Here is a 144,179-nt window from a genome sequence, read left to right as displayed (position 1 = left end):
ATTGTGTGGGTTTTTCTGATCACTTTTCCCACAGCCTGATTTAAATTAGTTTAGTGTTTTCAGACAGAACAGCTCTTAGTTCCCTCTGTAGACTACAACTGTCTAGTAACTTCTCCTTGTTGTTCACAGAAGCAATTATCCACAGATGAAAATACAGAAGCTTCATGCCAACTGCATTACAGAGAAGTTTGTTATTCTGTTGTCTCTAATAGACAAATATTGTTTTCATTCTCCAGTGCTTTCATTCCAGCAGCAATTATAGACAGTACTTTGCCTTGGAAGAAGATAATAAAAAAAAAAAAAATTGAGAGTGCAGTTTCAGAGGATTAGATATGATGTTGACATCCAATAGTCTAGAGTTGGAGCAGCACTGAAAGGAAAACAGAACAGAGATAAAAAGAGGGAAGACAAAACAAAAATTATCACCTTCAAATGAACTGATGAAGCCAACTCAGGAAGACACATGAAGGCAGACAGGTAATAGCATTCATCACATTTTCTATTTATAAATATAAGAGAATATAAAAGAATCATCACTAAAGGTGTCTATGAGCAATTGTATAGCCTTGTGTGTAGTTCCAGGTATTATGCATCCTTAAGAAATCCAGGCTTGAACATCTCATTGTGGAGATTTTGAAAGGCACTTCTAGGAAAAAAATGTACCCAGTCTAACTTAGAAGACTTCACTGTCCAGAGCTAGGCTTAGCATAAGCTGATTGCCTGTTCCTTCCAGGGGAACCTTATAAACACTGCTTGTGTCCACAGTGAAAAATATCTGGATGAGGGAAACTGAAGCACAGTGATGTGTACACTGTGTGAGTTGGTGATATCTGCCAGAGTGCAGAAAAGAATCAAAACAGGGTAAACACTGAGGATATATATTGGAGCATGGCAGTATTCCCACAGGATGACTAATCACGTCCACAGGCTGCCCAAATCTCATGATAGAAAAGGCAAAGCAAAGCAGATGTTTGCCTGTGCCTTCTGTTTCTCACCACCTTGACCTGATAGGAAACAACTCTTTCAGTGTATACAGACACACAAGGATATTTTTGTGGGTTTGGAAGGCATTAAGCTTTGTCACATTTGTTTTTTTATAGATAAGCTACAGAGGAGGCCTGGGCATTTCTCATCACCCTAAAGAGTTGTGTTCTGAAGCCCCTCAAAGTTCTGTAGTGTGCACATTGACCTTGTGCCTGTTAAGTCTGTGATGGCTGCAGGACCCAAGCACAAAGCAATTAATAAAATCTTGAAGCCATTCATGGGTATTCACTCTGGTCCAGATCTCACTTCCACTTCACATAAAACTTTTCTAATAGCATTTAAATTATGAGAGCTTCAAAACCCCATACAAGAAATAGTTCATAAAGATATGAAAAGCCAAGTTTCAGGTCTCTTGAGCAGTAGCTATAATTAAAACTATTGAATAGTGATTATAGACTTGAACTATGAAAATACTGAGAGAGAATCAACCAAAATAAAAGTCTTGATTAAACTGGGACTTGATGGGGAAGAGCTCAGAGGCTTCAGTAAGGCATAGCCTGTAATAAAAGTCTGAAAGTTACAGACAGAGATTACAACAGGAGAATTAATTTCTAACATTCAGTTATCACTGATTCTTTACTTATCCAAATTTCCTTTGATTTTATTCACAGTATAAACTTAGCAATCATCACAGAGTTTTGCCAACAGCAGCTTGCAAAAAATGAGCCAAAGTTTCAACCAAGTGACTGCCCAATTCAGTAACAAGATCTGAGCTCTGGAAATTGTACTGGAAATGTCAGATGAGAAGCTTTTCAGTTCCTGATTGCACTGGTAGGAATTACTGTAAAGACGGGATGTGCTTTGGCTTTTCATTTTTTGGGGGCAGGGGCAGAAAATGCTGAGACAAATAAAAATGTAATGAAATGCCAGTGGTTTCTTTGCTAGCCAACTGCATTCATAACCCTACAAGATTGCTACAGATGCAGGCCACATATGGACAAATGATTAGCTAGTTTGCTTCTTAGTTAATGGTCTGAATTAATCTGTGACATGAAGGAGAATGACTTGAATGAAGGACTTTCTGTGCCAAAAAATCTTTTGCATGGGTACATAGCTAAACATGGAACTAATCCAAGATAAGGGGAAAAAAAAGAATAAAATAAATAAATTAATAAATATTAAAAATAATAAAAAAGAAAAAAGCCTAAATACTTTCAAGCCAAAGATCTGTTTTGTGCTGACCCTGCTTTGAACTTCTGAAAGAATGAATGAATTCTAAGGAGCCAAACTAATTTTATCCTTTGTACATGAAAAATGAGTGTGATAAACAATGATACTGATACCTCTGTAACAATTGCATAAGCAGGAGAAGTGGAGCATGATCACCAAAAGGAGAGGCTGCTTTGCCACTGCTCATCTTGCAGCTCCTTCTGAACCTGGAACCTTCTCTCCCTCAACAGGAACAGATCCTCCCACATCCTCAAATGCTTTGCCACCAAATTCCTTACCACACAAAAGGGAGGGTGATATGCAAAAACTGAAAACAATGGAAATGAATGAAGCTGGTGAAATGCTGTGAGGGGCAGCTCTTCCTGTGGTCTCTTCACTGTGAAGCTCTTACTTAGGTGATTACTGTAGCCCAGGTGGCTGAGGCAGTGGGTCTCAGGGGATCAGATTCTTCCCTAGCTGCATCTGTGACTTGGTGGATAACTCTGGGTAAATCCCATTCCATATTCTCTGCCCCAATTTCAGAAAAGAAAAAAGAAAAGAGAAGAGAAGAGAAGAGAAGAGAAGAGAAGAGAAGAGAAGAGAAGAGAAGAGAAGAGAAGAGAAGAGAAGAGAAGAGAAGAGAAGAGAGAAGAAAAGAAAGAAGAGAAGAGAAGAGAAGAGAAGAAAAGAAAAGAAAAGAGAAGAAAAGAGAAGAAAAGAAAAGAAAATAAAACAAGAAAAGAAAAGAAAAGAAAAGAAAAGAAAAAAGAAAAGAAAAGAGAAGAAAAGAAAAGAGAAGAGAAGAAAAGAAAAGAAAAAGAAAAGAAAAGAAAAGAAAAGAGAAGAAAAGAGAAGAAAAGAAAAGAAAAGAAAAGAGAAGAGAAGAGAAGAAAAGAAGAAAAGAGAAGAGAAGAAAAGAAAAGAAAAAAGAAAAGAAAAGAAAAGAAAAGAAAAGAAAAGAAAAGAAAAGAAAAGAAAAGAAAAGAAAAGAAAAGAGAAGAAAAGAAAAAAAAGAAGAAAAGAGAAGAAAAGAGAAGAAAAGAGAAGAAAAGAAAAGAAAAGAAAAGAAAAGAAAAGAAAAGAAAAGAAAAGAAAAGAAAAGAAAAGAAAAGAAAAGAAAAGAAAAGAAAAGAAAAGAAAAGAAAAGAAAAGAAAAGAAAAGAAAAGAGAAGAAAAGAGAAAAGAAAAAAGAAAAGAAAAGAAAAAAGAAAAGAAAAGAAAAAAGAAAAAAGAAAAGAAAAGAAAAGAAAAGAAAAGAAAAGAAAAGAAAAGAAAAGAAAAGAAAAGAAAAGAAAAGAAAAGAAAAGAAAAAAGAAAAGAAAAGAAAAAAGAAAAGAAAAGAAAAGAAAAGAAAAGAAAAGAAAAGAAAAGAAAAGAAAAGAAAAGAAAAGAAAAGAAAAGAAAAGAGAAAAGAAAAGAAAAGAAAAAAGAAAAAAGAAGAAAAGAAAAGAAAAGAAAAGAAAAGAAAAGAAAAGAAAAGAAAAGAAAAGAAAAGAAAAGAAAAGAAAAGAAAAGAAAAGAAAAGAAAAAAAAAGAAAAGAAAAAAAAGAAAGAAAAATAGTATTCATGCTTCTGGTTTTGTTTGCAAAAGGTACTGGGAGTTTGAACTCTCTTGTTAGCAGCAGTGAGAATTATTTTCCATATAAAGAAACAACCAAGGATAAGTTCAAGCTAGCTGAGAAGGCAGCATCTTGTTCTGCCGACCTAGAGAGTCAGTACAGGTGCCAAGTTTTCTCTTTAAGCCAACAGAAAAGTTAATATGGGCACGGCAAAACAAAAACCCAGAGACGGAGGGTGACTTTCTTCTCTACATGCTCTGTTCAGCATGCTACTTGTAGGATCAGAGAACTTTAAGCCCATAGATTTCAGTAAAGCTGAAAGCTGCTGTGATGTGATCTAAATAAAATGTGAGAAAGCGGAAAAGCAGGATAGGGATTCACATGGAAAATTTTAACTCTGAAAAACATCAAAAACATTTCAGTGGAGCTACCTCTGAAGAAGGGTGATGGCATGGATTTTGTGCAGTACTTCAGTTTTTAGAGCTCACGCATGAAAACATAAACTGTGGGGTAAACTGAGCTTTGTCTTCCTAACATGCAGATGGAGCAATTGAGGCTGAGAGAAGAGGAGCCCTGGTGGAGGGCTCAGGTTTAAAACCTTAAGTTTCCTTGCAGTCTTTGCAGATTGCCAGTTCTGGACCCCAGATAAAGTTCACCCCGAGAAAAACAAAGTTTTGCTGACCACAGATGCCCCTGCTTTCCGAGGCAGAGCAATAGGCCTGTCTGGTTACAATGCAGTCAGCCTGGAAAGCAGGTTACAGGAGCCTTGCCATCAACTCTTTCTCCAAGTAAAGTCAGACTGGCTGCAGCACAGTAGCAAATCTTTGCAAATGTGACTGTAGAAGACATAATATTTTTCCTATTTCCTGCACAACATAAAAATGCATTCTTTCCAGGTTGGGATCAAGCAGAATTGCAGCCCAGTGCTTGTCGAGGTGACAAAGAGGACAATGTGAACATGATATGGTGAAATGATAACAATAGTCATGGAAAACAATGATAATAATATCTCATGCAGGAGAGCAGTTGTCAGGGAGCTTTAAAATGCCATACTTCCACTAATCCCTCACCTTTGATTTTGACCACAATGAAATAATATGCAAACTATGACAAGGATAATCTTGAACTTCACCTAACAATCAGTTATCAGCTCTATACTGAAAAGCAGGTATGACATCTGACTGTAAGTATAAGCATGTTAAGACAAGTACCTTTTGAGATAAATTAATAACTTAACAGCTAAAGTTCTTAGCAAAATAAAATTATTAACTGGATAAAGCCTGAAAGCAGTATTTCCTCACTTAGTCCTCTAACTGGACCAAATTTAATCCCCACATTTCCTTTCTGGGCTTCTAAAATAACTCAAAAAGAATAAATAAATCAGCAAGATGGCTTGACATATAGTTGGCATAATGCTACAGCCCAACAGATTGATCTTTAAGATCAAATGTCATGGACTTACAAGGCAGGATCAACAATTTCTGGATTCATAGTGAAATGGACACTAACCACTGTGAACCACACATGCTGCCTAAGGAGAAAGTTATGGAAATTTACAGTCGGGGCACAGAATTGCACCTCTGTTTAATTAATTTCAGTAAATTACTTGACATTATCGTGTGTGTGTGCGTGTGTGTGTGTGTGTATATTTCAGTAAATTACTTGACATTATCGTGTGTGTGTGTGTGTGTGTGTGTATTTCTACTGCATCCTTGCCCCCAAGCCAAGGAAATAAACACAAACTGTACACATAAAAGACAAGACATAAACGCCACAGAGGGAGGAAGAAGTTGCATTTGTAAACTTTAGTTGTATCAGTTCACTTACTACTCTCAGAGCTCATCTCTCTGCCTTGCTGGTGCTGCTTGTTCACATGACCTGATGAGTCATTGAAAAGAAGCCCAATTGCCTTTCATAACAAACCACAAGGAAAAAAGTCTCAAAAGTTTAATCAAATTATCTCAATATTCAGTCAAAAGATTGAATGTCAATTTGAAAGACTTCAGTAAGAATCTAAGGCCACTGAAAAGAGAAGAAATATTGAAAGGCAAATCTGTTTAAATGTCATTATCAGCGGGTTATCCTGTATGTGTCACTTGACGACACTCGAGATTCCGCAACCTTCCCCCGCCACCGAGGTCAGGCTGACAGGCCTGTAGGTGCCCTCAACCTCCTTACAGCCCTTCTTGTAGATGGGCATTTGCCAAACATCAGTCAATGGGGCCCTCCCTGGTTAACCAGAACTGCTGATAAATGATGGATTATGTCCCAGTGAGCACTTCCACAGCCCCTTCAGAAACCTCGGATGGACCCCATCCAGGCCCAGGGACTTGTGTGTGTCTAAGTGGAGCAGCAGTTCACTGCAATTTCCTCTCGGATTATGGGCTTCATTTTCCTCCTCATCCCTGTCTTCCAGTGCAGGGACTGGGTACTCTGAAAACAACTGGTCTTTATTAAAGACTGAGGCAAAGAAGGCATTAAGTACCTCAGCCTTTTCCTCATCCATTGTCACTGTGTCTTCCCCCCATATTCAGTAAATGATGGAGACTCTCCTAAGCCCTCCTTTTGTTGCTAATGTATTTATAGAAACATTTCTATTGTCTTTTACAGCAGTAGATAAATTAGGTTCTAGTTGGACTTTGGGCCTTCTAATTTTCTACCTTCAAAATCACACGACATCTTTGTACTCTTCCGGAGGTGCCTTCCCGCTCTTCCAGGTGGGGATCGGCCTCTTCTACCAAGTAAAAAGTGATAGGATAAGTGGAAATGACCTCAAGTTGTGCCAGGAGAGGTCTAGACTGGAAATTAGAAAAAATTTCTTCCTAAGAGGGTTGTCAAGCACTGGCACAGGTTGCCCAGGGAAGTGGTTGGGTCACCAGTCCTGGTGTTATTTAAAAGATGTTTAATGCACTGCTTTGGTTTAGTGATAGTCTTGGCAGTCCTGGGTCAATGGTTGGACTTGATGATGTTAAAGTTCTTTTCCAGCCTAAATGATTCTATGATTTGATGATTCTAAAATCACTAGGAGCTGCTTCTTAAGCTCAGTGTCATTTTAAACTTCAGATTCTTTCACTTGATGGCCAGCAGGAGTAAAATTTCTATGTACTTGTGAAGATACCAGTGTTTAAACAGATGTCAGAAGCTTTTTAGGTATAAATGGAAATTGAGTAACAGATTATGATGGTTTAGGGATTTGAGTAGTGTATAATACCAAAAACTGCATCTGAGAAACAATGTACTGTTGAAAATAATGATCTTCATATTCCTGTACGCAGCAACTTTCAACTTTTCTTTAACTAGATTCTTTTACTGATGTTATTAACAATGTAGTAGACTAATACAATGAACCGAAAATTCAAATATTTGACATTTTCTGTTTCATCTCCCTCTGCATTTTTGCCCTATGGCTTTCTAGAATTTTGTATTTCTTTGCATTCCTCTTAATTTAAACCCTTGAGAGTGTCTAATGCAATTCCTATATAAACTCAGCTGATAAAACATGATCCACAAACACAACAGATAAAACATTAGCACCACCAGCTAATAAAAATGGAAGTCCTATAATCCACCAAAAATTAAGTTACCTGCTGGTGTCCACTCACTCTTTAAAAAAAGGTGGAAATAAATTACCTTGATGAGTTGTTTTGGAGGGTAATGCCTTTGGGCCTTTCCCTGTCAGGGGCCTAGGAATTAATTTTTATATCACAATTCCTTCCTGGTAATGGAAGTCAGGAAAAATTCACATTAGGGCAGAAAAGGGAGCACAGGGATTATACACTGGAGTGCCACAAGGACAAGGAATTCATCTGCAAAAACTCCTATAAAGAATGCTGTGCCATGGTTGGAAACATGCTTTGAAACTTTAACATGGAACTACCTGTACTTTGGAAAGAAATATCTCAAGCAAGTAAAAATTACCACAGCTGCATTCTTTCCACCATACACCTTTACTCATAAAATTTACTTCAGAAAAGTCTGAATACTGCAATAATTTATGCTATATATCACACATTTTGAACATCAGGGGCAGATGAATCCTGTACGTAATCAGCAGATGAGAGGTAAGGAACTGCTCTTGCATCTACGGACTAGTTTAACACACCTCTCTGGAAGGCAGAATACTCAGTCTGATTTGTGTTTGCAACATTTGCTATTTAGAGCTTCAACCTCAATTTATTGTCACATCCCAATTAAATATCTTTTCCATTCTCAGACCTAGTTAAATATAAATATAATCCTACAAATTGAATACATAATCAAACTTTTCCTCAAATTACTCTATAAAAGTCTAAAATGCCTTTATGTATTTGAGCTTCTATTGAGCTTCTTCTTTGTCCAGCTGGCATGGAAACCAAAGCATTCCCTGGAACTGAAATAGAAGTTATCGATCCAGCTCTGCACCCCTGGTTGTGACCATCCTCAACAGGTCATCTTCAGAGAAGTAATTTTTTTTTCAATCATTCTGAACACAAATAATCTGAAAAAATCATGTCTAAAGAGAAAAGTATTCATTATAACCATTCATTATTAACCAGATATGGGTCGTATACATCTCTCCTTCAGGATTCTGTGACAAAGGATTATACAGGCAACAAACACTGCAGCTTTTCCCATGAATAAGATTATTCCCCTCACAAAGGTACTTTTGGATCTATTTTTGCTGGTTATCTATTTTTGCCTTGGATTTGATGCATTCCTGGATCCTGGGACTTCAGAGAGAATGCCGCATGAGTGTTACAGCTGAATACAGCCTTTTGTTTACTTTTACCACAGGCCATACCATTTCTCCAGGATGAGCTCTGCTCTTTCACAGTTCTAAGGAAACAGTCTTCTCTTTTGAATGCAAGATTTTGCTTCCAGCACACAGCTCTGCATGAGTAGGCATACAAAAGGTACACTGATTACAGTTGTCTCTGTTGGTGGTCAAAAGCAGATATCCAGGCAATGCTGCAGTTCTAGAGGAAGTGCAGACTGTTCACTTCCCTGGAATGCTCTCCTGGCCACCAGCTGAGCACATGGAACTCTTCAGTTTTGTGTCCAGTAGACCTGGATTAATTTCTCTTCCAGGAACTCATCCATTTACCCTTTTTAGCCTATCAAAACTCTTAGTATTCGCATCATTTTGTTAAGAGGAATTTCACAGCTTAATTGCATCTGCAGGAAGAATAATGTTCCTTGTTTTGAACCTCATGCATGCTGATTTCACTACGTGCCACCCAGCTCTTTAAGGAAAGAGTAAACAACTGATCTCTGTTTGTCCTGTCTGTGCTGTATCACATCCTTTATCATACCCACCTCAGTTGCCTCTTTTGCAGGCTGAAGAATCGTAGCCTACATAGCCACACCTCATGGGGAAGCCATTTCACACATTTGATGGTCTGTATAGCCCTTTCTGAAGTCCTCTCACAGACTTCTTGATATCTTGCATGTTTTGTTCCAGATATAGATGGATTCCCATGCTGCCATGTTTTTCCAGCATCCTGAAGTACCTGTGGTTTGACCAAGTGCTGGTTCCTTGCATTGCTGGGATGGCTCTGAGCTAACAATCAGAACATACACCTCACAGTTGAATACAATATCCTTGTAGATAAAATCTACCCTGACATGTGGCTTAGTTCAAGTCATGTGCTTTAATGTCACAGGAATTCTGACCCAGCCCAATACATCTTTACAGTTATCCAAACACACAAATATAGACAGAGGCAATGACATTTTGATAATGCTTCTCATCTGTCTGGATTTCACACAGCTCCTGTTGGCCGAGTCCTCCAGACTGTGCAGGTCCCTCTGGATGGCTGCTCTCTTCTCAGGCATGTTGACTCAGTTTGGTGTCATCTGCCAACACAGAGTTGCCACCTTCAGGTCACAGACAGAGGTGTGAAACATGACAAATCTCAGGACAAACCCCTTCAGCACCTGACTGGTTATGGGCCAACAGCCATAGTATAACTCACTCAGCCAGCTTTTTCCTACCTAGCATATATCATGGAATAGCTACATCTTTCATGTGCAAAATGGAAGAATGAGACAGGCAATGGGTGGCTGAAGGGACAGTTAGATGTTGCACAAAAGGTGTGATAATGAGAATAGAATCCTGCCAACCTGCACTTTACAGCATCAGTCCTTAGCAGTTATAGGATATACTCAATAGATTTTCAATAGATTTTCAATTACCAGGAAAGTATGTGATAGTCTATTATAAACACAATAGCCATAGCAATATGAGGATCTACTTTCAGCTATTCAACAAATAAAACATATTTGAAAAAGGATTGTGGCCCCAAATCTGCTTTTGGTAACACACATTCAACCCTCTTGACATTATCTAATAACAGAACTTAGTCCAATTAATGCATTTTTTTCCTTTAAACATTCTTTGTGTTTCCAATAGCACCAGTGCTCTTCCAGTTGGTCATTTTTGTCAACTCGTGACATGCCAAAGGGCTCTCAGCTACTTCTCAGGCACTGAACAGGTCATCAAATGCCAGGAAATGCCTGTTCTATCAGTCATTAATACTGAAATAACAGTTTCTGTTAATAATAGATGAATATCAGCTTTCCAGAAGAGGATTGGTCTTTTCAACACTGATGTACTGGACTGAATGAGACTTTTCCTTAGTTTTATGTAATAACTTAAAGTCATTAATAATAGAATCATTTATGTTGGCAAAGATTTCTGAAGATCAACTCAACCAGACTCGGACTCAAAGCAGAGGTAACTTAAAAATTAGCCTGGACTTCTCAAGGCCATGTCCAGTTGAGCACACAGCAAATACTCCAGCCCAGGTCCATTGTGGGGACACTCTACTGAACTCACTCCTACAAGACCATTCTGCTCCTGAGGTGCCCTTCCAAGGGTTGTGTAGAGGAAATAAAACATTTTCCTTCAACCTGCTGGTTGTTCTTTTGCCAATACAGCCCATCATACTATTAGCCTTCATGGCTTCAAGGACTCACTAATAATGCATGTCCAGGTGTTTATTTATCACTCCCAGGCCCTTTTGGCAGAGCTGCCACCTGGACAGTTATTTCCCAGCCTGGACTGCTGCAGGGAGTTGTTCCATTCCAGATTGAGGGCTTTGCACTGTTCTTTGTTAGACTTTAAATTCTCTAATTCTCCTGCTGGTTGATATCCCTTTTCTGTACTATCAACTCGTCTCCCTGTTTTGATGCCAATTCAAAACTTTGTTGGGGTTATGCTTTATCCCATTGTCCAGGTCATTGGTAAAAATGTTAAACAGTGATATGTGCTACAGGGAATATACCACAATTTTCTTGCCCAGACTCTGACTCATCTCCACTCCTAACTGCCCTCACATAATCTGTCACAGAGGAAAAAAAATTGGCAGTAGATGCTGCAAAACCTCCCCATTTCACATGTGAGCTGCACCAGGTGAACTATGCTATGGAAACCACATATATAAGTCAGGTAGATCAGCCAAACAAGGACAACCCAAAGTCAACATTAAATAGGTGGGAATATAGCTTTTCACAACTTGATTTTTAATTTCTTACTGTGTTTTTGTACAGTGTTCCTAACAGCAAAAGATGTAGGTGAAACTGTAAAGCCAGTAATAATAATAGAAGGAGAGGAGCTCAGCCAAAAAAGCGAGTTGTCCTTAAAAGGAGGTTAAATTCATAAATACAGACCATGTGCTAAGTGGTAAAACAAATGTAATACTTACTGAATAGTGTCACTGATATAAAAATAGAGCACATTGCCTCATGCTTAATGGACCATATCAGATTCAGAAAAATGGTTCTAGATATGTTTGTTAGTTCAAAATAGGCACGTGACACAAAACATTCACACTGCCCCATGTTGGTAAACAATCAGCAGAACCAGGTAGCCTTTAGAGAAAAACTGAAAAGTGCGAAGTGCAAGAAATGAATTTTTAATATCGGGATGGTGATTAACTCAGTCCACTTGATCTTCTCTCAAACCATGTGATATGTTCTATGTGGCAGAAAGGAAAGTGGTACTTTCCTAGAAAGAACATAGAATCATAGAACTGTCTGGATTGGAAGGGCGCTTAAAGATCATCTAGTTCCAACTCCCCTTCCAGGTGCAGGGACACCTTCCACTAAACCAGGTTACTCAGATCTCTATCCAACCTGACTTTGAACACTCCCAGGCATGCGGCATCCACACTGTCTCTGGGCAACTTGTGCCCACCACCCCCACAGTAAAGAATTTCTTCCATATATCTAATTAACCCTACTCTTTATTTTGAAGAGATTCCCCCCTTGTCCTATCACTAAATGCCCTTGTAGATCTTTAGGTACTAGAAGGTGCTATAAGGTGTTCCTAGAGCCTTCTTCAGGCTGAACAACCCCAACTGTCTTAGCCTGTCTTCACAGGAGTGGTGCTCCAGTCCTCTGATCATTTTTGTGGCCTCCTCTGGATGTGCTCTAACATGTCCATGACCTTCTTATGCTGGGAACATCAGAACTGCAAACAGCACTGCAGATGGGGGCTCACCAAAGCAGGCTAGATGGGTAGAATCACCTTCCTCATCCTGTTGGCCACAGAGCAATTCCAAACACACAATATCTAAACCCCTCTTTTCCTTCTCCAAGGGAGTGTTTAGTGAAAACCTTATGACTTCCAGAAAATGCTGCCTTTACGAATCCTTGTGTAGGGCCATGTAGGAAGGATTATTTAGGTGATGGGCAGCATAACAATCCACCGATACCATTTGGAGGCTACAGTAATTTACACAAATACTGAGGTTGTCTAAGATGTGGCCACCAACTATTTCTGCTCAGAATTTCTATGGGAAATGCTGGGTAGCTTCAACCTGGAAACCTTGCAGATTGTGAGTGATCATTCTCTATTTTCTAAGGAAAAGCAAGGTCCAACAGAAAATCATAGAATATCCTGAGTTGAAAGGGACCCACAAGGATCATCACAGCACAACCTGCCCCTGCATGGTACAACCCCAAGAATCACCATGTGCCTGACAGCATTGTCCAAATGCTTCTTGAGCTCTGTCAGGCTGGTGCTGTGACCACTTCCCTGGATAGGTTGCTCCAGTGACCAACCACCCTCAGGGTGAAATAAATAAATAAATGAATAAATAATCAGAACCACAGAGTGTTCTGAGTTGGAAGGGACCCACAAGGATGATCAAGTCCAAATGTGAATGCTGTCAGGTGTGAGAGGTATTGGAGACAGGCTCTGGTTCAGATTCTCTAATACTAACATTATTCTGTGACTGCTAAGATCAGTGCCAACCAGAGGTAAAGAAAACTTTTCCTCTGTCCTAGGCTTTGAAAGAGATGGTGGAAGAACATCTACTCAAGCAGTCACAACATCTTGTGGTGTATTTGATGCAAGGAGGAAAGGCTTGATAAACTCAACAGCGTCCCAGATTTGCTGTTTTAATTCTGTTCATTCATCATCGGTTAAATCTCCCTCATTTCCCTTTTGAAATGGATTGTAAATCCTGCATATGTATTCTCGAGGCTCAAAGCAACTCTGAATTTTCAGCTGATATATTTTTTTCAAGAAATACTAATACAAGTTGTAACCATTCATCCTGGTTTTGCGCCAGGTTACTTGGCAAATGCGTAGAATTAGGCGGTTCCTTTCATCTAATTTGATGCTTTGCCAAGGCGGGTTATTTTTATTATTAGCCTTCTGTCATGCCTGCTGTACAACAGTCCAGAAACCTATCGAGTCTTTGGCAGAGCAGCAAGGGAGACTCTCTGGCAAAGGAATAATAAGGACTCAAAACCAATGGAATTTAAATTATTATGAAGAACAATAAAACACTAAGTGACTAGATTGCTTAAAAATATCTTGAGGACCCTGCTGCATCCAGCAGTAGGAGTTAGTGCTTGCTAACTAAGTATTTTTATTATTGCCAGGGTGTCCACCCAGAGGTGAATTTGGTGATCAGTTCATACAAAAACAGGTGTCTCTACTGAAACAACTGCATTCACAGTTATATTGAATCCTCTTTTTTAATGTTTCAGTAGATGTCAACAACTGACTGAACATAAAATAAATGTGCTTTCATTTAGATTAGAAAGGTCCCAGTCCTCAGAATCAGGAATTTTCTGGACTTCAAGAAATCATGATCTTGCTTTCAAATACTTGTGCTCTGTTTTCACAACAGGAGGGTTGATATTATTCTCTACTCCAATTCCAATTTCTTTTTTTTATTATTTATGTCTAGCCCCTTCTACAGTAACTCTTCTCACCTAAAAGACACATAAATAGCTCACAGATTCAGTTTAAAATGCTGTGATTCATTTGCAACCCACTGGTTTGTTTGGAGTAACATAAGGAATACCCCTTTTATTTTAACAAAAAAAAAGTTGACAAGATATTTTGGATAAAATACAATTCCTTTGAGGAAATTGAGGCAATCAATCTTTTGTAGCAAAACTTCATGAGGATGCATGTTCAGAACTTCCTACTTAAGCATAGCTCTGCAGAGGTAAACAGGTTCCAGTTCAGAATGTGCTTTAGAGCCTCAGATATTCTTCATGTTGGCTTCCAGACAATCACACTGGCCTGACCTAGAATAACTTGTCCCATATCCTACCTTTTAAAACAGGCAGTTCTTTTTGGCCTTTGAAACTTTGAAGTCAATAGAATTATATACATGAGAAGATCAGGCTGCATACAGTGTTTCTGAGGCACAGTAATATAATCTGACTAGCACTTTCCCTCTTAACAGTCAGGATTTATGTTTTATTTAAATAGAAAAATCAGCACAGGAAGATCTCCAAACTAAAGAACTGCCTTGGCCGTTGGGAATTCAAAGTCCAGATATTTTTATTTCACATGAACTCTCTGGTAAGTTGTATAAAGGGTGAGTATTTTAAGAAATATTAGTCAACTAATGCCAAGTTAGGTATCTCATTAATTTTTAAAGTATCTCCCCTGTTAACTTTTTATCAAAGTACCTGCTCTACTGCACTAGGATTTTTCTGTCTTAGGTTATATTTAAAATAAGGAAAATAAAACGGGAAATGGCTTATTAACAAAAACTGAAAAAGTCTCTCAAAGTTCACAGATTCAAAAAGGTGAGGGGAATTTACACAGGCACCCACTGCTCTCTATTTTCTGTGTGCTCTTCCTAATATTTCTGTAAAAAATCCCAGTCTTTATGGGGGGTGGTTCCCTCACACACGTTTCTCATTCTCATATTCACTGCAAGATTCAGTCAACCCTTGTAACACCACTTGGCAAATGCACTGACTGACACGACAGCAGATTAAGACCATTAATAAAATCCACTGCACAACCAACCTTCCAATGAGAATGTGCCCTGTGGTAATGGGGAAACTGTCAGTGGTAACTAAAAAGGAACAGCAAATCTACAAAAGGAAACTCATAACCATCTAACCTATGTAGCCTGCGGTAATGACCTAACTAAAATGATTTAACTAAATAATACAATGTTTAACTTTCCTCAGTGTGAAGAGGAAAGCAGAAAGGCAGACATACTAAGGAATTTAATTTTAGGAAGCTTGCTCAAGGGAACATGAATGTTATTGCTATTTATTTTTTATTCTTGGAAATACCTATGGGATTGGTAATTTGCCCATTAACACTTTTACCATTTCACACATCAAACTATTTTATTGGAGGGGGAAACAAATAAATGGGGGATAGGAATATAGACCTCCTTATTCTTCTATTTGTTTATTAACAGCATGGTCTTTTCATGCTGTGTATGCAGCCAGAACAGATATTTCACTTTCTATCAGGCAAATGGGAATGGAAAGATGGAAGCATTGTGACATTAGTTTCTGTCAGGGTCATTTAATGGACATCAGGCTAAGAAAAGTTTTAAGGAGGGATTTATAAGAAGGAAGGAGGTTAAACTAGAGAGGAGGAAGCAGAAAGGTTTATTTGCCATACAGCCCTTATTACATTAGCACTGGAAAGCCTGGTCTACAAAAGCTTGAGCAACTAAAATAAAATTAATAGGACCATTTGTATAAATTAAAATTACATTATGTGGCATGGCTACTGTACACAGCTGTACATTCTTCATGTAAACAATCTTTTTTCTTGTTTTAAATTAATGTCTGAGGAAGAAGGGATTCACTCATTCACTAGCAAAATGGATGTAGTCTCAGTGGCTATTATCATGGAATATCAGAGGATGTGGTAGTAGGAAAGAAAGACGAAGGAAAAAGAGCTGGGAAAAAACATCCTTTAAGATCCCAATTTTCGGTCACAAGACAATGGTGTTTTCCCATTGACCTTAGCAAGCATCAAATCAGGCTGAAGGATGACTGAAGGATGAGGAGGGTCAGGGGAGGGGTAAGTGGGCCTTTTTCTCAGAAAAATGTTGATTTCTGCACATGGGGTTTTTGACCATCATTATTGTACCCGAGTGGGACAAAGTGAAAGGACATGGGTAAAACAAGAATTTATTCACAATACTGTATCTTCCTTTTTCTGTGATGAAGGACAGCTCTCTGACATGCAGAAAGCTCCCTGCACAGAAGGTGTTAACCTTTTGCAGTGACCCAAAATGGGGAAATGACTAAGAAAGGCAACGGATCTTCCCAGAAATTATAAATGTCACTCTTTAACGCGCATAAAGAATCTCTTTCTTTACCTTATTTTGCCTTTCATGATCCATTTTAGCAGCGGGTGATACTGAATTGTTTGGAAAGCACAGGACTCCAGGGAGAGAGATGTAACAGTAAGAAAAACTGCAGATAAGCCTGTGAGTCACATTTTCTGTTGTTCTAAATCACTGTCATTCCAGCTGCCTTCATTAGAGATACACTGATTTACACAGGCTGAGGACCTTGCCCTGTATTTCCAGGGACTAACAAACAGTGATTCAAAAATTTGTATTATAGTTCTTATGTTATAACTCTATTCTATTTTCTGAGGAGGAGGAGAAGGAGGAGGAGGGGGAGGAGGAGGAGGAGGATGGCTTTGTGTACAGTATCTATGTTGATCCATGATTATCATTAATCGTCTTTTGGTACACGATACCTCTCTTCTTAATAGATGAACTTCCCAGCTGTAAATGTCAAGATAAATTGATTGACCAGCTGGTACTTTGGAGATACAGTATTTCTCTAAAGTATCCAAAGCTTGAAGTGGGGGGAAGGGATTCATTCTGTTTTAACCAGGATTCAGCATTTCTTCATACAAACAGGACTATCAGAACAAATCTGATTAACACATCTAGGTTATGAAGAAAAAAAAGGCATTTTCCTTTAATTGTAGATTCTGACTTGCAAAACATTTCCTCTCCTCCTCCTCCCCCCAGCACACACACAGTAGATGTACCTTTGGTTTACTTTCACATATTTTATGAAAAATGCATGGTGTGGAGTGGCAGCGGGCAGCTGCCATCTGCCGGCAATTCCTCAGCCTGGGAGAGGGGGCTGTGCGCTGACATTGATCCAGACATTTCAGAGGTTACTACTGCAAATCAAAGTACATTTGGAAAAACAGAACAATAAAGCAAAATTATCAGAATCTAATCTGGATGCAGTCTTTAGATACACCCTTATTCACATTGCAGTTCCCTATCAGACTGACAGCAATCACAGTGATCCTGATCAAAGAACTTTGGTTTCCAAGCAGAAAAACAGAGAACCGAACCACGAGCCCCGAGCAAGAATCCTTCTGAAAACTGTTTCTTTTTTTTTATTTAGAAGCTGGGAGGAGAAGTGATGGGGGAAGGAGAGAGGCTGCATTTCTGAAATTCTTTCTTTGTGAATCAGCAGATAGTGCTTCTGGAGCTGGGAATGTTTCCTCTTGGACTGACTCCATCTCCTTTTTTGGTCTGCAAACGCTTGAGGTTAATGGTTAGGGTTGAAGAAGTTGAAGCACATGGTAGTGCTTTGAATATGAAAAGAGGAATTTGCACAATATGGGTGCATTAGTCATTTGCAGTTCACTAATTATCTGTTTTATGTTAATGCTAATTCTCCATGTAAGTAAAGTAAATTAACACAATAACATAAAAGAAGCAATTAATGGAATATATAACATTTGTAGCTTTAATAAAACCGATTTCATTCCACACACAGAGAAAGCGGCTATTTAGGTCTCTGAAATAAATGAGGAGCTTGCTGAAACCTTGCTGCTCTAAGTAACACCAAGGACAGACTCACATGACATAATATTGTTGCCATGGTAACAGGGATGTGCACCAGCGGAATCATGCCCATATATCATTAATTTAGTGCTCTGCTAAACACAAAATAATACCTCTCCTAATTATATTGTGTCTTTGATTCTTGAGAATGTAACACCATTATTACCTAGAGTCAACAGTAGGACATTTGAGGCACAATGGCTATCAGAACATAGAACTTAACCAGAACATATAGCTTGTTGCACACTTTCTTGGATACAAAAAAAGAAAAAAAAAAAAAAGAAAAAAAATACCCAAAGAATCCACATCCACAAGTCTTCCATATCCACAAGTCTCCCCTAATTCTCCTATATATACCACAGAGGAAGCTAATTGGACGTGTGCCATTTGGCAACATCCTTCTTTACAGTCTTCCTGAGGCTCTGTGATATCAGCCACTTCCCAAAGCCTGGAGGCTCAGCTTGATTTAGAACCGCATCTGGTGCTTTTGGGAAGCACGTTTGATATCAGCAATCACCCTGCACACACACAACTTCCCGAATATCACATCCATACCCAGAATACTCATAGCAGCAGCCAAAAAAGGGGGAGGAAAAAAAAAAACCAGCATAAAAAGCTGTGACTAAATTTCCTGATGAGAAAATGCTGATGTTGGTGAAGCCCCAGAATGACTTGAAATGTTAGTAATGTTATTAAGTCACCTTAGAGGAAATCACCCTGCAGACTAATGTAAAGAAAGGCTGTTTTATGGCACAAAGTGTTTCATTCCGGTGATGAATAGTTTCCAGAGGATTCACGAGTTTCAGGAGGTTGCAGGATCTCACACTGCTCTCAATTCTGTTACCTTACTTCTGTCACTCACTCTAATTCAGTCAGGTATTTCAGTGCATGTAGTGGAAATACACCATGTGGTCTTGCTGAAAGGAAGAGCACAACTCATCTCCACCAACACGTCAGTGTGAAAGTGCCTTCTGGATTTGGAGTCACAGTGTTTTATTTTCCTATACCTTGGTCCTCAAGCACATCACACTGCTTCCTCCTAAGTGGGTTTGCATGATCAGCTTGCTCATTTTGAATCTCAGCTTCCTTCTGATTTGCAGAAGAAGGACAGAGAACCCTGCTGAATGACAGGTTAATTTCACATCTCATTTCTCAGGATGGAAGAATTGTCCAGGAGCCTGCACCTCCCAAGTAACCCTTCTTACACTTCAGTCTGGCTGACCCATTTTGCAGGACAGCACTCATGTGCATCTCTCCTGTAGCCATCTTCTGATATTCCCCCCAAAATATGTATATATACTTTGATTGATTTTCTGCTTCTTCCACCGGGAGAGCTGGAAGGATTTTCCTCGCCACCCCTCCCCATTAATCTCAAACATCTTGTACTTCAGAATAAAAAGTAATGCTGTGGGGGGATGGGGGAGTGCTGGGCGTTTAATATTCTTTTCTAATATGAATTCAGTTCTTAACCTCAGTTAAATACTTCATTCTCTTGAGGTGAGAACATAATAATCGGCATGTTACTTGTATGTATTCAAGTTCCATTTTTAGCACATTTTAAACTCACGGGTTTGGGGTTTTTTTTTCCTGAAAAGAAAATGTAATTTGTATGCAGTTTTCCTAGTGATTATACTGGGGGACATTTTTGTTCAAACGATGATTACAGTCCTAACAAGGTTCAATACCTCCCGTCACTTCATGGCATGGATTCCGAGGACCACACTGTCACCTAGTGGAATGCTCCTGCAGCCAGCCCGGCACCCACTAACGGGGCTTCCCGGCAGCTCAATTCCCTGCTGCTGTGCTGTGCTGACCTCTGTAAATGCAAAAAAAACCCCAAAACTATATAAATAAACAATTGTTTAAATAAATAAATAAAATCACAGACAAGCTGAAGAAAGCCAGTAGGCAAAGTCTGGGACTATCTGTTACTGTTGTTATCTCTAAGCAACCAAAAGCATCACTTGTATAGTTCTGTTTGGAAAAAAATATGTTGTTACACAGGGACTCGTGTCATTCACAGCACTGTAAATAAGAGCTTTATGCATGAATGGGTAGGAGTCTCTCTCTAGATTGCTAAATGAAAATCCACTGCAGGCAAATGCTAAATAAAATTTAATGTCATGTACTTCTACTTTCAATGCCTGCTTCCATTGTACACAGTATAGAAACAGCATGTGACAGAACTAAGTAACATGCTTTGCTTTCATCCTATTTTAAATTTGATTACTCCAGCTTTTATATTGCTGACGCATAGCAGGCACCTGATTTATAAATGATATTAAAAGGGAAATTACTCCTACAAGCAGTCTTAAGTAGCACTTACTTCTAGCCTCTGCTTCTTCCAGACAGGAGCCTTATGACAGACCCTGGATTACAAGATGGATTTGCCTAAAATAACCTCTGATTTAATAAATCAGCAACAAGAATAATCAGCAGCAAAATTAGGACACGAAAACACTGTATTTTGGACCAGACTGTCCAATACCTGGCTAAATCCAGTGCTGTCAATGGGTACATGAGGTTCCTTTGTCTAAGAATCTGGTTGAATAATTCTCGAGATTAATCTGAGCAATTTTTTGGCAAGGGGAGAGCACAGGGACAGACTTCAGCTTTATTCTCATTAACTAAATGCAGGGACTGTACAAGAATCCTCCCAGTTCTTAGCAGAAGACAGATTTGCTTTCCTTGGTGCCCAAAGGGCACAGAAGAGTTACATTATTCAGTGCTCAGAATGTTCCCAAAAACCCCTAATATGTCCACTAGTGTTCAGCCAGGCTGTAAGACTGTTTGTGCCCAAGCTCTCATAAAGTATCCTCTGGAGACCACTTTTGCCTTCTTTAGAGCTCTTTTATACCTTAAGGATGGCAAAGAGAAGCACTATTATGAGGGATTATCTGTCCTTTGTCAGTCTATGCTGAGATCCTCTGGATGTGACCTGAACAGTAAAGCACTGGGTCACCATGTTTTCTGGAGTCTGGTAGGTACAATTCCTGTACAGCAAAGAAGAACTTCAGGCACTGAGGAAGGACAATATATTGCAAACAAAACAAAGTATAGTTTCATAGGCTTTTTTTCATATTTCAGAAATGATTAATAAAGTAGTGATTAATAGTGGCGTTTATTGTGATTTTTAGGCAAATGCAACAGAACTCTTAGCAGCAGCTCAGCCATAGCAAGGAGAAGCAGAACATATTATTTTTCCAGAAGAATGAAACTAAAGCGACAAGTGCTATAAATTTAAAAATCTTCCAATTATGCCATCTTGCACAAATTTCAGCTTGGGTGTGTGCCACAGCCAAACTTTTCCTCTCATTCTTTCAGTATGCAGCAAGACCCTAATGAGGGGTCATGAGGTAAAGATACCTTTTATTCTAGAGTTCAAAATTGCTTTCTGTGAAGTGCCTGGAAGAGAGATTCACCAAGTGAACCTCAGAGTAGACACTGGAGGACATCATCATCCACTTGCAAAAATTTCTGTCAACAGAAAGAAAAGCTCTATTTTTCAAATTGCATACCCTCTACAAATTACTCCCACCACTGTAATTAGGAACATGCCCCTAAGTACAAATAAAACACACTGTAAGAAGCAGAATTTCTCTCTGGCATTTGACAGGGGCATTTTGTGAGAGACTTATTAGGTTTCTTTGTACTTAAACTAAAAAATTGGATCCACACTAACACAGACTTGCTGTAACAAATTAGCCACTGAGACCTGGTTTCCTATCATAACCAGATGAATTACACAATCATCTGCATCATTCCATATGAAAATTAACAGTCCATCTCACAGATCATAGTGCTGTTAATTTTATTTCACTCTACCTATAGTCTGCCTACATAAAAACCTTTTAATTGCCATTAAAAACTGAGTATCACCATCTCAGGACTGATTGTGCATGTCTGCTCTTCTGTGAAACATGATGGTGCTGCATGATTTTCTCGTAAAGGTTGTGGTTCTCAAATATTCTTTTTAGGCCAGTTCCAGCATCCTGCAAAATCAGTGGAAGTCCTTCCTTTGATTTCAGTTGGGTTGGATGAGATCCGTAATTTATAAATTACAAAAGCAGCTGGAATTTGAGACAAGCCCTCAGACTGAAATATACAGACGTCTGGGATATCTTACAATTACAGTATCTGAGGAAGGGTAACATGGGATTTTACTGCATAGCATTTCCCCTAGGAACTTACAGTGAATTATTGAAATAAGACATATGGTTTTGAACAGTGTTACATTCAGCATTTCATATTCTGAACATTTCTGGGTTTCAAATAAAACAGTGTGACATTAAACAGACATGATGTATTTTACCAAAGGGTCTTACAATGCTTTGGAAGCAGCAATTAAGCTGGAAAGGTATTTAAGTGGGGCTACAGATGGTCACTAAGGCACAAAGACATTTCCAAGGTCACTCAATAAATCAGTGACAGCAACAGAGCTAAACCCCAGGCATCCCTGTCTCCCCACTGCAGCCACATGTAGGGACAGCCTGTGCCTCTGTTCTGTGGTTTCACTGTCCCACACATTTTTCTTTTTTAATTTCTTGGAGGTTTTTGTGAGTGTTGGATGTTTGGTTATAGGAATCAGGCAAACTAATCTGCTGATGTAAATTGCCTGGATTTGATTGACTCCTGAGCATTGTATCATGTGCAATGCAGCATTTACATTTAGCTTTGGTACAGAATGATGTGAAATATGACAGTTTGATGCAGCTGGCTGCCATCATCCTTGGGTCCTTCAGGTCTGATTTAAAAGACACTGTCACTGACTTCATTGAAGCTATGGCAGTTGAAACCAGCTGAGGATCTGACCCAGTAATCTCCTAAAACCTTTGAAAAATACAGAAGCAGATAGAATTTCATACAACAAGAGTGCCTGATATATCACAAATCATAGTTGAGGACTTTATACATTCAACAGGCTGTTTAAATATTTAACTGAATTTAAAGATTTGGAATGCAAATAAAAAAAAAAAAGATTGATGCCTTTAGTTTGATATAAATATGTGAATAAACAGAAATGGAGACTTGTTGAACTCAAAGAAGCCAGGAGTAAATGAATATTTTATACTAAATGTTACTTTTTGAACAGTAGAAGAACACTGAAAGCTTTCTCATAATGCCCTGCAATGAGACAATTTTAATTATCCAGAATAAATGTTTAGCTTAGATGAGTAAAGAAAATTTGCAAGGGGGAAACTGAGACTGAGAGTTGATGACCTTGCCTCTGGACACAGAACAGGTCAGTAGTGGAGCAGCGTTTAGATTTTACCATTCTTTAAATCCCCATCCTGCATTCATTCCTCCAGAGCCCAGGCTCCTAATTTAGGAGGCATGTATTTAGCGACACACTGTCAAAACAAGTCATCATTTTTCAGGAAGAGATAATGTGACTGGAATTTACAAGCACCAGAACCTTTGCCATGTTTGATCATCAGCATAAAACTCTGTCTGCCTCCTACTGCCAGATTTCCTCAAACCTGGAACTTTTCCATAAGCATGATTGCACAGCCCAGTAAGTCACCATTTCCTAGGTCAGCTCATCTGAGGCTAAACCCTCACCCACCTTCCACTTACAAAGAAGAAAGGGAATGTCTTTGTGGATTTTTTTACAATTATTACTCAGACATACATGTTTACCTTTAAAATCAAACCAAATAACATATAAAGATTGCTTTAAAAAGAGAAATACTGTGCAAAGATTATGGCCTTTCACATTAGCCATAAAAATACCTTTAGTTTCTGACTCATGACCAGAATATAACATGTGGCCATATTCTGGAGAGCAAGAGAATGTCTAGATGGTAACCAAATGTTATCTCATTCTCATACTATTTTAAAATTCTCATTAATGTGAACCCAAGCTTGTAAAATGGAATAATTATTTTAGTATTTTTATCATCATTCATAACATAGCAATTGCATGCTAATAAGCAAGAAATAGTCTCATTGCAAGAAATAGCCTCATTGTTGTAAAATACCTTAGAAAAACTAGAGGAAGTTGAAACTAACTCATTTCAATGAAACTGTACAAGATAGACTGGAATAAACAAGAAAGTATGTGATGGTTATATAAAAATATTCCCTTGTTGAAGATTTATATTCTATTAAAGTCAGTTACGTTCTTAGCTCCTCATTCAGAGAAAAAAGGGTGAGTTCAACTTCAAAGCACCTTGACCTCATTATGGTAGGAAATCGTTTCATGATAGAAAAACCATAAATATCATTTAACTAATCTGCTTCTAAGTACATCTGAGCTTCTAGCATCTATAGCTGTAAGGAAGTAGATGGCAACTCAACCTAGGAATACATGAAGGGTTAAAAATGAAAAAGTCATTCACTAGAGCAGAATTATTCTTATGTTTATTACCATTTTACTTGAAATGCATTGCCACATTTGTAGACATGGTAAATTTTTCCAGACATGTTTTCTGAAACCAAACACCCCTTTTAATTTTTCCTTCTAATTCAGGTTGTTGATTCTAGATGCTGTGGGAAAAGAATTCTTGCAGTGATTTAAGCAAGCACCCAGCACCCATGTAAACATTTATCCTTCCACAAAGGGTGTTGCTATTTTTTGCAAACATTTCCATCTCTTTTATGTTCCTTGGTGCTAGGCTATTCAGTCCCATATGATTTTTCCCATTTTCTCTAAGGCTGCCGTCACTTTTTATTGCAGTCAGCAGTTTTGTTTGATTTGTAGGATGAATGCTCTTAGAACTTGGGGTATCATTCTTGCATTTAAATTTCACAAAATGTACGCTGAAGTAGGCTTATTTCATTGTCTCTGGTACAGAATTTCCCATAGTCTTAAAGAACATAATCTATTGGAGCACCAAAACTCCACACTTGGAATTCTATCTGGAGATTTGATCTCCAAGAATTGATTAAACAAGGAGTTAATTGGTTTGAGTAATTAAGGGAAGTTCTCCACTTAAATACCAGAAACTGAACTGAGAGGCTCAGCAAGAATTCAACATATGCTTAGCATTCCACATATTAACATGGGAGAAATGAAGACTACTTTTGTTATTTGTGAGATATATGTCCTTCTGTAGGATGACCATCACTCTAAAAGTGAAGAAGGCTTTTGCTGGGTTCTCAAGTTGAATGTTTGAATTATGCCTCTTTAGTAGACACAAACAACTTTTGAAAATCAAGAAAAGTTGAGAAAAATCATGAACACAGAGAACTGATGAAAGATTTTAAATAATAATTATTCTGTGTATAATGCCAGACTTGAACTCATTTGCTTGCAGGGTAGTCAAACAAAGGAGTAATAAATGACAATTAATCCACAACTAATGTGAACCATGACCAACTGTGTGTTTGAAGACCTCACTATGTACAACTTGATAGTGGGAATTCTTCACTATGCCATGATAAATGTGATGCTTGTTTACCATCACTGCTTCCTTTCACTTTATATTGACTTCACTCCACTGTAAGTAAATTTGCATCTGGCACATGGATTATAATGAATGGTCATTAAACCTTAATTATCATCTGAATCTTAATTATCATCTGTTTATAATAAACACTTTGGGACAAGGCAGTGCTTAAAGACCAGGATGTGCCAATATTTCAAGTCTGAAGACTTGGCTAAGGTGAACAAGTGGTGATATGAACTGCTTAGGAATTCACTGGAACAAGGTGAGTTGTAAGCCATTATAAAGCACAATAGGGAAGGGAAGGTGTGGGAAGGTGTGGGAAGGGAAGGGAAGGGAAGGGAAGGGAAGGGAAGGGAAGGGAAGGGAAGGGAAGGGAAGGGAAGGGAAGGGAAGGGAAGGGAAGGGAAGGGAAGGGAAGGGAAGGGAAGGGAAGGGAAGGGAAGAGAAAGGAATGGAGAAAGGAGAAAGGAGAAACATTGTGGAAGTGAAGTTTGCAGTTCAGTGTTTAGTAAAGAAGAAGGGACAAAGAAGGAGAAACAAAATTTTGAAGAAGAGGCATACTTAGATGTAATTCCTGAGCTTCTGAAGATCTCTATTTATTGTTCAAAAGCTCAAAGAAAATTCAGAGTAATAAGACAAGAAAATGATTTGAAGTGTTTCATTGCTCTGAGCAAAAGTTATGAATGACTGGTTTTGGAATGGTGCTTGTTCCTAGTGGAGAACTAGAAGACAATGAGGACTTGCCAAAACTGTCTGTCAAAAAGGCCAGTGAGTACAGGACATGACTCAGAGGAGTTATGCCTTATGTCCTTTACTTGTCAGCATCCAGACTGTTCATGTCCAAGGTAGATGCTTACATCCACTCAGATGAATCCGATCCAAGGTACTTGCTACATATGAGCCAAGCATGTGACACCCAAGTACAGCAGTCAGTCAAGTGCCCAGAGACAAAGGGAACACTGCCAGGGCTGGAATAGTATAGACTGTCCATTTAAAATGTCATCTCAGTTTTAGTGCTCTTGAGAGAGTGAAATAATTCACCTGTTAATTAAAGCGAACAGGATCTGACTAATCCCTCTGTACTTCTTTGCAAATCCAAACCCCCATTTCCTCCCACTTTCAAATGCTCACAATTTTATAAATCTATAAACCATGTTCCTTTAATATTGGGTTTTTTTTTTATTTTAATTCACAGAGGCTGGATTTTTTTAAATTTGGTCATATCCTTGAAAATGCATGATTCATGATCTGTGTATTTCAGACTATTTCTATGTCTTACCCCAATTTATGCTCTGCATTTCACTCTTTCTCCCTCAAAGATGCCTAAGTAAATCTCTCCTCCTGCAGCCCACAGTCCCCATGATCTCAGCTGCACCACAAGACTCATGACCATGAGTCAGGTTTTATCAACTATAATCACCTCCCTGGGAAGAGGAAGGAGTGAAGGCTCAGGCCTTGGAAGCTCTAGTTCATTACCCACCCAGCTCCTCAGTGGTGAGGAACAAGCACTGGGAGGGTGTAATGGGATCTCAGGCTCTGTACCTGCCTGTAGCCTCAGCCAAAGAGTTACTTATATAATTCTTTATAAAACTTTACATTTTTAGAGTAAGAGCCTCTAAGGAATAAAGGAAACTCCTTAAATATCAGCATTATATTAAAAGACCATTTCTTCTCATAGGAACATCAGCCTCACTTGCAGACCTTTCCCAAGGAATCACCAGAAGCAGGTGGTTAACATAACACATAAAAACATAATGCCTGCCAGACAGAGTCCAGAGCTATGACAGATAAAGATTGTAACAAACCTGTGGCATGAAGCTTATTAAATCTTTCAGAATTTATATTATCATTCACTATTGTAGATGGGGATATTCCTGGGAACTATATAAACATACAGCTACCTTTTATCTTACTAAGTCTTCAGCCTTAAAAGCATTCTTTGCAAGAAGTTTTAATATTTACCAGCTCTGTGCAACAATATATTTCTTTTTATCTGTTTTGAATTTGTCACCTTTTAATTTCATAAAAGCCCCCATATTGTTGTGTTATGAGACAGGGAGAACAGATGCTCCTGATCTACTTCTATACTTTTTATTATTTTGCATTTTTTTATCGCATTCCCTTATTCGTCTTTTTTATCCCAGTGCTTTCAATTTCTGTTATGAGTTTCTCCACTGCTCTATTCATTGTATAAATGAAGATTAAAAATGAAATAATTTTAAAATACTTAAATCAGATAAAATGGCTGAAGCATACAAAATAATAAAATTATAACCATTTGTGTTTGTGTTTGTGGTTTTGCTTTTTTTTAAAAAGTCTCCAATGATGCCGCAGACAGAAAATGGTATTAACAAAGTATTTTGTTTCAAACAATGGTCTCAATAAGGAAAATGAATCTTGTTGTTATTATGTACAAAAATGCAGATAAATACATAAACCCACTTATTCATATAGAGAGATCTAAATACATAGATGTACACATGTTCATAGAACATGTTTGACTTACCTCCAGGTATTATGAGTCCTATGGCCACAGGCCAATGAAAAGTTTGAATTAGAATTGTGGGTACAAAGATTTGACAGTTCATGATACACCTCAGCATGCCCCAGACACTGATATTTATTTGCCAGACTGTTTTAATAGAACTGACATTAATATGACAGAATTCTAGTTAAAATACAATATTCATGGTGTTATACAGCAAGTAACATGGTGCCTATAAACCTGTTCTGTTAGCGGGAAAATTAAGGATGGATCTTACACCAGCTGCTGAACCCAGTCTTGCAATCATCACAAATAAGTAACTTTACTCAAATGCATTTATCTTGGCCATGTTAGCTTTCTCATCTTTAATCTAGGCCCCTGCTTCATTTGATTTATTGCAATCATTACCCTCTTAAATCACAGCCTGAGACACCTTTTCGAGCTCAAATAGATAAATACTCTGCTTTCCTACAAGTAACCCCATATATTTATTTATTTTCTTACTCTGCAGTTGTCCTTTTATGTTATAAATGACAGTGAAAGCACTGTATTTGAACAGTAAAACTGTTATTCAGTCTAGAATTTCAGCTTCCATATGAAACATGGATTATAACATGGTTTACAGCACAATCCTTGGCCACATTAGTGTCTTAAATCACCAGCAGCTTCCATCTGTCTCTATTTGATCAACACACAGAGAAAATGAGAGCCAAGATATAACAAGCATTTGCTGAAACTTTTTATGAACATGTCCAGTTTATTTTGCACTTCAAATAGATAGAAGCAGAACTGGGAGTGAGGAACACAATCTCATGTGATTTAATCTCAGCTCCCATCAGCATTCAGCAACACACTCCATGTCAGTCTGCACACCAGGTTCATATTTGCTGAAGCAGAAATGAGCTCAGGAACCACTGTGAGTACACAGCCTGGCATTGATTCTGGTTCTTCCACACAACCCTGTGAGAGTTCAGCAGGAGGAAAGCTCCCTTAAAGAAGACCAGTGAAGACCATACTTGCATTTATTCACTATCTCGTCTAAACCAAGGGACAGCCCAATGGCTTCTGCTGTCCCTGCTCACTTATGAGTCATGGGGCATCCCCCCCTTGACTTGGGCATCAATATTCGTGGAATCTGCTGAAGTCAGGGCACGATTTCCCAGAGAAGGAAAAATCTTTTCTCTCCTGCTCTGTTCACCTGCACCACAGTCAGCACAGCTGAATTAGTCAGCAGTGTCTACCCAGCATCTGCAGTACAATAACTATAGCTGAGAAAAGACAAATATAATCTTTTCATGCCCAATGGCAGAGGAGATAGGACCAATTCCTTAAACTGCAAGCAAAGAACAGTGGAAAATCAATGCCTTTCTGTACTGCAGAGGCACCTCCTTGACACAGATTATCTCGGGTTTAGCTGGTTTAATGCAATGCATGCTGACTTACACTCCATGATTATAGAATATCTAAGAAGTGAGAATGCTGAAAGGAAAATAATGTCATATACTATATGAATACTATATGAATTCTAAAGATTTCCAAATGAGACCTGAAAATTTTTCTTTCCTTTACAGAACAGAAAGCAAAATGTTGTCAATTTTTAAGAGTCAAGCAGCTGCACAATTTTCATTCTCCACTTAAACAACTGATGACAGTTTGTTTCATTTTGGTTTATAAATATTTACAACAGGATACTTTTATTTTTGAAAGTTCTTCAAAATGAGATATACTCTAAGAGTGAGTCAGTTTTAATTTTTCTTAAAATACTGAAAAATTCAAGTCCAGTTCTGAAGATGGGAGGACTGATTAATTCCTTACAGACAACAATGGTTATGCTCATGAAATCAAGTGCAATGTTTCAAATATACCTTTATATCACATCAACTTATATGGGTATGAATTCTTGAAATTACAGGTCTAGCCTATATCTACCTTACCCACAGCTCTTATAAGGCCAACTATTTCTGCTTGCGTGAGGAAGGCAGGTTTGTGTGCAAGGAAACAGTGCATGTTTCTAAAAAGATCAGTTTTCTCTCAAAGCCACATTCTGTCAATATACTTCAGGATGGGAAAAGTGGAAGATAGGCAGATGTGTCCTTGCTTGCAGATTTGGGGATAGCAAATTCAAGTCCTGCTTGGATCCACTGACAAGGGGCTTGCCAACAGCAACAGCACAGCAGAAAACCTTTCCTTGCATATATGACAAAAGGAAGAGCTTGACTCTAAAGAGCCATTACTGATGTAGCCACTGAAGATGATTTTTTCTTTCACATGAACAACCTGCAGTAAAATTCCCTCATAGCAAGGAGTTAATTCTAATTTAATTCACCCACTTCTTTCTCCAGATGCTCAGCAGAAAGGATATCTGAAAGTCTGCTGGAAGCTCAGGGTCTGAGCCAATGCCCAATAAAGCCAGGAGGTTACTGCCCCAAACCAGAATGAATCATCCATCTTGCAGCATTTTCACACTTATGAGTTTGCCCAGTTGGTATCAGCTGATCAAGTCAGGTAGCCAAGTATTTGTCACACCCCACTCCACCCAGCCTGACCGCCTGGTTGCATAACATGTCTGTGCTGCACAAAGGAAATGCTAAAGCCTGAGAAGTTATTCCAATTCAGGTTTCCGCTATCTGAACCAAAACTGCTGGCAACTGTTGTAATAAAACCTGACAAGCTGTCACTCTGCCTACAGTGAACAGAGAAAAGCTGTGGTTTTACACAAGGACTTGTCCAAATGAAAGAAAACAAACACTGAAATCACACATTTAAGATGTTGCAATGAAAACTGACTTGATAATTAAAAGAAACTTCTCAATTGAACAAATTATGCCACTTAGAGCTTTGTTGCCAGCTATTAAAATTCCTCAGAGGGACATTTTTAACCATGAATTTTAGTGTTTTCTGTAAGTGGCAGCTGGGTACACAGAAGACCAAGGCACAAGGCCAGCACAAGGGATATGGGAGCTGGCTGCCTCTAGTGCCCTGCTCCCTCTTGACCAGGCAGAGAGCTGACCATTAGAAATGAGTGCCTCCAAGCCTGTCCCATCCTGGTCTCTCTGTCTGCTGAGATTGCCAGAGGGTCGTTTTCAGATAGAGACAAGAATGCATCACAAATGCATAAACATGTCAAAATGAGACTGTTTAAAACTCTGTTTTATTACACTGGAGCTTGCAGCAGTGATCAGGAATGAGTGATGAGTCTGGGTTTCGGGTTTGAGGATGGCCAAGTTTTCATTAAGTTACATCATTTTTGGCCTTGACCATTTGCTTTTATGTTTTTAAACTTTTTTGCTGGCACAGGCCTTATTGATCCCCATCCAACTACCCATCTCAAAATAGGTTTACCTCATGCTTTTCAAGAGAGGTTTTATTAGCATTGTCTAGTGGTGAGAGGAAAGCTCAAAGAGCCCAGTTTAGCTTTTAGTCAGAAAATGCCAAGCCACTGATGTATTAAAAACCACTGCAGTAAGTCAGAGGAACAAAAAAGGGAGAAAAATAAGAAATAATAGTGATAAAAATAAGAAATGAAAGAGTAGATTCTTCCATAATTAATAGATCACAGAACTCTTCACTATTAATATAAATTCAATTCAGCTACCTTTGTGTCCTGGACCTTCTTATTCTGTGTATGTAACTGTTTTTCATTATTAGCTGTTCCATCAAGTCTTTATATAAATGCTTTCTGTCATGAACCCATCTTACTCTGTGTCCTCTAGGAAACATTTGCTCATTCTAGGTGCAGAATGGATAATGAAGTCATCCATTACAGGCTCTGGTCTACTCTGTCATACTCAGTTTATTTAGCAGAGCAGTGGCTCATGGATACAGGCAGACTCTCACACTCCTTCTAGCAGGAGAAACCGTCCTGGCTGATGGTATTTTTGTTGATAAAGTCCACAAGCCACATTCCTGTAGGTGCCTTTGCATGCTGCCTGCAGGCCTGCTACCTGCCAGCTCAGGCACAGAATGACACAGGCACTCCAGGAATCAGTTCCCAGTACAGAATCCTGTGTATTTCCCCAGGCTGGATGACAGTGCTCCCCAGGGAGCTTGGGGTTAAGGGTCCTGCTCTGTCAATCTCTTTGCAAGGTGTTTTTCCAGAGTGCTATGCCCCAAAAGCTTTCCCCCGCTCCTTGCCTGGATCCTGTTTAAGCTAATAGCTGGAAATTTTGTTTTGTAACAGAGGAAAAACAGTTACTCTCCAGAGTCCTTAAAAATTACATATTCTGTGTTACAAATCCAGACAGAAAGTCCAGCTATTGAGGTAAATTGGAAAAAAAAAATATTCCTGAAACCCTATAAATACTCTGCCTTCATTAGAAGTTGCAGTTTAATGCTTAACACCAAAACAAAACTAAATGGATTTAGTTTCACTTGGGAATGTCAATAATCTGTATTTAGAAACTTTTTATTCTGTGGAAAATTTTAACTATAGTAATGGCCAAAAATTCATGTTTTAAAAAAAGGACTGAAATGAAGGGGCTTCCCAGAATATGGAAGATCCAATTTTCATTTTGTTCTAATTTCAAAATTCACAATTAAATCCCAAGAGATTCCTATCTGGCATAAAAGTCCCCACAAAGCTTTAGTGAAGGATGATATATCACTGGTTTTAACTGGTTACAAGCATTCAAAATAGCTGACAAGTTCAAAAAGCTTCATAACAGAAACAGTTCCTATCACACTAAGTTGAGAAGATGACTGAAGAGAGCAAGCAAATGCATTTGGAATTTCAATTCATGTTCAAAAAAACACTTAAGTACGTGCTTAGCTTTCAGCATGGCCAAGCTAAAGTTAAGTTAAACGTGGTTAATATGCTTTCCTGAAGAGAGATAATTTTCTGCATCGGGTTGTTAATGAACAAATGGTAAGTGAGACTTTTTTTTCCGCTACATGTACAAATGAATCACAGTAATTTCCAACCAGCAAGTAATAAAACTATATTGTGAGGAATACCTTGCTAAGAAAATTCTACTATGAAATGTTATATAAAAATAACAGATTGTTCTGCATTTGATTTCTCCAAATGATCTCATTTAAATGTAAATTTTAACTAAGTTATGCTTCCCTTGGTGGTATTACTGTTTAAACTAATTGCTGGCTGTTAGAACTCAAAATCGTGTGTATGCAGCTGTGAATAATAAATTTCTATCATCTCACTAAAGAGCTCAGGTTTGTCTCTCTTGATATCTCTTTGTCTTCATGGCATTACTAGAACTAGTTTTTACACCAAATGAAATTCAAGAAAGGTAACACAAGAAATCTTAAAAAATAGATTTTGCAAGAGGTTAGGTAGATCTCTTCCAAGGGAAACATCCGTAAGTTTGCACAATTTTACCTAGAAGTCCCTCCAAGATCATTTAGACCTGTCAGCACAAAAAGACCTCTTGCAAATCTTTGATGCCTTGCTTTTAGTTTCCATACACACTTTTTTTTTTCTCTCTAATCAGAGCAGTTTGATTTTTGGCAAAATTTACACTATGAGGAGTAGAATCAACTGGACAGATTATGGATAAATGGTATTACTATGCTATATCTCTTTTTTTTTCCGATCAGATTCCCTCCAATTTGTAGTAGGGAATGCTGCACATTCATGGCGTGGTTCTGATCCCCAGGCCTGTTTGTGCCTTACAGTGGTGACCATGTGCAGAGACCAAGACTTGCCCCAGAAAAACACACATCCAAAACCACTCCCTTCTGAGGTTTTGTACAGCTGTGAACATTCCACCTGTCCCCAGTACTTAGCTTGCTCTTCGAGAGAGCTACACAGCAGTTCAGTGGCTGCCATTTGTGCAGAAAATAAAAAAATCACAATATATAAATGATTTGGCATAGGAAAGACGTAGGCAGGAAGTGGCAGGTGATATAATCTTTTCCGAATTTATAGTTCTCCAAAGGGGGACCTTGGAGAATTTCCATTTTGTATTATTATGATAATTTATTTACAAAATTACTCAAAAAATCCTAACAGGAATGCTGTAAGTATAAAAAACAAATCTTGTGAGGTACTTAGATAGTATGGTCACAAAAAACCCAAACCAAACCCAAAAAAATCCAAAAAACTAACAAAACACAAATAAAAAAAACAATCCACAAAAAACGCAGACAGATAAAACTCCAACGAGAGCATAAAAAGAAAACAAAGTACAAATTTTAGCTACTTCTGAGAAATAGGAGACCTTAAAAATAAATCCCTAGTTACTTGAAAAACTAGATGGTCTGACTGGAACACAAGGTACAGTTTACATGCACTATTTAAAAGCCATACTGCTGGTCTTCCTTTACGAATCTCTAGCCAGCAAAGCTGAAATATTTTACTTTGTCCATTTCCTTTTTTTCTGCCAATGCTACAAAATAAATTAATTCATTCATCCTGTTGTCACTTTGCTTTAAATGAGGCTTCCAAATATTCATTTAACTTAAAATATGAGCTGAAGATTGTTAAGTTTTGACCACAGGTGGGAGTTTTAATGATTTCAGAAACCAGCAACTGGACAGAATCTTTCAACTTTGAGTACCTATTAAAACTCACTCAAAGTGTAAACTCTCAGGGGCTGGTTATGAAATTTATTGACACCTTGCACCTCATTCTTTGAGCAGGAAACCACTTTGTCACTGGCACTTACTGGGTTACTTGTTGGCAATCCAAGCAGAACAAGTTTCAAGATTTGAGACATTTCGAAACTGAATCTTTTTCCAGGAGTTGAAGAGTGTGCAAGATCCTTCTGCTGCTGTAGGTGACAGGGTGTGCTCCCAAGCTGGAATTGCTGGGAGTCCTTCCACTTCCCACATGGGCTTAAGTTCACAGGTTTAAAGCCCAACTCCAACTTTTCTTGGCACTTTCTCTGGGACTGTTACCAATGACAGTGTCATTACTTTATCACTGTAGCTCATTTGCTGGTGGTGGGTGTATTTTAAGGCTCCTGCCCATAGTGCTAGGAAAACACAGAAATGGATCCTCCCACAAATGGCATAAACTTTATGGTTGCCAAACCTAACACCTGTACTTAACACACCCATAGACAGTCAAATTGCACCCCAGTAGTTACCAAGTCACCATAGAGCTACAACAAACTTAAAGTGCTGCACCCTTTTTTATATAAGTTCATGATCCCCCACATTCAGAGAAATTTTACAGTAGCATCCGGAAAAGGTTGATTTCTCATGGTTGCTGCTGGAACATAAACTGTGATTATTGCAGTCAATCAAGTTACATTTTATTTATACAATGATTTTTTTCTCAAAGTAAATTAGAACACTTCAATAACCATACATTTTGCTCTGCTTTCTAGTCTCCTAAAACAAATGGAAATTACATTAAAGTGTATCCCAAAGATATAAGGATAGTTTGGAAATTAATCAGGGAATACAAAACTATGGTTCTGACAACAGACATTATATTTTTCACCTTGCAGAATGTAGTTGCTGCATAACTTGTTTCACTCACTTTAAATCAGAGTTAAAGAAGCTTAGATGGAAGTTTTATTAATGTTAACTTAAAACATGCCCATTGAATCTTCAGTAGCTTGGTAAAAATCTAAAAGATTTTTATTTTATTTGTTCTTGTTCTTGGGAAATGAAATTACATAATTCTAACAAAAAATATAGACTTTGTCAAAGGAGACAGCGTTTTTCACTTTGTAATACTGTCTTCATGGAATCAGATTTATCAGGAGAGTCAGCAATTGCTATATTATAAAATCAGAAAAACAGTGTAGAAAATCCCTTGAACAGCATAAAGCAGGATCTGTAGTGTGGAAACAGTAAACCTCAGCCCTCCTTTTGGAGAGTTGCTTGAACACTGAATACCTTTTTATTTGCTTTTGTGGACTGCCTATGCAGCTATGGAACATTAGTTAAATTGAACCAATATAGATATATCATTTTGTACTATTGAAGGCAATTTTCTTTAATTAGCATAATAAGAGGGAAATTACATATCTTAGCAAGGGCCACTTGTGTCATTTCCCTGAGTACGCAGGTCTTTCCAGCTGATTGTTTTCAATCAACCTAGAAAGCATCAGTGAACAAAGCTGCTGCAGTGGGGTAGCCTCACTTCCAACGTAATCCATTTCATACATGACATTTGCAAACAGGGTTTCTGAGATCCAGACCACATGAAAGGATTTCTTCTGACTGTTTCAGAAAGTTTGCGGTCTATCTGTTTGCTTACAGTCATAATGGAAAGACTTATTCAATGACTGCATGTTTTTAGTGGTTTGGATTTTTTTCCCCTTTTCCATCTTGTGAGACAAGATGAAAGAAGAACCTAATTACTGTAGGATTAAACTTCTTTATATGAAGGACACTTTGCTGTGACTTTGAACATTAATACCGCTAGAAAACACAGAGACAATAATTCTCATTTACCACGCAGGTTCAGATGATGCAACACATTGAATGAAAGGATGTAAAACTATAATTATCTATGTATATATACACACACCTATATGTCTTGTCAGAAAGTAAAAGGAATGTTATAATAGCTGCTAATTAACTTTTACAGCATGAGCAAAGTTGGTAAGGTATTTTGAATTATGAGAGGGTGAAAAGCCATGCTGCTTCTGAACTGTGAAAAAAAAGTGACATGAGCACTTTTGCCCCCAGAAAGATCACTAAAAAAACAGATAAATTTGTATTTGAAACTTGGCATGTGAAAAATGGCTAGTGATTTTGTTCTTTGAAGCACTGTAAAAGACTTGGTTGTCAAGCAACACAGGGTAACTAGCAGCTACAGAGGCATAGCTCTGAACTTCTAAAAATATGTTGTCATATATGCACATTAATAGTAAATCTAAGGATCTGTCACTGAAAATGTCCTATAGCAGTATTGTTTTTCATTTATTATAGTTTTTTTCATTTTCAAGAGAAAACTTCATTTTTGTTAAATACAAGAAAGAGAGCAATTTAAAGGAAATAAAATTAATTTTTAAAAGATTCCAGAAATTGAAAAAATGTAAATTTTTGTTGATATTTTAAGCTTATCACTAGACTATATAAAACACCAAAGCTTTTTTTGTAATTTTTCATCATTCCTTTAATTTTGTGTAGATGAAAATGTAACTTTTCTCAAACAAATGCAGTAGAAAATAAAGAAACTTCTGATAAAACACACATACATATATATATAAATACCCATGTAGCCATGATTCACAAGCTTTTAACAGTAGAAAACTAGGACATGCATGTTGGGGTCCCTCCCCTATCAAGAATCTGTCTGTCCGTATATATTTCCTTTCCACGGGACTCCTGGTTTGATATATGCGTGTTGCAGGATCCCCACTGCAACACATGCACATCAGGACAAGGAGCTAAACTCTGTCTTTGGCTAAAGGTTCTCATGCAGATAAGCCCTAATTACTCACTTAGAGCTTGCCTGATAACTTTATCTACAGTGAACAACGCCCAGCTTCACCAGGGATCTTACGAAGAAACTGGAGGAATGCTGACTGAAAAGAAAAATATTAATATCCGCCTTACAATATGAATTCAATCAAAACTTGTATGTACCACAGCCTGTATTCATTTTGAGGAATCTAAGTTAGATGAAAACTGAAAGTCTTATTCGTGTCACTAAGTATTGCCCAGTACTTCCGAGCAAAATGTTAGTTTTATTTTAAAATGCCCTTTCTGTAAAAAGCAATTAGAAAACACCAACAAAACAAGACAAAACAAAAATCACCAATGAAAATTCCATTTGCAGACAATTTTTGCAGGGGAACTTTTGCTCTACTTCCAATTTTCAAATCTCTCAATTGTTTTTAGATTTTTGGAGTCTTCCTTCTGCCTTCACGTGAAGGACATCACTCATTGACAGTGTTTCCGTATTTCAAGCAAATCAATTTTTTTCTTGGCACAAAACATGCAGGATTATTACAGCTTTGCCCAGTACCAAAGCAGTCCTGCCATAAAGCCATGTGTCACTCACACTGCTTACTGCCTGCAATCCTGAGGTAAGCTGATGTGCACTTCACAAGCCTTTGAGCCAAATCTTTCTGTTACTCATTACCGGCCTTTCCATTCTCTCCAGTACATGTTCAAGATTGTAACATTTGAGGAAACATGCTATTTTCTTTTTATAATAATCGATATCAACATCCCCTCCAGGTTGCATCCTTCTCAAGTAAGAGACTCACAAGGAACAAATAAATACCACTTTATGCTCCATTAATTAGCATTTCTTTTGCAATGGCCAAAGGCAAGGTCACAGGGACTTGGAAAGAAGCTGCTTTTATAAACTTCAACAAATTTAGTACCAATGCTTCTCTGAACAAATCAAAAACAAGCCGCTTTTTTGCCTAGAATTTTAAAATGTGAATTACTCACAAAAAGCTTCTCTGGCTTTGATTCTCCATTTGGATTACCTGCAACTGCTTGCAAGCACTTAGATGCAAATAAGCACCATTTCCTTTCGAGATCAAAGACTTATTGGATGTCAGATTTTATCTCTGACAATCACAACTCTATATGAATAAGCCTAATGCTGTATGTTCGTGCAGTCAGAGTTCTGCATTACTGTGTTAAACAAAAAGTAGGTCATTGCCACATAGTAAGTGAATGAGCATAACAGTATAAGAAATCAATAATTCTCTCTTGAGGCTTCAACAAGAGAAGTAGGGAAAGAGATTGGATTAATTCTACTGAAACAGTGTGGTTGGTCATTATTCTTTATGTGGATCAATATGAATTGAGTCTGAGCTATTCTAAAACGTACTGTTACTTTCCAGAAGGCAGGGAGCTATTTTGGTGATGTGCTCAAACCATAATAGTTACATTTGTCAGATTATCTATTACACCTCACATCTCCATAGAAATTCTCAGTGCTCTGATGTGCTGATGGAATCATCTTGGGTACTTTTACTCAAAGGTGAGATAATATAGCTGGGGCTATTTTGGGCAATTTTTTAATGATCTTTATTATCTTAATGATTCTTTAAAAAATACTGAGGACAATTTGGTTGTAATTATCCCTAGCCATTTTGGCTATTTTAAAAATTCATTTACTGTCTACTCTGAGTCTATTAGAATATGACAAGATTAGACCTTCAAATATCAGATGCCACCTTAATACTAGTAACAAAGTAGTAACTGCTCAGGTTTTTCTGCCTCTTTGAATCGTGCTTACTTTCTTAGCACCAGAATTCTGACAGATACCCTAGATGTATGAAATCCCAGCTGTCCCTTGGGAATATGTTTCATGGTGCTGTTGATGCCTGCTGATCTGATCTTGTAACAAACGAACAGCTTCTGGAACTGTTAAATTCCTTCTTCTAAGGACTATGATTTTTGCTGGGGTAAACTGTTACTGAACCAAGGAGAAAGATTTCAATGGATCTACAAGAATTTAAATCAGCTAATGTTTTGCCACCACTTTCATGATTTCAGAAGGAGTTGCAGCCTTTCAACACCACATTGCAGGATGAAGCCCTGAGGAATAAAAGTTAAAAATCCCCTTACAACCTCTATCAGAGGGACTATGTGCTCAGAATGTATATTCAAGGAAGCGTTTAGAGCTGCATAATATATGCCATGAAAATGTCCTTCCTCCTTTTGACATTGACACAGATTGCCTCAACTCGTCGCAGAATTCTTCCCGCTTATAGATAACTTCTTTTTCGTTTATCTTCCCTGTATCTAATGATAGTGGGTGCAATGTGCAGTCATTTGGACCAAAGCAGTGTTCTTATATTCATATCCAGTAAATGGGAATGAAACAAGGATGTCCAGAAGCAAAGAAGGACTGCAAGAAAGATATGGAGGGCACTGAAAAGTCAGCTTTTTGAAGGGAATGCGTAAGGAGATTATTGTAATCATCTTTATATGAAGATAAAGCACTTGACCTTTATCTTCACTGCAGCATTTAAAGGACGGGTGAAGTGTTTTGGTTTTTAATTCAAAAGACAAGAAATCAAATGTGAAAAAAAGCACCTATTTTCAGTGTTAGCGACACAAAAAAAGTAAAATCCATTTTCTCATATAGTGTTTAGTAGACAGAGCTGGTCAGCAGATATCACTCAAAATGAATTAAAAGAGTTATGAACAGTGGCTAAAAATCTTTTCTTCTCTCATTTGTTCAGATTTCAGTCTCTTTTCTCCTGACATGTCATAATTTCATTGTATCTCCAGTTACTATAGTGTTTTTTGGGATGAACAAGAGCTGAAAGCACATTAAAGAATAATAAATGGCTAAGCAAATGGAAGAAAAGACCTTTTTTTTCTTTTTCAAAACTATTAATAAATGAGACTTTTGTTCCTAAGAAAATAAATACAATGGATTAAATTAAAGCAATGCTGACATTGTGACTGGAAAATGCAAGGGCATTATTCATTTATTACTTCCCACTGAGTCACAGAATTTAGAGAATGAGCACTGCCCCACAGTGTACTACTTAAGGTCCTTGATTCTGCTAACATGCACTTAAAACATGGGAGTAATTTCATGTGACTGCAACAGAGAAACTAGTATGCTTAAAGTTAAGAAGCTGCATATGTCTTTGTGGGCTGGAAACCCAGATGGACAAGGCAGCTGATATGAGTACAAAAATTAACCCAAATTTCTGCATACTAGATATGGAGAAATAGACCTTGAGTTTACTTCTGCTGGAAGTTATGGGTTAATTTTGCCTTTTGGATATCATTACACAACAGGGATACATGAAGATTAAAACAATATATTAAATTTGCAAACTGAACCCCTTTAAAGTACAGAAATTCCAGCAACAGTGCTGCCTAAAGGCAACATTACACACTTCCTCAACATATTTGCATTCAGACAACAGGGAGTGGAAACAAGCAAAACTCCTAGGAACCAGGTCAGTGAGGCAAGTGACTGAATGTGGATTTGGGATTAGAATTTTCAAACAAGTTAGATCCCTCCTTTGCAACACTGTCTTCAAACCTAAGTGACTTAAATGACTTAAACACGTGAATCTTACTGCCCCTTCCTTTGATCTGCTGAAAATCCTAGTCTAGCATTGAAAACCAGGTCCCATGAAGGTCCATAAAAACCCACTCATTTGATTTCAACTGTGTTCCAGGATTTCACCTGGAATGTCTAATTTATCCACTCTAGGAACTTGTTTCTTTACCCAGTAATGACTTCATTTAGCACTAGACCAAGCCAGAATAATTACCTTGACTTCAATCCAACTTGAGGTGAACAATCTTTAAGGAAAACTATCACACAGTGACAATAAGCCATGAACAAAATAGCCCCAATAAAAATCACAAATTTCTGCAAGGACATGGGGATTTATGATGCTTTCTATGGGCAGAAGGCAGTATTGTTGATCTGTGCTGCCACCCTGTGTCATTCAGCACTCTGCCTGGTGATTTCAGTTGCTAACATATGGAGTACTTTCTGTGCAGCTCAAAATCCCTTACAATATTGGCCCCTTTTCCATTTCCTTTCTGTTGAACTTCGCCCACAGAAAACACCCCACACTAGATTCCATCAGTGAGTGGGATGTATATTCCAGTTGGACATATCTGATATCACCCTAGTTCCAAACACGTGCATGCATCAACCCTTAAAAAGTAAAAGCTTTCATCCTACCAAAGTCAAACTGCTATTTATTTACCACTAGGGACAGACACCACTGCGTGCTAATTGTCAAAGAGGTTATGCTCAGATTTAATTGGAAAACTGCAATTGAAAATGATGGAGAATGTTTTCATTGCATTTTTTTTCAAGGTGTTGCTTAATCATAGTTCATAATGGGGAAAAATTTCAACTGGATTTCCTTTGGCCTGTCTGGGGACAAAAACTATCCTTTCATTTTCATGTGAAGTCCTTTAGGCAAGAAGATTTTGATCTTTAATCATGGCCTTTAAACATAACCACAATTAATAAATACATAGTTTACATATGTATACATATTTAGCTGGAAATTATAACTTTTAATTCTGTGCAGATGTACAGCAGCTTGAATGGCCATGGGAAAACTGAGTTGGCTGTTCCCTCATAGACAATTAGTTTCCCTCTGTTCAAGGGTGCAAAGGGCAGAAACATTCATTCCTTTCAACCACAATCTTCCGGTTCTTTAAGAAAATATTGTATATAAAGAATCCTACAATATATTTGTTAAAGTTAGCTGCCAGCCAACCACACAGTGTCCTCTCCCTTGGCAGACAGGAAGAGTTTTAATTAAAGAATGATGTTTTGCACAGGGCAGTATTCACTGATCAGTGAGTGCTTAAACTTTGTTTTCTTACATCTGAAGCTGAGAGGCCTCCACTCTTTTTTTGTTTGTGGTTCCCTTTGGAGCTGTAACAGCCAGGAAGTTTTACAGAGACTCTGCAGTCTTGGCTTTGACTCTTCAGGTTGTTTCTTCATAATTCAGTCATCTTTCTTCTGGAGTACTCCTGCTCAGACTGCCAAGTGGAACATTTCTCGTAGGTCCTGTCTCCTTTAGAGAAATAGGCATTAGGTACCAATCTTTGCATTTTATTTCACAAAACTAAGTTGAGAAAGTTCAAGTGGTACACAAAACCCAGCACAGAGAAAATATAAGACTGAAGATTGTTAACTAATTGTTAATTGATGAATACTGTCTTTGATCACACACTGTTTTTTCCACAATGTTATTTAGTGCTGATAATAGCTATTACACCATAAACCCATATTCCTGATAACTGTCAAGACACTCAGCACTGTGACTTTATTTACTATGTGGTGTTTAAAGCCAAACGTGCACATAGGATGTTTCATTTCCTCATGGCCTTTGCATGCTATAGTCATAGCTCCATTTTTCACAAGTATTCATTAATTCCAGGTATGTCTGCACCAAGCAGTGGAGTGGTGGACAGGTCAGTCACAAAACTAAAAGCATTACAAATGTATCAGTGTCACATTGCACCTTGTCTTAAGGAGATGTTTTTGCCATGGAATGAGAATCCCACAGTTTCTGTAACTCAGACAAATATCTCTGCACGGGAATGTGCTCTGCCCTTCAGCCGTACCAAACAACTTGAAGCTGGCAGAGGGATCTGGAACATGGTGTTGTCTTGTATCACACAAACATGGCCTTATCTTCACTCTGCTGTGAGAAACGAGATATTGTTCTTCTTGGTTTAGGAAAAAGACTGGTTTTTCTCCTATAATGAATACCTTCAGCTTGATTTTTCAGTGATGGCAGCACTTTTATGTAACTTTAAAATACACTTACTTTTTGCTCCAATTGCAAACCTAGATTTTGCTTCCAGTTTCAAGTTAAAATAATGGCATTGCAAAGCTTTGTCACGGCATAACCAGTTTTCTAGAAAGGTAAACAATGAAAACCCAGCCTAGACCACCTATTACAAATTTTGTATAATTTCAGAGGAAATCCGCATCTCAACCGAGATCATTTAAAACAGCAAATCATAAACTGCACATGCAGTAACTGCCTTCACTTTTCAGACAAGGTTGTGAATAGCATCAGAGGAGTTTTATCACTTTGCTGCAGTGTCAGATTTTAGCTTTAGAATCTAATCCTACCCACCTAATGAGTTCTAAGTGCTCGGCTTGTCTCACTGCCAACTGTGTCAAACAAAAGCTCCTCCTGGAGGCAGCCCAATCGATAATGCAATTGGAGCAGCAAAAGGAGGGAAGCTAAAACAAGCAGGGTGACTGACAAGAAAGTGGAGGTTAAGCCAAGACTTTGCCATAAAAAAAGGGTGATAGCATCAGCTTTAAATAAGACTGGGGTAGAAGCAATACTGCAAAACAGGACTGAATCCTGCATCCAGGAGGTTTTAAGACCTGAAAGGGAGACCTCTTCCTCCAGAGGCCTGGTGACCAACAACCAGCCCTGGCTCTCTCAGGCTCACAGACCCTTCACTGCAGCTCATGTGTGAAAAGGCTCAGGTCATGGAAATTCCTGGGCTGCAGGGATGATGGGCAGGGCTCTGTGTGGTCCCAGAAGCTGTCCATGCTGGTTTTGGCTGAGACAGAGTTAATTTTCTTCCCAATAGCTAGTATGTGTCTGTGCTTTGTATGTGAGCTGAAACAGTGCTGATAACACACGGATGTTTTAGCTATTGCTGAGCAGTGCTTATAGCCAAGGCCTTTCCTGCTTCCCATGCTGCCCCACCAGCAAGGTGGCTGGGGGTGCAGAAAAAGGGGACAGTTGGAAGGGACAGCTGACCCCAGCTGACCCAAGAGACATCTCACACCATGTGACACCATGCTCAGTGTACAAAGCTGGAGGAGGAAGGTGGTGGGGGGACGTTCGGAGCGATGGGGTTTGTCTTCCCAAGTCACCATTACACATGATGGAACCCTGCTTTCCTGGGGATGGCTGAACACCTGCCTGCCCATGGGAAGCAGGAATGAATTCCTTGTTTTCCTTTGCTTGCACATGCAACTTTTGCTCCACCACTATTAAACAATCTTTAATTTAACCCATGAGTTTCCTCGCTCTTACCCTCCCAACTCTCTCCTCCATCCCACTGGGGGAGGGTGTGTGAGCAGCTGTGTGGGGCTTAGGTGCTGTCTGAGGTTAAACCATGAAACTCACGGCAGAAACTGCTATTGGTCGAAACACTTAAGCTATCTGTAAGACAATTTAGGAACTTCTTGAGCTACAAACTTGAAGACTGTGACTTTCCTGGAACAAATCAGAGCAGGTGTCACTTTTCAATACCACTTCTTGAGCATTAAGTCTGACATGATCCTCAATCTCACCTAAAACTGATGTTATCACCCTTCCCATGGCGTAGCCTCAGTTTAGCTTTCCTCCCCTTCCCTGTTCTCTGTCCAGCTTTAATTTCCCCATGTGTGGCTCAAGTATCCACCAGCTTTCTCTTGCATTCTATTAGTTTTCTTTCTACCTTCTCCACAGTCTCTAAAGGTGTGGAAGATGGGGGAGTTTTTTTAACTTTTCACTAATCCAACACCTGCTATCATACCAACCTAAAATTCTCCCCTGTCAATACTGGTTCCTTAAAAAGTGAGCCATTAATATGTGTGAAGAAAGCAAAACTGTCATCCAAGGAATGGATTGGGTATAAAAAAACCTGTTTGGTTGTCGAGGACAAATAATTTTTTCATGGTTCCAAAGTCACCAAACTAAAAGAGTATTCCCAAGAACATTTAAGCAATGCTAAATGGATCATTTAGCAGAAAAGTCTTAAATATGCGTGGCATGTAATAGCACTTTGGAAGCAGTTTGTACTTTTATTTTCGAAAGATGTGTAAATTTGACCAGCTTTCCCTAAGGTGTAAATTTTAAGGCTCTGTTGAATTTTAATTGCTTACTAACAACATTATGTAATTCTCCAATTAATCTTCTCTCAAAACAAGCTTACCCATGAGATATTATTTCAAAGCATACTTGTGCAAAATTGGTATTTTTGAAAACAAAAATGCATTTAAATTCCTAGCTGGACTTAGTATCTTCTATTTTTGAACAATGTGTTAAGCAGGATCAGAAACTGTAACTGTTCAGTTTTGCAAATGAATGCAGTCCTTCCCATGATTTAATTACATCAAACCTGCCTCTGAAAAAAAAGAAGGTTTGAGGCCAACACTAAGAAAGTAGAATCTATAATCTATAATCTGAAATCTATAATCTATAATATCGAACTGGCATGTTTGCTAATTTATTTAAATAGTTTGCACATGTATGACATGTACATGGGTGTTTGATACATTACAAAGCCAACAGTTAAATAGTTTATTTTAGCCAAACACAGTTATCTGAAGGCAGAATGTGAGTTTGGTGAGCTCTATTTTTAATAGATAAATTACTGAAAGAAGGGTATCTGTAAGCAGGCCTGGGGCATGTATATTCAATGATTTTTGCATGTATGGTGATTTTTCTAATGGTTGGTGTTGTATCTGACATTCAGGATATACATTATTCCATTTATTGAAAGCTCTGTTGGTTCTGTTTTGAATGGCAAACTGCATGTGCTTGAGTTAACCACAATAGAAAGCTTATCATAATAACGGCACACAAACTGCAAGAGGGCAAAACTTTGGCCCATAGCAGCACTTCTGTATGCCAAGGTTAGACATTGCCTCATCTGAATGCAATTGCACCCTAAGTTATGTTTAAGAGTTGAATAAGTCAAAGTTATTATCATGTTCACTTTTGTCCTCAGTTGTCACTCTAGAGACACAGTCTTCTGACACTTGCATGCTGCCTGGCCTTAATGTTTTTATTGGATATTCATCTTATAAGGAAAATTAAAAAATTATATTTGATGCTCCAGAAATAGAGTGACTTTTTCAGATTTGTTAAGTACAGAAATGTGGAGTATATAGAAAGGGTAAAGTGAAAAATATTATATTTTATTGACAGTAAGATTTGGAGGCTCCAAGGATTCAATATTTCTAGCTATCCATTTTTTAATTAGAGTCTTCCAATTTCTTTTTAGTTCCCTTTTGTCATAGCCTCACAACTTCATGCTGGAATTTTTCTGTTTGTGACTATATACTCCATTAGTCATAGTTCAGTCCAGTTTCTCCTGATGAAATGAAAGGACAAACCCGTAACTGAAACCTTGCTGTGCTAACCCTGTCTGCAGAGTGGTCCTTGATTTGATAAGCATTTTTTAACATCCTCTTCATTCTGCATTTGTTTGTGAAAGACATGGGAGATGACATTGCAAACAGATGGAAAGATGAGTGACATGTACATTCCCCATACATATGGATGCAATCCACACAGAAATGCTGCTTGTTTGTTTGTTTTAACAATGCAGGAGCCTGTAGCTACACAGCTAACATCAGGAGTTCTTTTAACACTAATTTTGCTACAATTTTGGTCAAAATTAGCAAAAAGCAAGCTTTGGGGAATTTGCTGCTCTTGAGAAAGATTCACTACTGAATTAGTTTCCATGTTGCCAAGAAAACTAACACAAAAAAACCCCAAAGTTGTCAAAATGTATAAAATCACCACAGAGGTGACTTAGAAGTCTGTGTTCAAACCAGATCCATTTGTTTAGGAAATCCATTTATGCAAAATAAATATTTCAGAGAATTGCCTTGTTTTGAAAGTCATAACGAAAGATTAAGAGCAACGCATATCTGAATTTCAAATAGATATAAATAAATTTACATATATGTAAAAAGTGTGCCGGCTTTCCTGGAACTCCAGAAGAAGTTTCACCTATATATGTCAACACCTAGGTGTTCTATAATTGTGACAAAGAAATTAATATTGTTTCTGAGTCCTACCGATCAATTAATGTAATTCTAGTATATAGAAAATGGATAATAATAGCAACCTTAACTCATGATTCCTCTGAGAAACAGTGAAGAACAGACAGACTTGACAACTGAAGTAGAGATTATAGTGATGCAGTAGTTACCATTAACCTTAGCAAGGTCAGGGTTTCTTTTTGAAAGTCAGTGGCAAAGTTAAAAGATTCCTGGAGTCACGACATCCAGACTTCAGTTTTAATAACACTAAAGCCATCAAAAATACTAACTCAATTTTCGTATTATTGGTGCAGGCAGTCATCCAACACTAAGCTTCTGTAGTAGGCTGCCTTCAATTATTAAGCAGAAAAAGGTGGCAGGTCTTTATCAGGAACAGAGATGAAAGAGAATACTCTGCTTTAATACACGAGGAGAGAGACATGTTGCTGAACATAATGAACTGTATATACTATGTGGAGTACATCATAATGGGCTTTTTATTTGGGCTACATGTGGAAGATGAAACAAATATGTTCATACATTCCAGAGACATGTTTTCAAAACTTCAAATCATCTCATTTCATTCACTCTGGATAGCATTTTACATCTGACAAAGCATGAGATCATGCACAGATTAGGTCACATTGCCTATTTGAAGACTTTATGGATTATTCAAAGGAGAGAGACTTACATGTCCTAAAAACTGTAAGTAAAAGTGAAATGTGTGTGATAAAAGCCCTGCCTCAGTTCTGCAACCTTACTTAGGTTTAGCTCCCAGGAGATTTACAGGAATGCCTGTACCCTGCCAAAACCACAAGGACTGCAGAAGCTGCAGCTGTCTGTCAGAAGGATGCTTTTCTGGCAGAAGTATTTGTGCACCTCTCCTTCCAGCCAGCTGCCATTATAACTATAGCTATGGAGAAAGCAGCATAAAGAATAAAAGCCAAGGGACAATATTGCACTGGTCTGTGCTTCATGAAATGCTATTTATTTCAGTATATGACTGACTACAGCATATGTAAGTTAGCAGAAATTGTTTGACCCATGAGACTTGAAGATTAACTGAAAACAAGATTTTTGAGAAAATTTTAAAAATTATGCACAATCTTCAACATTTCTGAAGTGTTTTGACTCCAAATCTTCAGAACAATGACCCACATTTTGAAGTTTAATTTCAATGGTACAAAATGATGACACGAAAAAGACACTTAACGAGTCTTGAAATTGTGTCTCATGTCTACAATGTGTTTATAAGAGCTGGCCAACTGCACCACCATGTAGACATTAACAGTAGAAGATACAGATGGTTTCTGCTTAGCATTTGTTTGCAATAACAAAGTGTAAGTCAAGTTGCATTTTGTGCTGCATTTTAAACAGCTGTTTAAGACCCACTACAAAATCTAAAACCAAGTATGACTTAGAATATAAAATGCCTTACTTTTCTCAGAAAGAGACAGTGAACTAGAGGATGTTTTGATTACTTTAACTGGATATGATTTGTACATCTTGGTTTGCTAAGAAAATTAGACTTGCAGCTCATGCTTTTCCTGCCTATCATTGAGATCCCCTCTCTTCTGCCAACTAATTGCAATGGATCCTGATGAGAGCAAAAGTCCCAGGGATATCAGATTCCATGTTTTGTTAAAAAAGACAGATAAGCAACAGAAAAGCTGAGTGCTCAGATGAGGGAAAAGGAGGAAGAGCATATCCATTATATATTCAGTTTGCTGAGCAATCTACCCATGCATCACTCCAAATCAGCTACAGCATATGATTGCCCAGGTGGCCTACATGGTGCTCAGGTAGCCAAAAAGGCCAGTGGCTTCATGATTTATGTTGTGGTTTTACCCCAGCCAACAAGGCCCACACAGCTGCTCGCTCACTGTCCCACCAGTGCAATAGGGCAGCAAATCAAAAGGGTAAAAGCTGGAAAACTCGTGGTTTGAGATAAAGACCCAGAGAAAGCAAAAACTAAGAAAAGCAAAACAAGGAATTCATTCAGTGCTTCCCATGGCAGGCAGGTGTTCAGCCACATCTGGGAGAGCAGGGCCCCATCACACATAACTGTGACTTGGGAAGACAACTCCCATCACTCCAAATGTCTCCCCTTCCTGCTTCTTCTTCCCACTTTATATACTGAGCATGATGTCACATCGTCTGAAATATCCCTTTGGTCAGTTGGGGTCACCTGTCCTGGCGGTGTTTCCTCCCACCCTCCCAGGCACCCCCAGCCTCCTGGCCACTGTGGCTGTAAGAAAAGCAAAAAAGGCCTTGGCTTTGTTTAAGCCCTGCTCAGCAATAACAAAAACACCACTAAATTATCAACCCTTTGTTCATCAAAATCCAAAATACAACCCCATACCCGCCACTATGCAGACAATTAATTCTGCATCAGTCAAACCCAGGCCAACTTGTGAGGCCAGCAAGACTAAGGAAGTTATAATTCCCCCGTACTCCACAATGGTGAGGCTGCACCTTGAATCCTGTGTTCAGTTTGGGCCTCTCCTGACAAGGCAGACATTGAGGTGATGGAGAGTGTCCAGAGAAGGGCAATGGAGCTGGTGAAGGGTCTGGAGCACAAGTCCTGTGAGGAGCAGCTGAGGGAGCTGGGGGGCTCAGCCTGGAGAAAAGGAAGCTCAGGGGAGACCTCATTGCTCTCTGCAACTCCCTGAAAGGAGAGTGCAGCCAGGTGGGGATCAGCCTCTTCTCCCAGGGACAAGACCTTGCAATCTGGTTTAAACCCCAAACAGCAAAGAAAATTAAGTCTCTGTCCGGAAAACAGAAAGAACTTTGACGGTTCAAATTATACCCAAAAAATGTGATTAAAACCAAACGAGGTTAGGTGTTGGTGCCAAAAAATTGATTATGTTTTACTTAATAGTAAAAGAGGCAAAGAGAAAGAAAGAGAAAAGAAAGAAAGAGAGAAATAGAGAGAGAAGTGGGGGGGGGGGAGGGGGAGTGAGGGGAGACAGAAAGAGAGGTGAGAGGGGTTAGGTGGAAGCACATCACCCATCCAAGGGTCCCAATGACGTCTTGTTGCTCCCCTCCATCTGGTCTTGTGCTGAGGGTGCCCTGCCACCACACACTGCCACACGCCGAAGAGTACAGAATCCCATGGATTAATACACACTTTGGGCAGGTGGGAACGCCCACACGTCTCCCCTTCAGGGGCCCAGTTTGACACTGTCCCTTGCAACACTGGGGATTTGTTGCATCATCTCTGGTGCTCTGGTGCAGGGTCTGGAGACCCCTTTGTTGGGGGGGCCTTTGATGGGCCATGTCACAGCCTCTGTCCTTCATGTGGATGCAGCTTCTCCCCGGGTGAAGGGGCCCCTCAGCTGGGCTCCTCTGCACAGTGGAGGACGGGCAGTCACTGTGCCTCTGACCAGAGGCGTTTCCAACACACACTCAAAGCCTCTCTCCGCCCACCCTTTGGTGCGAGGGTCTGTGTGAGCCTGGCAGCTGATAGCCCTGGGGCTGTGGTCTCCACCCCGAAGATGCCAAGCTTGATCCTTCTGAATGTATTCTTCTGCCCCAGCCCAGACCTGAGTCACTTTCTCTTCTCTCCATCAGCAAGCAGTGTAAGGCCTCAGTCAAGGCATAGTGGTCTCCTCTGCAGCTTTTGTAATACAGTTGTAAAAGTCCTTAATGAAAATGTTTAAGTCATAAACCATTATTTCAGTTTCTGACACAAGAGATGAGAGGAAATTGCCTTTAGTTGGACCAGGGGAAGTTTAGATCAGATATTCGGAAGAATGTCTTCATGGAAAGGGTTTTCAATCATTGGAACAGAGAAATGGTTGAGTGACGAGTCCTGGAGGAATCTGAAAGACATGTAGATGCACTGCTCTGGGACATGGTCTAGTAGTGGACTTGGCAGTGTTAGGTTAATGGCTGGACTTGATAATCTTAAAGGTCTTTTCCAAACTTCATGACTCTATGGTTTTACACTGCTAGCACAGGAAACGAAAAATCAGAGTAGGGATGAGAGGCTTTAAGAACATTGCAATATGGGGACAGATAATGGGGAATGGCTTCACTTCAATGTAATGTACACAACTTATGTAAGCACCTGTCTTTTCATATTACAAACTTCTGGTACCTTAAGTAGTCACAGATATGCAAATATGACATTTTTACTGTCACTGCTACTTCTGCATATCAGAATTCACCCAGCTGAGTACACTAGGTGTTCAAACATAATAAGGAAAGCTGAAGATCAGTAAATAATTGCTCCTCTGGGTATTGGAGTACAGACTCTGGCTATACCATTCCCTGGTGGTTCAGATCATATAAACATTCATTCACTCTCAGGCTTTTGAAGTGAATAACCTAGTCCTGAAATGAAACCTGGTAAAATTATGGAGATAATTTGCTCAAAAACCTTTTCTAAAAGGCAACTGGAACAGGACTTTACTGGGTTAGGCTGCCATCCCTTTACACCACCTGTCAACTTAATCCCAGGGTTTTGCACTTCAGATTTCTTCAAGGCCCTTTTCCCACACACAGAGGGATGCAGCACAGTATCGTATTATAAAAACACTGCCCCAGTAAGCTGTATTACAGCTCTCTCACTATTTCAGGTAATTTAAACTGAAATCCCCCTCTCCTAAGTTATATCATAGGGCCACAGAGGGACCTGAGGAGACCAAGGGCCAAGTGTCTTAATTTACACAACCTTCTCCAGCTTTGCAGTTAGAAGATGCTTTTCATTATGAGAATGCCCTGTAACTCTGACACTTAAGTATGCAAAAATTGCAAGAAATGGGAGGACTAAATACTTTTTCTTTGCCTTCAGTCCTCCTCCCAAAATGAAAGGTAAGAGATAACATTAAAAAAGTATTTCCAGAGTGTGGCAGTTGAAAGGTAAATAGATGCAGAGCAATTTTTCATCTACTCTGGACAGCATCAGACATGGACTTGATCTCACCTTTCCCCAATATATGTTTCACTTATAGTAAACCAAGGCAAGCATTTAATGTTTTTCCCATTACTGCACCTCCACAGGATCTAGAATGTGACTTTGCAGATATGGGCAGTGAGCTCCCTTTGAAAATGAAATTTTTAACATACACTCTACAACTCCTTTATGCAGACATTGTTATTCCCACACACAAAGAGTTTGCTTTGGCCTGTAGCTGCGTTATTCGTGTATCTGCACTGCTAAGGACTTAATAAAGGCTCTCTGTCAGCAGAGTGACAGGAGCAAGACTGATGAACCTTGTTAGAGTTATGTGAGAGACCACATCTGCACAGCATTAATCTCTACCCTGGCTTGTCTCACTGTGGTTCAACAAAGAAGTTGACAAATTAAATATAATCCAACTAAGGTTAAATGAAAATTCACAAAATCTAGACTGCTCTGCAGTATTGAGAATATATTTATCGTCTTCTTGGTGTTGTGGACTATAGTTTATGAAGAGGTCTGTGACAACAACAGTGAAATTTCTCAACAGTGAGGCTTTTGGTTTTTTTTCTATTGTAAAAAATGGACTTTGATGTAACTCATGATAATCTATGTTAGAGCTACCTTCCTATAGCAAGTAACATTACTAATGTTAAGTGGAGATATCCCAAAACATTTCTAAAAGGATGAATGAAAAGTCTGGTAAGAACAGGCAAGCCACATAGCCAAGTCTTTCTGGGTAATATAAGCAACCAGCCAAGGAAAGTCCTTCCAAATAGAATAATACTCCTTCAGCTGTTGTTGTTAACAAGTGACTCACACAGAGTTTGAATACAGCATTAAATTGCAATTGGAGGCAGCATTCAAGTGGTGCATAAAGTTCTGCTTAACTCCTGAGAAACTGTTGTGTTGAGCAACTTTCCACTTCTACATTTCTGATATTCTGTAGCAATGTTTTTCATTTATTCATTTATAATATCCTGCTTTGTGTAAATAACATTGATATGACTTTATGCGACCTCACTTGTATGTATGCATAATATTACAGGACCACATAATTTTTGTCAACTTTGACCCAACCCTTATTTCCCCTTTACCCTCCTGTCCCTGAATTCTTTACTGTCATATTATTTGTTAGCAGAAGAAGCAATCAAAATATTAATATGTTAAGACTTTTAAAGAGGATAGTAAAATTACTTGAAATGTAAACTATTAAGTGAGGTTTTTTCTTGACTGTAACCAGGTATTCTGGTCTGCTTACAATAACCCTAAAACACAGAAGCACTTCTGATAAACTACATCATCCAGGCTTTTAGCAAGGCACATGAGTTTCCTTTTCCCCTTCTTTTAAATCATTGTTTGGGAACAATTCTGCTCCTGGCAGTGTAGCAATGGCAGTATCCATGTTCTCTGACAGGACAGTACAAAGCAGGACAGGACAGGACAGTACAAAGCACACGCCAGCTGCAGTCCTGCATGGCATCAGCTAGCCCAGTGCAAAGCCTATTACCACCTTATGGGATCTCTTGAAATAAATTGTACAAAAATCACCCCCCCTAGACCACCAAAACCCTGGGCTTTGTTTTCATTCCGTTTTTCTACTGCAAAATCTTTGTGGGGAACATTCCTCTCTCTTTCACACTACCATGTATTTGTTTCATAATCTTCCAAATGCTACAGACAGGAGGCTGCTAGCAGGCAGACAGTCCCTGGGAAAGCCCCAAATCCTAAGTTTCAGATTAAAGAGACTATTGTGAAGTTAGGAAGGAGGCAAAAAAGCATCAGCAGTACAACCATAAGCTTCTGTCTCTGCCTCTTGCAAACTTCTCTGGAAAAAAATACAGACAGGGTAAATGAGAAGGTGTGCTGAGGCATGGGGACGTTCCTCTCCGCATGGCTTTGTAAAATGCTGATTTCAATGCCCCACTAAATATTGTCTGACAATTGTGATACAAAATCCTTGGCTGGCTGATGTTCTGTCAATGAAGAGAAAGATATCTATTAAAGATAGAAACGAACATTCTTAAAGGGAGCCTACAAGAAAGCTAGAGAGGGACTTTTTATAAAGGTATGTAGGGGTAGGACAAGTGGTAATGGCCTTAAACTGAAAGAGGGCAAGTTTAGATCAGATTTTAGGAAAAAGTACTTTACTGTGAAGGTGGATTGCCCAGTGAACCTGAGGATGCCCCATCCCTAAAAGTGTTCAAGACCTGCTTGGATGGGGCTTTGGGCCTAGTGAAAAGTGTCCCTGCCCTTGGCAGGGGCACTGGAATTAGATGATCATAAAAGTCCTTTCCAACACAAACTGTTCTATGATTCTATGACAAATTCCAGAAACAAAATTGATACACAAAGGGTACTAATAAGATTCTGTGATGCTCAAGGTACAGCTGAAGCTGGGATCATGCTCTCACCCTCTCAAAAACTTATTATTAGCAGACCCTCTCTCAGGAAGGTGCTGGGTGGTGATTGCACAGAACTGGGGTAGAGAACGGCTGCCATCTGGGATGCTAAAGCTCATTCTTCTCAACTCACCAGCTAACACCATTGTCACTAACTCCCTTCACTTCCTCATGGCCTTCAGAAAAAGGCTGGCAGGCAGAGAGTCTCTTCATTAGTTTGCCCGCTGACATGGGAGGGTTCTCTCATGGGAAGGTGAAACAGCCACAGAGGAAATCATTTTTATTAACTTTAACCCTGAGAAAATCCTAGAAGGAAGGTGGACACAGTCTACACTCTAAGCTGGGAGAACTGTTGTGATCTAAGCATGCTTGATAGGAGACACCACAGCGAATACGGTTTTCCTGCTGTAACAGGCATCTACAAAGTATTTTTCACAGATTTTAACCTGGCAAACTTTGCACCTTATTGTCTGTGAAGATAAGACACACTTGTCAAGTGGGAGGGACAAACCTCTGCTCCAGAGGATAAAGAATGGAACTTCTCAGTTAAACACAAAAAAGCATTTCCATTCATGAACAGATGATGTCGAATTTTTTTGAAAGAAACTGCTTGTGTAGGCATGGGACTTTTTAGACCAAATATCTAATTTAGATAAACATGTGATTGAAAACAAAATCTTCTGAAGGAAAATAACACTAAGTAAAAGTAACTCTAATCAAACACTGAGAATTAAATTATCATCTCATTCTCACCATTGGAATAGCTCATTTGACGCAATTGCAGTTACATAGAATTTGTTGCTAAATAACTGAAAGCAAAATCTGGTCATGGTAATCAAAAGGGTTTTATGTCATTTATCAAGACAACTCAACAAAACTAATTTTATACCTGCTACAATTTTACATGCAAGTGGTTCTTCTGAATTACTCTTTTCTTAAGATGCAGAAATCATGTTACATATATCCATATATATGTATGTGACTATTCTTCACAAGGAATATAATGTACTACTCTTAAATTATCAGTGTAGCAGAAATCTTATACAGCAAGAAAATGGAAAAGAAAAAGAAGTAGTGTAACATGCCAGTTTCTGTTTTGTTTCACAGAAGAAAAGCTTTGATGTACAAAACATATGAGAGACAATAGCAGAAGAAAGAAAAAATATTTTAAAGTTGTCTAAGGGATAGTATAAAAGACTTCCATCTTGTGATTAAGTTTAGGAATGATGTTTGATGTATTTTGAAACTCTGATTGCTCAGACTGGTTAAGTTTGTGAAAGGTTGCCTGTCAAACGCTATGTCAGTGATATGAAAACAGACAGCCAGAAAATCATCCTTCCAATATAAACATCAACTAAAAATAAATAAATGTCTGCAGCAGAATGCCAGCCTGATGTTCCATTAAGATGAATGTTATGAGCCATGAAGCAAACTAAATATTGATGACAAGAAATCTGTAAAGAGAGACAGTAGCTTATGGTCAGATTAGGAAACTGTTAGTAAACTAAGGAACTGAACAGTCAACAGAAACAACAGTATAGCCTTGAATACAAAAATTGCTGCAAGTTAACCTTATTGCGACCAATAATAAACCATAAGCATATGAAAACATTCAGAAATATTTGAAAACTGAACCATGCAGTGTGAACTCATGGTTCTACACAAGGCTCAGAAATACTTCTTTTAATACATTCAGTCTTTGGAGAACATTGTTCCTTATATGTTTACATCATTTAGTTTTAGTTTAAAAAATAATGTTGATCCTATCATGACTGGTTCTTCATGATGTTAGACAATTTCTGGAAATATATGCTAAAACATATACTGAAAATAAACATATAGTGGAAGCAGGTCCTATGAAAGGGGTGTGATTTGAACCTAATCTGAAACAAATACAGAAAAATAGGACAAAAGACGTGAAATGGTAGAAGGCAGGGAAGAAATCAGATAAAATGACAATAGGGAGCAAAAATATGGCATTCGCTAAGCTTTACATGAGCTACTGGATCTTTGCACTAACCCTAAAAAGAATGAGAAAGATAAGTAATTAAGATAGATGACAGGTTATATGGGCTAATGCACAACATCCAGACATTAACTACGGCAAGCTATTGGCTTTTTTATTTAATTTAAAAATTAATGAAATGGGAAAATTACACGGAAAACACAAATGAGACAATCAGAGAAAATGAAGGGTCTTGGAGCAATCAGGAGCCATGTGGCCAGCGGGAAGGTGGCGGATGTGCCTAGGACAGCGTGCCGGCAGCAGGGCAGGACGGCAAAAGGGCAGTCACAAGAGGGTGATAAAATCCCTACAGTGACTGACCGCAGCAGCAGCTGGAGGCAGGCAACTGCCTGCCAAAGAAGAGGAGGAAGAGATCAGAGACGGTGGACACAAAAATTCCTGGGATACTATAAATTCCTTTTTTTTTTTTTTGTTAACGTCATAGCCAAAGAATCGAGGACAAGCGGAGTGAGACATGCCGAGCACCTGCCCTTTACTAGGTTTAAGATCCCATATACTCTCATTTGGTACCAGGCTTCTTATGTCTAAATAGATAACCGGACTCTTATATCCAGGAACAAGGGATTGGCAATTTGGTGGCCATACTTGACAGGTGCTGTCCTTCTGGGCAGCCTCATAAGCATGCAGTATGAAATCAAATTTCAAGTTACTGTCTCAAAATCCTATTCATTTGCAAAACAGAAGGAATAAAAGCCTAGGCACGTACAAGCACTTTCCTGCTGGGTACGACATCCTGTGAAGCCTCAGTGAGGACCCATTCCGACATTAACACGGGTACTTCCAAGCCTATCTGGACCGAGCAGTCCCTGTGCAGAGGCTTTGCGCGGCTGCAAGGGCTCTGCACCCGCAAGGGCTCTGCTCGCACAGGCACAGCCGCAGCTTACAGCGGCTTTAGTAACTCACTCACTGCTGCTCACCTTGCCCATTCTGCTCACCAAGTGTTTGCATTAACCTATCAATGCACTGGCAAGGCATGGGCGAGCAGCGATGCAGCCCTCGGAACACACTGATCTCAGGTATTGTGTTTCATTTTGCTGTTTTCTTTAATTTGGAAAAGCAAACAATAAGCTCTGCTCAAAGGTCGCTCCTTTCACAACCAACGACGCTTTCCATTTTCCTGAGAACTTCCTGAACAACGCAAAGGCATTTCCAAGAGACTCCCCTGCCACCGAGGCCAACCCTCCCCAAAATGGTAAACAGAGCCCCCACAAACGCGGCCCCACAGCCCTCGCGCTCGGGGCGGCTCGGGGCGGCTCGGGGCGGCTCGGGGCGGCTCGGGGCGGCTCGGGGCGGCTCGGGGCGGCTCGGGGCGGCTCGGGGCGGCTCGGGCGCGGCTCGGCTCCGCCCGGCGCGGGGCGGGGCGGGGCGGGGCGGGCGGAGCTGCAGAGCCGCCGCCAATGCGGGCGGGGCGGCGGCGCCTGCGCTGGTCCCCGCTGCGCTCTGCTGTGCGGCCGGGCCCGCCGGGCCCCGCGCAGCCATGTGGAGCCGCTACCGGGCGCTGCTGGGCCGCGGCCGGTGAGCGAGCGGGGAGCGGGCGGGGATCCTCGCCCTGCGCTGCCCTGGCCCCTGGCGCTCGGCCGAGGGACGCGGGACTCCGAGCCCCTGCCCGGGGCACAGGGCCCTGCTCCCCTGGGAAGCCCTCGCTGGAGCCCCCGGGCGTCAGGGCCGGTGTCGGTCGCGGCTGTGGCACCGCCGGCAGGAGCGCGTTTGTTTAAAGGGCATTGTGTCGTTTCAGGTCCTTGAGTCGCAGGTCGTGGAGGTGGAAGAGCGTTGCCGCGAACGAGAGAGCGCTGCAGTACCGGGTGAGCGAGCAGATCCACGGCTTCACCGTAAAGCAGGTGAGCGTCGCCCGCCGCTTGCGTTTCCTCTGTGTGTACATAAACTTCCCTGTGGCTGGAAGGCGCCTAGGTGACTCCAGGGGTCTGCAGATTAAATACTTTGGGTGGTAAGTCATAAAAATGATACAGGAGTTCCTTGTAGTACTTGTCTGCAAACAAATACTTTAGGTGCCATTATATATAGATCAATACATGTAATAGTATATATGATAATAATGGTGTATATATATATATGTATAGATATAAGGAGCTAATTCTAGAGTAAATAACGCACCCCAGGAGCTTGTGTGTCTGCTGCAGATGTGACCATTTGGTGTGGCTGTCTAAAAGTCCTGGCAGATAACAGAACTTCACAGTGATCGCTAGTGACAGCGCTAGTGGTTGAACAGGGTCCTTGCTCTTTTTTTTGCTGACCTAGCCACTGACATTTGAACATACGCCTTTTCTTTTTGTATTTCTGGTTAAATTTTTATCTATGCCATAAGAATATGTTTTTTTGTGGTAGTATACTTTCATTGGGTTATAAATTTTATTTTCTATTTGCGTAATTACTTTTTCCTCTCAAACCATAGGAGCAAAAACTTACTTAATACTGTATAAGCCAGTATTATATTCAGGATCAACAAACTGAACATTGCTATATTATGCACAATTTATTTGACTTAGTTGAAGTCGCACTGCAATACAGATGTTTTCTTCCAATGTAGGTGACAGCTGTTCCTGAGCTGTTCCTGACTGCAGTGAAGCTTAGTCATGATGGTACAGGAGCCAGGTATTTACATGTGGCTCGGGAGGACTCCAATAATCTGTTCAGGTAAAACATTAATATAGGTATTATACGTTCAATCTCAACATCATCTTGTGTTTTTTCACTTGTAATCTAGCATCGTGGTTGGATTATTCTGTGGTAACAGGGAGGACAGTACTTCCTTTGTAGGGCTTCTTAGAATTTTTCAGGTGGGAGCAGATGTCGTGAAGTCTGTTGTTCAGTCTGCCCCTCAAAACAGGGTCAGTATTTAATTCAGATGCAGTTGCTGCCTGGAAAACTTTCAAAAACAGATTATGCAACCATAACCTTACATGAAGTTTTTTATTTGAGCCTTTTGGGTAAAAATAAATGTGTTGACTTGTGTGCTGAAAACTTCCGGTCTGACTCCAGAGCTAGAAGAGCAGAAGCTGTACACCCTCTGAAAAAGATGGCTGAGCACTCAGGAATCTAAAGAACTCAAACACTGCATCCTGGTGTGTGCCATGTTAGCTGTTAGCCACTGATGATACTCCCATAAATCACAGGTGCAGGTAGGAGTGGGTGGACTTCTCCTCACAAATGGCTTCATCTCTCTCCATGCTCTCTCTTGCAGTATCCAATTCCGAACCACTCCAATGGACAGCACTGGGGTCCCACATATTCTGGAGCACACAGTGTTGTGTGGTTCCCAAAAGTATCCCTGCAGAGATCCCTTCTTTAAAATGTTAAACAGGTCACTGTCCACTTTTATGAATGCATTCACAGGTAAGCCCAAAGGAAGTAATACCACTTAAAATGCATGAGGTTTTATTGCAGTAGAGCTGTCTGCTGGCTCTCCTTAATTTGACTTTGGGGAGCCATTATTATTAGGTGTGAATGTTGTGCGTGAGATATTAAAAAACTTAGCAAGGCAAGCCAACAAAATAAATCTTGTTCATTTGTCAGTTGCAAAGTCCCAATAGAGCTGGAGCTTTATAGCATTCAACAATACATTTAATTATTTATAGGGATATATGGCTGAAGCAAAGTTTTCATGGTAAACTAGCTGCAGTGTCGAATATCTGTGTATTCCTCAGCAAAAATATATTTCATTTAGTACATTTCTTCTCTTCCCGTTATTTATACGGATGAGAAATTAAAAATCAACGAGGGTAAAATGCATCTTAGACTTTCTAAAATTCTGATTTATTTTTATGTTTATTTATATGCAGCTAGTGATTACACACTCTATCCGTTTTCAACACAAAATCCCAAGGACTTTCAGAATCTCCTGTCGGTGTACTTGGATGCAGCTTTCTTTCCATGTTTACGTCAACTAGATTTCTGGTAAGACAGTTTGAGATGTACGCAAACCTTAAATTAAAAAAAAAGGCCCCCCAAAATCAACAAACCCTTCAAATTCTCAACATTTGCTATTATTAATTTTTTCAGGCAAGAAGGTTGGAGGTTAGAACATGAGAACCCAGCTGATCCTCAGACACCTCTAGTCTTCAAAGGAGTTGTTTTTAATGAAATGAAAGGGGCATTTGTAAGTTTTGTGAATGTTTGGTTTAAGATCTTAGAGATGGTGAAGTAGCTTCAGCTGTAGGTTATCAATGGCATTATTGCACCAGAGATTCCCGTTCCTCCTTCTGAAAATTTAAGTCCTCAGTAAAGTCAACAGTGTTGCATAGATTTTTTTTTTTTTTTTAAGTTAGCCTGTCAAAAGTTTGTTTATATATAAACAAGCACCTTGTTAATGGATTTATTGTAAAATATTCTCTTACATTACCATGGAAACATAGGTAGTTCTATTAAAGTACATGGGACTGCATGCTTATGTGAAGAGATTGTGTAAGTTAGAGCTCTGAGGTCTTGTTACTGAATGCCTTTTGTCTTTAAAATGTGTTTTGATGGCTTTCACTGAAGTGTAGTGTTTTCCTATTAAGACAGATAATGAGAGGATATTTGCACAGCACATGCAGAATAAAATCCTTCCTGATCACACTTACGGTGTAATTTCTGGTGGAGATCCATTATGTATTCCTGACCTTACATGGGAGCAGCTTAAGCAGTTCCATGCCACACATTATCATCCAAGCAATTCCAGGTATGTAAATTGGTGACTAACTTCCTAGGTTATTGAGTTAGTGCTTTGTTTGTATTTTTGTGAGGAGAAAACCAGCAGCACAATGTTTTTATCCACATGGTCAGCAATAAAGATAACCTGTGCCCTACAGCAGCTAAAACAGCATGGAAGCAAGGAATTTTTATTCTAGGAAGAGCAGTGAAGAGTGAATTGAAAGCAGGAAAGAAAGGTGGCTAGTTTCTAAGGTGTGTCTGTTTGCTTGATCATGAATATGTGTTTTGGAGATTTTTGATTGATCTGAACTCATATGAGCTGGGGGAAAGGAAGAATACTAGTAAGTATTTAGCCATAATGTTAGGGAGTTAAGATAAAAGTGGCGCAGATGAAGCTAAGTCCTCTTTGAAGTAACACAGATTAAGTTAGAAGTTACAAATGAATGATTTCATTTCCTCCTGCATCACATATTACTGTAGAGCGTTCTAAATAAGTAATTTGACTCAGGTACTGATCTAGTTGGTATTAATAAGGTATTCAAACTGGAAGTCAATTTGAAAGTTACGTGCAGGGAAATAATTGTTTCTTCTGTACTAATTTTGTGGCCAGTCTGTTACTCTGATTAATTCACTTTTGGAACATCAGCTTGTGTCATAACAGTGAATTTACAATCCGCTGATTTTTCTCATCATCCCAAGTATTCTGCTGTACTTGTGTTGAGATTTTAATCAGGGGAGGACATTTTCCTGAGGCATACCTTGTGCTCATATTTGGCCCAGTGGAAGTCCTGTAGGTACAGGAATGTGTTTAGTGAAGTGAGCCACGGAACCCAGCCATGTTTTATAGGCATACAAAACCTAGGACATGGATCGCTGTATTTTATACTTAAAGTGTGAGGTCTGTAAGAATTTTGTCTTCTGAAACTTAGGAGCACAGGGTTTCTGGCTTCAATGACTAATTTTTTTTTTCTGGAGCATTGTATATTCCTGCAACTGAACAAATTTGAATATAATAAAACCGAATGTAGTGAAAATAATAAGGTGTTTCGTGGCCCACAGGCTGAGAAATGTGGATTTGTATCAGGAGATCTGAGTTTTATATACGTCGCAGATTGTAAGACCCCTAGGTTGAAGACCACCAAACTATGTTCCACTCCAGATGTAACAGAATTACTAGAAAGCACATGAAATTCAGAGTATAATATAAGTAGCTACTATAAATTTCATAATAAATCAGATGCTTAATCCCAATATTTTATTTGAAATGCAGGTTTTTCACTTATGGTAATTTTCCACTGGAGCAACATCTGAAGCAAATACATGAGGAAGCATTGGCAAAATTTGAAAGAATTGAATCAAATACTGACATCCCAAAACAGAAACTCTGGGCAAAGCCTGTAAGTATAAAAAAACACACTAAAAACACTAAACCAAAAAAACCCCGGATTAGAGTTTTAACCCAACCTGCTGGAGTAACTCTTTTGTTTAGAATTGTGTAAATGATCTGAAGTATTTTTATTTTTCATTACAGTGGGGAAAAACTACAGTTACTTTTGAGTTTCAGTAATGTAATGATTGCCTGAAGTTGTTTGGTTTTTTTTTATTTCCAGTTTTCAAGTCCCTTGTCATTTGAAGCGCTGAAGAACTTATTAATGGAAAGCATTCAGGGCTAATGAAAGAAATACTAAGACTTAGTGTCAGGAAATATGCTTTCTGATGGTATCTAATCTTCCAAACATTGGTGTCAAAAATAGTTCTCATGTTCTCTCCCTCCCCTTTCCTCCTTTTCCTCCCTGGTTGTCCAGAAGTGTAAACATTTATTTGAAAAACATCTCAGAATGTTATTTATGGCCAGACTTTATTCAGCCTCTCCTATATTGTCCACTTTTAAAAATTGAGATACCACTCAGATTTTTCAAGATGTCCTGTATTTGTGTATTTGGATCAATATGGATCTTGAATTTACTCATGAGAATCTGTAAAATTATTTTTAATCATTGGAAAGATGATGCTGTGAAGATGCAAGCAGTCATTTTTTGTTTGTAACTTCTGCTCTGAGTTTAGTGTGTATCCTTTATTATACTTTATAGAGAGAACACAGGGTAACATGTGGCTTAGACTCCTTTGCTGCCGATCCTTCCAAGCAGACCACTGTCAGTGTCAGCTACTTGTTGACAGAGTAAGTATATCAAAATGAAATTCTAAATAAAAGGTTCATTTTAGATCTTTAAGCAAGGTGCAGGCATGTTGCTTGTCTCCAATCCCTCGTGATAAATGTCATCTTTAAGAGAAATAATGCCGTGGAAAAATAGACAAATCTTGCTTTAGTAAATAAAAGTTTAATTGCTTAACAGAATTTGCTTTAGCAGACAAAAGGAAAATCAGGTGTTACTTTACAGAACTGTTCAGTGGATGAGACATTTGAACATCGTCTTTCTTTTAATGTTCTGCCATGTGCAGTCTGTTCTGTATGACCTAATACTAACTTACTCCCCTTGCAGCCCATTTTGAATTGCTTTCCTGGTAGTTATAACAAGTGGAAGACACAGAGCCCTCCTAGTTCCCTAAGGTCTGATGCAGGGTTCTTAGGTGACAATTATTTCTCCCTTGCTTCCTCTGCCTTTGTTTTCTAGTTCTTTTGAAATGGACTCAGTGATACTGGGTGTCACGTATGGTTTTTAAGAACTAATAGTTTTTCTTCAGTATTACAGACACTTTTGAAACGTTCACCCTAAGCCTGTTGTCTTCACTGTTGGTTGATGGGCCAAATTCTCCTTTTTACAAAGCCTTAATTGAGTCTGGAGTTGGTACAGATTTTTCTCCTGATGTTGGGTAAGATTCACATTTCATCACTATAAGCAATACAGAAAAGCTAAAAAACACTATTAAGTTGGAAGAACTCATCTCTCATACAGGCAATTTACACCAGAATATCTTATTTTAATATTAAAACATCTTAAGAGTTTCTCCAGGTGAACTGTAAAGCATTCTCAAATGTAACTTTTGGCTTGTCAGAGTACTTAGAAGCTAAGTTGGTTTAATCAAAGTTGTATTGTTTGCAGCTTACGAACTATAAAAAGGGTTAGATGGAATAAAACATGGAATACCTTCAGTGCCTTAATTTACTTGGGTTTTTCATCCTGGACATGAAGTATTGCTCAGAAGAGTTTGCGAGCTCTGTTCTGTACCGTGTTGCTTTTTTTGCTTTAATTCTATGGTGCAGTAGTAGGTAGGTTTGTCAGAAATGCCCCTTTGTGTAATTAGGTGCTGTTAACTTGCCATCAGCTCAGTACAGAAGGGTGTTTCAGCTGACACTTGCTCAAATTGCAGCTCTCAGCCCTTGCTCAAACTCCAGCTCCCAGCCCACCTCCTGAGCGCACTTAGCGCTGCAGGCTGAGCATGGGCGCATTGTCCACACCAAACTCGGGCTCAGCTGCTCATCACGTTTTTCCTTTTTTGTCAGCACAAAGAAAGAAGTGCCTTAAGAAGGCATGATTCCTCTGGCTGATTTTTAGACTTGAGGATGACAAAAATCATGCCTTTTTTTCCAGTGACTCTCTCAAGTGTTCGAGTGGGAAACATTATTATGCTCACCTGTGATTTTAGTGTCTTACTCCGCCTGGCTCAACTTCCTTTACATGAAGTAATTGGCTTCCTGCAAGTCCTGTCTCATGCATGCCAGTGCCATGTAGATGTCTTAATATTCCAGAGCATGGCAGTAGAAATCCATCTTTAGACACTGACGTAGAGATTGTTGTATTTTTTGTCTTACGGGCCTCTTCCCGGTTAGCTGGATTGATATGTGGTTGAACTGTTGTCTTGAGGTGACTTCATGATGTGTATCTCTCTTTATTTCCCCTTATGAAAAAGAACAGATTTTGTGGGGTTTGGTGCCTAGCCAGCTTCAAACCATGACAGTTGTTCAGTGAGCTGGCTTTTATTTGCCTTAGTGACTGTACTGATGAATCTACAAGAATAAGTTTGAGTCCAGAGATGAGTATTGCAGAATCCAATGCCTGAGCCTGCCATTGAATTCGTTGTGATTTTTAGACATGGAATTGTGGTTGTTCATGAGTGGATGACCACCTATTGCTTTTTTGTTAGCTTTGGTTTGAACTGCAGGGTGTTCTGTATTTCTGCAAGTGCCAATTTGTCTCTAAAGATGAGCTCTGTGATTGACCCTTGCCTGACAGCTTGGACACAATTGTCTTTATGCTTGTAATTTTTTTTTAATACAGTTGATAATAATTGCAGCAAATATGGAAAACTTCACTTTAACCACTTTGCAAATACTGCTTTAGAAGTACCAGTCCACTCACCTTAAGCAGAAAGTATGTTTGCTGTTACATGCAGCTAAAATTTTCACCTTAAAAAGAGAGACTTCTTTACCTGAAAGAAATTACAGATGAATGGGAAGATGAACAGAAAATACTAGCTTTACTTTGTAGCTGTTTTTCTTAAACCATATGCTGTATGTTTTCTTAATAGTGGCTACTACTACTGAAATTGAACAAAAAATGCTTTTAAGTTCCATTTCTTGCCTATTTGGTAATTATTTTACTTTCTATCTAGCTTTTAAAATCTTGTGTGTGTGTGTATGTGGAAATGGCAGGCTTTTCCCCTTCTCTTGCCTTTGTTGGTAGCTTTAATGCTTAAGTTTTAGTACTTGTCACGGAGCTGGGTGTGTTTTATTCTAGGTTTAATGGCTCAACAAGAGAAGCTTATTTCAGTGTGGGTCTACAGGGTATTGCTGAAAGAGACATTGATACTGTGAAACAGATAATTGATAGAACAGTCGATGAAGTTATTGAGTGAGTAATGCTGAATTTTTAAGAATACTCTTAGTTAATGTAATAATATGTAGGCATGTAATAATACAGACTTGCATATAATAACATGCCTTAAAAATCTAGTTATATTATAATAAAGGCACCAAATATTACTGTTCAATACTCTTTAAACTTGCATCTGCTGCTTCCTTTATTGTAGCTTATTCTCATCAGCATAACCTTCAGAAGATAAATGATGTTAGTTCAGTTTCTCTAAATGACACAACATAAGATTATTTCATATCAATTTAATTCAGTGTGAAAGACATTATTTTGTAATGCTTCCTTTATCGATATAATAATTCATTTTCGTAACTTCACTTAAAGTGGTCAGTGTTAATGGATATGATTTTGTTCTCTCATCACTCCTTCCCAAAGGAAAGGATTTGAGGAAGACAGGATTGAAGCTCTACTTCACAAAATTGAAATACAGTTGAAGCATCAGTCTACAAGTTTTGGACTTGCCCTGACATCTGTAAGTCTGTGTGTGGTTTTTTTTAAGAAGGGTTTAAAAAAAAAATCTACTACCTATGTATTTATAAAACATGGGGTCATTTGTAGGCTCTTGATATGTAAAACTTTCCACTTAAGGGCTCTTCTTTGTCATATTGTGTACATATTTCTTCTTTTCAGTAGCTGTCAGACTGTCTGTGGACTTCTCACTGTACGAGTTAATCAGGCAGTGAGCCTGTTGTCTTTGCCTGAATAGCAGCTTTGATTGCAGTTGCACTGGTTACTTCTGTGAGGGGCACATCATACTGGCTCTGGGAACTGTGTGTTTTGGCTAGATGCCTGTGTATTTTCTAAAAGCCAAATAGGACTGTATTTTTCTATGGACTTTAGGATTGTACTGCTGTAAGTTAATTTCTAGATTCACAAGGGAAAATGTACACTAATGCAGTTCTTGGCCTCAAATTTTGATACCAAACTGTTACGAAAAACACATTACACAGCAGAAGGTTGTGTCTTGAAGAAGTCTGCAAGTCATATTTGGAATAAGTGAGGTGTAGTATTTGCAGTCACTGTGGAAATCAGGGTCTCCTGGAGCCACTCATTCTTTAATCTCCTCTGCTCCTTTCTGCTCTGCAGCAACCTCAGTTGCTTAGCGGCTCTTCTGCTTTCTGTCTCTTAGGTGATGCAGATTCTTTGCATGAGCAGGATTTCATGCCTAGTTATATACAGTTAGGCAAAGAAGCAGAGCCCTCGAGTAACTGGAGATTTGTAAATGGAAGAGCACAAACAAAAGCTGTTTCAAATCAGATTGCCATGCAGCCAAATAGGCAAATTGTGGATATTTAAGTGCCTGTCATGTTCATGGTAGATCTGGGAAAATAGGCCTGACTTTGATAGCCAGTACTTTCTGGTATGTCTTCAGGTATTGGGAGTAATTCTGTCTGATGAAATATTTATGCATATAACTTTATCTTTCAACATATTTAAGTCCTGAAGTTGATTAAACTGCTATGCCTTCATTCTGGAACAGAAAGCTCTTAAATACTTCTTGCTTTTAAACACCAGTCTTGCAGCATTTAGTGTTAATACTCCCACAGAGGAGAGTTGTGTTTCAGTTTGTTTCTCTGAAGTCATGTTTCAGAAGTTGACTTCGAAGAGGGCCTGAAAGGGACCTAGTTATAACTAAAGTGATCACAGAATCATAGAAAGGTTTGGGTTGGAAGGGACCTTTGAAGGTAATCCAGTTCCAACCTCCCTGCTATAAGCAGGGCAATCATTCACTAGATCCAGTTACTCAGAGCACTTTTGACATGTCCTCAAACACTTCCAGGGAATGGGGCACCCACAGCTTCTGTCAGGAACCTGTTCCACTGTCTCACCACCCTCATAGTGAAGAATTTCTTCTTTATGTCCAATCTAAATCTGCCCTCTTTCAACTTAAAACTGTTGCTGCTTGTCCTGTCTGGACAGGGTGTGGTAAAAAGTCTCTCTTCACATAAGCCCCCTTCTTACATTGAAAGGCCCTAATAAAGTCTCTCCAAAGCCACGTCCTTTTCCAGGTTTAACAACCCCAAGTCTCTCAGCCTGTCTTTGTAGGAGAGGTGTTCCAGCCCTTTGATCATGTCTGTGGTCCTCCTCTGGATCTCCTCTAACAGGTCAATGTCTGTCTGGCACTGCAGGCCCCAGAGCTGGATGTAGTACTTCAGGTGGGGTCTGATGGGAGTGGAGTAGAGGGGACAGAATCACCTCCCTCCCCTTGCTGGCCCTGATTCTTTGGTGCCTCCCAGGACACAGTCTGTTCTCTGGGCTGTGAGCACACATTGTGGTCTCATTTCCAATTTCCCATCTACCAATATCCCCAAGCCCTTCACTGCAGGTATGCTTTCAAATCTTAAACCATGCAATTTGTACTGATTATTGGTCATTGCCCCAGCCCCGGTGCAGGACCTTGCACTTGGCCTTGTTTAACTTCATGTTGTTCTTGTGGGTGTACCCCTCAAGCCTGTCCAGGTCCCTCTGGATTGCATCCCTACCATCCAGAGTGTCTACCACATGTCTCAGCTTGGTGTCATCTGCAAACCTTCTGGGTGTGCCCTCACTGCCACTGGCTGTGTAAGTAATAAAGGTGTTGAATAATATTGGACCCAGTACAGACCCCTGAGGGACAGACAGCACTTGTTACTGATCTCCCTTTGGATGCTGGCCATGGAAATGCAACTGCTTGCATGTCACTATCCAGCCAATTCCTTATCTGTCCAATAGTCCATCCATCAAGCCCTATCTCTCCAGTCTAGTGATGAAGGATATTGTGTGGGACTGTCAAAGGTCCTGTGAAAGTCAAGACAGGAGTCATCAGTGTTGATACTAGGAAAAAGCTGTTCATGAGAGGGTGGTCAAATGTTGGAACAAGCTCTCCCAGGTGTCTGGGATAGAGTTAAATCTCTTCCGGTGGCTGGAAGGGGGCTGTGTTCCTGGTTTGAGCTGATAACGCGGGTGGGTGTTTTCAGTACTGCTCAGTGTTGGCACAGTGTTGAGGCCTTCCTCTGCTTCTCATTTAACCCCACTCCACCAGCTGGGAGGAGACACGAGGGGACAGCTGACCCCAAATGACCCAAAGGATGTCCCACACCATGCTCAGCAGTAAGAGCTGAGGGAAGAAGAAACGAGGGGATGTTTGGAGTGATGGTGTTTGTCTTCCCAAGTCATCGTTATGTGTGATGGAGCCCTGCTGTCCTGGGGACGGTGAACATCTGCCTGCCCCTGGGAAGAAGGGAACGAATTCCTGTGTTTGCTCTGCTTGCACACAGCTTTTGCTTTACCTGTTAAAGTGCATTTATTTCAACACATGAGTTCCTTTACTTTGACCCTTCTGATCCTCCCCCATATCCTGCTGTGAGGGCAGGGAGTAAGTGGCTGTGTGGAGCTGAGCTGCCAGCTAGGGATGAGCTGTGACACCAAAGAAGTGGTCTTGGCCCCAAGCCTGCGAGTGTTCAAGAACTGCTTGGACAATGCTCTTAGATGTGTGGTTAAACTTTAAAGTTGCCCACTGAGAACCAGCATTGAATTGTTGTAATGACCCCACAGAAGCCTCAAATAAAGATTGAATACTTTTATTTCAAGGGAACTTGAAATACTCAAGCATGTTATAAAAGTAAACTATTTTTTGTATCATATTAGGGAGTTTCCACAGAATAGATAAAAATAGTTATTACTAAAAAATGCTGAAGGCTTATGATACCTGCTTGTAATTAAACAGGTAAGAAAAGAGAAGGTGGGTTTGACAGTTAGAGGCTTTTTTTTTTTTTTTCATACGTCTTGGGATTTTTATACTTAGCTTTGGTTTTGGTTCTTTTCCCCATTCATACAGAGTAGAAATGGAGGAGCTTTTGTTATCTTACACTTGTGGTTTTGGAGCACTTTTGATAGCAACTTGAGCAAAGTTTATAGTCTGAAATTAGAGAATAAAAGAAATGTCCTGGGGATATTTCTGGTTATTTAGTATTTTCTTTCTCCAAAGTCCCATCTGTTTTACTATGTTTTACATAGTTTACATGTTTGAGTCACCTTCCTATAAATCATTTCATCTAGCTGATATAAGACTGTAATATATATGGACTGCTTTGCTTCTACCACCTGTTTCTGTTTTCCTTCTTTCTTGAGCTGAAAAATTAATTGTAAATGTGAGGGAGTAAAGAACACTACAGTATGTTTCCGGATATACACATGTATGCAAAAAAAAGTAATAATAAAAAAATGGTGGTTTGGTATGATGAAATTAGAGGCAGGAATGAAGAGAACAGGACACAGGAGATGATGGAATAGAACCTTATTCTGAACAGTGTTTTTCCCCCTACACCTGCATTAGCACTGCTCATTCTGTGTCTGCTAGTCAAGTATAAGTGATAAGGTGCTTTTGGAACACAGACGCTGTCAGCTAGAGAAATGCAGGTGGATTGTCCTGCTTACCTAATTCTTCTTTCCTGTTCAGTACATAGCATCGTGTTGGAATCAAGATGGGGATCCAGTGGAGCTTCTGAAGATTGCAGATAAAGTCTCTCAGTTCAGGCAGTGTCTTAAAGAAAATCCCAGATTTCTTCAAGAAAAAGTTAAAACGTACTTCAAGGTAGGCCAGCTTATGGAAAGTTATCTCGTATTAATTTTTAAATCACAGTTTAGTATTTGAAGTTAAACTGAAGGCTAGTTTTTTATTACCATATTGCCTGTTTCTAGGTGTAGATTGAACAGGGGCACATTGAAGTGAAGCATGTTAATTCTGAATGGTTCAAGTGAAAACTTTTCGAAGTGGAAAAAAAAATCTGGTTGGCACAGGCCGCTGTGACTGGAAAAGGAACAGCACTGGGCCTCCCTGAGTGTCTGCTGTAGGTCTGGAAACCTCTAGGGTTCCAACCTATGGCTCAAGATCCTCAGGAGGGGCTGTCAGGCCACCACACACAAGCTCGCTATCCCCAGAGCGATGTTGAGCAGGATCACAAGCGACTGAATCCCCAGCTCACTAACCGAAGGCTGAGAGATTGAGAGGGGTCCTTTGCACGGGTTCCAAAAGGCTTTGTTCCTCAGAGGGTCCAGGTACAAAAGACATTAACAAGGGAGGGTCCAGGGGTTTTATAGGGATACAGTTCACCAATCAGGTTTGGGCAAAGGGGAGGAGAGACTGAAAACTGACTAATCTGGGGGAAGGTGGGAGGGAGCAGGGAGAGAGGGACCAATGGGGTATTGAAGAATGAAGAACTTTCTAGAACATATACATATTCAACAGGGTGATACATATTAAAGAACATATGCATAAAACGGGGAAACTATTACATAACAGGGCAAGGGATTGTGGGTGCTCATCATAACTCTGGGGGAGAGTTTAGACCTCTGAACCAGCCCACCAGGTACTCAGGGCTGCATTCCATCCCTGTGGCTCACCTGCCACTTGAGTGGTAGCAGCAACTGCTGCCACATCTGGTAGGTCATTTGGAACCACACTGGATAGAAAACTAATTAAATACTGATATTTTACCAAACTGTGATTCCTGATGCACATAGGTGTTTCCTGATGAGAAGTTCAAATGTGAACAGAGAATTACAGACCTAGTTGTGTGTTCTTTAATATTGACATTACAAGGTATATCGCTTTTTTCTTGCAAAGGGTTTGGTTACAAGTAAGATTGTCTTGGTTCTCCTCATGTTCATTGAATTGCTGTCTGAATTTTGCTGTCAGTGCCAATTATTTTCTGCTCTTTTTCTTGTTTTCATCTCCATATGTTCTTCGGGAGTTTTTGCAGAAATAAAAAAAAGCAGTAAAGGCATTTTAACGCTTAATTGTTCTGAAGCCTTGAATTAGTTAATGCCAGAAAAAAAATCCAGTGATAGCAGTGCAAAAGTGGTGTGGGTTTTTTGTTGGTTTTGTTTGTTTTGTTGGCTTTGTTTTGTTTGTTTGCTTTTTTTGGTGGGTTTTTGTTTGGGGTTCTTTTTTCCTAATCAACTTGTTTGAGTTGTTTTGAAAGGCAGATTTATTATAAGCAACTGTCACCCTGATTGGAGTAAGTCTTGGTTCTAATATACTCAAAAGCAACAAGAGACAGTGGCATCAATGGAAATCAGTTTTCCTAAAGGCTTTCCTAGTGTCTGGAGGTAGTAGGGAGCTGTTAAAGTTTTGGCTTCTGTAGGGAAGAAAGGCAGGTGCAGTATTTTTATGCATTTTCTTTACTGTACAGTTCTGTTGAGGGGGCTGAGGCAAAGGCATAACCTGGTGGGAAGTGATGAGAATAGCTGGATGTTCGTACATCATAAGATTATGCACTGTTGTACCTTGTGCTGGGAAATTATTAAAGCAGGCAGGCAGGGAGCAAGGGAGAGGATGCCATTCACCCTGTCTGTTTTACTATGGCTGGTTAATTTTGCATTTCCCTCTTTAACTCTGTAGTCAGGTTTCTACAGTCTTTTCACACAGGCACGGGGAGATAAGATCATAAAACAGAATCTGATTACAGATTACCATTGTCCCAAATTGTTGGCAGTGTCTGTCAGTGGCAGATGTTGCTGTTTGATTCCTACATTGAAATGGGCGGTTTTTCAGGTTACTGTCTTTTGACTGGCCTCCCTTTCTTGTTAAGGAAAATGGAAGCTGCTTGAGTAATTTTGATATTAAGATTCCACAGTCTGGTATAAACAAGAATTCAACAGCAGTTGTGACTCTTGCATAATGCCTGGAGTTCTGTGGCAGCAAGGCTGATGTGGAAAGCATTTCTGAGCAGGATAAGGCATGCACATTTTACATCATGTGGGATCTCTGTGCACTCAAGCTTGGGCAGGTTGAAAGAGGTGTTTAATCAAACCCTCCTGCATTTAACAAAATTGCCCATCTTAGAACACTCTCCAGATAAAACTTAGAGCATGTAGCTCTGTAGCATTATGTACAGTTGTTTAACCTTGATTTAATTAAACTAATGAGTACTGTGTGCTGTTGAGGGACTCTGACTCCAGAATGAAACTTTGCAGAAGGCTGTTGGTGCTTGTTCTTGTGGTGAGCTGCCTCTTCCCCACCCATGTAGCATCTTCTCCTGTATGAAACCAAGGGTTCAGTCTGTGTGGTTGGGATACTTTTGATAACCTATAAGCCAAATGATGCACAGGCTGTTTTATTCCTGCTGATGGAGCAAAAATCTAAGGCAAGGAAGTTGCCCTCAGAATTAATAATGCTTTGTTTTGGGATGTATTTCTGCAGGATAATCCGCACAGATTGACTCTGTCAATGAGCCCGGAGGAAGACTACCATGATAAACAAGCTAAAATGGAAGCAGAAAAGCTGGAAAAAAAGGTCAATGCACTTTCTGAGGAAGAAAAAACCCAAATATTTGAAAAAGGTTAACTTGCTTTTTCACTTTTTTATTCGTATAACAGTTTTTTAGCTGGAGTATCTTAAATTCTCAGGCACTCTCCATCATTTGCTCTGAAAGGGATGGGGGTTTTTTATTGAAAATCTGTGTACATGTGTTACAGGGCTGTGCAGTGCTTACACTACAGTGTATGACTGGTATATTCCATTAGTTTTAACACTAAAAAATGGAATGATCATTGTTTTCATTAGGGCAGAAGAAAGGAAGTTGTTTTAAAATACCAATCTGCTTATGCTTTCCCATGTTAACTTGCACTAACTGGAAGATGAATTCAGAGAATCCCAGAATGGGTCAGATTGGAAGGGGCTGCCAGAGGGTTCTGGAATATCTCCAGTGAGCAAGACTCCACAGCCTCTCTGGACAATCTGTTCTGGTGTTTGGTCATGGGGCAGTAAAAGTTCTTCTGCCTGTTCAGTTGGAACATTTTTGTGCATCAGTTTCTGCCCATTGCTTCCTGTCCTTTTGCTCAGCACCACCAAGCAGAGCCTGGCCCATCCTCTTGGCACCCTCCCTTCAGATACTTACATAGCATTGTGTACCTTGAAGCTGTTAATTTATTGGCATGAGGTCTGCTTCATGCTCCTGTAAAACTTACATTTTGTAGTTATATTTCTTACATTTTCTGGTTAAAAAGCCAACTATAAAAGTAGTGCTGTGTTTAACTTATTCTGGAGAATAACTTACACTTGAAAACCGTGGGCAGTCATCTAATTTTGTTACAGCAGTGTCTAGTAACAGAAATCCTCCAAGAATGTGGTGTTAATCTTCTGAAGCTTTGGTGTGTGACAGGAGATAGGGGAGCATGAAATCAGAGGAGGCTTTCTACTTACAGAGATAAATTGGAGAGTACTCAGAAGTGACCAGCTAGTATCTGAAAGGCTGAAATGTGAAAGTAATCACAGCAATTCAGCTGCATCAGTGTTCTTACAGAGCACTTGAGTAAGAACTGGAGCAGACTGGGTTAGAAAGAAGCTTCTTATCTGCCAGGTCTGGGTCGATGGTTGCAGAACTGAGTGACAGGACAGATAGACAGGTGTCACTTCTTCAAAGATTAAATTACATGTTACTGTAAACAGGTTGTGAAGAGGGGATTGGAAAGAGAATCTAACAAGAGTGTTCTGTTTGCTGTTGTTACATGATAATCTGCAGAATTTGCTTTAGTAGAATATTTGCAAAATTGCAGATAGAAACTTGACTCTTGAGTTTTTCTGGTCTGCATCATCTCAGTAGGTTTTAGGTTTTGACAGCACTTTCACTACAAGCTGAAAATGACAATTTGGTATTCTCTCCTTACTAGGTTTGGAATTAATTGCTCTTCAAAGCAAACCTCAGGATACCTCTTGTCTCCCAGCTTTAAAAGTGTCTGACATCGAGCCCAAAATCCCCTTCACTGTGCTGGAGACAGCGCTCACAGGTTTGTCTGTGTCCCAGAGAGCAGCACTATTGGGCTGTTCCCTGGCTGCTGGCCCAGCTGTGGCCCCTTGCCCAGTACATGGACTGGCTTTGTGGCCCATAGCTGCTCCTTTTCCTCCAGCCCAGCCCCTCTGGGCAGACACGGCTGTGGATCCGCAGGCCCATCGCTTCCGAGGGGCAGCATGGAGCAGCCTCCCGGCCTTCCCAGGGCTGGCAGGAGCTCCTGATGGCAGCTCCCTGCTGCAGGCACACTTCCACCTTGCCGTGCAGTCAGAGGAGTCTCTAGGAGGCTCTTGAGCAATCTCCCCACTTTCCAAAGGCTTACCCAGGTTGCAGAACTCCCGGCAGCTGGTGCAGCAAGCCTTCCTTACTGCAGTCCCTACCCATTTTTTGCAGAATATTATGTACAGGAGCCATGGGGGGGGAAAAAAAGTTACTGTCATTCCTCATAACTTCAGTGCAAGTTTTTCCCTGCTTTGCTAGGGTTTTCCCCATGGATTGATAGGACATGGTAGATCTGAATTTCGTTACGGTTCTGTCAAAATTTTGTAGGTAAATACCATTCTTTAATATATTTCTAACAGACATTTTTCTTCAAAAATTACCAGCAAGTGTCAAGACTGTATAATTCTGATGCAAAAAATCACTTGGTTTTGTGAAAATTATAACATATATATTCTAATGTCCTGGCTTAGGAAGAGTGTACAGTACAAGAAGCTGCTCTCCTCAGCTTTTGAAGTGATGAAGGCAAAAATAAGAGGGAAAAACTTCTTGACTTGTTCAGAAGCAAATTACTACTTTTTTTATTTGAGTGTTACCTCTAAAATATGACCTCTGTTAGAAGAATTCTCTTTTCAAATTGTCCAGGTGTCCATTACCTTACCACGGACGGAAACAATAAAACCCCTTTGGTCCACTGTTCAGTATAATGTGCAAAATTTAAACAAGTACTGGCTCTGAAACACCAACAGAAAATTATTCTTAATGGGAAGTTCTCGTAAGAAATCCTTTTGCTTTTGTGTTTTTGTACTAGGAAGCTGCTGGTTATTCTTGGCTTTTGTTTTTTTATCCCTAGCTGATGAAATTCCTGTCCAGTACTGTGCTCAGCCAACCAATGGGGTGGTTTATTTCCGAGCTGTTTCCAGCTTGAACACACTTCCTGAGGAGCTCAAACCATATGTGCCACTCTTCTGCAATGTCATTACCAAGTGAGAGATTTATTTTCTTACAAGCTGAAGCAACAGGCTGTAATACAGCTCGCCAAAATACTAATATTGCCTTTAATAATTCCAGCATCTGTTCGTAATATAAAAGGGAAATGATGATAAGTTGGTTTCCTGCAGAAAATTGTCTTCTTTATTCCCCAGAGTTGCCAAATTGTTTCCCTTTCTCATTCACTCTCTGCATTGCCTTTTTGCCCAGTGTCAACACAAGCATTCCCTCAACAGATTGGAAAATTTCTATAAATGAAAAATAGCCTAGCAGAGATTAAAGTTTTCACTTGAAAAGACTTCTGGTCCAGTTTTGCCATGTGGGGACAGAAACAGTGACCCCATCACAGGGGAAAGAGGAGCAAAGAGCAGAACAAGTGACCTGGGCTTGGAGGAATGTGTTGTTTTTATTGATGAGAACAGCTCATGTGATGTTGTTAATGTAGTTCATATGGATGTTGGTAGCAAGCCTGCATGTAAAGCATGCTTTTTAATACAGCATTTTAAATTAACAGGATGCCCTTATATAAAAAAGCTTGGTGGAAAGCATTTATAAGGCATGAAGTATTATGTTTGTTGATAATGGCCCAAATTGTTTAGTTGCTAAATTAGTATTGTCCTAAACAGACTACTTTACAAATGCTACATGGATTTTGGTTTTGGTATACACTGAAGAGGGAAACAAATCTCTTGTTTTTCTCAGGATGGGATGTGGAGCCCTTGATTACAGGGAACAAGCCCAGAAAATAGAACTAAAAACAGGTGGTATGTCTGTCAGCCCACATATCATTCCAGATGATTCACACCTGGATGTGTATGAACAGGTAAATTAATCATAACCTTGCAGATGTTACATTTGCAGTAACAATTGTGTAGTTAAGGGTCAGTCCAGGCTTCCAGGGAGAGGGTCAAGCTAATGTGCATTGAAAACTCTGTGTATGAAAGGACTCCTGCCTTTTTGGTAAGATATAAATTAGATAATTACAGTAACTTAGTACTTTGTTAAGGGGAGTGTTTGATGTGGGTGTTCTATCTAAGGCAGTGCTTCACTAGCATCTGTCACCGTATTTTTGAGTGCTCCAAAATATTTTGGAAGCAGAGGGCAGAATGGTGTAGTGTTGCACTCAGAGATTGCTGTTGATGTGTTACATCACTCTTTGCAGCATCATTAAATCTATGTGTTGGGCATAACAGTTCTGGCAATATTTCTTGGGATTTTCTCAGACTTGCTGGGGGTCTGCTCCCTATGGATCCTGGAGTTAAATTACGGGGATTCCCTGGAGAAAGGTGCACCCCAGAACAGAACTTGTACTTAATGGGAAAAAATGTGAAATTTTGTTTCTCAACTGCTGCTTTCTGTTGAGAAAAAGGAATTGAGGAGTAGCCAGGCTTGCTTTGCTAGAAGAGCAATCACATCTAATGTCTGCTCTGATTTCAGTAGCACAGCCTGCATTAGAGTGATTTTGTGATGTGTAGCATTAGGTTGGCATCATTACATCACTTCCATAAAAAGTTCCTGTGCATTTCTTGGGCCAGTGCTGTGGTTGTCTTGTGTGAAGTGTTTTTTGTGTTTTGTTTATTTTTTCCTTCAGGGTGTGCTCTTTTCATCTCTGTGCTTGGATAGAAATCTGCCAGACATGATGCATTTATGGAGTGAAATATTTAACAAGTACAGTACATTGGGTTTTGTTTGCTTGTGGGTTTGCATGTGTTTTGGGGTTCTCTTTTTCACTCTTCCCCCAACTATTCTCCTCTTCTTAGATATCCTATTTTGGGATTTATTTTCATGATTCTATCTCTAATGTCTTTCTTTTCTGTCTTTTCTCTTACGTATTGCATCAAGAGCATGACTATATAGTGGATTAAATGGACAACCAAAAGTTTAAAAGCACTTTGTTGAACTCGGGATGATGAATGCTTCAGTATAATAAATTGCATTGGTGTCCTTTTGCATGAGACCTGCTTCTATTCTTTTTCAGCCCAAGATTTGATGAGGAAGAACATTTCAGAGTGCTGGTTAAGAAGACTGCCCAGGAGCTGTCAAATGGCATTCCAGATTGTGGGCATTTATATGCCTCTATTAGAGCCAGCAAAAACCTTACACCTTCTGGAGAGCTGCAGGAGATGTTCAGTGGAATGGATCAGGTGAGAAGTTAATAATGCCCTTCAGCAAGGTCCAAATCCTTGACTGTGGAGTTACAGGCTGGTTTTTGTTAATTCTTCCTGTTGCTTTAGTCTGTGGTCTTTCTGCCTTCCCTTTGTGCACAGGTGAAGTTGATGAAGAGAATAGCAGAAATGTCTGATATTAAACCAGTACTACGTAAACTGCCACGCATTAAGAAGTATTTATTAAATAGTGACAACATCAGGTGAGTTCCAGCTAAAAAGAAAAGGGGCATTTTGGTTAAAGAGGGACCACGGCCTGTGAATGTGCTTTTCTCAGTGCATCTCATGGTGTACTGGGGTTTTGTGAAATGGGATGTCTGTGGAAAAACTACACAAATGTTAATTTAAATTCCCCTTGCTTACAGAGTGGTAGCTATGCTAGCTCATTTTGTTCAGTTTTTAAATGGTATGAGAGACTTAGAGCAAATTTCATAGGTGACTGTTGTACCCAAAGCTTGTAAGTGATCTGTGCAGTTTTACAAAAATAGTCAAAAATCTGCCTTTTTTTGCCCCTTCAAGGTGCTCATTAGACAAATACTGTTACATTGTGTTGTAACAGTTGAATATAGTTTGGTTTTGGTTTTTGTTTTGCTCCTAAAAGGAAAGCAGTGACATTCTGAAACCTGCTTGATGCATATATTGGAAAAAGTAGAGATCACATTAAGGTGTTTAATGTCAGATGCATTAGTTCCATAAATGGGTCTGTTTAGAGTGACAGAAGTTGCAAAATTTTGTTTTTTGAAGTACGAAATGATAAATGAAATTATGTAAATGTCTGTACTGTTCAAAACTGTGGTAGGGCTGCCACTACAGAGAGGCTACAGAGGGCATTATTTTCCTTCAGAGACATTTTTATTTGCAAAACTGAGCTAGTCCTGTCTTGTGCACCAAAGTGGTTTGATAGCTACTGCTCAGCTTTGGTCTGAAAGTGTTCTAGGTCAAGCAAAAGAAAAGCAATTGGACTGTAATTTTTTTTCTTTTTCATATCAGATGCTAGATTGAGTATTTTTCCTTTCTCTCTGTTAATGATTGTCAGCAATCACTGACCTAACATTCTGATGATTTAATAGAAAATGTTTGGAAAGACAAAGTGGTACAAATTATAAAAGACTCTCTGAAAACACAAAACCATATTTAAAAACTTGATACATATTTTTGACAGATGTTCAGTGAATGCAGCACCTCAGCAGATACCAGAAGCATCCAAAGAAATAGAGAAATTTCTAAAGGGCATAGCTAAAAGTAAAAAAGAGCGAAAACCTGTTCGTCCCCATGTGATTGAGGTGAGAAATTGTCATTTGTGATTAGGGCATCAAATACAGTTGGCCTGATAGTGTCAATACCATTGTGCCACCAAAAGTTTGACCTCAGATACTGTGTCCATACAAAGATGTCTGAAGAAATCTGGCAGTCATCTCTGTGCTCAGCTGCTCTGTGTTTTGCCATGGACTGTGTTCACTGCAGTGAGTGGACAACAGAAATGCTGTAGATCAGCTGTTAAGCCTTACTCTGGGGTTACTGCTTTGGCGTGGGATGCGGAAAAAGATCTTCTTCCTTCCCCTGTTGCATAAAACTGTAACTTCTTTTTTAGCTGAACTTTAGTTGAAATGTTGGCCAAAAGCAAATAGGGCATGATGTGCAGTTCCTCAGTTGCATAGGAATTTGGTTTGTTATCATGGTGTTCAGGACATTTGGCACAAAATACGCTTGGTTCAGTGGAGTTGACAAAGGACCTGCTCTGTCACTATGCAGATCTGTCTTAATTTCTGATGAGACTGGAATAAGGTCCCAGTTCCCCACCCATGAGTGAAATGATAGTTTGTAACTTTATGGGCCTCCTTTAATGTGGCTCTTGATGTCTCTCAGTGCCAGATTACTCTTGGAAGTTAATTTGGCAGTTGTGTCAGAAATATAAAGAAGTAGTTTAATACCTTGTTTATGTTTGTGAAGGCGTGGTTTGATGATTGCCTTAAACAAGTTTGAGTGGAAGGGGTTGCATTTGTGGTAGTCTTGGTCTAAATTGTTAAATCATCTTTTAATATGAGGTCTCTCTCTCGTAGAAATCTTCAGAAGTGAAACCTGTGGGAAGTGAAATGGTTACTGGTTTGCAGATCACAAGGAAATTAGTTAATGTAAGTACATTATTGGTGGGGGATATCGGTATTTCTGGGCTGTTGCTGATGTAATGGTCCATCTTAAGCTGTTACAGAAGCACAGCACTGAAACATAATTCATGCCCTTCAGTTCCGCAACTGACCATCAGACTTAATCAGTTCCAGTTAGTCTCTTCCTTTCCTTGGTCCCCTCTCTAAATGATTCTGAATGTGAATGACACCTGACAGAAGAGAATTAGTGAAAATGAGATCTGTATTTGGCTACAGGAAAGAAAAGTACACCATGAGCTCTCCTTTTAGAAGAGAGGGGCAGGGAGAGCTCAGCCCAGGTTTTGCCTGCTGACCAGTGCTGTAAATACACTGCTCTGCTTGGCCCAGCCAGCCAGAGTTGTGTGAGGGGCTGGGGATGGGGTTTCTGAATTTAAGAAAGGATGGGAAGCTCTGAAACGGCGCCACTGGAAGTGTGTAAGGGTCTGCTTGTGCTTAAGTGAGCACACCAGCAGATGTATGTGTGGAAGAGGCAAAGGAATGAGCTCTGCAGAGGCCCAGAGACATGAAGAGGAGTGCAGGTTTGGAAGTGGGGTTGTAATGAAGAATTGAGTCTATTGCAGGGGGTGTTTGAGCAGGAATTTATACTACAGCTGCTGTCATAGTCTACTTTTTTCTGACTCTGTTTTCAATGTCTAGAACTTAGTAGATGGATTGGGATATGATGTGGTGACCATGTTATGTGTGTGACACAAGTGGAGAGTTATGAACACGTGTTTCAATCAAAGTAAATCCATGGCCAAATCCAGACTCCTTGGTAATGATTCAGAATACATAGCACTGAGAAGTGGGGCTGCAAGGATGGGTAGCTGATGTATAGTGTCCCTCTCCTGTAGTTTTCCAAGGCAGTTCTTTGTACTGAATTGCTGGTACAGGCACAAGCAAAATGCCACTGGTTGCAGGGTAGGATGAGTGGCAGCTTTAGCATTTGTGTGTCTCTATGTTTGGCAGAATTTCGTGGCTCTCAGAAAAGAGAGTTCTCAGATGGATAAATAGTCTCCTCTGCTAACTGTGGCAATAATGTGTTCTTCTCTTAGGATCCTACTTTCAAGCCATGCCAGATGAAGACCCATTTTGTGCTTCCCTTCCCAGTGAACTATATTGGGGAGTGCATTCGAACAGTTCCCTACACAGCTGCAGACTATGCCAGGTGGGAAGCGAAACATCAGGGAGCTTCTCTGTGCACTGCGCAGCACAAAACAAAATGGAAAGGGTTGGGCTGACTGAAGAAAATGGAGTGTTGGTAGAAAATGATTTGCAGTGCATTTGTCACAAAATCTTTATGAAGCAACTGTTGCATGGCTGGGCCCAGAGAAGCCCTGTAAAGGCTGAGATAAAGTAATGAGGGGCTGCTATCCCCTACCTTGGAATAAACAGCCCTGCCTACTTGGGTATGTCCTGAGTTGACAGTCCTACTGTATGTAACAAAGTTTAGTGCTGCTCTTACAGTGATGTGATGTTATTCAGCTATTACTAAATACTGAGTATTGCTATCATTAGTGTTGTGGATTGTAAGAAGCAATGCATTGCAAATGGGGATCTGAGTGAGCTTTAGAGGTAGTTGAGACCATTACTGTTTTCCAGTTCACTTCACATCTTTGCTGCTTCTATTTCTCTCGTTCCAGCCTTCGAGTTCTTGCACGGTTGATGACAGCTAAGTTCCTACATACAGAAATCAGAGAGAAAGGAGGGGCCTATGGTGGAGGTGCTAAACTTAGTCACAGTGGCATATTCACATTCTACTCCTACAGGTAACAGTGGGTTTGTTCTCGATGGCTGAGGGGACAACTGACTGCATTTGGATGTGTCTTACTCTTGACTCGTTGTAGCAGTCTTTCAAGAAGTGAAATAAAAGGGATGAAATTAAATGATTCAGTGCTGATGAAGTTAGATTGCCTAATGAACCCATCCTTGCTTTCTCTTGTTTGTGTCCTTGGGAAAGCTTAATTTATCTCTGCTGGTAGCAACCACTGCTGCACCTCTGCACTTTGGTGTTTACTGTCTCAGTATCAGATTTATGTAAAACTGGCTTTCACTTGTTTATTTCTGGGTTAAGGAGGCCCTAAAAGAAGGAAATTCAAGACTACTCTAAATTTGAGACCATGAAGTAGAATAGTGGTGTTCCCTAAGGTTCTGAGTTTGAAAGTATGCAGCTTCCTTCAGCGACTGGCTGAAATCATCAGAGATTCAGCAGAAAGCATTGCTGGTGATGAGCTAGAACTGCTTGATCCTTTTTTTCTATTCCTCTTCCTTGCCAGTCCAGAACAGTTACCTCATATTTGGCATACCAAGGCACTTTCAGATGAAATTTGAACTGGAGGTATTGTAGTTGCAATTCTCACTAGAAGTGTTGTGTGGATGGGAGTCCTGGCTTCAGTCGTTTTCCTAGCCCAAAGGTAGCCTGGCACAGTGCTTGGTCACGATTCCTAACTGAGGTTTGAGCAGCCTGGCCTTTCTGTGAAGCTTCAACATGGTAGGACTTGTCCTGGCAGTAGTCCTTAACTTGCCAGTAGTAGTTAACCTGTGGCACCTGTTTTACAGAGAGTAAAAACAGGTGTGGCAAGAAAAGCAACTGAGAGAAGATAGGGCATATCATAAATATTCCTGGGGTGGGCAGTAATGGCAGTGCTGCTTTCTGAGCCCACTGTGAGCAGTGCTGGCTTACCTGACCTGCTCCTTTTACACCACTTCTCTCTACACCGTCTTGGAACTACTTATAGGCAGCTGAACTTCTGCACCTGTGTATCTAAAATTCCAAATCTGCTTGGTTTGTAACGCTATTTTCTTCTGGAAAAGAAATACAAAACCAAACACCAAAACCTCTTTTTGTACAAAAAAGAAGTTTATAATTCGTTTTTTCCCATGTATGTTTGTATGATGCATAGTAAATTATAAATGAAGTGAGAACAAAGGAATTTTAGTTTTTCATTTTGTAAGACTGAAGTAATTAATTTTTATGTTTTCTTTTTCTTCTAAGAGACCCAAATTCGTTAGCCACTTTGAAAACATTTGAAAAAGCAGTTGAATGGGCCAAATCTGGAGAATTCACACAGCAAGATATTGATGAAGCTAAACTAGCAGTGTTTGCTGCTGTGGATGCACCAATAGCTCCTTCAGATAAAGGTACCTTCTCATCATCCTCCCAGGGCTGTCAATGTTTATTTACTTTCTAGTTTACATTTAAAGGGAAGAAAATAGTTTGCTAAACCATGTCAGATGGTAAAATTTGTGTTTGGCAGATGAGAGATAATGGCAGTTTCAATGAATCAGTTGGTTCCTGTTGCTCCCTTTCAGAAACACCTCATGCACTCAGGCTCTGCTGAAGTTTTGTGTTCATACTGCTCTTCTGCATCAGATGGAGGTAGATTGAGGAAATTACTTTAGGTTTGGAAAGCATTAAATGCAGACAGATGAAAAGAAATACTGGTCTTCTGATTCAGAAAGAGCTGAGGGATTGTTTCCTGACTGAAGCAGGCATAATTGACTGTGAATGTCACTAGCCTTTTGTGCTTATGTTCTCTGAAGAAGTTAAAGCACAGAAGGCTGTCTGCTGGGATGGAGGGTGTTATCTCCTTTGCAGATCTGCACACTCATGATGCCCTGCTAGTATTTTCACATCTTTTCAGTTTACTGATACGTAGCTTTGCTTTCCTTGCTTCCTTATCTCCCTCATTCTCAGCTGAATTTCAGTCCAAAACTTGCCCTGATAAATTTGTTTCCTTCCTATACACAAAGGAATTACAAGGTTAAGACCAGCATTATTTTAAAATGTGCTTGTAGTAACACTGACTTTTTAATCAAGAACACTTCAAATGAAGCTGACTTTTACCTGACAGAATCTGGTTTTGGTCTGGGTAGTTAAAAAGCAATCAGTGTGAGGTGCACATGAGTGCAGTGCCTGCCTGCTGGGTGTTGGTGTCAGTGAGGGATGACAAATACTCTTTGGCATTTGAACACAGATCTTAACAGAGCACTGAATAGGAGAGCTTTGTTCCAGAGGCCTGGGAACTGGTGCAAGGAACACCTTCATCCTTTTGAGTCACTGGGCCCTGCATATGGATATGAAAACCTTACCTGGCTGGGAAGTCAGCCCTGCCTTGGGCAGGAGGTTGGACTAGTTGACCCAAGTCCTCCCAGCTGCCTTTATTTCCCTGACAAGCAGCTTTCCTATTACTATTTTGGAGTTCTCTGGTTGTTCAACAAGCCATTATATTAATTTTAGTATTAAAATGCTGTAGGCAAGTATTTCAACAAAAGCATTAAAGCATTTGTGTGCAGATTTCTGTGTGTAGTACAAGAAGGTGATCAAACCTTCACATTGCACATATATGATTGGAAATCAAAGTTCTAAAAATAGAAGGTTCATGAAATACAGTTTGTTTAAAAAGTTGTTAGAAAGAACCCCCACTCTTCAGAATGAATTACATCTAAATTTCCTGGACCACCATTATGTTCAGATTTTTGACAAACTAAATCATTTGCCAAAATAATTTGGTTTTTTCCTAATTAGGAAACTGTTACTACCTCACCCTGGTTTTAACTTAAAATGCTTGATTCAGTTGGATATTCTCTCAGAACAATGGTTTGATGGTAGTCTGTCTCTATTCCTTTCCAGCACATGTTCCTATTGTAGTTTGCTCTTACTCCTGCATGTCACTGGGACAGATTCCAGTGCACCAGTGCAGTGTGTGGTTTTGTCCTCTTTTTTGTAGGAATGGGTCATTTCTTATATGGGATTTCAGATGAAATGAAGCAGTTGCACAGAGAACAACTTTTTGCTGTCAACAGTGCTAACCTGGTTGATGTATCAAACAAGTAAGCCTGTGCTCAGTTGTCATATTTAAGTCACTGGATTTCTTCCCTTGGCCTTTCTTACTACTTTCAGCATTTTCTTCTGTAACCTAGAAAAGGATATGTTAATTATATCCTGCTTATTGCATGTTTAGCAGATGTAACTCCCTCCTACACTCTGAATTTGTGGGAGATTAGGTTTGATTTACTTCTGAAAGGTCCAGAAACTGTCTGGAGCATGAGTACACTCACTGTATGAGCTGGTTCTATTCCACTTGTAGCATTCTGAATTCCACTGTAAATATAAGAATTCCAGTATGGCCAAGTACAGGGTTAAGGAGAGACTGTTGTGATGACTGGGCAAAACACAAGCTGTATGTAGCAAAGGACGCTCTTCCTGAGATGGGAGTATTTTTAACCTGTATAGGAGAGCTATGGTTAACTGAATGTAGCAGCTTCTCACTTGTTCATGGATTTTCTTTTTTTTTCCCAAGGTACCTTGCAGTTGGGAAGAGCACTCGTGGTCAAGCTGTACTTGGCCCAGAAAATGCAGATATCACCAAAGATCCCTCATGGGTCAAGCGATGACTTTGCAGCTGAACATCCACAGAAAACAAGCCAATCTGTGTGACTACAGCATTAGGGGTTTTTTAGTAACTTTTAGCAGTGCTATGGTCCAGCTGCAGTACTCATTGCTGTTTTTTAACAGTGTTCACCAAACCAGTTAGAAGCTCCCCTTCTCAGATAATGATGTGAAACATTTTCTAACCATACAGTATTTGAGAGCAAGAATTACATGCTCTGCATGGCAAAGACAGACCTTAATCTTATACTGAAGCCTCATTCTTCCAATTGCACATGGATACTATATAAATGAAATATTTTTGTATATGGAAAAGTCTAGTTTTAAATGGTGTTTTGTTTGAAATCATGTCTGCAGTTGGATAAATAAAGAACTGTCTCTCATACTGACAGATGTCATTCTGTGGTGTGGTAATTCCAGCTGTCTTTGCATAAGCCTGAGCAGTCTGTGACAGTACATTCCACCAAGCTGAGAGTGCAGTGGGCGAATCCCTATTCTATATAAAGTTCAGTTCAGCTTGACAGTTGGGCAACATCCAGTCAGATTTCAGTATGTCATGACTTAGTATTTACCTACCTTGTTGTCGTGGTCCAGGTAACATAAACTGGCGTGAGAAAACATTTTTGGCTGTTTGTCAGCCTCATTACCCTTTTTCATCAGTATGGGAGGGGGGTGTTAACAATCTTAAAAAAAGCTCTGATAAAAAGGAAAGATGAAGCAAGGGCCAGGTTACACCCTTCTGAATCTCAAGTTGTTAAAGTTACTCCTCCCCCTTCCCAAATCCAAGAACTGGTTTTATCATTCCTGTACAAGAAGAAAGGATTCCAACTCCTAGCCTAATCCTGAAGCAGCAATGAAAAACACTTGCCCTGGTGTGCCTACTTTCTGCAGGGTTAGGGAAGGAAAAGGAGTGTTTCTTTTTTCCTTCACTGGTTTGTACAGAGAATCCTGAAAGTGCTATTCCCCCAGTTGTTTAAAAGCAAATGAACACACGTGATGTTTGCAACAGTATTTTATTTCACTTCAGAAACATTAAGCACATCCTGTAACTCAACACAAAAACTAGCCATCTACACTTATTTTTGGGGTGTAAGTACTCTGAAACAAAGTGCAGTAGATGAGTAACTTACGGAGTGCATAGAACGGTGTTGCACTTGCTTGTTAAAGGGCAGTATCAGTAACTGGTGTTTTCCATTAGATGCAAGGGTTTGTTTCAAACATAACACACAAACAGGACAAAATCTGTGTGACAGCTGAACGTCTTGTTTCACGTAAAGTGCTGGAACAATAATTTAAATGTTACAAAACAAAGCTGTAACAATTCTAAAGCATTGTTACTCACAATGTGCATCTATGACAACAATCTAAATGTGGTGTGTTTAGATGGCTCCAGTCTCAGCCTCCTTTGGGAGCATGGCCACGTGTTCCAGCTGGCCTGAGTCTGACACATCGTAGCTGGTCTTGTACTTGGCCAGGATCTTCATCAGTGGTCGCAGCTTCAGCCACCACTGCTCCTTGGGAATCCTGTGTCTGTGGGGGAAAACAGGGAGGTGAGATACATGTGGGATCAGGCACTGCCTTCCTGGGACGATGTAAATGCTGACCCAAAATGAGGAGAATCAAGGACACACAGTCCCAAAGGAATGAACAGATCTTACTGGAAGGTGTTAAACATAATACCTAATTTGGGACAAAAATGCTGCCCCACTGAACTGAAACAGAAGTAATTCTAGGCATCAGGGCAAAGGCAATCACATGAAAGTTACTTAACAGGACAGCAGAGTCCCAGACTTCACCAGGAGACTCTGAAGTGTAAGGAGGATGAAGTAAAAGCACAAAGGGAACACAGAGAAGTGAACAATCCAAGTGGAGCTGGGAGAATGCAGGCCCAAGGCAAAAGCAGGAAGGTGGGGGGAAGTGTTGGAAGTGGTGCAAGGCAAGCTGTGGTGAGGTGTTCACCACCAGGCAGTGCACACGTACATGAAGTCTGTTTCACTCTTGAGCTCAGCCACGGGTTGAAAAACGAGGTTGCGTCTCCGCATTCCCAGCAAACAGACTGAGTCATCGGTATTGGCAAACACTTTTCCTAAAAAGAATGAAGTAATTCAGCATCTTTCTTACATGTATAAGCGCAAATACAATTTTTCTGTAATTAAGCTGAATCAAAAACTTACAGTAGCTTAATTTCAGCTACTGATTATTTAACAGAATGATAAAACATCAAATTAGTGCTTTAATAGGGTTAGATCTTCACTTTTTAGCTTAACTTTGGTGATTAGCAATGAAATTGTAGTGCAATTAAGCAACAAAAGGATTGAATTTTAGCATCCAGTTCTAGCTTAGATTTTAGGAAACAGTGCTTTTCAGAAATTCCCAAAGAAGACATATTACCTTCTTCTGTCTCCCATGAAGGCAGCATGAAACAAAAAAGAACAGATGTAACTATACAAGCATCAATTCCTGCATGCATGAAAACCTGCAGTCACACTGGCTATTTTGTTTAAGAGGATGATAAAACAGCTATCTGAATTATTGACCTCACTCAGGTGGAAATGCTTATACAGCAGGAAGCACAGCAAGGCACTACTGAGTAATAAAACACCAAGAGGGGAAGAAGAAGGTTGACTAACAAACATTCGTATGTTTGCAAAGTGGAGTAGGCTTATATACTGACAGACAATCAAAGACAGTAACGAGAGACTGCACCAAACATTTCTGCACCTTTCCGGTAGGTTTCTTTCAGTTTTTTGGAGATCCACTGCATAGCTTTTGCTGAAATTTTTGTCCCAAAATTTCTATCAAACGGTGAAGGTGCTCCACCCTGTGCAAAAATTGAATTTTGGGTTAGCTTATCAAACCAGGATTGGTGTCTTGTTTTATCAGTTATCTCTGCTAATGGCCTGTTCTACCTCTTATTTCCATTTCCCCCACTTAAAAAACAAACCAACCAAAAGCCCCGCCCCATAAATCAATCGAAGGTGTTTAAAATTTGTGTTCAACAGCTGTAGTATTCTCACAGAATCAATACTACCTCTCACTTAGAAGAATGGAGGGGACTGTACACTTCCCTCCACCTCAGCCTGGGTGATGAGTGTAGCCAAATCAGGAACTCCCTTTGTCCACTAACAAGCTGCTTAGTGAGATAAAAGAAATGCAGGTAACACACGCCAAAGGAGTAGCTGACTTCTGTCTCTTCCACAAAAACAGCCCTTTGCACAATTTTCTTACTGAAATCTCTGCTCTTCCAGGGTTCAAGAAGCAGATACATTATGGATGGGCAGGTCAGTGTATTATGAAGAAGGTATTACAATTAATTATAAGACAAAAAGTTCAATATTGATTTATTTAGAGAGGAGAGGATAAAAATGAAAATCATAAAGAATCTAATGCATTTTTTCCCTAGATTTTTCAAAAGGGTTTGCAATAAAATGCTAAAAAAACCTTTTGAGTTGCCTACAAACAAAAATACACACTTTTTTCCCTTGAGTCAGACTTGTTTGAAATACTTGAACAGTGTATGTACTTTGTGCATACAAAGTTAGTCTTGTCTGTAACTTTAGGGTTTTATTTACCTGCTGCATATGACCCAATACATTTTTTCGACAGTCAAACACTCCTTTTCCTTCTTCAGAATACAGCTGATAAATGAAATCAGTTGTGTAGTTCTCATTGCAGTTCTCATTTCTGTAACAATTAAGGCCAGATAGTTAGCAAATTTACTATAAAGCACTGGATCTCTTTACAGGTACTGAATGGTAAGTGTTTTCCCTTTTCTTGATAGCAGTAATCCTGGCTTGGACATTTTCATCTCATCACATACACTCACTTTCATGTAACAGGCTCATGATTTTTAGGATTCTGATAGCAAAGGTCATAGTGTATGTAATGCACTACCTTTAGTAAGAAAGAATCTAGAATAAAAGACAAACCCGATGAGAAAATAGACTGCAAATAGGGTAAAGTTTTAGAGCAAATATATTTACATAGAAGTAAGTTTTGGACTTGAACTTCCAGACAGGTCCCAGAATTGCCTTCTGGAGCAGCAGCTTTACTAAAAATCTCAAGTTAAAGGAATAATCAAGGAATATTGACTTGGAGTGTCATTCCAAGTGGCCAAGCAGCCTACCTGGCTGGGAATGCTCAGTATCACTGATGCCATCTATTACATCTACTTTTACCTACCTCAGCACTAGACCACGCTGGATACTGGTTTTCATTTTTTCAGTCAAGTGTTCCACATTAGCCTAGAAACAACAGAAGTATTTTTAAAGGGCCATGCAGAACTCTAAAACAACCTTAATGAGCCTTCATTTCTCGAGAACTTCTGTCAAATATTCCACAAAAAGCATTACATGCAAATTCAAATTATTGAGATTTTTGGAGATTCAGGATAGCATACTGTGCATGGCTGTTCATCTTGGGTTAAAACTAACACCTTTCTCCACATCAGAAGTAACGTATTTTTATTAACTCAAAGGTGGTTTTTATATGCTTTACTGCTACAGCATCAAGCTTGATGCACATAAAAATACAGAAATTGTCACTGAAGTTCACAGCCTGCCCTTACTTCCAGTCCTGCCAACAGCTGAGTGGGGTAAGTTCTGATTCATTTCACATCTCTCTGCTTTTCAGGAAATAAATTTCTATCCTTTTAGCTTAGCATTTGTCCACGACTGCAGCTAGCACTAACCACCTCGGAAGTGTAAAATCCTCACAAGTAGAGAAGTTCCGTATCAGTGTATGTACTACACCACAATCCATAATCCTTAAAGCCTGAGGGCTTTATTTTAGTAACACCTCCAGACATGTTCTGAATAGCTGTGGTAACAGAGTCAGTATTTAATAAACTTGACATTCTGGTCAGTTCCTGTCCTGAACAGCCTTCTAACACAATCCTCCCATCATGGAAAAATAGTCTTCTCTTGGTTTTGGCTTTATTTTAAAACTACCCAGGTCTGTTCATTGAATTTGAATTTCAGTCTGAAGACTAAAAATGAAACAATTCATCTAGTAGTGCTTAATGGCCAATACAATTATTTTTGTCATTTTACTGAACTTGGGTGTCAACAATAACTCTGTCTACATTCCTTTATATAATGTTATGGCACAGGAACTGGCATGACAAATGCAGCTTTTAGGCCCAGTCTAAGCTGAGCCATCTACTTCAAGTGAACACATTGTGATATACACATACAACAACTTTAGGATCTACTTAAAAATGAGCAAAAGGTGGTGAGTACCTGGAGCTCTCTGATATCAAACTGCTCTTCGAAGATGTAAGCAGCATCAGCTCCTGCTGCCAGGGCGCCCATGTTGGCCAGGTAGCCGCAGTAGCCGCCCATGGTCTCGATGATGAACACGCGGCGCTTGGTGCCGCTGGCCGACTGCTTGATGCGGTCACACGTCTGCTCAGAGACACGAGAGCCTCAGTATGCACTAAAACCCCTGATTCTTTACATTTTTCTGTGTCATGCAACTTTGTGTCACTGACTGGTAACAAAAAAAATTAAAAATAAAGCATTTATAAAAAATGGATCTTTTAAGGAATTCCAAAATGGCATCATCCACATAACTATAATAATTACCAAATAAAGTGTTTCTTATAAATCATACACTGAACACCAGAGTAAAAATAAAGTGTTTATATCCTAGCAACTCTTAACATCTACTGGCTTCCTGCAAATACTGAAACAAGAATTCATTTTGGTTTGTAGTGGCATTAACCAGTTGTGTATCTGTGTTTTCTAACACAGATACAAATAGATATAATGAAGCTTCTTAATGAATTCTGGTATGAATAAAACTTCTCTTCTTTAACTCAATTACTTAACCTTACTTCTTCTTAGCATTGTTATTAAAATTCACTACATTCCTATCTATACCAAATTTCTTAAGTCCTTAGCATGTATAGCCCAATTACTTTCTGGTAATGATTTCTACATAAATATAATTAGTTCTTTCAAGCACTACTGGTACATGTTTTGAAATGTTTTTGGTTTTTTATTAACAGGTACATACTTACTATAAGAAGACTGCAATCTTCACTTGCACCTTACTCTGACCAGCATTAAGGAATGTTCTCTACAATGAGATCTGTTGCTTACATGAAACCAGTTAACAGCAAAATTTATTAGAGCTGCCTAAGAGATGGGGGAAGTAACAAAGACAGAGGCAATCCCCAGTGTGGCAATACCCAGGAATTTTAGTACAGAAACTTAGGAACTAGTTACTATCCACCTCTAGGTTTTAATAATACTCAAAAATCTATTTGATGAACTCATCTCCTGGAATGAATTTTTCTACCACTCAAAGTTATTTTAAAGTTGTTGATTAATGTATCTTCCTTTCGGAAAGCAAGTAAGAGAAATAGATCCTATCTTCTTGTCTTAGAAACAAATAAATAAATAGGATATACCACATTTTGTGACAGGAAGAATTTTGTGAAACTGATGTACTGTCCCAACTATCAATTTAGTAAAAATGGAAATGAAAGTACCGGGAAAGCTTGTCATCTTGCAACCTGAATTATGGTAACTTTAAAAAATCCCCATGCCTTACTGATTTTCTGAATGAGTAACTGTATGTGCTGTAATATTTGAGGTATTTCTGTTTCAGTTTTTTAAAAGCAGAACCTTCATTCAGCTAACTGAAAATACTACTTCAGGCTGAAATTCAGACTGTGAGCAATATGGTCCTTAAAACCATACCTAACAGATCACAGAACAAATAATTAACTGATACATGAGAAAACTTAATATAAAAACTCTAGAACTTCTAACATAACACAGTTTAATGCATATAAGACTAAGACCAGTGTATGCATGTATTTAGGTCAAGACAGAAAAAGATACAGGTAATTTAATGTATACATATTTTATGTATTTGCCTATATGCATATTATGTGCTTACACAGAGAAGTGCAGCATTCACATGAATTTATTCAGAATATGGATGTTCTGCTACCCTAAGCATAGAAGTCCATGTTGACTTTCATCACAAAAGTCCATGTTGACTTTCCATCAGTTTTTCAAAATGACACTTTTACATTTCTTGGGCTTTACAGTGTCCCCGAGCACTTTACTTTCTCTTTCCAAACTTTGTTTCATTAAAATTTTTCCAGAATACTATAGCACTGAAAATATTTTAACTCATTTTTTAAAAAGCTGCCTGCAACTGGATAGGTACTATGTCTTGTCTTTAGACAATAAATAAATACACACATGCAGATTTCCACCATTTTCAGAGACTCAAAATATTTGTAAACCCCAAGATTTCTAAAAAGGTTTTCCATCTGCTAGTAGTAGAATGAAATTTTCTGCCTTTTGAGAACCTCCAAGTACTAAGCAAGGAGGTAGATCAGTCACTGTGTATGGGACTAATCACTTGAAATCTACTTAGAAGGGTTTCTATCCTTGACTGTACAAGAGATGGAGTAGAAACTTTCTACTATTCTTGCTTTCTCAGAATGACTGTGACAGAAATACCGAGATGTGAAATTGGCACAAATGGACTTTAACGAATCATTAATTCATACACTACCCTACAGGCTGGAAAAGGCGAACCTAAAACACCTGGTGCAGGTTTCAGACATCTTAAACAAGGCATGTGGAATCCTTCTGGAATTGCATTACTAGTTGAGCTTTCATATGAACTCATCCAGCTTAATGAAAAATCCTAATATTTAAAACTTCACCAAATCAAATGTTCTACTATTAGCATTAACTAAACATCCTAACGACAATAAAATTCAAAAGATACAACCATTTTCTTATTACTGAGAGCACTACTGAAATCTATACAAACTGTAATTAAATTAGTACCAAAAACTATTAAGTAAGAGGAAGCAACACTATATGTGATCATTTGTTGCCCCACTGTGTTTTCATTTATCACTTTTAAACGTGCATCAGCCACAATTAGCAGATTTACCTACTTCTATAAATGTCAGACCAAGGGGGAAACAGCTAAAGGACTGGTAAAGTACCATGTCCTGCCTATGAACATGTGGCTACATGATGTGCTCACACAACACCTTAGGACATCTCACCCCAGGGATGCTGCACTGCAGCTCCCAAAGGCCAGTCCACCCTGTTTTCTGACACAGCTCTTCCAGTTATCTACTGGAGCTTTTTCACTCTCTGTGTAAGTAACACTACCTAAAGCAGGAAAACAAACCTGCCTTTCCCAACCCCCTGGATCTGTAGGCTTGACTTTCTTGGCCAATTACTTCATAATTAGTTATATGGCTTGCTAATGATGGGTTTGATGAAAGAGCTGGTAAGATTTATTCATTTGTTTGCATTACATCTCAGCTCAGTTCCCTTTGCTGTATTGTAAGCAAAGTAAACAGGACTGAAAGAGCTCATACAACAGTTGTACCCCAGGGAAAAACGATGGCAGACTAAAACTAGAACACTGATTGTTCTGACTCTGCACTGTTTAACTGAACATCAGTGACAGACTTAACTGCTTATACTATCCATGCATTTATATGCACTTAATAGATATTAAACCTAATGGAGTCTATGGGATTATTCATGTGTTTAGTGCTAATGTACTTTAAATGCTCTACTGCACTGAGCTCAGTCAATAGTTCATCCAATAAATGGGCCATTTATCTATAAAACATGAGCTTTCTTCTTTTACCTAAGTAATACATAAGATAAAAACGAAACCAAAGAAAGCAAAATATTTTATTCTCAGTAAAAGCAAATACCTTAAGCACTAATGCAGCAGTCTTGAATAACAAAAGAGAGTACCCAAAAGTTAAGTATATAACAAAATACTTTTCTAAGGTTAATCTTTAATCAGTCTTGGAAAACTTCTAAACCATTAAATAAATACAGTAACTGTATTATTTAAGAAAACTAGACATTTCAAGGTCATTAGGTATCCTCCTCTTATGCATTTTATCATCTTAACTTCTAAAAGATGCGCAGTCTTACCTCCACAATAGCATTCAAGGCAGTGTCAGCACCAATGCTATAGTCTGTGCCTGGCACATTGTTGCTAATAGTAGCAGGCAACACACACATAGGAACTTTAAACTCCTCAAAGCTGGAACGAGCCTCGTAGAGCTGCAGACAACTTTCAAAGGCCTGAAGCAGTGGTACAAGCGTGAGTGAAACATTCCTTCTCTTTGGACTGCTCTCCTAATGACTCCTGGCATGTGATGGTAAATGTGGCTGTCCATTGGCCCAAGTAAACACAATTGGTGAGATTTGGGGGTGGAAATATCCTGTACATACCACAACAGTGCACTGGGGTTGCATTGGCACAATGCTCTTTGAAGAAATGCAGAGGATTAGCACAAGTTAGTATAAACTGAAAGTGAAGTGTGCAAAGCAGAGAGGTCGGAAGCAGCTAGGCAGGAAAGGACGGCAAGAAGCTAGACTGGAAATCATTCCACAAGAAAGGACTTAAAGAACAAAGTCTGATTCATGCTAAGGAGCTTAGAAAGTTAACTAGTAAAAACCCTTGCAACTTGAGGAAAATGCTTAAAGAAAGATGCTTTTTAAAAAAACTATGTTATCCTAGAAAGTCAAGACACACATCTATTTCCACCAAGAGAAAGGAAAAAAAGGTTCACCCATGCCTTCGAAGTTTCTATCAATGTCACGCATCTACCCCTGTGCACACAGACTGGATGTAGGCTCAGAAAAATCCAGGAACATGTGCACATGGATGAGTTAAGAAAATCTGCAAGTATAGTTCAAGGAGTCTTTGAAAAGCAGTTATAGGTCCTTGGAAAGATTCCAAACTCTACAAAAGATGTAATCATATCAAAAGGATTAGGTGTTCTGAGTAGATGTCAAAACAAAGGCTAAGATTTTGCAGCTGTTTTAAGTAAACATATGTTACATTATTCCAATTATTTCTAATCTAAACTAATCAGCATCTCTCACGATGTGTGGCAATTTTTCAAACTGCCTATGTAATGGCTCTCCACCAGAAAGCCTGATTACACAGTACACTATTTTTTCATCTCTTTCTCCCAGAAAGGACTGATGTTCACAGAAGTCTCATTTTCCTGATTTCTCAAATCGGTACACAGAAGCAAACTATTGAAGATCAAAATTAAATACCTGTAGAGGTATCTCCAGGCATATCTGCACAGTACTGATTTAAGCAACAACTTAGAAGAAAATTATGAGAAAACCCCCTACCTGTGAGAGTTCTCCTCTCTGGGCTTTTGTCCTAGACAGAGCAGATCCTGTTCAGTGAGAAGATGGGACATTTATAGCCGTAGGTGCATAAATGCAAATTGACTTTCTAAAAATCTCTCTCTTCTCACATATTTTGTAAATGCGACAGCTCAGTGCTATACTTTCAGTTTGAGGCTGAAACACAGCCTAAAAGATTGCACTTTTAGACCCAAAGAGCTGAGAAGCAGTACAGCTCAGAGCAACAAACAGGTGGGGTTTATTTGGGATTTGGTTTTTTGAGTGGATCAGGCTTCACTTAGGAAATTTCAGTAACTGCCTGGGCCAACTCAGCTCAGACAGGTTGCTTTGAACATTTATTTTTACTAAAAGAATAAAGACACGCAAAATAACACTGGTTTGGTAAAACCACACAGCTTTCTGGAGATCTGCAAAACATGAGTTTCTCTAAGAAGTTTTATATTAAGACTTCTGGAAAACCAAGTCAGAGGGAGATTTAGAGCAATAACTAACGTAACTGGTTAGTCTGCATTTATGGTATGTTAAGATGCAGTTAAGATATGTTTTACTTGCATTAAATATTGCCATTTTATTTGATGCAAGTGATTTCAGCCAACATATCCAATGACTGTACCTTCACCAAGCACGAGCATTAGATGATTATATGCAACATCTTTGCATCACTGTGGCAAAATATGAAAATGCTTTTAATATATTGTCACTTAATTATAAAGGGTAAATAAGTGATCAATGGTTTTAAAAACTGCTATGCTATTTTTTTTTAAAGAATTACTACAGTAAGGTCATAGAAGGATACTGCACTATGTTAATAAAATGGTTTAATAATTTCCTACCCTTTTATTGGATTTGTGTTACTAAAAAGGTTGTTGCAATAAGCAACATAACCAAGGATGCTTTATAAAAATTCATGCAGTCAAGCAAAGACTACTGTTTGTTGACTTTGAGTTGATTTAAATACAAATGGCCATTGAAGGTGATGGAGTTACTGCCCTTACTCCATACCAGCTGTTACTAGGACTGAAGGAGATGAAAAATGAACAGGTTAGCTGGTGGCCAGGGCTAATTTTCAGCTTCCTAGTTCAGAGTAATGCAGAGCCACATATTCTACTGGGAAGGTACAGGAGTCTGTGTTTTCCATGGGAAATGTGTGGAGGCTGCCTTAAGGCAATCTGACTGTAGCTTTCTTTGCTCCTCAGGGATGTTTGGGGTTTTTTGCCCACAAACCCAAGTCATCAGTCTGCACCCCCTTTTCCTTTGGTGAAAGGAAAGGTAAGATTGCCAGAGAAAAACGACAGCAAGTTTTAGCCTCTCCCTTCTTCAGGTTCCATTTTTCTAATCTAGCTGATACCTTTTCCTTTCATTTCCCCATTTAATTCTACATCTCCTAAATCAAATGAATTTTCTTCCATAATTTTTTGTGGCTTACTCCTCTTTCCATCAAATTTCCTCTAGCCTACCAATAGTTTTTATTTCCAAATTACATGTTCATTCCTCCACTCTTTTTATGTTCTGCTGCTGAAAGAAGCTTTTAATTTATTCTGCCTAATTACAGACGAGGTTTCTACTTTTCAGTTCCACCTGCAAGATGTATTGTAAATGTCTCTTTGATCACTATAAAGTAATCCAATTTGCATTTAAGAAGAAATTTCTACCCTTCATGGTTCTGTAAAAAAAAAAAAAAACAAAAAACCAAACCAAAACAACAAAACAAAACCCAAACCTAACACTTCCTGATTTGTCACATTCCTGAGGTCTGATATCCAAAGTAACATTCTATTAATTTCACTGAATTAGCAAAATACTTGAGAATATAGGTATTTTTATTATGGTAGTTATTTTAGTGATGCTTCATTTCACAGCAAATTCAAAGTTCATGTTCTTATCTTGCAATTCTAAAAGATTTACTTTGTATGCCTACATATATAAGCCTTAAGCACAGCCTCTTCAGGTAGGAACATCTGTCTTTTCCCTCAGATATTTTATATTTATGCTGTCATTAGCAGTTTTTCTAATACTCTGAAAACAGAAGTGAAAAATACAGTTTATCATAAATACAGAACTCTATTCAAAAAATAAATCGAATTTGAAGCCCATGTTTTAAAACAAAAGTGGAAAAATGGAACATTTCAAAAGGGTCCCATAATCTATTATAGAATCTAAATTAGTTATTGAGAAATGTATCCACTATCTATGTCTTTGTGAAAAGCACACTCTTGACTAATCTCTCATACAGAAGTTATGTATCTGTTAAACCTGTTTTTTAATTTTCTTTTTAAATGCAGAATTTTAACACATTTTATCAGCAAATGTTTCAGGGTACTATTTACACAGCTTGACAAGTTTAAACAACTGACAAGTATCTAATGATGCCAAACAGTAACAAGCCCTCATTACCAGCACAATTGTACTTACCTTACTAGAGGCAGGAAAGATCACGCAAGTAAGAACAGTACCACAGAAAAACTAAGTGTGGTAACACTTTGGTGTTCAGAAGAGGGTCTACTGCTCTGAGAGCACTGTAAACTATGATGCATTTATTGACCTAACAGTGGTAAGAGGAATAAAAAACTATATATAAACTAGATAAAATGGATATTCATGTCCACATCCTGCTTTTGTTTACCACAGTCAATTGTATGATGTGTATTGAGCCTATCTGGTCACATTTAACAGTTGCTACTGAACCTGATCTGAGCATGAATGAAAGGATGGATTTTGCACTGGCAGTTTTGGTGAATCATGTTCAAACAATCAGAGCAGAAAACTGAAAAGATACCAAGCAGAAATGTTTTCTGAAAGCAAAAGTCTGCTCCATCCCAAAAAAAAACCAAACAAAAAAAAACCCCTCAAATTTAATTTTCCACTCAACTGAATCTACATCTTACAAAGACATTACTTTTCATATTTATTCCAGAGAAAAATCTAGGCAAAATAAAATGCAAAACAATAAGAAGAAAGCCATTAGCAAAAAAAAAAAAAGCTTTCAAAAAGTTTTCAACTACCACATTAAAATATGGAAATAAGAACATTTTACCTAATGAAGGCAAATGATACCTAGAAACCTAAATAGAAAGCAAACCACAGCAACAAGGAGAGACTGACTGACTACGATATATCCCCTTTGCATGAAATAACCTATAAAAAGAAGTCAGTTAGGTTAACAAAGCTTATGAAGGTAAGAGGAGAAGGAAAGTAGATGTTATGCACAATCATTTTACTCACCTTAGTTTGTGATCAGTCATTTTGGAGGGATATTTTTATTTACCAGAACTGGAAACAACACCAACATTTATAACCCAAGCTGTCTATAAGAACACATTCAATGAATTTTAGTTGGCTTACAGTCTTATTCAAGGCAATACTTCAGGAAACTGGTGTTTCCTAACTCAACAGTTTCTTTTGATGAAGATAAAATTATTTATGTTGGAATGGTTAAAAAAAAAGAAAAGAAGAAAATTATGGCATTCGAAGTTGGTAGCATTCGAAGAATCCTTGAAATGAAAAAGCTATCATAATTAAAATTTTCAAATACATTTAAATTGTAAGGGAACTGTCATTTAGTTTTCAAAAGCAACTTGAAACTCTTTTTGTCCAACTGACTACACTTTCTGTTCAACTGCGATTAGAATTAGAAAACTTGAGGAATGGCTGGGGTTGCAAGGACCTCTGGAGATCATCTAGTCCAACTCCCTGCCAAGGCAGGATCACCTGAGCAAGTGATGCAGGAACAATCCAGGTGGGTTTGAATTATCTCCAGAGGAGACTCCACAACCTCGCTGGGCAGCTTTCTCCAGTGCTCTATCACACTCGAAGTAGAGAAATTTTTTTCTTCATAAGAGATTAAACATTCAATTTTTACTTTATGTTGTATTACAGGATTTGATTTTTAAAAAAATACTTCTTCACGTGTCTCAACTCCTTTTATTAAATCTGCTATTAGCAGAAAAAATGTAATTCCTATTATTAGAGAAATACGGATTTTACAGACACTTAGAAAAGTAAAGATGTTACATAACTAAGGATCTCCTTCTCAACAGAGCAACTTTCCTTCAGTGTTCATTGCAGCTGGGTATACTGCAACTCTCCATATAGTGAGTGTGGATTTTTTCCCCTCTACAGTACAAATGATCATCAGGTCTCAGCTTTAGGTTCCTTTCTTCCTTATACAACAGATATATGCCATCTTATCTTGCACTTTAGAAATTTAGAGGTCGTTGTAGTTTCAGTAGAATTTAATGGAGGAATTTGGGATCCCAGACTTTCTCTTTTTTAAACTGATGTCATGAATATGGCTATATCAAGGAACTGTAATTCCCAAGATTACGTTTCCGAAGTTCTGGTCTACAAAAATATCCAGTTGTAGTCAATTTATTAAGTTTTAAACAACTGTTAGTATGTGCACACACCAGAGCAGACTTACATCAGTTATAGTGTTCAGAGCAGTATCTGCACCAATGCTGAAATCTGAACCCGGTACATTATTGGATACAGTTGCAGGAACCATAACCATTGGAACACAGAATTCGTCATATTTCTCCCGGGCAGCTGACAATTCCAGAAGTCCAAGGTAAGCCTGTTGGGCACAGGCATTGGGTGAAAAATTAGGATGAATGAAGTAAGGGCACAGTTGGGAGTGACAAAATGGGAAGGGCCACAGGGGGAGCCATTTCTACCACAGCACACTTCAGCAAGTCAGAGCACTAAGGAACCACTAAAATCTAACACAGACAAAAAAGAAAGCATTAGAAACAGGCATACATTTGAAAACAATAAATAGAACATATGTTCTCTTGAAAACCAACAACTTAGACTCAACAAAGTGGTTTTCAACAAAACAAACTACTTCCCCAATCTTCAGGTACTGTTACTCTTGATTTAAAAATCTTAATATTCCTGAATTAGGGTCACAGCTACCAGCTTGGACAAAAAGGATCATACACTCTTTATCAAGAAGCAATGAGCACATTCTTCTCTGCAAAGAACAGGCAAAATACTTTCCTGAATCAAAATTTCAAAAATTAGTTACTTTTCTAAAACAAAGCAAACATGAAATACAGAAAAAAAAAAAACTTCTCTAGATCGATTAGATTTTGAAATGCACTATGTGAGAAGAGTGGCTTAAATAAGCAATCATAGTGCAATTTCTACTAAGAGTCAAGAACTTTTGTAAGTATATTCTAAGAATTGATACAGTATAAACTGAAACTTGCACTACAGAATTTATTAATTTAATACAAAGAACTATAATGCTATCTCACCTTATTTACCCATTTAGCACATCTGTTTAGCAGTTCTAATCACTGTCTTGAATGTCAGCTTTCCAGAGAACCACTGAGTGACAACACTTATGACTTTTAAACACTATTTGTGTCATGTATCAAATACAGATATAGCCAAATGCACCTTACATGAAGATTGGGTAAAAATCAAAACAGACTATTAATTTTGTTAGGAATTCTACTCTACTTAGACATAATTAGATATTTCAGTGTACCTCAAATCCACCAATAACCATAAGGGCGTTAATGTTGTTAGTGCGCATCTGGTCAGCAATCTTCTCCAAATATTTTGCAGGAAGAGTACTAAAAACCATTAAACCAAAAGAAAAATAAAAACAATTTACAGACTCTGAAGCAGTAAAGACTAATTACTAAGATGAAACCATAAACTGAGAAGGCAACGCAATGTTTTTTGTTTCACATATTTATCCATACAAGTAACTCTTCCAGACAAGCAATAAGGAATCATGTCAAAGATAAAGAAACTGCAGGTTTGCAATCCTTTAAAGTTTAAGGACCTCAGGAAATTCTTAAGTTGAGGTCCCAACTCCCACTGTTCAGAGCTGGTTCAGTACTATAAAGATACTCAAGTTGGAACAAAAGGATTTGAACAAAAAACAAACTAAAAAAACCCCAATATACAAAAATTGAGGACTTAAAAACATTCTGCGGAACAAAAAGGGCATGGAATCATACAGTGGTTATACATAACACTACAATTCATCATATCAATTGACAAAAGTATTGATGTTACCGTTTTGTACCAAGAATTGATCCTCCTTGACCAGTCCAGCCTCCAACATCTCCCCAGCTAATTTCCTTGATCTTTGAATAAAAGTAAAAAAGGAGGTTTTGTTAAGTGATTATCCAATTACTTCTCTTGAGTTGCAGCTAACACCACGTACTACTTCATGAAAAGCTGTTGGAAAAAGTTGTGGGGCACAGACATCACTAAAACTGAGGGCAGCAAAGAAAGAAAGCAGCACCAAGAGTTTAACTTCATTTCTCTTGAATTACTACCAATCCCTTTACATTCCACTTGTTCTTTCTGCTTCCACACCAAGATGAACCCTGCCCTGTGTTTCGTATCTCGATCTTATTTTCACATCCTCTCCTACTGAATGTGAAGTACAAAAACCTAAACCTAGGTCTTTGATGTACATTTTGGGATCTGTGGCTCCAGCCAGGCATAGAAATCATTAGTCTTGCACTCAGTTTCTCTTCAGTACACCAACTGATGCTTAACATTTAAAAACAGGGGAATAGAAGAATGGGGATGGGGTACATACCACTTGGTAATGCACACGTGTGATACTGACCTTCCCTCGAGCGAACCCTTCAAAACCATCAATGACAGCAAATATTTTGTGACCTTCAGTCATGCCAACTCTCACTGCAGCCCTCACGGCAGCATTCATTCCAGCTGCAGGGGCACCAACATTTAAAACTGCCACATTGAAATTAGTCTGCAAGATAAAAATAATATTTAGTAAGGACTTTAATTTCTGTATCATGGTTTAATTTGTACATCATAAGCAGTTGCTAAATACTGAAATGCAGGAAAGGGAATTTCAAAGCCCCTCAACATGCTGAAAATTTAAAGTTAACAAGAAGGTGCAAACACATTTCCCCACTTGCAGAATATCAAAGAGACAAACAATTAAAAAAAAAAAAGAATGTTCATTTTTAAATAAGACTTTATCATACTTCCATTTGGTTTGCAAGTTAAGTTATTCAGGATTTTATATTCTAGCCCAGGTTTAAGAAACATAAAACAGAATCATAGAATGGTTTGGGTTGGAAGGACCATAAAAACCATCTTGTTCCAACCCCCTGACATGGCCAGGGACACCTTTCACTAGTCCAGGCTGCTCAGAGCTCCACCCAACCTGGCCAGTGTTACTCAAGAAGCTTCAGGTTACTAAAGCAGTATTTTTTTTTTTTTTTTCCAAACACACCAACAATAGCAAAAAAAAAAAAAAAAGGTAGGAACTGATTGTAGCACCACAGAGTTTGTGTATTATCAGTACAATGCCAAGTGGAACAGATGAGTTTTAAAATTAAGCTATTGGCCAGTTTTTTCAAGCAGCTGACAATACAGTAGCAAAAAGGAGCACTTCACATCTTTCTCAACACCACACATTTTCAGATTATGGCATTTTTTAAAACATTTCTTGATGACTCAAAAAAACTGCTTATACAGAGTGTCTCCCTAGGTTTAACGAGTATCCAGGTAAGCAGCTGATCTAGTCAAACTGAAAAGTCTAAAAAATAAAAAAATACATTCGTAATTTAAACTACAGGCAATGCAAGAGAAAAGATTCTATTTATAACATAATGTTAAATAAGTATTTTAGTACATAAAGCAAGAGTGCAACTGAGTGCAAAATGCTAGTAAACACCTTTGATTGAATTTTAACCGTAAAGTATGAAATGCACTCCTTGAAATGGAATTCTTCTTTCCAGATAAATCACAGGCTACTCTCTGTGACTAAGAAATTGTCAGGTAGTATAAATCAATACAGTTTCACTGACACCAATAGCAGTTGATTTACAACAGATATAAATATAATGAATAACCAAAAAATAAAGAAGGCACTGCTATTCAATAATTTTGTTTAATTTTTACAGCTTCTTAATACTAAGAGCAAAATGTAAGTAAAGAATTTAAACTTTACATGCCTGAACTTTCTGGAAACGTTTAACCACTTTGTATGAATTTAGCAGAGACAATTTAAATGACAGGAAAGTAGCAAGAAAACTTGACAGCCTGATTTTATACACTAAAATCCATCATGGTTTAAGTCAGCAGGATGACCCTAAATTGTTTACAATTATTGATATGACACAATTGTAACAATCTGGTCCTGCAGAAGAGGTAGAAGTTATTTAGCTTTATTCTGGAAGATGAGAACACAAAACAAACAAAAAAAAGTAGAACAGTTGTTAGATAATGCTCACAGAATCTCATCTGATAAAAACAAAACAAGCAAACAAAAACAAACCACCACCCACAAAAAAAAAAAAAAAAAAAAAAACAAACACAAAAAAAAAAGAGACACGAACCAGAGTATATTTAGTTTCTTTTTTTTGGCTCTGGTACAACTGAAGGAATTGTAGAAAAATGCAATGGAATCACAAACAGCAAAATATAATGTATGCAGAAGCACTGCTGAAACAGAGCATTCAGCTGGCTCTCCTGATCTGATCAGCTTAGCTCTTTCCTCAGTTCCTGTGACATGCACATTTCATCTACTTTTTAATTCCCATTCAACCTCTTTTGCTGAAGGTACACAGATTTTGTTAGTATGGTCAAATCCAAGTAGTCAGTAATTACACGAGGCCTACATTTCCTTCTAATACCATTTATCACAGAAGGTTTGACAAAAATATTTAAAAAAAATACGTAAGTCCAGTGCTAACAGTCCTGGATTTGCACTGATGTATAAAAAAATCCCACCACCCACACCTGATCTGCCAAAGAAAATGTTAAATATCCACCTAAAATATCCTGAATTCCTTTATCTCTTGAAGGTCAATCTTAGGTCCTTACTGTATTGTCAATACAATTTTGCTCCTTAATAATAGTGAGAAGGTATGAGTAACCATCACTCAAATATTTATTTGGGAAAAAGATTTCTAAAAAATGTAACAGCAACATCATTATGCAAATAAGGCAACAAATGGTCACAAACCACAATTAGAAGAGGAGTTAACAGGTGAGATGACATAGTCCCCACTATGAACAAACACAGAACTATTCAGTAAACTTTCAATAAAAACAAAAAAAATCCTGTCTAAAAATTTGTTTGCACACAAAATTTAGTGTCTGCTTCCTAAATAAATCCAAATTTCCTCTTATAAAAATCTTAGCAACTACAAAGAAACTATATGTCCATTACTGTATTATGCACAGTGATTTATTATTTCAGGTAAAGGTGATGCATCTGTCCTCAATATTGCTTCCCATGAACTCCCAGATTTGCCCTTGCTCTTGAGTTTTACCCTTCAAAAGGAAGGGTTAGAATTCTTTTAATATAGAGTCTTCCTTTATCTTAAGATTTTCAGAGTCTTAATCATGATCTTAAACATCACCCTTCCTTCTTGCCATGGTAAGGAACAGAGGGCAAAACAGTAACTATTAGGACCAGACAGTCTAACAACTGGGACCAGATGTACATGCAAGACAGAAAGAAATTGTCTACACAGGAATTTTCTAATTACAATGATATTCCACTTCAAAAAATGCTACTTATTATTTGAACAAACTAGCGTGCTTCAAGCACCTTTATAATTTTTAATTTATAAAGTCTCCTACAATACAGATTTGAAGTGATTTATTAATGTATCCCAAAAGCAGACATGCATTGCACACTTAACAAACTCCCTTACCTTTGGAAGCTCAGAATCTGGCTTTTTGTGCGACAGTAATTTGTACGTGTTGAGGTTGTTTTCAAAGCTCCTAAACAAATGAGTAGATAAGCAAATTAAACAGTAAAATTATAATATCATAGTTACTTAAAAGGAACATTTGAATTTTTCAGAAACTTTAAAAAACTTGTATGAAATATTACCACCACTGTTACTACAAATGCAAAACATGACAAAAACTGGAAATGAGAGAAGAGTGAAAAATATTCAATTCTTTAAGATGAAGAATCATAAAATATAAAACAACTATGTAGCTAACAAATTAGTTTTTTAGACGGGGAGAAATAATTTTATTATCAAATGACTTTAAACAGAAACCACTTTCCTGACAGGACTGAAGATACCTCCTCCAACATTACTGCTGGAAAACTACCAACTACTTACAAACAAGCTCACAGGACTGGCCTCAAAATCATGAATAAACAAACTTACAGTTGCTACCAGTCAGGTCATACAGCACAGAAGCTCTTTGCTTTGTGACCAGTCAGCCTAGGAACAGTCACTAGTCTGACACAGCAGTGAATTATAGTTTGCTTTGTTTTGCATGTTTTTGTGCAGGTAAGAATTTCAATTATTCTATTTAGGCAAATCTTCTGCCTCCTCTCATTCTCAAACCCATATAACCATAAGTTAGTAAAATACTTAAAATAAAATGTCATGTGCCAGCATAAGAGCAAAGCAACTCAGCTCTTCTACAGCAAATAAACTGATACAAGCTATTGGCCATACCTTCCACGAAGCCTCACAGCCTCAAGAAATCTTCCCTCATCCATGGCTTTCTGGACTTCTTGAGTCTTGAAAAAACAAGTTGATTACTCAATATGTTTAAAAAACACAGTGAGTTGATTATTTAATGTATTACACGTATTAATATATTTCCACAGTGGAAAAAGAAATACTAACAATTCCTCAATTTATGAGCTACCTCCTCTCATAGCATAAATTACAGGGTACAGGAGAAGAAGAAAACAGAAACAAATACCTAAAGCCTTCATGAGACAAAGAAATCAATGTATCTGTTATTCATTTTCTTTTTACAGTTTAAACTGAGCAGTTTTAGTGCAGAAACCAGACTTGTGAATGACATGTAAATGGATGCAAGCATCTGAAGAATTTGTTGTAACAATAAAAACAGAAGATCTGAGATGAAATTTTAGAACAAATTAAAAAGATATGTATTTCTTATTCCTTGATAGTTTGCAAATAAATAGTATCACATAGAGAACATACATGACTTCATTATTCATTCCCAAATACGGCTAAGTGCTGTGCACATTCCATCAATGTCCTAATGAGAACAGGGAATTACTGTACATAGTAGTCCGTTGTAGTAAATAAATAACATAAATTGGCTCTTTGCCAGAACCTCACCATCTGCACGCACTCCATCAGAGGCAGACGGACAGCCTGGTTTCCAGACAGGGACACAACACAGGCAGGGGTATCTGGAGTAGCTTCTAGAAGGGCAAGCACGGCTTCCACACCCATACGACTCGCCTGGAAGTAGAGAATGTTTGAGTGTTCAAGCAAGCACTTAAAAAGCACAAGGCTTCCAATCTTGACTTCTCTGTTAATCAAGCTGACACAAATCACTCCTTGGTAAGTTGAAAATGTTGTGGGCTGTTTATACCTCTAAGTATGGACAACGAAGCTTCGCATTTTAATCCTAATATAGAATCCTTTACACAAAGTGCTTCACTACTCTGAATTCCACCTATTCACACAGTTAATGTGAGATAACAGTTTGATTTGTCAAGTTCATCAGGTAGAGAACCATCCCACCCCCAAATAAATAATCAAAATGAAGTTGCACTATGTGGTGCCATGAGCAATTATTTTGGAAATACTCACAAGAATTCTGTCAAAAGCTGAAGGGGTTCCACCTCTTTGCACGTGACCCAGGATGGTTACTCGGGTGTCAAAACCAAGCCGCTGAACCACAAGCTGCATAGAATTTCAAAATACAGTGGGTTTATCATTATCATTATTTTATATACACGTTAGCATCATGTACACTTAACACCACTTGGTGCTAAATGTTGCTTCATAAAACTGCAACTCTGAATAAAGACAAAGGGTTCTCTAAAACCAACAGCTATGGAAAACAGAACATCATAGTCACAGGACAGATAAACCCCAGGTAAAGCCAAAGCTTCTTTGAAACAATGACTATTTTTCAATCTGTTTTCTTAATGACCCCTTCAAAAAAAAAAAAAAGGAGAAAAATTCAGCTTAAAAGTTTTCTTAATCTTAGACACCAATGAAATTTTTAGCAAAGCAACCACTTGGAAAAGACTTTGTCCAAAGCACACACTTACTTCACTGTGAGACAGACCAATATCGAAAATTTTACAAGGCATACAAAGTAAAATAGGATTATAAATACTGATTTGAGCTGATTTCAAATTATCAGTTAAGGCACCCGTGAAGCAGAAGGTTTTGAACGGTTCTGTTGTATTACAAGGAGAAAAGGTTGTAATTAATTGCAACTGAAAACACTGTCCTTTAATTTGACTATGGAATTTTAGATAATAAAGCATAAGCATAAAATACAACTGTGTGATAAGCTACCTTACAGGAACAGATTTACTCTACAGAAATGTTATTGTTAACAATAAGCCCCATCCTATGAACAGAAATCTTTTATCATAGGGATGCTGACACTTACATCCTTAACCTTCTCTGATGTTATAGGTTTGTTGTGACAATCAATAGCTCCTTCAGCTACAATAATAATATTCAGCCTTTTCTTTCGTGCACGATTCTGTAATTAAAATAAAAGCACATTTGTGTAGTTAAAAAAGAACACAAGGAATTTACAGCATAATTTTATAATCAGTTGCTCTACATTAAGCTGCTAGGATTTGAGGAAACATTTCTTGTATTTGATTACTCATATGTGTTCTCACACCTTTTGTTTTCATACATGTCTTTTCATTGATGAAGCAACATGTCTTACATCAAATTACTGAGGAAATGTGCACATATTGCTTGTATTGTTATAATTTTATGCAATTCCCAGGGTGAGTCATACAATTCTTCAAAACAATCACAGAGTGTGGGAAAAGAAATGTACAATATCACACAGAACTTTATGTGGTACCAAAACCAAAGACTTGCTGAAAGTCCTGATCACCTTTTTTCATCACTGCTTTCAAATAAACATCTGCAAAGATATTGGGGAATCTCAAACATACTAACAGATTACCTCTGAAAGCTTAACACACATTGAATCCTCCCAGCCTTCTTCTGGTGGGTATTCAGGAATAAACACCCAATCTGCACCACAGGCTAAGGCACTAACCAGAGCTAGATACCTAATAAACAGAACAAATGATTATACATTAATGGTTCAAATTTCTTACATAATTATACATATATAAGACACAAAATGCTGAAGACAATACATACCCACAGTGTCGCCCCATAACCTCCAGAACAAATGTCCTCTGATGGCTGTAAAAATAAGAAAACAAATTAACTGAACCTAATATCAGGAAACAGCTTGTGTTTACCATGCTTACTGAACTCCAAATTCATTAGCAAAACAGAAAAACATTAGGAAAACAAAATTATTGTCACATTAAACAATATATTTAAAATTAACTATCTTCCAAAGCATAATTCATTTTCCCTGCTTTCTTCCAAAACATGTATGGGCAGCTACAAGAGAAGTGAATCTTTACTGGAAATGTTAATGATGCAGACCCATAGTTAAGAACTGCAAATGATATAGCTGTATTAAAAAAATATAATTTAATTGCTTAATTTTTACTGAAATAAAGCTTATATAAAACAGATGCTATTGTGTACTCATGTACTCATGGTGTGTCTGGTTCTTCTCTAACAGACTATGTCTGTGAAAGACTAAAAACATTAAAAACCAAGTATGCCCCTAAGGCTGATGCAGTCTCTACGACCACATACTTAAGCGCTGCCATGACAGGAATGATGAAAAAGCAGTTACTAAGAAAAAAAGAAACCAGGACACTTGAAAGATGCAGCCAAAAAGAACTTTTATTTCCATTCTAGAAATATTACAAATCCCACTTACCTAACCTTTATTTAAAATGAGCTTAAACAAATGCATAAACACCTCTTTATTTGTTATCAGTCTCTATAATATGCTCAATTTACCTCTGAGCAGTGGTCATGATGGCATCCACAACTTCAATTATTCTGTGCAGAGCTGAGTCAGTACCTATGGTCATATCAGTGCCACAGAAGTCATTGTCTATGGATCCAACCATTCCCACAATGTTAAGGTAAGCATATTTCTTAACAGCCTCCGCATCAATCTTTCCTGTAAAGAAGTATTCAGAGAAAGAACTGTAAGACTATTAAAAAAAAATATTAGATATTGCTTGGGTGCTCTACTTTTATAAATTAAACATATCCAAACATTAAATTATGTTTAGATATTTTAGGTAACAAGGTTAGTCAAAACTACAAACAAAAGCCAATCAAACATCCAAACACAAGAATCCTGCACAGAACTCCTTACAGTAAGGAAGGAAATAAGAGCTTTTCAGTCCATCTCAAAGTGTCAAATAATTATCAGGTTTTCTAACCAACCTTAAAATTGATGGCTTCAACTCAAAACAGTATTATTCAAATTGTAGTCTCAGTGTATAATGTGCAATGAAGAAGCAAAAGGATGCAAACTGGATGTGCTTATGGGCATATGTGAACAATTAAAAACCAGCATCCAACTTTTGAATACTTCTGTTTTGCAACACTGAAAGGCTCTGATTTCATGATTAATAAGCAAACAGAACAGAAAAGCTCCTATTCTAAGTTTTAGCGGTGTCTCCCAAGACATCAATGAAAATGCTGCATCATCCAAGGATCTAAAAGATCTCAAGGATGAAATACCTCAGCTGCTTAAGCACTTAAAACTACCTTACTATCTGTGCATTTGCATAATGCCAAATTTTTAATATGTGATTCAAGAACTATGTATCAGTGTGTTTAATGTCTACATGACAGAAAAACAGTAGAAACCATAATGAAAAATATAACTAATGTCCATGAAGATAAATATAACATCGTGAAGAAGAATCAAAATGTTTTCTATGAATGTATACCATGCATTACAAACCTTTTCTAGAGTTCCAAATGTGACTTAACACATGAATAAAGGCTATCTGGTTGACATATTCTACTTAGATTTCTAAAAAGCCATTGATAAAGTCTTTTGCCAAAGGATTTTGAGGAAACTAAGCAGTCACTGTATAAGACAGAAGGCTTTTCACAGAGTAAATAATATAAAACAGAGGGTAAAAAATACGAGACAGAGGGCAGTGGTAAATGCAAATTCTTGTATCTTGGAAAAGTAACCAATGGAGTTCTACAGGGATCTGCGCTGTTCAACACACTCAGCAATAACCTAGAAAAGGGAATGAGCAGCAAAGTGCCAAAGTTTACTGATCAAAGTGAATTATTTGGGATCTAAACGTATGGAGTGTCTGAGAAGAAATGAAGAAGACTAGCAAGACACAGTGAGCAGTAAAGTATCAGATGGAATTCATTGCAGATAAATGTAAAGTAAGACACATGAAAAAAATGTACCCTAACATCACAAACAAAATACACTATTTCCAGCATAATATAATAATGCTGTTTTCATTAATAAATCAGCTTCAATGCTCAGTAGCAGTAAAAAAAAAAATCAAAATATTAGAAAATATTAGGAAAAGAATAGAGAACAAAACAAAGATCATTATACTACTGTGTAGATCCATGGTTTGCCCTCATCTTGAATACTGGGTGCAGTTGTGGTCCTCCCCACCTCAAAACAGGGTAGAACTGGAAAAGGTTCAGAGAAGGGCAACAAAGATGATCAAAGATATAGAACTTACATATAAGGAACAACTAAGCAAACTACAACTCTTCCATCTAGAAAAAGAGATGATGAAGGGAAAATAAGACAGCTGTAAAATCTCAAGTGGCATGCAGAGAGGAAGGAGGACTGATCATTCACTGTTTATTCTAACACAAAAACTATGGGCATCAAATGATCTATAAGCCAGCAGGATCAAAATAAACAGAAGATTCTTCACAATCTAAATTTATTATTCTGTAAAGCTGCAGAACTCCTTGCTACACAATGTTTTCAGCAAAACTCTGTATGCTTCAAGTAGACTGTATAAATTCATGGAAGAGAAATTCATTAAAGACTGCTAACAGCATCTGGTTCAGGAAGTCCTGAAGACAGAAATGGATGGAAGCTATCAGACTATTTATATATTATGAGTAACATGTAACATCAACATAGCATTACTTTACTCTTTTACTCTTCCCTATACATCCTCCTGGATTCTATCGAAGACAACTACGGGGCTGGCTGTACTTTTATCAATAGCCACTTAATGTTCTGATCTTAAACAAACAGTGACATACAGGCAGGAAAGCATCGTAATTTAGTAACATACAAATGTGTAACTTGTTGTAGGAAAAGAATTACCACCTCAGTTTGGATATGAGGGCATAGGGCTTTTCAAGCAAAAGGTAAGAAGTTCAGAGCCTGAAAATGATTCATAATAGAGGAAGTAGTCCACAGAGACTGTTGTACAGTAACTAACTTGGCCTTTTTTGGACCTTTATGATATGCATGAGAGGATGTACAGAAACCAAAAGCTATTATTTTACGAAGAACCACGCCATTTCCTAGAATGAATGCATTTGATTTTTAAACTTGAGAAATACCCTCTGGATCCAGTTTGCATACCTACAGTGAGGGTACATAACTTCCCTGCAGACTGGAGTGAAGTCCAGAGGGCCTGAAGGCAAACTCACCCTTCTGTGCCAGCTCTTCCAGCAGCCCGCTCCATTCCTCCCGGAAGAGGTTGGCGCCGGTTAAGCTGCCGTCGCCGCCGATCACGCAGAGGTTGGTGATCCCTCTCTGCACCAGGTTGAAGGCGGCCTGCAGGCGGCCCTCGCGCGTGCGGAAGGGTTTGCAGCGCGCACTGCCGATGACTGTGCCTCCCTGAGAAAGGGAAGAACAGCGGGTTTACTTCATAACCTGGTATATTGCTGTATCTTTCTAAGGTGGATTAATGATGAATTTTATATCATAGCCTCCCTTCTTTTAATTTTACACTGACTGATGATAGACAAAAAATTATCAAACCCGTGGGAATTTATGTTCAAGAGCAGATACACACACAAGGGAAAAACAAAAAAAACCCACTCAAAAATGACTGATAAAAAGCTACTCTGGAAGGAAAATGTTAAATTACACGGGATTAATTTTAGCAGCATTAAAATAAATAGGTTAACTGTTACTTATATGTAAAGGCAAGAGTAAAAGTGATATACTAAGTAGTTAAACATTTAGATGAATTTGAGTCAGTGTGGTATTCTTCCCCCTAAAACCACTAAATACATAAACAGTAAGAGAAAAAAATGTATCCCTGAAATGCAAAATTAGCATTCATTGTCATTCCACAGATATGGAAATAACTGCCTTTAAATCCTTATAGATCAGACTAATGCTACATTTTCTGTTTTACTGATTATCTGTTGCACTTATTAATATGAATTTAAAAGCTTCTTTCAGAAATGGTAGTGGTCATTTTTAAAAATAACTGAATTTCCCGGTCACCGAAAATTGCTGGGTGTCTTTCTGGACACACATTATTTACACACCTTCTGTGTTTATGTTGTTCAGTCACTCAAGAAGTTTTAATCTTTGCCTTATTTATTGTCACAGTAAAAAGTAATATCAATTAAGACTGAAAAAACTATTTTTTTTCCTGCAAACAAATCAGGAGATGATTACACCACTTTTGCATAAACATTCCCTTTAACTTGTAGTAAATCTCTCACATCCATCTAAATTTGAACTTCAAATCTGCACAGGCTGTACTGACATGATTTACCCTATCAATAGGTGTTTCAGCTCTCAAGCCAGTTTGCCATCTGTGTTGCATAGCTACTAGTGGAGAGAAAAAAGAAAGTGGAATAGAAGTTCAGCTGTCTTCAGACAAAAAGGTAGATGTGTACACACAAAGATACTCTTAAAAAAAAGAAAATCGAGACTAAAACATATATCTAAAACTAGGTATTTTCCTACTTAGAAAAAGCATAGCTGTAAGTGGAAAAGAACTATGTACTTGAAACAAAGTGCTACTTCTTTTGAATAAACAGAAATACACAATGGGCTGAAAAACCTTTCTCATCAAAACAACACAACAGATTCTGTAAGATACATGGTTCACTGCTGGTCTGTTGAACTACCAGCAAAAAAGCTCAGAAAGATGTTTTTCTTATACTATGTATGGTACACACATGTATAGGATGCCTACATCCTCCTGCTCCTGCCTATGTTCTTGTGTGGCTTGGCCAAGAGAACTCAATATTCTCGTAATCGTTAAGATGCATCTGGATGATGCTCTTAGTCATATGGTTTAGTTTTAGGACTCAATGATCCTTATGGGTCCCTGTCAACTTGATATATTCTATGATTCTATTTACATACTCTGCAAGATAGACACGGGGAAAAAAAAAGAAAAGAAAAACAACCAAACACGGGACAAAATACTTCACAGTACTCCAGGGCACTGGTTTGAAATAAAAAATTGTCTCTGCGAACTGCTTTATGTTCATTAACTTTACAAAAAGCTCCAAAGAAACCCACGCTTCACCTGGAGGTAGTTTTCAGAAAGCTTGGCAAGCAGTAAGACCTCTTCGCCAAACATAGCACCTGCTCTGGAAGAGGTAATAATATTACCATGCTGAGCAAAAGCTGAGAAGATCCAAATGGCCACAGTGCAGGATGTTGTATTAAAAATGTACAAAGTCACTGGCAGTATCTGAGCTCTGCAGAACTGCACTGTAATTACATCCGCTACTATAACTCTAAATTCACTTACACAGAAAGCCAACAGGGTTTCGTAAGAAATTATTTGCCTTACAAAACACAGCTATTTCATGTTTTGGCCCTCTAATGTCTTTTTTATTAAATATAGACGTGTCAATATGGCTTTAGGAGGCTAATGACGTGATGTTGCAAATCTAGAACAAAGGTTTACAAGATTATTTCTGGGCACCAAATTCAAGACCATACCAAGACCTTTAGAAAGTGTCAGCCATCCACACTGCAGAAATCAGGCTCTGCTGGAAGTGGTACATGCTGGTCATTCAGTCATCACACAGTCCAAATACATAATTACAGTGGTTGCCTGGATCTAGAAATTTGGTTCTTCTGTTTGAATAAAGAGGGTTTGAGTCCCATTCTCACCCCTTAGCACTTACCACTTGCAGGATACTTGAAACACTTTCCCATGAAACTTCTACAATATTATCACCTCCATCAACCATTCCCTGGTAACCCTGAAAAAGGGAAAGTATTTCTTAATTCTGGTTTTAAAAACTGCATCAAATTTCCACTACAGTAATACTCACCTTGTGCACTTTAATACAACTTTAATTAAAAACACTGCATAAAAAAATATTCAATTTAAATGAAACAACATTCAAGCAGGTATCACTGCTTCTTTTAAGGGGAGAAAAGCAAAACAAACCCTCTTCCTGAAGGATCAGTTCCAAAAACAACTTCAAGATAAGGTAATACTTTACACAGATTACACAGCTATTAAACTAGAATGGTAATGTGCTTCTTCTTTCTTAAGAATAAATATTCAATTAAAAAAACCCAAAACTACAAAGAATTTTGAAATGCATTATAAAATACGTTCCTTAAAAACATAACCTCAGCCAGGGGCCATGAACTTAGGAAATCTATCTTTGTAACACACTGTACTTTTTTTCTCCCCAGTGCTGGTAATAAGCAAAACAAGACAAAGAGCAATAACTGGAACTTTTTCATAAAAGAAGAAGAAATCAGGTGACACAAGCTTTTTTCTTTTTTTTTTTTTTTTGAGGCAGTCACACAATAAATAAAAAGAGATTTAACAGGAAAAAATACAATTTTTAGTGATGTATTTAAAAAATTCTTAACACCATAACTCAAATGGTCTTCTAAAACCACTGCGTTCTGTAATACGAGAAGAACTACATTTATCTGAAAGAAGAAAAACTATCCAGTAAGCAGCTAAGGGGTTTTATTATGCTTGGCTTTATTACCTCTCTACAAAAACACTAGCAGAATGGCAATTACAGATTCTTTTCCATTAGGGGATATTGTGAACATTGATTAAAACAAAATGGAACGGAACGGAAAGGAAAGGAAAGGAAAGGAAAGGAAAGGAAAGGAAAGGAAAGGAAAGGAAAGGAAAGGAAAGGAAAGGAAAGGAAAGGAAAGGAAAGGAAAGGAAAGGAAAGGAAAGGAAAGGAAAGGAAAGGAAAGGAAAGGAAAGGAAAGGAAAGGACTTACAGAGTCAAGTCCTAAGCCTGGAAAATTCTAACTGACAGAGAAACCAGAATAAAATAACCATGACTATGTTTATGTCTCCGTTTTTAGATTATGCGTACATATTGCTAAGGAACAATTAGTTACCATTTTTTATCTGGGCAGCTTTTGCAAGACTATATATTAGTTTCAGGGTTTTCAATAGTAAGTCAGGAACAAGAAAAAGAAGGGAGTTCAGAAAACAGCAAAACTTACATTACAAACTGAAGAAATTTAATTTGGCATGATTCAGAGTATATGCAGAATTTACTCAGTAAGCAGTAACTTGGAAACACACTAAGCCTAAAGCGGCTTAGTATTCATATATAATATATATAGCTTTTTATGTCAAACTTTGAGTCCTCACCAGCATGAGAAACTAAGAATGTAAAATAACCTGGACAAAACAAAAGTGTAAGTTACTCAATTAGGCTTTTTAGGATTCCAGTGCAGATTCCAAGGTGAAAGCATGAAAGTTTCTGCTCAGTGAGACTTGACTGATTAATTTACATATTATATGGTCAAGCAATAGCAAAAACATCCAGATGGAGAACTACCTATATCTCTAATTTCTGCCATCCAATAGACCTTTTCAATATTCGTACACTCTCCAGATAACTTTGACATGTGTCTAATGTATACACATAGAATGGTGTGGGTTCAAAGGGACTTAAAGATCATCAACTTCCAATTCCCCAGCCATCAGCAGGGACAACTCCCACTAGACCAAGGTGCTCAATGCCCTATCCAGCCTGGCCTGAACACTGCCAGGGTTGGGGCATCCACATCTTCTCTGGAAAACCTGTTCCAGTGACTCACCACTCTCACAGTAAAGAATTTCCTCCATACATCTAACCTACATTTCCACTCTTTCAGTTTGACCCCATTACTCCTTGTCCTAGTTTACCAGGAACTGTAGTGATATCTCCCCAGCTCTCTTATGGGTCCCTACATATAGGACATACTCTTTGTATGCTAATGTATACACACAAAGACTTGAAGAGGTAAGCCATTACGTACACAATTTTTTCAAAATCAGAGCAAGGTGGAAAAGGAATAATGCTTAATCTACCTATCAACTCAAAAAAAAAAAAATCTCCCTCAGATAAAGAGCAAAGATGTTCAGACAGAAACGTTACAGCTTGATGATGGCTAATAAATTACTAAGTTCACTCATCACAGCTTTGTTGGTTTGGTTTTTTTTAAAGCATAGAATTCTATGTTCCTTTTATCATTCAGCAATGGAGTGAAAGCTTTTCCTATCAGTATTTCTATTGACAACTACAATAACTCAAGAGATCCACTGGTAATAAATCCTGAAAGTGTAGTGTAATGTTGCATCTTAATTCAGTTTTTAACAGAGACTACAATAATCTGCACTGCAAGCTGACAAAAATATATACAATATTACATACAGGAAATACATACATAAATAAAACTAATAGATTAACATTCCCAATTTGCAGATTAACAAATCTAAAACACAGAAAAAAGCAGAGAGATAAAATAGTAGTTCAAGTTGTCTGTAAGACTTGAGAAACATCATAGCTAAGCTAAGGATGAGCTATGACCCATTCGTGCACCATGCTTCTTTGAAATAGAAAGAATTCATGCATTTTGGTCAGGAGTCCATATCTGCGCCAAGTGAGAACTGGGCATGTGTTAACAATTCCTCCCACTACAAGGTAGGACAGGGAACTTTTGGAATCATCATCTGTTTGAACTGTTACATAAGCTTTTTGTAATTCAGTTTGCCGGGTATCTGTAAGTTACCTCTGAATAAGGTAGCTAGAACTGACACATTGTTTTCCATACCATTAAGAGATATACAATACAGAATTAAAACAGCTTTCTAGAAAAGCTACTGGGGAAAAAAATGAATTACTAATTACAATTGAAGTATTAATAATGATCATGATTTCCATTTATTGTTTTAGTTACATAAGCACTGATGAGGACTGGATAATATGCTTGAAGGTTCACCACTGTTCCAGATGTATGGTTACCAAAAATCACCAGCAGATGTGACTCCAGACCTTAATATGAGGGTAGGAATCTGTCAATTTACATTAAAAAAGTAAATCTTACTTAGATCCTAAAAATACAGGAGCTTGGGTACTGAGATACTAAAACTATGGGGCAAGAATGGAAAAAATGAACTGTCAAAAATACATCAAGCACAGTTTGTGAAGATCAGCTCCATTTTATGTTTAGTCCTTCATGTACCCAAAATCTAAATATTCAAAGAACAAGAAGAAATCTCTAAGAGTCCAATTTTCACAGGGTACATTCACAGACACTGCAACTCCAGGAGAGAGTGGCAGGAGCAAATGTGGCTTCCAGTCTGAACTCTGAAGGCAAAAGCTTTCAAAAAAGAACAAGCCATCTTCTGACGTGTTACATGCGAGACACTTGGGGCTTTAACAGTTATGTGAATTTACTTACTGAGAATTCTTAGCCATTGCTCAACAACATAAAATACTATTGTCACTGAGTGCACAAACCACCACGGAAGAGACGTGAAGTTTTCACTTCAAATCCATGACTGCAGTAGCACTGCACTCCCAATGCTGGCCTCTTGACAAAAAGACTCTTAATCAAGATGATGAAACTGAAAGTTCCATAGCTTAGTAGCAAGAGTGCGCAGCCAGCGGGAACTACGTGCTTCAATCCCGGAAAAAGGGCAGGTTATTTGTATAAATATTTAAGACCTCAAGTACCTAAAATGAGTTGCCATAAATGAGAGGCATCACTTTTTCTTCCCATTCTCAATTTGAAAGAAAAAACAAGACAAAACAAAAATCAGCCTGACTTTAATAGCTTTTGATTAGTGAAAAAAAATTCAACAAGCCCCCTAAAGCAGCCTGGTACTCTACACATACTTTCAGCTCCTAGATTTTCATACCATGACTGAAATTAATCCACAGTTAATTCAAATTTTGATTCAGACTGGAGAAGATTTGAAGAATAATATGATGATAGTCAAGATGGGTAACTACAGACTAAAATAAAATACTATAAAATATGAAACTGTGAAACTAGGGCAACTGTATAGATTTGAAATAAATAGCAAAATTTTGAAATGTGCTAACTTCAATGAATTAAGATACACAAGGGGTTTTTTTATTTTATAGCTATAAATTCACAGGTTTTATATGAACTATAAAAAAGATATAAAAAATTATAGCTTTTATATAAATTATCTTCCAGTTTTTCATCTTCTCATGAATTTACTTTTTCTTCCCTTTTGTGACTTGAAGTTAAAACAGCCCATGAATTCCAGTGTGCAACTGTTTCTTTCTTTGGGCTTTCATAAAACCAACTTTAAAAAGGCTAGAAAATGACTTAGCTCTAATTCATTATTAATTTTTATTTATCTCAGTAATCTCTCATAACAAAATGAAGAAAAATGGAGTTAGGAAAACAGAGTTACTGTTTTACTTAGAATACAGAACTAGTGCTGGCCACAGCTGTAGAAGACAGATGGTTTTGCAGTGCAAAAAAAGTTCCTATGACAGACACAGCTACAGGAGAAACAGAGCTTATGACGATTACAGCAAAGTCCGCTTGAAAAGGCTGAGACCTTTAACTCAATTTTTGGATCCAAATAAGAAAACTTTTTTTCCTCTTTTGGATATTGTCACTTCAGGCTTTTCCTTCACTTTTTCAGAGAAGCTTCAATACAGGTATCACTTTACCCTGACCTACGTGTTAAAATGTCTGCTCAAAAGATAGGCTGAAGATACACGACTCTCTGTGCTTAACACACTCAAGTCGGCATTCAGTAAACTGTAATTCAGAAGAAACACCTTATTAAAAGCATTAAATAACCTAAAGTATACCGAAAAATATATCTCCTCTTTAGATATCATGCAAAGGCTTATAACAGGGAACATTAGTGACAAGTCTCACAAGATTTTTACCTTGTCACCTTCATCTATTTCCCATTTCAAAAGGGTAAAATTAAGCAGCCATTTCATTTCTATGTTTGCAACCCTGTTTCTCTGAAATACTTGTAGGCATTGTGAAAGAAAACTGACTTCATACTTCAATTACAAGTCAGAGAAGAACAAAGCTTAGCATTCGGTACTTTATGAAACATAGAACTGAATGGACTAATCTAGAAGTAAATAATCTTTTTCAGAGCCCATACTTAAGAGTGAAATGTGCATTTCCTCCCAGACCCTATTGTTACACTGAAGACAGAAGGACAATATCTAAGGGAAACTCAAAATTCCCAACATTGACTTGTTTTTTACAATCACTTTCCATTCAGAAGTATCTGTGACTTCACACTAGCCAACTCTACCAGTTAACACGGGAACATGATAGCAAAATAGCACTATTTAAGTTCAGAAAAAACAAGTATTCAAATTTCTCTTGAAATTTATCACTCTGTGATAACAAGTATTTCTAAAAGGTGATAAAAGATGGCCATTCTTGACTTAAAGCTAATTAAAAAATAAATTAAAATCCAAGTGCTGGCCTTGAAGATGGCCAAAACCGCCTCCTTACTTCCACAGAAGTATCTGACCCATTTCAGCAAGCCTGCAAAGCAGCTGAACACTGAAGGAATTCCAGAGATTGGCCATGTAATTAGCACACACTAAGTATTCAGAGCAACTTGCTGTACCACTGTAGTAGGAAAGAATTTTGGAGCACAGTCCTCTGCTTATTTGCATTTCAATATACTTTGCATCTCATTAGTAAATGAGCTACAGAAAGGATAAACAGCAACTTTTTAAAGATAAATTGTGTATTTGCCATGCACAGAAGTAAAACAAAATTATTTTCTGAGCACTTCTATGAATTCTAGTACTTCATATTTTTATATTAAAGTTACATTTTACTGGGTACCTACCACGCTTTCCCCCATATTGACTTTTTATTATGATTTGTAATAATCTCAAACTACTAACGAGCTGTACAGGAATTCCAGCGGGAACAGTATCAATATATTTACTTTATTGTTTAATCTGCAAATTGTATAAAAACTGAAAGCGTCCTTTATAAGGAAGTCTAACTCCAACAGTCTTCCAGGAAGACAAAACACATGGAGCATCACCTTGGCATTGACATTAAACTTGTCCCATGTTTATTTCTTATCACATAGTTGTTACAGAAATTTACAATCTTTCTGCACATACAGTTACAAGCTTCAACCACAAAATCATGATGTCTGGACAGACCAGTGATGGTCAGGTTTTTGATGTGGCTTCTTTTTGTTAGTTGGTTGTCTCTTCAGTTACAACTTTCTGCCTAAAAGCCAGGAAAGATGGCACCAGTGTCACAGTACTCTTGATCAAAACAAAGCTGTGCTATCTGTGAAATGACGGTGAGGACACATCCTATCATAATCTAGGAAAATGGAGTGGGGGGAGTCAAAGGATTAAGCATCAGTATAGGAAAACATTTATGAAGTACAATAAATGGGGCCAAACATCCAACAAGTGCACAGATATGTAGCTCACTGCAGGGTGACAACCACCTCTGTTTTTCTCTGTTTTCAAGTCTTTGATGGCACATAAGGAATTCCATATATTTAAGAAATTACAATTAAATTACATCGTTTTAGAATACACCTTGTGAAAAGTAGATTTCCATAAAAATATAAAGTACTAAATAAAACACAATGAAAAGGAATGGCACCTAAACATTTTTTTAATTTATACTATTTACTCTCCATGGTGTTTCCAAAAAAACTCAAGTTTAGTCAGAAGAAAAAATACAGAATGAATGAAACAAAAACTAACCTCATAAATAAAATAGACTTTGGCATTTACATAGATTCCCATGCGTACTACTGCGCGCACAGCAGCATTCATACCTGGGAAGAAAAAGCAAAATCACAGTTATAGTCATCCAGCATTTTTTGTATACTAGAAGTATTCGTTGTCTTGAAAATAAAGCGAACATTAATTCATTCCTAAGAAAGACAATGACCAGCATCTATTAAAACAGAAATTTGCTTAATGACAGTGCAAGCAGCCCATGAGCATGAAGGGTTCAGAACTATTCTTTGTACAATAATTATGTGAATGCCAGTGTGTGTGTTAATCAGAGATTAAATTGCTGCTGACTGCAAAACAGCATTGTAAAAGTTACAGCTACGGAACAAGAAAGTAAATTAATTTTGCAATAATGGTTAGTTTTCAGTCTGAAATGCAAAACGTTCAACAAGTTAAAATTTAGCTTCTTCAAATGAGAAATTATATTTGAACAATTTTTATGGGATTTCCAAAATAACACAGGCATATATACAGTATTTTGTGGGGAGCAGAGCCAAAGCTGACCTGGACAGATGCTCATTTAAAAGGACAGAAGTAGCAGTAAATTAACAAAAAAATGCTACATGGACTCATTTGACCAAAAGGCGTCTGACCACCACTTTGGTCCCTAATACGCAAGCTCCAATTGGAATTCCCTGCTCACAGACATCTGACAAATTATACTCCCATAAAATCTTCCATTTAAGTCCCATGGTCAAACACTCAATCTCCTGAGCAACAGTGGAAGTTCCACTGGTCCCTCTACACAGGTCAAATGAATTTCTGTTATAACCCATCCTTTCAGATACCGCATTACCTTACCCATTATTCAGGAACTTTTCAAAACTAATCAACTAATTGTTTCCATACCACTAAAACAGACATAAGAGATTATGCAAAGCACGAAGAGAGAAGTAGCTAAGCTACACTGATAGTCTTGGCACATTAGCAGAAAAGGGATGCAATAAGGATGACAATCCAAAGTACTAGGCAACAATTCTCCAAATCAGATGCATTTAATATCAAAATAGCCAGGTAGTAGGTAAGCTCTGATGCTTGACACAGGTGTTAAGTGTTCACCTCTCTGAAGATATAAAACATTGATAACTAGAATAGATAAACAACACAGCAAGCCACAAAGATCTCATCCTGCAGTATATACCATTATTGGAAAAAATACTGAGCTGTAAAAGTCAACCTGTCTAAAGAATGAAGCTGAGATTTTCTCTAAGATTCATTACTTATGAACACATCAGGAAGTCCGTGAAGTTGCTCAAGGTTAAACAAAAAAATTAAGTTTGCCAAAATCAAAAAGTTGCTTTTGCTGTTTGTGTAGAAGTCACTTAAGATAAAAATCACAAATAACAGTGTTTTCACATAAATTCTTCTTTAGGAAATTGTAGCAAGAATTCTTCCAGCCAGCGTCAGCCTTGCGGCATAGCTGGAAAAAGTTCCCAAATGCCAAGACAGCTGAAAGCACAGCTTTAGACAAAGAACTGGATGATGTCAAAGAAAAACAGAGAATCTCATCTCACAGCCTGTACTGAAAATAAGTTAGCATGCTAAATCTCAGATTAAACAGAGTGAAGTTATCTCCTCAGTGAAACAGTTTTCGTAACAAAATTAACACCCCTGAGAGACAAAGACCTTTAAATTTACCAAACTGACAGCTCATCACAGCACTGCCATTTTCCACAAACAGGAAGACTTAGCACAAGGTACTCCTTTCACCAAAGCCCACAGCTTGCTTCTATTAAAGCACATGTTGTGTGGGAGGCTTTTTTGTTGTTGTTGCTTGGTAGGGAGGTTTTCTGGCAGTTCTGTTTTGGCTTTTGGTTTTGATTTTTTTTTTGGGGATGGGGGTTGCTGTTGTTTGGTTTGGTTTGTTTGTGGAAAGTTTATATATACATGTATATATATTCTTAATACAGCCACCTACTTTCTTAATGAGTACCTTCCAGTTTCCATGTTTCTTGCATGAAAAATAGGTAAAAATTCACAATTTGCCTGCTCCATGAAAGGACAAAAGCCAAGGAAAAAAAACGATTACAGACAGAAAGCATCTTCCCAGTACCACCACTGCAGCTTTTTAAGTTTATGTAACATACATTTTTTTTGTTACTTCATGTCGTGTATTTTATTTCCTTACACAGAAAAAAGACTTGGCTGTCTACTGGCAGGCTCCTGGCTTATTCCTCAGCCCTTCTGAAATGTAAGTCATGTTAGAATTTGACACCTACAAAATACAGTTAACACATTGCAGCTTTAGACTTCTACAATTTGGCTGTCTAAATTGCAGTAATTCAAGAAAAAATACATAAAAATTCGTGAAGCTTCTGTAGGACTGTCTAATAAAATTTCATTATTTGTGGAGTCTTACAACAGCATTTGTGAATGACCATAATATCTATGAAATGTTATTACTCATGCATATTACTTCAAAAGAGATTTATCAGGTTAACCATGGATTTAGTCCTGAATAATAAATGCAGTTTGATAAACATATAGGATTAGAATAGCAGCTTCAAAAGAAAGCCACAAGCAAAAACCAGTATTTTTTTTTTTAAATAATATAAGAATTACTTAAGATCTTCCTGAATTACTACTTGCTTTTGCATTAAAGCCTTGGAAAGAGGGAAAGATTTATTTTGCACTTTTGGACTCAGCAAAGATGCAACTACTTACACAGCTTTACATAACATTTGAATTAAATTTAAAAGTTGATGATTTATCAACTTGTTGATGTCTATTCAACTGTCCTTAAAAGGAGCAGTTGGTTTTCATAACAGGGCTACAAACAGTACTGCAGAAATCTTTAAATTATTTCAGAGGCACTCCCTGCCTCCAAAAGAGCATCCCTCTCTCGTGCCTACATCCTGATCCACATACATACGTACCACTACAACAGAGGAGATTCTACAAGAGTTTGTGTTTAAGCCAAGTTTGCCTTGCTTTAGTCAGCTAGTCATGCCTTTAAATACATAACTGTAATATAAACCATTCAAAAGCAAAATCAAAACGATGCATCTTGGACAAGCATCAAGAAATGCTTAAGTACCACCAATTTTAAAGACAAACATTGGCTTTAACACAGGCTTAATGACTTAGCACATATGTTTCAGTGCTACCCTGAACAAAGATTCAGACTTAAAAGACTTTATAGCAAAAATCACTACGGAAAATGTCTAAACATTACCTTAGGAAGACTTTACTCAAATATGTAAATGGTTATGCCAGTAAGAGCATATAATCATTGAAAGAGAAGCAGTCAAATACAAGAACTGAGCAAATAATTGAAAAAATAACTTGGGTTTGTTCCATTTACTTTTTATTACGTTACAGATTTTATTTTATATAATCACAATAATTATTCTAGATACCTGAAGAAAACATTACACAATTTTCCTGAACATTAACAGTGTATTAGATCAGAACATTCTACTGCAAAAATATATACAATAGCATAACATCTAGATGAAAAACGTACTTCCTTCTTAAAAATTAAAATAAATATCTTAGAGATCAGTTTCAATCAGTGAAACAACTAATTATAGAAGCAGCTTCTCAAAAATACAAAATGCATTAAAATAGTTTCACTCACCCATTAATAACTACATTTCTTAATTTTACATGCAAATAGTACTTATTGTATCTATAGACACATAGATGTGTATTTCATATACGTCTATTTGCATGCACTAGTCTTAGCTGGAAAAGGTGCTTTTTGGGGGGGGCTAGAATTCAAAAATTCCTTGAGACTATGTTCAAACTACATAAGTGTTAACAAATAAACTCTAATTTGGATGACATAAGAAGAGTGTGGGTTGTTTTAGTTTGTCTGTGACTTTAAAAAAAATAATAATTATCTATTTCACTGTATTAGTTCAGAAGTTTATGGCAGAAAAAGAAATTTTGCCACCATGACAAGGTCAGTACATTTGCACTACTATATTTAATACATCCTACGATGTTTCCCAGCTTGTAATACTTCAAGAGCAGAAACATGTAAATCTTTGTTTCTACAGTCATGGTCTGTAGTATTTCAAAATTCTGGAATCCAAAAGGCTTCTTTAGGGTTCTTTTTAAGCTGTTTTTAAATCCAGTATTTGCTGAAGGAGTTGAGCTTTTTCATTTGTTCAGTGCCAAGACTTCTTCTTCCAATCTACGTCACCAGGACAAGAGTTCTATATCTACAGCACTAAATAAGCCTTAAACTAATAGAACTTTGGGAAACCTGGAATGCTTCAAACGTAGAGACATGTAGCTCCTTACTTCAGCAGGATGGGCTATGATATTCCTGACCATTACATCCCTTACTTACGCTGTCCTCCACAACACCAAATCTTTGAGTTTACCTCAAAAACAACATGGTCCTACTCAAAGACAATGATCTTGAGTCAGTTGGCTGGGCAGCGACTCCACAGCCACAAATGCATCCTTCCCCAAGAGTGCACAATCACCTTCTGTCCACGGCTTTCCGATGACTCTTCCTGCTGCAGAGCCGTACCTACCACAGTCCCGGAATAGGCTGTTTGGAGGCTGTGTGAACTCCAGTGACCTACGGTGGCCAAAATTGTCTCTAGCAGCCACTGGCAACCCACAGAAAATTCAACCAGTGTACTTCATGACCTGAAGCAGACCATGGCCAGAGAATCCCACAAAGTGAGAAGCATAACCTATTAAATCCCATTTATTAAACCGCCTTCCTGAGCTGCAATCAGTACAATTTAGAAATAGTCCAGAAACTGAACCAACCCATAAATATTGAGAATTGGCTGTCAGAACTTCTTTTGCTTCTCAAGGTTCTTGTAATTACGGTGGAAAGTACATTTCTGGTTCACACTTTAACAGCTGGCTAGCTAAAGTGATACACTGTCAAGTTTAGCACTTATACCTATTAAGTGTACTAAATACAGATCTCTTTTCCTGTGAAACAGATCACTGATAAATTCTTTAACTCCACCAAACAAAATAATGGTGAGTAAACCATAATAGTTCCAGTATGACACATATACATTCTACAGTCTTTAAAATTCTACAGGTAGAAAAAGAAAACTTTCAAGGAAGTAGCACCAATGTGAGGAAGTAACTGAAAACATGCCCTATAAATAGAAAGCCTTGTGTAATTTACATAATGCTACTTTTAAATTATTAAAAAGTACAATAACAGCAAAGGCAGTCATTTCACTTTAAAATAATTTCATGTATATTTTATTCTATGCTCAGATTCACAGTCCAATCTAAATCCTGGAACCTATTAAGATTTTGTGTTTAACAGGTATTTTTACTACTCAGTTGTTTGTGAGTTTAGTTTGGATTACAGATACTCTGAAAACTTTTAGTTTCTAACAAATCTAAAACAAAATGAAACATAAGACTGGAACTCTTTTCCTAATACTACAATTTTTTTGCCTACTTCCGAGTTAGTAGCTTTGCCTCACCTACACTTTGCTTTAACAAATTATTTTCAAATAGCAGTAACAGCAGCATATTTCCTTCTGCGTGTACTTCATGACTTCACTCCTCTCACACGTTTGCACCCTGTCCTACAGAGGGCAAATGACCTTGACAGGGCATGACTCATTCTGTCCCTTCTTTAACTCCTAACCTTCAAATTGATTTGAGGTTGCATATTTTACTCCTCTCTGCTGTTACCAAGATAGTAAGCGGTTATGGTCACACACTGTTGTGTGATTCAGGTGAAATGATCAAGTTCTAAAATGCTGGGGGGGTTTATTTTCCTATTCTTCAAAGTTAGGACGATAATGCTGCCAATGAAACAGCTTGGAAGGCATCCAGTTTACTTTTTTTGGTCTTTGTGACAACCCCACTCCTTAGACAGCAACTTTCACAGGCTGTTACTTTGGAATCCTCCATTCTTCAGTGGCAATCTGCCAGATGTAAAGTCTAGATGTTACCTGGATTCTGCAAGTCCTTTAAATGCCTTAATTCACATAGTGGCAAGTGCAGATTAATAATTTATAAAAGGAGATGCATCTGCTGCTGCATTATATAATCTCCAGCCACGCGGAAGCAAGTTGCAGGGCTCAACCTCTTGCTGAACCATGACAAGAAGCTACGGCTGCTTCAGGCAGTACCCTGCCACAGTTTTAAATTAAAATGGTGATTTGGCCACCAGACCATTGAGACAGAGATGCTCTGATTCCCAGTTCCTCCTAGAATCATTTAGCAGTGGAATTGATGTCACTGACGGCAAACTGTGGATAAAACTTGAACAAAGTGTAGCCCCACCGAGGGGCAAAAGAGAAGCCATTTAAACGCATCGATTTTTTTCTCTAGAACTGCAACATTCTCCTCCTCGATGGTAACAAATCCCTTTCATCCCGATTAGAGTTTCGGATAATCCTAAGTAAACCCGGGGGCTCCCCGTTATTCCTGCGGGCAGGGGGAGGGAGGATGCTTCTCCCAGCCCAGATGACGCAAAGAGGCGGAATCTGCAGCGACTCGCAGCGGATCACGTACACACCGGCGGAGGGAGGGAGGCAGGGAGCGTGGAGACACCGGTCCATGCTAGCTACCACCGCATGGACGCGCGGGGAAGCCAGGGCAAGATGAGAGGGGAGGCTGCCCGGCCGCGGACTGGTCCCGGCACCTCCCCGGGCAAAATGTGGGGAGAGACTGGTCCCTGAACCACCGAGAACACGCAGAAAGGAAGTGAGAGGCTCCCACCCCCCATTCTCTTCACAAACGCGAATGACTGCCGCTTCTTCTTTAAGTAAAGTACTCTCGAGACACTCCCGGAAAAAAAAAATAAAATAAAATAACCGTAAATTAAGGGAAGCTGCTAACAGCAAGTATCACTGAACAACTCTCCTGGTATAAGCAGAACAAGAGTCCTCTCGAACTGCACGGTACATTCCGCGTTTGAAATCTTAATTAACTGAAACTTCAAACTATTAGCACAGAATCACAGAATATGCCGAGTTGTAAAGGACCCATCATGATTTTCTGGTAGGAAAGGGGAAACTAAAGTGTACAAAAAAAAAGGATTCTTGACTACGTATATTGTGATCAAGGTTCTTTTCTTTCCCTTCCCTCTTAATGTCTGTAAGTCTTTTGTTCGCCCCGTCCTGTAGTAGCCACGAGTTCCTCTACACTGAAGAGATTTAAGAAGGTGAGACACGTTTCTAACATACTCCTACGGGGGGAAGAGTAAACCATCATCTGAGCGTTCTAAACCACGGGTAAGAACATAAACGTGTCCCTGGTGCCAAAACGAAGTGAAAAGCAGATGAGGCGAGGGCTGGCAGAGCCCCAGCAGCGCAGCCAAGCCTCCCACCCGCCGTGCAGGGCGGCACGACCTCCTCCTCCCCCGCTCGCATCAGCCATCCCTCCTCACCCTCCTCTCCCCACCATCTCTCCAGAGAACGAGACATCTTGGTAGTAAAAGTTACTGCAGCGTTTCTACTCTCTCCCTTGCCCAGCCTGGGTCAGAGGAAACGTGGCGAAGAAGGGAGGGAGGAAGGTGTGAGGTGATGTTTGAACCTCAGGTGCCCAGGCCATGCAAAAATTATTTATCTTTTAAATGTGCTTAGTAAGAAAACCGGGTCGAAGGCCAGCACGGAAAGAGGAAGCCGAGCACCGCTGCAATCCCCTGTGTCCCGCTTCCAGAGCCCTCTCTCCACTCCCTCCATGTGCCGCACCGTGGCTTCCCGACACCAGCCCTGGGGCAGCCCACGCTGCTCCCCCGGCCTCCCGCATGGGCGCCCTGCCAGCCGGGGAGGCCCTTCCTTCTTGCCCCTCACACCACCCTCGAGGGGCTCCTCGTCCTCTCCTGCTGCTGCCCCACTCCCCACCGTGCCCGCAAGTCCCCCGCGTTCTCCTTCCCCTCGTCTTCCCCGTGCTCCCGGAGTGAACGGCATGAGCCGCTACCTTGGGCATCGCCACCGCTGGTCAGCACCCCGATGGCCTTCCCGGCGCCCGAGAGGTTCTCGAAGAACTTGGGCTGGTGATCCATGGCGCTGCAGGAGCCGCACCGGCGGGCGAGGCGGAGCGCTGTCGCTGAGGGAGCCCCTGGCCGCGGGGGTCTGCCCCCGCTCCGCTGGACCGAGCGTTCGGCCTCTGCGGGAAAAGAGCGCGAGCAGCCCGCTGTAAGTGTGTGATTACCGACAAGTAAATCTCTGCAGAAAACCTGAGGGGAGGGGGCGACTGTGTGAAAAAGCCCGGGAAAAAAAAAAAAAAAGCGAGCAAGAGCAGCAGCGCCCGCGCTCCCGTCACCCCACCACCCCCCGCTCTGCCCCGCCGCCGCGCCCTCCTCGCGCGCCGCTGACAGCGCGGCGCGGCCCCGCCCCCGCCAGCCCCGCGGGAGCGGCGCTGACGGGCGGGCGGCGCGGCCAATGAGCGGCCGAGTGGCGGCGCGAGCGCGGCGGGCGGGGCGGGGCGGGGGCGCTCGCAGGGCGCGGGCGGGTGGGAGGGGGCGGTGGCGCGGCCCCAGCGGGGCGGGAGTCCCGGCGCCGCCTCCCGGCCTTCCTTCCCCCTTCCCCCTCTCTTTCTCTTGGCGGCTGAGGTGGGGGCGATGCGGGAACATGGCTGGCGCCTTGGCACGGCGGCGGCGCGGGGGAGGGAGTTGTGTCGGCTAGAGCTGGCTCATCCTCCCCGCACTAGCTTCTGAGGAACGCCGCGTGTCTCCGTCGCGCCTGCGGCTCCCCTGGGTAGCCCCTTCAGCGGGGGCTCTCCGGCGGCTTCCCGGCGCCCGTACGGCTCTGCCGGAGGTTCGACTGGGGAATCCGCCTCCAGCGTGTCGGTTCCTCGCAGCCCGATGCCTTCGGGGAGGCTCGGCCTCGCTGGCCTGCCCAGCGGCTGCTCGGAAGGCTCCGGCAGGGAGCGGAGAGCGCGGCTCCCGCTGGGAATGCAGAACAGACGGACAGTCGCTCCTGCCGCCGTCTGGCAGGGTCCGTGTCACGGGGGTGGGCAGGGAAACCCAGAGGCCCCGAGCTCTGTTCTTTCTGTGCTTGCCTCTCATCCTTCCTCAGGTGTGTCTTCCCGCTGAGGCATCTCAGCACCGCAGTGGGTGTTCAGGCGCCGGTAGGAAGAGGAAGTTGCTTCAGTGAGTATTAATGGCTTAGAGACAGAGTTTGAGTCAAAGAGAGCAACAGAAGCAAAGCGGTGGGGAGGAATTGCTGTAGGTAGCAATCGCAGTCTTTGTGCCTTTCTTTTTGTTCTCCTGTTATGCAGTGATGCTTTTGCTTGGAGAGTGGTTAGTACTAAGTGTTACTATTTAAGTACGCTCATAAACTCCCTGTATTGTAACACCACGCTGGCAAATAATTCTGTTGATCTTAGCAGTGTGTGTAGTCACAAAAACAGTTAAAACGCCAGGTTTTGGTAATTTAAGCAAATAAAGCTGTATTACCCTGTATACAGTTGTTTGTGGTACTTTGCATAAGTAAAAGTATTTGCAGAATCAGGCCAGGTTACACAAAGTAATAAAGCAAGTCAGGGAGAGAGTCAGGAACAGCATCAAAATGCTGACTCCAGTTTTATATTTTAATTGCTGTATTAATTACTGGTTTTACTCAACATCTTCATCACATCACAGACAACTTACATCATAAAAATACACGTGCTCATCCTGTCAGCTTTCACACAGACATGTGGAAGTACAGTCATTTGAGTAGTCAAAATTACTCACAGATAAATGTTTGAAGGCATAGCTGAAAATGGGTATTTATACCTAGCATAGGGGCAGTTCACATTTGCAAATATACACTGAGACTGAGTATGATTTGACAACAAAAAAGATCCATTGACAAATAGATTGCATGCCATGAACATTTATGACTCTGCTGGGAATTTACTATATTCTTTCTAGAATCTGAGGAGAGCTCTGAGTCATAGATTATAATGAACTTGAACTTCTGTTATAGACGTATGTAAGCATCTATAAAGTCAAACTGTGTTCAAAGGGTTCTGGTTCGAGTTTAAGTCACATTAGTTTCTTGGAGAATAACTGCAAAAGCTAAATTAAGGTCTGTGAGTGATTTGGGGCTTGATTCAAAACCTGTTAAATCAGGAAGATCTTTTACTTACAGAAACTATTATGACTACTTTAAGATCATGGACCATTGTCATTTCAGGAGTGCTTTGAGGAAGACAACAACTTGTTGGTTATGTTTGGTTTGGTGCAGCCATTTTTAAAAATTGGCTATTCCCTGTAGCTAAAGCATTCACACTTTGTCTGGAAGTAGACTTGTCCCTCTTGCTTCCAAATACAACCTCAATGCTAAGGAGCTCCTATTTTCCAAAAGTATTTTTTTCTTCAATTGCTCTGTGGTACAACATAAACTTATAAGTGATGTATTTTTTCACCCTTGTGTAACTAGGAATCTACCAATGATTTCACTGTTTTCATCATTTATTATAGCTACTCCATGTTCTTCAGCAGAGCTGTTGGGGAAGAATTTTGTTTTGGCTGTGTCAGGTTTTTAGAGGTGGGAGGAGAGGAAAGGATGTGGAACTGTGTGTTTCTGAGGCTATCTTGATATACTTAAATATCTTCCAGCAATACAATTGCCTGTAATCATAACAGAAGTGAGTGACTGCCTGGCTTAAGTGTTGAAGATTGCTGGGGAAAGCAGTGTTAGCCTTGTGGGATATAGTTAATGTAGCTAGGTACACAAGTATAAATCATACTGGCACTAAGAAAATAGGCTCTTTTGAGATATGCAAACTGATAAACAGAAACTTCATACCTGAGTAAAGCCTCAGCAGGTCATTTGCACACCACATTAGGTGCTATAATTGTCCTGTTACTGTAATACTAAATGAAACCAGTTTACATGGAATAGGGAGAGGACAGGTGGGTTTGACTGTTCTCTGATACTGACCATTGCAGGTGCACTGGTGCATGCATTTCTCATTCCTTGTGTGCCATACAGGTCAAGCCTATCTGCCCATCTTTGAATCATACCATGTTGGGGTTTTAGTTTAGTCTCAGGTTTTCCTGTTAAAGGAATTTTCTCCCATATGCATGTTGCTAGGGGACAAATAGCTGTACTTAAGAAAGACAAAAAGGGGAGTGGGGCAGGCCTGGCTACTCCTTTGTCTACACCTGGGTGTGGGGGCAGTTCGCTCTGAGCGTCCGGAGAGAGAAGCTGCAGAGAAAGGAGCTGCTGCTTCTTTCTTTTTTGGCCGTTCTTTCTTCCTGCTGGAAACAACGCCGGGACCCCAAAAGCCGCTTTCCCTGCCCTGCTAGAGACCGAGCTGTGGCTGTCCTGCCCCGCTGCTGCTTCGAGCTTTCGCTACGCTGTAGCCCTGCTCGCCCTGCCTGCCTGGGCCTCCGTGGGTTTTTCCCATCTGGATACATCTCGTCTGCCACCCGGGATTTGCGTTCGTCCCTGCCGTTCCAGCCTCCTGTTCCTGAGAGCCCGAGATCAACTGCCCAGGGGTTTGTGAAGCTCCTTTGTCCCATCCCTTCCCGGGATCCCAGGGCACCGGTGCCGCGTGCTCCCCGAGCTCGCTCCGGAGCGCCCCCTGCAGCCGCGGGGGAACCATCGCACCTGCCCTGCTCACCGGGAGCCGCCAGCGCCCCTGCCGGCTGCGAGCGGAACTGCACCCGAGGGGAAATAGCCTGACAGCCGAGAAGGCTGGCACTGGGTTTGTGATTGCTGTTACTGCCAGAGTTGTTGTTGTTTTGTTTGACTGGTTATATACATATATATATAGAGTAAAGAACTGTTATTCCTATTTCCCACATCTTTGCCTAAAGGCCCTTGATTAACTTGGAGGGAAAAGGGGTTATATCTGCCACTTCAAGGGGGGCCTCTGCCTTCCTTAGCAGACACCTGTCTTTCAAAACCGAGACAGATCTTGGCGCCCAATGTGGGGCCTGAGGGCATTAAGAAATAGAGGTGAAAAAGGAATAACAGTTCCTCGATAACTTTATTTTGTGTGCTGGATATTGGAACCTTGTTAGGCAGCACTATGTGGTCTAGTTTACCCTGGTTTGGGTGGCATGTAGCCGTGGCTATATTCTTCCCCTTTGCAGCTCCTTACTTGAATATGGGTCCTCTGACTAAGGCTACCATTGCTGTTATCCAGCTTGCGTTATGGGTCGAGAAGGTGAGGAATTCATGGGTTTTTAACTTCCTCCGGAATGTGGGCACATGGATAAACAGCTATCACACACTGAGCACATGTTTTTGGGGTTATGTTAACAATGGTACCTTCTGTGAGGAAATGACACCAGGGGAAGTTTTCTCCCAACCCCTCAACCAGTTCTTTGGGCCCACCCCATCAATTTTCGAAGGGTTTAAATTCCCTCTGAACACTAACCATCTGCTGCTGATAGGCCTACTCTATTTAGCATTCAAGGATAAGTTGAGATTGGCTTGGATATCTACCCAGACACCAGCCCCAGAGACTAGAGATCCTGCCCCAGAACCTGACATGGCCCCAGAGAGTAGAGTTCCTACCCTAGAGCCTGATCCTGCCCCAGAGCCTGACACGGCCCCAGACACTAGAGATCCTACCCCAGAACCTGACACGGCCCCAGACACTAGAGATCCTACCCCAGAGCCAGAGCCTGCCACAGCCCCAGACACTAGAGATCCCGCCCCACAGACTGATACTGCCCAACAGTCCACCTCAGAAAGGGACTACCCAAACTGGGTGGGGGTACTGGCAAAAGGGATGCAGGAGATGTGCCAAGAGATGGGTCAGGTGCGCCAGGGGATATGCCAGGAGATGGGTCAGGTGCGCAAGGAGATGTGCCAGGAGATGGGCCAGGTGCGCAAGGAGATGTGCCAGGAGATGGGCCAGGTGCGCCAGGAGATATGCCAATTGCTAAGGGAATACACCTCCTCAGCTAGTGAAAAACCCTCTCCCTGCCCCAAAGAGGGTGAGTCCGATGGTGCAGCAGTGGAACCCACGGATGTTACAACCGTCCAGGCTTCAGCTGAACCACAAGGACAACCACAGCCAGCAGCAGTCGCCCCTGTGCAAAGGAGGAAGTATAAGACCAAATCAGTACGACCAGTCAATGATGATGGGCAACCAGGGCCCTCACAACCAGCAGGAGAGCCAGAGCCAGAAATCATTACTGAGTCCCTGTCGCACGACAGTCTCCGTGCTATGCGAAACGACATTGTGCGAAGGGGGCGTGAGCCTTATACCACCTGGCTGCTTCGGGTTTGGGACCTTATGGGCACAAGTGTGCAACTGGATAGTGGTGAGGCAAGGTATCTGGGATCGTTGACCCAGGACCCAGGTGTGGACCAGATATTTGTGAGGGAGCCAGGGCCTCTCTCTCTCTGGGAGCGGCTCTTAATGAGTGTGAGAGAAAGGTTCATTCACAAAGAAAGAATGCAGGAGTGTCATCATAGAATGCAGTGGAAGACACTCGAGCAAGGGATCCAACAGCTAAGAGAGGTGGCAATATTAGAGGTACTCTTTGGGAAGGATGGACAGCATGATAATGACCCCGATAAGGTCAGGTGCACAGGACAGATGATGTGGAACCTGGCAAGGCTAGGGCCATCGCAATACACCACCTTCATTGCAACGATTGATGCTGACAATACCCGAGAAACAGTGGGCTCTGTTGCCAACAGGCTCAGGCATTATGACAGCACGATCAATGGCCCGCTGAAAGCTCATGTCTCTGCTGTGGTCCAGGACCTCAAAGAGGAGATGAAGGAGATGAGGAAGGAAATGAAGGAGGAGATGAGGGAGGAGATGAGGGAGGAGATGAGGAGGGTCAGTGTGGCACCAGTGCGAGTCACAGGCCCCCAAGTCAGAGCCCGTCGTCCCCCTGCTAGAGAGAGAGGGTACACCCCACGAGCTGAGCTGTGGTTTTTCCTGTGTGAGCATGGGGAAGACATGAGAAGGTGGGATGGGAAACCCACCTCTGCCCTGGCAGCGCGGGTGCGTGAACTCAAGGAGGGAGGCACTAACCGAGGGGGTTCCGCTAAGGTGAAGGTAGCCTCAGCCTCCCGTGACCGAGCTGCCAGGTATTACAGAAGGGAGGATGATATGTCGGATCCCCTTGAAGGTACCTCGAGCATGTACGCCCAGGGAAAGAATGATAACCAGGGCTAGAGGGGCCCTGCCTCTAGCCAGGAAGAGGCACGGGAGAACCGAGTTTTCTGGACGGTGTGGATCCGATGGCCTGGCACATCAGAGCCACAAAAATATGATGCATTGGTTGATACTGGGGCACAATGTACTTTAATGCCATCGGGACATGTGGGGGCAGAACCTGTATCCATCGCTGGGGTGACCGGGGGATCACAGCAGTTGACCCTTTTGGAAGCTGAGGTGAGCCTGACTGGGAAGGAGTGGCAAAAGCATCCGATTGTGACCGGCCCAGAGGCCCCGTGTATTCTGGACATAGACTTCCTCTGGAATGGCTACTACAAAGACCCAAAAGGACTCAGGTGGGCATTTGGGATTGCTGCTGTGGAGGCAGAGGGCATTAGGCAATTGAACACCCTGCCTGGACTATCTGAGAATCCTTCTGCAGTTGGGCTCCTGAAAGTGGAAGAGCAACGAGTGCCAATTGCCACCTCGACAGTGCACCGCCAGCAGTATCGGACAAATCGAGATGCTGTGATCCCCATCCACAAGATGATCCGCGAGCTGGAGAGTCAAGGGGTGGTCACCAAGACCCACTCACCCTTCAACAGCCCCATCTGGCCTGTGCGCAAGTCTGACGGGGAATGGAGATTGACTGTGGACTATCGTGCCCTGAATGAAGTGACTCCACCGTTGAGCGCTGCCGTGCCAGACATGTTGGAGCTCCAGTACGAGCTGGAGTCCAAAGCAGCAAAGTGGTACGCCACTATTGACATTGCCAATGCATTCTTCTCCATTCCTCTGGCAGCAGAGTGCAGGCCTCAGTTTGCCTTCACCTGGAGGGGCGTGCAGTACACCTGGAACCGACTGCCCCAGGGGTGGAAGCACAGCCCCACCATCTGTCATGGACTGATCCAGACTGCACTAGAAAAGAGTGAGGCTCCAGAACATCTGCAGTACATTGATGACATCATTGTGTGGGGGAACACCACAACCGAAGTGTTTGAGAAAGGAGAGAGAATAATTCAAATTCTCCTGCAAGCTGGTTTTGCCATCAAGAAGAGCAAGGTCAAGGGACCTGCCCGAGAGATCCAGTTCCTGGGAGTAAAGTGGCAAGATGGACGACGTCAGATTCCCACTGAGGTCATCAATAAGATCACAGCAATGTCTCCGCCGACCAACAAGAAGGAAACACAAGCTTTCCTAGGTGCTATAGGTTTCTGGAGGATGCACATTCCCGAGTACAGCCAGATCGTGAGTCCTCTCTACCTGGTTACCCGCAAGAAGAATGATTTCCACTGGGGCCCTGAACAGCAGCAAGCCTTCGCCCAGATCAAACAGGAAATTGCTCACGCCGTAGCCCTTGGCCCAGTCAGGACAGGACCAGAGGTGAAGAACGTGCTCTACTCTGCAGCCGGGAACAATGGTCTGTCCTGGAGCCTCTGGCAGAAGGTGCCTGGTGAGACTCGGGGCCGACCACTGGGATTCTGGAGCCGAAGCTACAGAGGATCTGAAGCCAACTATACTCCCACAGAGAAGGAAATCTTGGCAGCTTATGAAGGAGTCCAGGCTGCCTCAGAAGTAATCGGCACAGAGGCACAACTCCTTCTGGCACCCCGACTACCGGTGCTGGGGTGGATGTTCAAAGGAAAGGTTCCCTCCACGCATCACGCCACCGACGCTACTTGGAGCAAATGGATTGCCCTCATCACGCAGCACGCCCGAATTGGAAACCCAAGTCGCCCTGGGATCTTGGAAATAATTACAAACTGGCCAGAAGGTGAGACTTTTGGGTTATCTTCTGAAGAAGAAGAGGAGCAGGTGACATGTGCCGAAGAAGCCCCACCATATAACGAGCTACCAGAGAGTGAAAGACAATACGCCCTCTTCACTGATGGTTCCTGCCGAATTGTAGGCGCTAGCCGGAAATGGAAAGCCGCTGTATGGAGCCCCACACGATAAGTTGCACAGGCCACTGAAGGAGAAGGTGGGTCGAGCCAATTTGCTGAGCTCAAAGCTGTCCAATTAGCTCTAGACATAGCTGAAAGAGAGAAGTGGCCAAAGCTCTACCTCTACACTGATTCATGGATGGTAGCCAATGCTCTGTGGGGTTGGCTGGAAAGGTGGAATAAGGCAAACTGGCAGCGTAGAGGAAAACCAATCTGGGCTGCTGAAGAGTGGAAAGACATTGCCACTCGGGTAGAGAAGCTATCCGTGAAGGTCCGCCATGTAGATGCTCACATCCCCAAGAGCCGGGCTAATGAAGAACATCGTAACAACAAACAGGTAGATCAGGCTGCGAAAATAGAGGTGTCCCAGATAGACTTGGATTGGCAACATAAAGGAGAACTGTTCCTAGCTCGATGGGCCCATGATGCCTCAGGTCATCAGGGCAGAGATGCCACCTATAAGTGGGCACGAGACCGAGGGGTGGATCTAACCATGGACAGTATCTCCCAGGTGATCCATGACTGTGAGACATGCGCTGCGATCAAGCAGGCCAAGCGGGTGAAGCCTCTGTGGTATGGCGGGCGATGGTCCAAATACAAGTATGGGGAGGCCTGGCAGATTGATTACATCACACTGCCTCAAACCCGCCAAGGCAAGCGCTATGTGCTCACAATGGTAGAAGCCACCACTGGGTGGCTGGAGACCTACCCTGTGCCTCATGCTACTGCCCGGAACACCATCCTGGGCCTGGAAAAGCAAGTCCTTTGGAGGCATGGCACCCCTGAGAGAATCGAGTCTGACAATGGGACTCATTTCAAGAACAGGCTTATAAACACCTGGGCTAGAGAACATGGCATTGAGTGGGTGTACCACATCCCTTACCATGCACCAGCAGCTGGGAAGGTTGAGTGGTGTAATGGACTGCTTAAAACCACCTTGAAGGCACTGGGTGGGGGGACTTTCAAAAACTGGGAGATGCATTTAGTAAGAGCCACCTGGTTAGTTAACACTCGAGGCTCCACCAGCCGAGCAGGCCCTGCCCAATCCGAGCCCCTACAAACAACAGATGGAGATAAGGTTCCAGTGGTGCACATGAGAGGTATGCTTGGAAAAACTGTTTGGGTAAAGTCTGCCTTGAGCAAAGACAAACCCATCCGTGGGGTTGTTTTTGCTCAGGGACCAGGTTGCACCTGGTGAGTGATGCAAAAGGATGGAGAGACCCGATGCTTACCTCAAGAGGACCTTGTTTTAGGGTGAACTACCCATGGCTCTGTACTTGTATCAGTATCAGCATGTATATTTGTATATAATTTGGGTAATGCATAGATTTATATGGTTAAAAAAAGTTAAGTTTCATGTAACATGTTAGTATGGGAAAAAATTCGAGGTGGATAATGTTGGGGTTTTAGTTTAGTCTCAGGTTTTCCTGTTAAAGGAATTTTCTCCCATATGCATGTTGCTAGGGGACAAATAGCTGTACTTAAGAAAGACAAAAAGGGGAGTGGGGCAGGCCTGGCTACTCCTTTGTCTACACCTGGGTGTGGGGGCAGTTCGCTCTCAGCGTCTGGAGAGAGAAGCTGCAGAGAAAGGAGCTGCTGCTTCTTTCTTTTTTGGCCGTTCTTTCTTCCTGCTGGAAGCAACGCCGGGACCCCAAAAGCCGCTTTCCCTGCCCTGCTGGAGACCGAGCTGTGGCTGTCCTGCCCCGCTGCTGCTTCGAGCTTTCGCTACGCTGTAGCCCTGCTCGCCCTGCCTGCCTGGGCCTCCGTGGGTTTTTCCCATCTGGATACATCTCGTCTGCCACCCGGGATTTGCGTTCGTCCCTGCCGTTCCAGCCTCCTGTTCCTGAGAGCCCGAGATCAACTGCCCAGGGGTTTGTGAAGCCTTTGTCCCATCCCTTCCCGGGATCCCGGGGCACCGGTGCCGTGTGCTCCCCGAGCTCGCTCCGGAGCGCCCCCTGCAGCCGCGGGGGAACCATCGCACCTGCCCTGCTCACCGGGAGCCGCCAGCGCCCCTGCCGGCTGCGAGCGGAACTGCACCCGAGGGGAAAGGGCCCGACAGCCGAGAAGGCTGGCACTGGGTTTGTGATTGCTGTTACTGCCAGAGTTGTTGTTGTTTTGTTTGACTGGTTATATACATATATATATAGAGTAAAGAACTGTTATTCCTATTTCCCACATCTTTGCCTAAAGGCCCTTGATTAACTTGGAGGGAAAAGGGGTTATATCTGCCACTTCAAGGGGGGCCTCTGCCTTCCTTAGCAGACACCTGTCTTTCAAAACCGAGACATACCACTACCTAAAAAATCCTGATTGACCCTTTAACATACTTTGGATTGCTACCCACCTCCCCTTACTGCACCAGCATCATTACAGGTCCTGCATTTAAACTGTACAACAGTTCACATCCTGGGTGAAGTACCAAGATGTATCCAGTACTACATTTGGCACAGTGTTTTCCATTAAAATTAGGTTCAGCTGGGAGGAACAAGTTATGCCCAAAGAGAATGAGATTACTGCATGAATACTAGAACTGAATGAATGGGTGTCCAGCCAACTGAGACAGTTTTCTACAGGTAGACCTTTCTTGGGTGTGGATTCTCTGGCATCTATGACACATGAGCCCACACTTCCAAGTTCGTCTGAGGTGCTTGGAGGAGCTGTCTCTTCTGCTCAGCTGTTGCTTTTTCATGAGACTTCCGAATCATAAAGAAAAGTAAGTTCTGCATACTCAAGCTTTTAAATATTTTTTAAAAACAGGCAAAGAACAGAAAATGAGGTGGAAGGATTTACAGAAATTCTGGAATTTTAGAATTATGCAGGCTAGTCATGGAATGCACAGATAAGCACGAAAAGAAGGTACTAATAAGTCATTGAGCTATAATTTCTGAGCAGATGGTGACAGTGATTTCTTCAAGAGAACTGACTGCTTGCTTTCAAAATAGTCCCCTACCTCCCATACTACAATATTTCCTGGTCCTACATGTCAACTATAGAGGATTTTATTGTTTTCTGTGAAGAATGGTAAAACATCACCATATTCACCATGAAGGAAAATCATGTATTGAACATGAGCTACAACCTTTTTTTGAATGTCAAAAAAAGGCTGTTGCTTTGAATTTGCTGTAACTGACTCTTCAGTTGAGAGATGAGGTACAAATTTAAGTCATTGAGTAAATTCCCACTGAAATAAAACTACAGGAACTTTTAATGGTAATGGAATCTGGCCTTCTATAAATGAAAAGCACAAATTTAATTGCTATGTTTACTTAATTATAACTGTTCTTAATTAAAATAAAAAAGACAGTGATTGAATAGTATTTTTGTAGAAGTTATTTCCTCCAATGTGCTTTTATCTTGGAATCTAAATGTAAAACATGATAAATCACTAGCAAATTAATTCCTAGCCAAAACATTTTGAATGGAAATGTTGTTACATAGCTTTAAAACCAAAAACTATTGTTCAGCTTATAGTAGATTTGAAGCCTCCAGGATTTTATGGAAAATGTTCTATAAGTAGTTATCTGGAAAATATGTCAGTGTGGTCTTTAGGCTTGAGAGTTATTTCTTCTCTGATAAATTCATGTATGATTTCTTAAATGACACATACTAAAACTTTCAATTTGTGCTCAACAGTTCATTATGTGTCACTGTTTTTCCTTCCTCCTGCTGCCAGCTCCTAAATTTACTGCTTAGTGCTACCATCAAACATGCTATGTATTTCTAGGTTATCTAACTTTCAAACTTTGATTCTTGAAAAAAGGCCCAACCGAGTTCTAAACCCCTAAAAACACATCTTTCTGTGATTTGATGTGGCCTGGAGTCCACTTGTTAATTGAAAAGTGTGTTCTTCATGTTTTATTGGGTAGGAAAATTCACAACTGAGCTAAATACCACCCAAGATTATTACAGACCAAAGAGGATTTGTGTTGTGAAAGATATGAAATGTAAGATACAGTCTTTTTGGAAAAACTGAGCCATGCTAGTCATACATGATTGCTCAGAGGTTTAAAAAATCCTCAGAAACAGGAAAAAACCCTGCCTAACGCTTAAATAAAAGGAAACATTATGCTAATTAGACAATTAGTGAATCATACAATTTTCTAAGCTATTTCTCCAGGTTTGGGAGAGAAGAATACATAAGCCCTTCTCTCCTAGAAAACTTCCACAGTGAACCATTATTAGTGCCACCAGGTAATTTGCAAACTTGCCATACTATGAGCCCCAAAAGGTGTATGTCTCGTTGGAAAATGGGTAGGGCCATGTATATATGTTCATAGTCTGCATTAAAAGGGTATAAACTACTCATGTATTCTCAGAATGTGGTAGCTCTGCAGCTTTCTCCTTAGTAGCGCAAAAGAATTTGAGATACTAAGGAGAATTCTTACTATTTATGGGATAATTCTCAAATTACGTTTGTTTACTTTAATGCTCAGTGTAAAAATATGAACAATAACCTTAGAACATTGTCTAAAATGCAGAACCTTCTTTTAGATGAGTGCCCTAACTAATTGATTATAGGTGGTATTATCCTTTGTACAGTACTTCTGAATTAGTGAATCCTTGGAACAGCTTCAGCAGGAGTGTTGGGAGTGTCGTCATCCAGAAAAAACATCCTTTTGATTCGATGGGGCAGATTGCAGGAGAAGACTTCAATATACTTGGGTAAAACTTACCTCACTGATCATCACTCTGTAGTCATATTCTGTAATTGTCAGGCTATATATATATGTATGTATATATTTATATAAAAGTTGTGCACTGTGGAATTTTACATGGAGGTCATTTCTGTTGGAGGGTGGGTGATATTAGGGAGTTCTCTGAAGATTTGTTATACCATATTCCTTGACAGTGTTTGGTTAGAATAATGTTTAGCCACTTGTTTCTGAAAAGGCACTAATACAGAACACATCAACTAAGTGCTTATGTGGATTGGGGCCAAATGAATAATTTGGCTGAAGCTTTCTGTTTCTTTCCTTAGCAGAATTGATGGAAATAACTGCAAGGGGAAAATTCTGAAAGAACTAGGAGAGATAAAGAATATATATTATTTGTGCAACTTAGGGCTGATTAAGGAGACAGTAGTCTCTTCCCCTTTTTTATGACCTTGGGGATCATTTCTATGTACAAAAGAAAAACAACCAAAAAAACACAGGAATGTTTTTCTACTTAAAATTATGTGCAGGATCTTAACTATATTTCAAAAAATGGTATCATTAGTAATGATCTGATCTAATTAATTCAACTGGTTAGTGTAACTTCATTTGTAAATGTAAGCTCTGATGTTTTACAAACATCACGATGGTTATTCCTTTCCACAAAGAATAGAATTTTACAGAGTTAACATGGCAGTATAGTTAAAGTAATATAAATGTAGTTACATGGTTACTAATATGATGAATTAAGAATGCAGTCTTCCCAAATATTTGTGCAGCAGTTCCCCCAAATATTCAACAGTTCTCATGATACTGGAGAATTTTAGTTTATTTAAAATTAAACGGATTGTGGTTTATAATTTGCAATCTTTATGTTTTGTAATTCGTCAAAGTTAAATAGGTGAACTTGTTCTCTGTTGCAGTGTAAATACTCAACTTCCTGCTTACTGAATGGTTTTTCCCAAGTTTAGGAATTTGTAATGCTTTTATTTGTACTGTTAAGCAATGGATTTGATATATATTTCTCGTTGGATTATTTTACCTTTGAGGATAGATTTCACTCTTTAAAATAGAGATCGTGCATGTTTTCTTTGCAGTTTTGTGCTTTGCCTGAAAATGGAAGCTCCAGCAATGCTTAAAATAACTTAGGTGCTTGTGGAGACCTCAGGCAGCCATTAGACTGCTCAGATGGACAGAATGATACATGACTGCAGATTTTATTGTATGTGCTGTCACCGCAGTCTTTCAAAGGCTCTTGTTCAGTGTGGTGTCTTTGGATTGAAAGAGGATTCAAAATTTCCTAAGCTTAATGGAGACATTGATTTGGGGGCAATGAGGTGGAGGTAGAGCGTAACTGCTCTAAATGGAATGTGTTCCAGAGTGTACAGAACATCTTTTTTTCTCTTCCACAAACTGTCTGGGGAGTACAATGCCACAGAGTTGTGTTTGTAGGACTGAGGAGGCTAGAAAAGCAATTTTGGTACCAGAGCAGATAGTGGGATCATCATTACTTGTCTGTTAGCAGCCAGTAGGTTCTGAGAGAGATTACAAGTACTTGAGAATGAAATCAAGTAAGGTATTCCATCCAAATAATTAACATTTCAAGAGCAGTCTTTACCTTTGATTTTTTTGGTGTTTTATTCTGTTACAGTGTCACCATAATGTGTAACAGCAAAGATTGTTTCTTCTAGAGGACATATTTATTTTTACCTGCACTGTTCACTGGTCAGTCAATACCTCATTTCCTAGCATTTGCTGCTCTTTTACTCTTGTTCTCACTCCAGCCTTCCTTTCCTTCCTTTTATGTATTTTTCTTATCATCTATTTTCCTTTTCTCCTTGCTTTCACTACTTTCAACTTCCTTCCCACCTCTTTCCTCCTTTCTTCTTAAATTGGAGATAATGTCAGGAGTTTTTTTCACTCTCATTGCTAGTTTTAGTATAGTAGTTAACTGGTACAATTTTCATACTCTTGCTTGTAAATATTATTATGACATTGATTCAGTATCATAACGGATGATGAAAAATATGTAATGTTTCACTTAGAGAATTAAAAAAATAGCCTTTAATAACTGGCAGAGCCATTTTCATTTGCGAGAAGCCAGTCTGGATGCCTTATGCAATGTGATCTGTTTTCTTCCTGTGAGGGGAATTAATAACATCTCATTTCTCCTTGTCTGTGAAA

The 144,179-nt window shown here is 39.5% G+C and overlaps 2 protein-coding genes across 7 annotated transcripts; one reads left to right on the top strand and one right to left on the bottom strand.

Annotated features, from left to right (window-relative positions):
• Positions 1-57,591: 57,591 nt before the first annotated feature.
• On the top strand, positions 57,592-85,735 carry PITRM1 (pitrilysin metallopeptidase 1). 2 transcript variants are annotated; one of them, XM_048287654.1, is made up of 27 exons: positions 57,592-57,699; positions 57,920-58,022; positions 58,730-58,836; positions 59,384-59,535; positions 59,982-60,096; positions 60,202-60,298; positions 60,699-60,859; positions 62,102-62,228; positions 62,922-63,010; positions 63,535-63,663; positions 65,529-65,642; positions 66,039-66,135; positions 70,102-70,236; positions 72,847-72,985; positions 74,316-74,432; positions 75,507-75,639; positions 76,346-76,466; positions 77,235-77,311; positions 77,622-77,787; positions 77,911-78,011; positions 78,971-79,091; positions 79,869-79,940; positions 81,008-81,120; positions 81,596-81,721; positions 82,948-83,093; positions 84,683-84,785; positions 85,256-85,735. In XM_048287654.1, the coding sequence occupies exons 1-27, from the start codon at positions 57,662-57,664 to the stop codon at positions 85,347-85,349; spliced, it is 3,093 nt and encodes a 1,030-aa protein (XP_048143611.1). In that variant the 5' UTR covers positions 57,592-57,661; the 3' UTR covers positions 85,350-85,735. The 2 variants fall into 2 exon arrangements, with proteins under 2 accessions (XP_048143611.1, XP_048143698.1); XM_048287741.1 differs by lacking the exons at positions 57,592-57,699; positions 57,920-58,022; positions 58,730-58,836; positions 59,384-59,535; positions 59,982-60,096 and having other exon boundaries at positions 60,225-60,298; positions 60,703-60,859.
• A 606-nt stretch (positions 85,736-86,341) lies between these two features.
• LOC125317767 (phosphofructokinase, platelet) lies at positions 86,342-129,618 on the bottom strand. Of its 5 annotated transcripts, none has more exons than XM_048288229.1 (23): positions 129,254-129,618; positions 121,346-121,419; positions 114,497-114,574; positions 112,037-112,226; positions 109,376-109,541; positions 108,650-108,694; positions 108,447-108,555; positions 107,907-108,002; positions 107,090-107,182; positions 106,610-106,735; positions 105,968-106,032; positions 105,200-105,269; positions 102,127-102,273; positions 101,562-101,632; positions 101,023-101,110; positions 99,949-100,101; positions 94,290-94,442; positions 90,585-90,749; positions 89,527-89,588; positions 88,917-89,028; positions 88,066-88,165; positions 87,325-87,430; positions 86,342-86,874 (listed from the first exon to the last, which is right to left on the bottom strand). In XM_048288229.1, exons 1-23 carry the CDS (start codon positions 129,336-129,338, stop codon positions 86,724-86,726), a joined length of 2,505 nt encoding a protein of 834 aa, XP_048144186.1. In that variant the 5' UTR covers positions 129,339-129,618; the 3' UTR covers positions 86,342-86,723. The 5 variants fall into 5 exon arrangements, with proteins under 5 accessions (XP_048144186.1, XP_048143838.1, XP_048143915.1 ...); XM_048287881.1 differs by lacking the exon at positions 94,290-94,442 and adding an exon at positions 87,736-87,741; XM_048287958.1 differs by lacking the exon at positions 99,949-100,101 and adding an exon at positions 87,736-87,741.
• Between the last annotated feature and the right edge of the window lie 14,561 nt (positions 129,619-144,179).

The sequence above is a fragment of the Corvus hawaiiensis genome, chromosome 1 (assembly GCF_020740725.1).
Source record: "Corvus hawaiiensis isolate bCorHaw1 chromosome 1, bCorHaw1.pri.cur, whole genome shotgun sequence".
Classification (NCBI taxonomy): domain Eukaryota; kingdom Metazoa; phylum Chordata; class Aves; order Passeriformes; family Corvidae; genus Corvus; species Corvus hawaiiensis.
This window is presented reverse-complemented; position numbering and strand designations above follow the sequence as displayed.

What these genes read in the sequence shown, in the direction of transcription:
- PITRM1 (XM_048287654.1), top strand. Translation starts at nt 57,662, where the DNA reads ATGTGGAGCCGCTACCGGGCGCTGCTGGGCCGCGGCCG. An exon ending in ATGAAATGAAAGGGGCATTT is followed by an intron (nt 60,299 to 60,698) that starts GTAAGTTTTGTG and finishes TTTCCTATTAAG; the next exon opens with ACAGATAATGAGAGGATATT. An exon ending in AGAAACTCTGGGCAAAGCCT is followed by an intron (nt 62,229 to 62,921) that starts GTAAGTATAAAA and finishes TATACTTTATAG; the next exon opens with AGAGAACACAGGGTAACATG.
- LOC125317767 (XM_048288229.1), bottom strand. Translation starts at nt 129,338, where the DNA reads ATGGATCACCAGCCCAAGTTCTTCGAGAACCTCTCGGGCGCCGGGAAG. An exon ending in TCAATTCTTGGTACAAAACG is followed by an intron (nt 101,111 to 101,561) that starts GTAACATCAATA and finishes AATGGTTTTTAG; the next exon opens with TACTCTTCCTGCAAAATATT. An exon ending in AAGAGTGAAACAGACTTCAT is followed by an intron (nt 86,875 to 87,324) that starts GTACGTGTGCAC and finishes TTTCCCCCACAG; the next exon opens with ACACAGGATTCCCAAGGAGC.